Source organism: Poecilia reticulata, chromosome 21 (genome assembly GCF_904066995.2).
Source record: "Poecilia reticulata chromosome 21, P_reticulata-male-v2, whole genome shotgun sequence".
NCBI classification, from domain to species: Eukaryota; Metazoa; Chordata; class Actinopteri; order Cyprinodontiformes; family Poeciliidae; genus Poecilia; species Poecilia reticulata.
The window spans coordinates 22,245,241-22,376,140 of NC_088850.1; the positions used below are offsets into that span (position 1 = coordinate 22,245,241).

Consider the following 130,900-nt stretch of genomic DNA (forward strand, 5'->3'; position numbering starts at 1 on the left):
TGAGGGAGACACATTTTCCTCGAAGAATTTTAATAATCATGGTACTCGAATGATTCTAGGAATCGTTTCAGCCCTACTCTCAATGCAAGTTATGTGTTATTTAAATCATAACTTGTTAAGTTGCTTTATCTGTAAAACGTTTTTGGTTTTGCCATGTCCTGGATGACTGAGTACCAAACAGTAGGTAGAAAAAAACTATTATCTTTAAAGTATCTAACCTTAAACTTAACACGCAAAGCACCAAGTTTTTCTAGAAAAATATTCAGATTTTATTTTGTGAATTTAAAAGCTTAATGCTGAAAATAATAAATAACGGCACATTTCTTTTCGTCTATCCAGCCAGTTTTGATTTTGAAGGCATAACAAGGCAGTTTGAGCGAATCGCAATAAAGTAGTGAAATGAACCAACTCTGGTCTGATTTTGTGTTATGTTTCATCCTATTGAGCAGTGAAGTAAATAAAAGGTAATACAAGTCTTTTATTTTAAGTATTCTACTTACTGGACGTTTTTTGTTTGTGTCGCAGTATCACAGCTCCTCACTTCAGACGGCTCTGATGGAGACTGTTCAATCTGCAGCGCTGCTGTTGCGCCTCCTACACATTGGATTAAACCATTGTTCCAACAATAGCAGAGAGGGGGGAGAGAGAGGAACCTAAACATTTATCCTAATTTTTCTCTTAGATCATTGGCGGATTTATTTCATTATTTGCTTCTTTTGCCATTTTATATTAATATTATTAAAATAATAATATTTCCCCCTAATACAATATATTAGGGGGAAATAAATGTACACTTTTCCAAGATTGGGGGTGGGGGGGCCGTGGACTCTGATGGAATATGGGCAATTCAGCAAGGTGAGATAGTTTCTTCTGTTCATTTTTTTCTCTGTTGTTGCCATGTTATACCCTTCATCATTAGTTCCTTTTGGATTAGCACAGGTTCGTACTTTAAAGCAGTTCTTTATCTTGCTTGAGGCAATCGTCCCTTAAGATTCAAGTGTTTAATAATGAGGTCAGATGAATAAAGGCGAAGAGAAAAGAGATCTCCTTAACTCAGTGATAAAACACCACCTCAGAGGGAAAAAGTTGGCTGATTTTCCTTCCCATCAAAGGATTACTTAAAAAAATAGAACAAAAAAGATCACGGAGAACTAAAGTTAGCCTTATTTACATGATTCCAGAGCAATATCATAAAGTAATTTTTGTACCTCCACCTGACAAGCGGTTAAAGTAAAATTGTTTTCTATGTTTCCATCAAAGTACCATAGATAAGCCTACATTAGACAACAGTATAGTGATATATGGCAAAGGAAATATGATGTGGCTGCAAATATCTGTGATTCTTTAAGTGAGGGACAGAACATATTCAGCTGGAGATAGAATTTGATTAAAATATGCAGAAAATGTAATTTCTTCAAATACTTAAAAAATGACTAACCTGGACAATGTCAACAGCGTATGCTTTCATGTTTTATGACCATTTTTTATTTTAAACTATGTGTGTGGACAGTGTTGGTAAAAACCCTTGTCCTATTACACAACTTAATGCATTACAATAGTCTAAAATAGAAGTGTTGACCTGGACCCTTTTTTGGGAGGCATCATTTTGAATAACCAGGAAAACCAAGTTAAAATCATCAGTCAAATTTATTAAAGCCAAATAAGTGGTAACATTGTTTTGGAACAACAAAGAAATAGTTTACCGTTACAGCGCTGGTCCATCACCATGCTTCCTTAAACAACATAGAAAAATGACAAAGGACAACAGTTTCCAGTTCCTTTTCTAGGCCTCTACTGAAGCTACGCCCTAAAGAGGGCGTTTCACTATTAAGTTATTTCCTTAACCTTATGATTGTATACATCAGTGCGTGTGCACAGGTGTATGTACGTGTATGTACAGGCATGCATGCATACATGCACATACATGCATGCAGTTAAAAGAGACGGAGGAAAACACAAAATGATTTATCCATATCAAAAGTCAGAACTACTAAGTACAACTATTCAAATACATAATTTCATAAGTATCAATTAATGCAATTAAAAATCATTTTTGTTTTTTCCAAGTCAATTGAGTTTTTGTCAATACAGTCAGACATAAAAAGAATAATAATAATAAAAGAAACAGTGATTATTGGGGGCATGAAAACCTCTGAGGATCCCATAAACATTCTTATTGCATGTTAAAGCCAGTTTGTTCAACCATTTAAATCCACATCAAACCTAATAAATATTAATGATGGTGAAATGGTAAATTATGGTTTCTGGCATGATTTATATTTCCTCTTTTAAACCAATGTAGGAAATACTTTTGGTTAGTAATTTGGACAAATAATGGCAAGTTAGTGTTAATAATTCATATCATAAAATGCATTGTCTTTGGTTAAGATTTGCTGGACTGATATGTATTCCATGTAAGATATTATAATAATAATACATAACACCTTCTTACTCTATCTCAGATATTACTGAAAAACTTCAACTATTAGTAAAAGTTCTTGAATAGGTACCTTAATCTTTTACCTGTTTTGAGTTGTGTCTTCCAAAGAGCCACGTAACGTCCACAATCTGCATGTGACCCAGTATCAAATTTTAACCATTGAAAGCTTAAATAATTTTCAGGATACAGGGTATATCTGTTTTTTTTTTTTTTAATTATTAGTAAGTATTAGAACTCTTTAGATTTTTTTGTGGAAAGATTTCCTTTGAAACAATTCAGGACGTGCACCTGGACGCCTGGTTCTGGCAGGTCAAACGTAACCAGGTGTTGGACAAGGTTTGTCTTCAGTCCAAGAAGAACGAGGCTGAATTCATGCAACTGAAGTTCTGAAGTTTCTTTTGTCATTGATATTGCATATAATAAATGTTCTTTTGAAAATTCTCTTCACTTTTACTCAATACTTTTACTTTAAGTACATTTTATATGAGAAATTTACTTTTGACATTAAATGCTGGATACTTTAAGACTTTTACTCAAGTAATTTTTTTTTTCAGACGCTTCAACTTTTACCCAAAAAATGTTTATTTTACAATACTTGTACTTTCACATCCGCATCACTTTGAGGCGCTTTATACAACATTGGTGTAAAGTTGCATTGAACTGATGGTTTTCAACTTCCCAAGATGCATTTTCTTTCCCAGAAGCACAAAAACCTGAGTATAGGTGAATTTTCTAAAATAATTTAGCTACATTCCAAAGAGAAATTGACAAATTTTGAACACTAAGCCCAACGTGTTTCTTATCCGTTTATTGACAGGTTTTGGATGATGCTAGATGCATACATTTCATCAAATTAAATGCTATAAATTGTATCTTTTCTTATGTATTATGTATTAAATGTTTGAATAAAGAAGTCATTTGTGTCCAGCAGCTAATAGGAGGAGATTGCCATCGTTGGTTGTTCTTCCTTCACTAATTTCTCTTCATTAGCAGAGTGTCCTGAGTGACTTGTGTCCTTTCACCCTCTGGTTTCTGGTTGCAGCCTCGGAAGGCGAGTAAACATCCCCGTCGGCACTTGAGAAAAGAACCGAGTGGAATTAGAGAGGTGAGTGAAAGTCAAACATGCACCAGCCGCCCTCGTCTGCCGAGGAGATACCAGCCTGAACAAATTAGTTGGAAAAAGATGGTGCGCTCTGGGATTGGCTAGAGAAACACCAGAAAGATGAAAGGAAAAGAGAAGAAGCGGAGAGGCAAAAGACAATATAAATTTCTTTTTCTTTTTTTTTCTAAAGCACTTTAAGTAGGACAACCAGCAGCGAAGGCACTATTAAATAAATGAACCCAATTCCCCTGCTCCCCTTAAAGGGGGCAAATTGCCAAGCCTGTTGTTGCTGCTTTAGGGGAATCTATTGATTAGATACATCAAGGTGAACTCTCAGAGAAATTACAAGCTGGGCTTAAGTGGATTGTAGCTTGTGAGATGTGAAAATGTGGGAAGCAAAAGGAAGTCACTAACGAGCTTCATGACCTGGATGATCTCTTTGTCTTCATTGGCCAAAATCTCTGGCTGCTCACCAGGACACTCTGAATTACCTTCCCTTTGCTGCAACAATAGCCAATTTGCCGCCGGTGTTTGACGGGAAACAGTCGGCTGTCCGGTTCTGGGAAAACTGATTAACATTCAGACAAGTGCAACGAGCTGTGCAGCCCCGTCTCTGCAGTTTTTCCCCCTTTGATTCTCGGCTGAAGAGGCATCACGCTGTGACTTTGCAGCAAAACTCGCCCGTCCAGCAGATCTCCGTCCGCTCGGGCCGCCCTCTAACAGAGCTCTCTCCGTAACGTTGTCACATTGTGTACAAACAGCAGTCCTGCAGGCGATCCAGAGAATCTACTGAGACTTCAGAGGTTCAGCCGCAGTAATTACTGAGCGGAGAGCCCCACATGGTTCTGAGATGCGTCCGCAGGTCGGACCTCTCGGCTGTTTTACTGTGTCTGCTTCCACCAGATAGACTCATTTACATGCTGGGTTAGGACAGCCCTAAGCCTTAACTTCCAATGTACATCAAAGTTGGCTTGTGTGTAAATACCTGCCCAATGCAAACATACGGATGGTTTGAAAAATAGAGTTTTGCATAAATCACTGAGACATTTTTGAGATTGAAGTGATTTTATGAGAGTAGAAGTTAATTTTGTTCTAGCTCGTCCTCCTTTTGGACTAACTTGTCTAGATTTTCATTGATTGAAGATATTTAAAGCTACAGTATATAACTTTAATGAAAAAAATCTTTTTATCTTTACATATTTGTTAAAACTGTCACTATGTCGTAACAGTATGAGACTGATAATCTGTGAAAAACGTCAAGCTGTGGTGCTGCGGTGGCACAGAGCTGCAGCACAACTCATGCATGGAGGCCTTAGTCTTTGATTTGGCCGTCACAGGTTTGATTCCTGGGCTGATGACCTTTGCCACATATCTTCCTCTTTTCTCTTTACTCACTATCCTGTGTGACTTCTCTCAAGTAAAGGCTGCTTGGGCCAATAACGTCAAGTTCTTCCACCTTCTCCTTGACTGACTCTAGCGATCTGCAGAAATGCACCCCTCCCAGTCAAAAACAACCAATCAGAGCCAGGAGGAGGGTCTTAGTACTGCCAATGATTCTCATGGTAAATGTCCTAATGGGGGAGAAACAACTTACCATTCCAAGAAAATGTTGGTGGTCATGCTATCTAGCCAGTTGTGAGGAACCAGCTTTAGCATAGCAGAGAGCAAGGGGGAGAGTCTGAGCAAAGTACATGAGCATGATTGACAGCGTTAACCCGGCTCTGGTTATTTCTGAGTGAGTGGTGTATTTCTGCAGTTACTATTGGAAGAACTGTGAGTTTAGCTGAGAAGCTCCATTTTTTTTCTCTCACAGATTGTCTGTCTCATATTAAGCTGTAACAACATAGTCGTAGTTTTACAAATATGAAAAAAACATCAAACTAAAAGTTACATGCTGTAGCTTCAGCTCCTGCAGGTAATATAATAACTGCATATAACCTTTTTAAAAACGTCTCCTTAGAGATCCTGAACTTGAATCGTTCAACAGCTACTACTCGTTTCTCATAAAATGACATTTTAGCAGCTTCAAACCAGCTTCCTGTCACTCTTTACGAAGTGAAGGAAGAGCAAAACTGAAAAATAAAAGCCCTATATGTGCTGTCAGAGGCTGCAGCTCCACACGTTTTCGCCTGCAGCAGAATGACGAAGCGCCTGGCGTCGGTTCCAGTGCAGGGATCAAGAAAGATGAAGAAGTGCAGCTTTTAGACACCCGTGATTCATTTTGAAACACGCCAGAGTGAGGAATCCTGTGTGGGCTTTTCTATGGTATTTGCCAATAATGGAGCAGAGTTCACATCCACCGCTCTGCAGCAGCATCTGCGGCAGCGCCGTGTCAGTCAGTCTGCCTACATCCTCCATGCTGGACCGCAGAGCGCGGCCAAAAGACAGGAGCAGGAGGACCAAATGCTTTAAATCCACAAAGTAAGAGAGGAAAGAAATTAAACACTGACCTCATGTGGTGATGTTGGAAATTATCTCAAGAGAAGTAAAAAATAATCTGTGTTGGGATCCAGAGGTTTTGTCAGCTTTTCTCCACTAGAGGGAGCCTGAGACCTTCCTCCTGAGGGCGTGGGTCGGCGTCTGTGGTCCTGCACACCTGTCGCCCATCTAGTCATCTGGAGGCATATAAGTGGAGGAGGCTGCTGACACTTCTCTGTCAGAGTGTTAGCCAGTTATGGTGTTTTCTCTCGTTACGTCCTGGTGTATTCAATCAGTCAAGAAGTTTGGTTCCCTGACTCATTCCTCTGGACGTGGTGGGTGTTGTCCACTAGAGGAATCATTACACCATCCTCTTCAGCTGCACTGGTCCTGGATTATCAGGTCAACAGCCTACATATGAGACGGAATCCTCCCGGCTTCAAGTCTTACCTGTCCGTCCTCCGACCTCTGCTCTCCAACCCGCTGACCAGCCTCAAGACTCCCAAAGCCCCCTCCCGGTCCAAAACCTCCCTGAACAGGTATTAAGTCATCAACTTTCCTTAAACTGTAAATTCCCAGAATCCAGAACTCATGATCTCTGTCCTCCCTAGCTGCCCCAAGATCTGGCCTGACAAACCAGGATTCACATTCTCATTTTGGGGTTCGTTGTAAATAAATCTAATTATTGTATTCCTTGTCTCTGGAGTGTTTCTGCATGTGGGTTAGAAAACTCGACACCAACACGACAATCTGATTCTGCAAGACTATGTTTTGTATAATTTTATTTTATTTATTGGATTAGGACAGTGCATATTATCAATCAATCAAAATTATACCATATCTGAGTAACAAAGCAGTTTAAAGTGCTTTACAGCATAAAAACACAAGAATAAAAAGTCCCCCCCAAAATAATACAGTTGACAATTGAGAAACCAGTGACAACATTACACTTTGTGCCATCATCAGAATCATCAATACATGCCAAATATGTGAGTCAATGTTTCATTGATTATAGATCTAAAGCAGGTCAGAACAGGTGGGTTTATAGTCTTCATTCAAATGAACTCAGTGTTTCAGCTGCTTTGCAGTTTTCTGGAAGTTTGTTCCAGATTAGTGGTGCATAGATGCTGAATGTTGCTTTCCGATGTTTGGTTCTGGTTCTGGGAATACATATTAACCTTTACCACCACTCTTAGCAGTGTAAATATGCAGGATTTAGCACAATAGCTAAATTTTATACTTTGTTCTAACAGAACATAAAAAAAACAAAACATCTCACTCTACAGCCAACAGGACAGAACAGATAGTTCTATTAAAAGAAACGCAAGAAAAATTGTACACAAGAGAAAAAACTAATAAACAGACAAACACTATAACAGGATACAAGACCTTCTGCTCTAAGCAGTGGACGACATTATCAATATAAATGTCTTTTTGCCATGGACATGGTGTTAAATATTTGAAACAAATACACTGAATATAATTAGAATATTAAAACCACATTTGACTTAAATCCTCCTGAATTCCTTTATTTTTGTTGATGAAATATTTTTATTTGCATTTTGAACAAGAACAACACAAAAGAGGAAAAAATACCCTGAATGCCAGTACAGGCTTAATACAGAGCATTTAGAGTCCCTTCTATTGTGCAAAAAGTATTAGTGTCAGTAAAATGGGTGAGACGGGTCACTGATCACCAGGCTATGCTAAGTTTACAACTGCCATAAAATAATTTAGCTTTATTCCAGCAGCCTGTGAGGCTGAATGTGTCTTCTCCTAATGATGGAATTATGTCAGATTTTACACAGTGGAAATGTGAATAGTTGACTCTATGCATGGCTAATTTGACAAATTAATTTGACCAAATTTGACCAAAACGTGAATTAATTCAATTCAAGAGGAAATTGTGGATAAAAGAGGGAAGGTCACTTCACTAGCTTGGCAGGATATTTGAAACTAAAAACTAATCGATAATGACCAATATCGACTGATACAAAATGGTTATGTCATGAAAGTTTTTTCAGTCATATTGAATACCCTTAATATATAGTTATGACTGCCTTTGTTGATGGAGCTGATTTTTGTTCTTTATTCTTCAGTGGTGTGTACCTGCTGCTTTAAACACTGAATTCATTAGTAACTAACAAAACTTTTCTGTTTGCACCTAGACATGTTTTTCTGTTTAAAATGAAACAGAACAAGAACCAGCTACATGAACAGTTTCTTCCATTCTGATGAGTGCAATCTGCTTTTTGTTGTCTACTCAGTTAAATAAAGTACCATATAAAATAACCTGATCCTCTGTATCATTTATATATAAAAAGATAAAAACGCTCGTTTGACACCATGTCAGCACTGCATGACTGTTCACAAACTCTCATTAACTCTCTATATTTTATAAAATATTAAAATCCAGTGAGATGTTACATTGGGTCTCCAGCAGCAGTTTCTTTTTCTTTCTTTTTTTGCGGTGTTTGTACTGATGGGCTGGAATTGTGAAGACAGTAAGGTGGTTGGATCAGCGCTTATCTAGCAGACCCAGGCCCTGTGTACTTTGATTGCCACCAAAGTCTCACATCCGCTCTAATTATATGCAAATCTTCCAGGGGGTTTACAACCATACTAGCATGTGTGTGTGTGTGTGTGTGTGTGCATGCAAACCGGGTTTTTATATCCTTGTGGGGACCATTCTACATGTGGGGACATTTTCTTGGGCCACATGAGGGGAAATGCCATTTTTGGGTTAGGGGTTAGGTTTAGGAGTAAGGTGTGAATGGAGTTTTGGTTAGGGTTAGGGTTAAGTCTGTGATGGATAGGGGTAGGGTAGGTGTTAGGCTGTAGAAAATGAATGGAAGTCAATGAAAAGTTGCCAGAAGATACAAAAACACAACTGTGTGTGTGCACGTGTGTGTGTGCTTGCATGTGTGTGTGTCGTATTTGTCTTGTGTCTCATTTTCTGCTTTGCAACAACGAAACATGACAATTAGAAACCGATTTTGGCTGCCTGCAAATGTCATGTTCTTCATTTCCTTTAAGAGCAAGAAGGGGAGAGACGCAAAGTGCCCGGTCAGGTTTTCAGCCTCCATTTGGGTAAATAACATCTTTGGCCTTTAGGTCTGTGTGAATGAAACCGTGGTGTCTCCTGTAAGGACAATGCAGACTCATTAGACAGCTGTGCTTCTGAGTGTGTTCCTCAAATACATGATTTCTGCCTGCAGGTGTGTGCCTTTCTTGGCTCAATTGAAATGTTGACATTTTCACCAAAACACACGCAAAGTTCTGACATTCATTAAGAGCAGCTGAGACACAAAGAGAGCAGGTTTAATTTGGTGCAACAGCTGGAGGGTCACAAGCGCAACAGAGAAGCAAATGTCAATCAGAAGATCTTCATGAGCCCTCTGCAAGAAGTATAAAAATATGTTTTCATTTTTTAAAATATTTTTCCTATGAGTGGGTGTTTTGTGCTTAATTCCAACTTCTCGCTTACAGTATTGCAACTGCTATGATTGTTGGTCTGCAATATTGAAGAAAACACAGTGCTGGAGAATGTTTTTTTTGTTGTTGTTGTAGTCAGTAACTGCATTTCCAGTACAAATGTGTCCAAATCTTTGTCTAAATTCTGTTAACGTCACACCCCATGAGCCCCAACAACTTTACAATTGCTGTGTTTCCATTAAATAAGAAGTGAAATTAAAATCACATGTGAATAAACTTATTTACGTGATCAGTAATGAAAAATCATGGCAGTAACACTGACACCTTATTCAGGTGTTGGAGCAACAAGCTCCTTATCCGTGGGAGTGACTTCATATGTGGCATTTTGGGGGAAATTGCAGTCGGCCATTTTACAGAAGAGCTATGGATGAGGGTTAGAGTAGTTTTGGGTTTGTCATTGTAGATTAGTTTTATTTCGTTGTGACTTTTTGTTTGACTAATTCAGTTAGTTTTTATTAGATTTTAGAATGGGTTTGCTAGTTTTTATTAGTTGAACATCGTTTAGTTTTAGTCTTAGTTTAATTTTTATTAGTTTTAGTTTTTACATAAGTTGGTTAATTTTAAGGAACATGATTAAAAACTGTCAAAGTGTTATATTGTGATTATGTATACATTAGGTAATGAATACTAGACAGAAAATACCAATTCAAAAAATTCTATCAATTACTGTTGAACAACCAATCAACACTCATAGTGTGGCTGTGTCACTGCGGCTGAATCCAACACAGAAACAGCATTGAAGCACTGATTTCCCTGGGATTTTTGTTTGACATTCGTCGTAATGGACTGGGCAGTGATGACACACCCACAAATTTTGAAGGACACGTGTTTCCAAGCACAACGTTCTGGTGCATTTCTAACAATACAACAGTATTCGATAGAAAATGGTTCAAACAAGCACAGCACTGTGAATGATTGCAGGATTTGTCCACACTGGATAAACAAAACGTCAACACAAACAGATTTGTGCAGCATACAGGTTAAATATTAAACAGAGGATTTGACCTCAAGTTGCATCTTACCAGGACTTCGGGCTCAGCTTTGACAGAGCTTGTGGCCGAAGCTCCCAGCAACTGAGTTAAGATAAAACGCTGTGAAAACAAAGGTTTCTTTAGAGTGAAGAAGATGACAAAGAAGGGATTCATAAGTGTGAACTGAAAGAAATGCAGTGGTGGGAAGTTACTGTACTTAAGTACAGTTTTCGTGTATCAGTACTTTACTTAAGTAGATTTAATAATGGATACTTTCTACTTTTACTCCACTACATTTTACAGTAAGTATCTGTACTTTCTACTTCACTACATTTCTACAAAACTGCCGCGTTACTCGTTACATCCAAGTCGCGTTGCTCTTTTTTTCCGTTAAAATGTGAAGTTCAGGGATTTAAGGTGGCGCCGTAAAATCCAAGCAATAAAGTGACTTAGTGTCTGTTGTCACCCATCGGCTCCACCTTTACTCGCACGCGGAGCTCCAGACATGGCAGTGGTTTCCTCTGAGCGTCAGTAATATAACAGCTGCATAAATCATAAGATATGGCGACATGTAAAATCAGCAGCGCTTCGCTTTCACAGACGGTGGGGACTTCTCCAATTTTTAACGTCACTTGGAAGGAAAGCTTAAAGAAAGGTAAGCTCCGTGGACGTGATGCTAGCAAAACTAGCTGTATTGACTGAAACACATGTTGCATCTGCGATGAAAAAAAGTTGTCACTCATGCACTGAATTACTGTGTAGAGGTGTTGACTGAGGTGTCGCATATATGGGACAACGCTGTGACCAAAGTGCAATATAGTAATATGACATTCATGGACGATCCGATTCTTCTGGACGGATCTTGACTAAGTCCTATAGTACTGAAGCCTCAGTGAGAGCCGTTCTTTGTTCTTGTAATGCTCTGCGTACACGGCAGTAGCTATTTTATTTAATTAAAATATCTTTATATTTAGTTGGCGAATAAATAAAACAAGAACGTAGGAACGCAGAGCATGCTCATTGCTCTTTGTTTTCGTCACCTGTCATGGTGGCAGACATTGCAGCAGGAGGGAGGATGAGAACAGTCACGGTGCTCCTCCTGCTTGGTTACTTGTTGCTTATTGGGCCTTGGACAGTGTTCATAGTTGAGCGTTGTTAATTGCTATGTTTAATGGTGCAGACAATTATTATTTCTGACATTGGCAATATGGGCAACCGCACAGGGCGTTATTTCTTTAGGGATGGCAGGAGACCTCTGTGTATTGTGGCACAGAGATGAAAGCAAAACAGAATGAAGAAGAGTTTGATTTGTCACTGGTTAAATTTATTTCAGCTCTAAGTATTTAATATCTAGGTGTTTTTATGGGAAAGTAAATCTTTCAGATCAATTTGAGAAGCAATTTTGATAGGTGCACTTAATTTTATTGTCATGTAGCACGGGCTGCTGGTTTTGATTTGGTCTTGGGTTCAGTGGTCTAGACTACAACTCTGCTACGTGGCTCCTTGGTTCCATGTCCTCCTCTGCCAGTTGGATTTCTTTCAAAATAAATGTGTGGCAAAAAAAGTGAAGTTCATGTTATGTTAGGACAGGAGACCAGATGTTTCCATCTCTGAAATTATGATGCATAGAATCACATATCTAAGTCTAAACTATGTTACAGAGTAAACTCAATAAAACATGCTTTATCTGTGGCTTTGTTCATTAAAATGGCACATTTCTGATGTATTAAAATTAAATACGATCGGTTCACTTAATGATATTAGTGATTAGGCAATGCATTCAGCAAGTACTTTTACTTTTAATACTTAAGTATTTTTAAAAGCCAGTACTTTTTTACTTTTACTTAAGTAAAATGTTAATGTGGTACTTTGACTTTTACTTAAGTACATTTTTGTCTGTGTATTTGTACTTTTACTTAAGTAAATTTTTTGAGTACTTTCTCCACCACTGAAGAAATGACAGACCTCAGCCCAGTTTGCATCTGCTTGATTATAAAGAAAATGGCTCCATCTTCTGGCCAAATACCTCAAATGAAGGTGTTTCCCACCCTTGATGCACTGCAGGTCAATGCAGTTTGATGATGTGTTTGGCGTGTTACACTTTTTCTCATTTGCTTTGGTACGTTTCTCAGGTCATGTTTGAAATTCTCTAAATTACTTGTTTAATTTTGAAATCATTGTGTACATAAAAAAAAAAAATGACCTTGCATAAGTTCCCAAAGCTTTGGAACATTAATGCAAGCGACTTCTTTGTTGTTTCCTACATAGCCATAATTTCTGATCTTATGTCATGTTGATCAAAATGCATTTTTATGGGTCTCTGTTGAATTATGTCAATCTTCACAGCGTGTTGTAATCACAAGTTTGTCACATACGTCTTTAAATGATTGAGCAGGTTGTCATAATATGCCAACCATATTTCTATACATTTTCATCATTTTTAATCTGTCCTTGTAAATCTGTAAATTGCTGCCAGGTGAATCCTGAGTTTCTCTAAGGGAGTGAAGCGTTAGATCAACCAGTTTTGTGAAATAGCTCAATGGTGTATCTCATGAACCAACAACTGGCAAGTATATAGTGTGCATAACCAGAGCACAACATGATGTTACGCTTCTGACAATGGAAGGACGAGAATTTGGTCGAGGTCAAAAGTCAGAGAAGAATGAGAAGAAGAAGAAGAAGAAGAGAGGCTGTGGCAGAAGAGTTGGGGTAAAATAGAGAAAGAGAACATATAGACATGTGATCCTGATAAAGAGTCACACTTGCACCCCATGTTCTCATTTATAGGCTCACAGTGACTACAGTTGTTGTCTCCTCTTTGGAGAATCAGTCGGTGATGTTTTGCCCAATTATATGGAAACCAGCTGTTTTCAAGAATGCACAGCATAGACATGATGCTGTCAAGCTGATCTCAAATGAAAAACTGAGAATTCTCTTTCATAGTGCGTAGCCAACGAGGTATTTTTAAGGATCTCTGTGTACTGAATGCTTATGTGAGCCATAAAATAATTAGAGACACTCGCTGTAATTATGTCACAAAGAAATAAAACGCCAAACTGCCTGAAACCAAAAACCTCCAATCCAATTGGTGGATTTCTTTTTATTTAGTGAAGCTTCTCATTTTCTGTCTGTAAAGAAATTCCCAACCTTCATTTTGACAGGAAATTTGTTTCAGATTAGTGCAGGTTTGAGATGAGAACGGTACAATTCTACTGCATCAGGGCATAGTCCATTGCTTTTGATTTGATGGTTGATGATAGTTGTGGATGTTAAATACGTCCTATGCAGTCTCAATGTCCAACTTAGCAGGTAATCAGTACCAGATAAAGAGGAAGGTGATCCTGAAGCAGTATATGTCTTTCTTCACCACCGAAATTCATGGAAAATACATAGAGAAAGAGAATATGATTTACAATTTTTGGAGGACAACATACAGGCTGGTCTTGGTTGCACAAACCATTAAATCATCTGCATGCAAATATTGTTTCTGTTATTACTTTAGAGACTTGGTTTCATAGACACAGAGGTTCTTGTCCAAGTATCTGGCAATAGTGATAATTTATATAAACTGTAAAAAGCTAATATGAGACCAATTTAAGTACTGATGAGGTTGAATCAATATTTAAATTGATTGTCCTAAAGCAAATGACATTACTCAGCTGTTTTATTTAGGTGTGTTTGACCAAGGACGGGTCTAAAAGTTCTCGAGGACGGGAACTGCCCGTTCCTGGTTTAGCCTGATGTTTGATTTTACAGGGGAGAGTTTAATCTATTTTTCAGGAACAAAGTGCCATTTTCTAGCACAATCAAGGAATGTTACCTTCAGTTGTTGTGAAAATTTGACTTTTCATCATAGTCACTCCCAAAAGGCCACCATGAGAGGTTCAAAGATTCCTCAAACATGCAAATGTTCCTCAACTTTAAAACAGCACAGTAAACTGCAAAAATATGAATTCCACTCATGAATGTGTGTGTACACAAAATCAGCACCATGGAATCAGAAACAATGCGATAACTCAGAAATAACAGCAATGATTCAAACATTACATGGTTTAATCTTGTCCTATGCTATGCAGACACTTTACTCAGCTTTGATGTGAAAGGACTGAAATCTAGATTTCAGCCATCACTTTTTATCTGATTAATTTGTCTAATCACTTTTTGACCACTTGGGGGCACTCAGAGTATTGAAATATAATTTCCTGATGATCTGATAATTCTTTATAAGTATAAAATATATAAATAAAGCGGCAAAACAACTCCATCATTTATTTTCTTACTTTTACATCCACGTAAGTGTTTTTCAAAAAGCCAGCAAACATGGCAAGATAAGAAACTGGACGTGAATACCAGTTTGTTCAATTTTATGTATTAGCCGTTAGCTGTTACTTGAAATTGTTTCATGTTGACAGGATTGTTATGTAGTTATGAAATTTGCATTGCATATTTGCACTCAAGTGGGGGCTTTTTAGGAGAAAGTGGAAAGCCTGCTTCCAATTTTATAAGAAAATGTTGGTGGATAGTAATAAGCCCCAACTTGAGTAAAATATGCTAACTCCTGCAGCAATACAAGGATGTTTAAATGTAACTGTCAAGATTCGTGGGTTTTTGGCATTGTTTTTATTAAGGTGGTTTTTGTTTCATAGTTTCTGCCATATTAGTTCTTCCTGTTTTCTGAATAGTTTGTCTGGGTTATTCCTGTCAGTGTGTTTTTATTTTGATTATTTCATTTTTGTTTATTTGTTAGTGCTGACACATAATGTTCAGACTCTTATATTTATTTTCAGGTCTAGCCGTACCGGTTTGTTTCTTTATGTCTGATTTCATAGTTTATTTTTGAGTTTGACTGTTGTATTGTTTTATTATTCTCTTTACATTGCTTCTGTGTCTTGGATTCCTTTTTATTATCCATGCTCATTAGGTTCATTAGATCTTTTTGGGTTTGCTGGGTTTTTTTTTTACTGTTATCTTCTAGAACGGGTTGGTATATTTTTTCGTTTTATTTTTTGTTGGTTGCTGTTTTATTTAGTTTCAGTTCAGATTCCATATCTCCTACCTCAGTTTCCCTGCCACTTTCCTTAATTAGGCTGCGTTCACACAGCAGGTCTTAATCCTCAATTCTGATTTTGTTTGCTGAAATCAAACTTTTTTTCTGGGTAGTACATAGTAATTATTTATGATTTTAGTGTGAATTGCTTACCACCCAAAAGGGAGGTAAGCAAAATGACGAGAGTATTCTAGATTGTAGATCATAGCATGAAGGTCGCCAATAAAAACAAAGCACAATTAATGGCAACGGCCTTTTGTGGAGCATTGACTACAACTTCTGTAGACAAGTCTGTTTGAATGTGTGGCGAGAGCCGGGAGTGGTGGGATTATATAGTTCATAGTTTTCATAATTAGAATTTTCAGCCATTGTTTACATCCAGATTTACAGCGTCTGGTCTTTTCTGGTGCAGAATTATGACAAGTCTCACTTTAATGATGGAAAAGTCGCACAAAATACAACAAGACTGTAAACACTTTAAAAACTCTAGGACAGGGCTCACCAACTCCAGTCCTCGAGGGCCACCGTCCTGCAACTTTTAGATGTGTCTCTGCTCAAACACACCTGGATCAAATAAACTGCTCATTTACAGCCTATTGCAGAGATGAATGAATGCTGGTGAGGAAATTCAGACATTTTGGAACAGAGGTGAATCTAAAAGTTGCAGGATGGTAGCCCTTGAGGACTGGAGTTGGTGACCCCTGCTCTAGGATGTATATCCGATTTATTATGAAATATGTAAATGGCACAAATATGATTTTTTTTTTTTTTTTGGAGTGGTGAAAAGATTGGAATTGGTCCATTCAGACTGCAGTGAAAGTCAGATATGGGCAAAAGAAGTATATTTTCCAATGAGTAATACTGGCAATCAAAAATAAGTTGTAGTTGTTGTCAGAATATTGTTGCTGAGGCATTATAATACATAAATGAGCACAAAGGAATGAGCTTCAAATGTTCAACATTTGGAAAATGGCCACAATCACTCCTGCTACAGAAGTGGGCTGTTAAGTAACTGTGTCTAAACATTTTAGATTAAAACTAATTCCAAGAACACCTTGTTATGAGATGGCCTTATTTCAGAGATGTCAAATAGACAAGGCCATCTTGCCATGAAAGCCTCCACCATTGGTTCATCATTAGCATCTTTGTCTTCTGTATCCAAATGTATTTTGCATCTTGAGTTTCACCAACTCTCAATTGTTCCTCTTCTTTATGTCCGCATTGCCTCTAGGCTTTCCTCAGTTTCTTCTGATGGATATGCTGAGCAAAAGTTTACTTTTACCTTCTTTGACACCAAAGGCAGCACAGTGTCTTCCAACAACTCAAAGAGTTCACAATCACCTCTGGGCACCCCAATTATCTTAGTTGGGTTTGATATTTGATGAGTTTATATTTCAAGATGGTCTTCCATGCTCCATCTTTAGTGCAGAAGCCTCTTTGTTAGACAAGGATGCTTCTTGATCAGACTGTGAGCAACTTCATTCTTTTTCTTTATCACAATTTCCTGCACTAAACTGTACAGAATGACTTCAACTTTGGATATGGAATAGGTACAGTTCTCTTTTGATTGTATTCCATACTTTCCTGCTGAAGTTTTAATTCAGCGTCATAGGGAAACTTGGGCTCATAAAAGACAGCAGGCCAAGGAGACCATGAGCTTGTTGACTCACTTGATAATACATCTATATCCACATATCCATCCAAGGAAGAGTGGCTAACAGAGGAAACTCTGGGGACTTTGGAGTCTTGGACAAGATCAAGAACAATAGAATATTTGTGCTTCATAATAGTGGGCCTTGACATGTCAATAACTTTAAGAGTCTCTTTGTCTGCTATTTTCTGAAATTGAGGTAAAGTCAAGAAACTCGTCCACAAACAAGGAATACATAAACTGAAGCCTGAAATCACCCTGAAGACAACACTGACTCTTGACTTCGCAGATGAGATCCTTAATTGATTCAGGTAGTCCACTAGAGAAAGTGAGCCTTTGACATGTTCCATCAGTCAGGACAAACTTTAGGATCACTGGAGTCCCTATTTCAAGCAGTTACTCTGTGGACAGAAAATCACAAATCAGACATCCAGAAAGGATCATTTCAGTACATAAAGTCTTCATTAAGTTTACCTTACCCAACAGTGTGCAAAGTTGTATTGCAAAGTCCAATATTAAATTGTATTATATTGGGGACGCTAGCTGGTAGCTCGGGGAACTGACTGGGAGACTCGAGTAGAAGTCATGCAGTGGACTCGGGGAAGCCGTGGGGACGGGACTGGAGGAGGCGTTCTGGGGCTTGGCCAAGTCTTGCGGAAAGAGTGGAGGGAGTTGGCGCTACTACCCACGAATGTGACAAGACAACACTTGGACTAAATTAACTCGTAATGCACAGAAAAACAACATCCTTACATTGACAGATTTTTTGGGAAGACACACTTTATTTTAACTCCACAACAGCTTGTACCTCTATCTTGAGCTTCTTTTACATGGACCCAGTGAAGCTCTTTGCTTCATAGTGGGAAAACGCCAGAAGGTGGTGGAATTTTACTAGCTTGCTAAGCCATCAAAAATGGCTTCATGCTCTCTCCCAAATACACAACTTCCAAAACTGATTGGCAACAACTGCTTTCTCTTGACTACTTTGCTAAACTTTGCTGTACTGTAGCTGAACTATAGCCATGTTGCAAATAACGTTAGCTAGCTAAATGAAAAGCAAAGAACAACATGTAGATGCATTACAAATGGTTTTCATATAGCACAATAATATTATGGAAACATTCCCAGCCTACAAAAAACTATAAAATTTAGATCTAATCATTGTGCCTCCAAAGGTTTTCCTTAATTTTGTGTCCATGAAGATTCTGAAGGAACTGGCGGTCAATTGTGGTTTTTTAAATTATGTCAGTTACCATCTTATTGGTTAAAATTCAAAAGACCGCTATTATTATTGTCCAATATATAGAAAGTTATTTTTCTATATATTGCATAATTTCTGGTAGTGAAAAAACATGATTCACTTCTTCCAGCATCACATTGTTTCACATCATCGCAGCATCCCTAATAGCTGGCCTTCATCTACCAACATTACATCATTTCATGTTATCCCAATCTCCCTAACAGCTGATCTTTATATGCCAGCATCTCACCATCTCACGCCTTCTAAATTTCCATTCATACACCAACTCTCTCCAACACCTTATTATTCCCCTTATCTACATTCATCTACACCATGCTTGTAATTTTCAGTCCGTAAAGTCTCACATTAGCTTAGTTATTTCCTTTATTATTTATCCTTTCCTTCCCTTTTCACTGACTCTTGGACTGGTCCCCAGCCTTGACACTCACTTTAGGGAGGAAGACGTCTCAAAACAGCATCGCAAATGCTCATCCAAGAGTATTGCCATTCACAGCACAATGTCTTCTGCTGGGGTCTGAATGCCAAAAAGCTTTAATTAATTTATGTAAATAAAACTTTTTAATTGCTGTTTTTCTCTGTGAGTCTCTCCAGATTAAATAGACGCCTAGACGTAAATTCAATCTGGAAGACTCTTCAGCTTCACCTGCATCATCTAATCGCCATGACAAGTTCATCTGCCGCCAGCCTATCATTGTTGGACCATGCACTGACACAGCCAATCACCAATCAAGCTTCCATTTCTAAGGGCCTTCATCCATGGCACCGTCCACTTTACAGCCGTGCTCAATCCATCTCTGCCCCTTCTGACTGAAGGGGCCACAAGGGGCAGAAGGCTTCTTCAGCCTGGCTCCTCCAGGCTTCCATCCTTTCTCCAACCTCCACCACCAGTGTATGGCCCCCAGAGGGAAGACGTCTCAAATCAGCTTCGCAAATCCTAATCCAATCTTATTGCAATTCACAGCACAATATCCTCTGCCGGGGTCCACGCGCCAAAGAACTTTAATTCATTTATGTCAATAAAACTTTTTGATTGCTATATTTTCTGTGTGAGTCTTTCCTGGTTGAAATGAGTAGTTTCTAATTACTCATTACTAATTATTGTTGATAATTAAATTCTACTTTATTTTGATTTTTTTTTTTTTTTTACATTTTTATTTTTATTAAATCAAAACATCTTATCACCTCATGCATCAGGGAAGAACAACGATATCACAGCGGAGTGGTTCACAGTCAAAGACACTTCTTTAAAATTCACCCTACAAGTAGCTGACTACTTTTTGGCTCCGGGAAACTAAACCTGACAGAAACCTGTATATCAGAAAATGCTGAGCAATGACGCAGCCATCCACCACATTCAGCTAAAGTCTTGTCCTCACCTTTCTCTGTCTGCCTCTTCTCCCAAAAGGCTAACTGACTGACTCTGCCGAACACTGACACGATGACTTTTCGACGCCTCACAAAGTGGCCGTTGGAGCTGTCATATCACCTCATGCATCAGGGAGGAACCACAATATGACAGCGGAGTGGTTAACAGTCACGGAGACTATGTGTGTGTTTGTCATGAGGTTAAGAAGAGTTGAAGCTTCCTGAGAATAAAAAACTCTGGTTTTAATGATCTGTCTTGTCTTTTAAAGACCGTTGGAATGCATTAGTTTTACCGGCCAAAAACAGCCATACAAACGTTTTTTGTCTTTATATAAATCAAAGCGATTGTTTAATGTGTGAAGCTATTCATATTTTCATATTTTGAAGGCAGGATGGTGTGCAACAATTTCAGTGACCAGGGCTGCTCTGTCTCCAGCTGCAGGTTGTTGCAGTGATTACCTCATTAATCATCATGTTCGTGGGTAGGGCATATTAGGCAGCAATCATTTTTATTTTTAATCTTTTTGTGTTAGAATTAGGAAGAAAATGGACAACCAAAGAGATTTGGAGGAGTTTGAAAAGGGTCAGATGTAATGGGTAGATGATGAGGTCAGAGACTTTCCAAAACTGAACCTCAAAGAAGAAACCAATGGGCCAAGGCTCATTTATGCCTGTGAACAATTACATAAAACAGTTATAGGCTCAGACAAGGATGAGGACAATTTTACACTGAGTGACCACAGATGAAGAATGTATATAGGGAGCAGCACAGGTGGAAGAAATCAGAATCAGTAGCCAGTAGAAGTGAGAGGAATTTTGAGCAGGTGCAACATGAAACAAGGGAGGAGCAGGGAACCGATGACAAGAAGATAAAGGGCAGTGTTATGTATTTTCCAGACACATAGTGCAGTTTTACAGCATAATCAAGTTCACTTACCTTCAGTTATTATAAAAATGCTCTGTGTATCAAATAAGACTCAAAATAAATTTTTAATTTAACGCCTTGAAATTGGGCCTCTGTCTCTTTAAGAAACTCCTGCTTTTTATGACACTCTGCCTTCAGGAAGCCATCACAACCGCTCCTCTATTAACTGTTTAGCATTTTTACCAGCATTGCACTGAGAAGTAGCTCCTGTAATGAGCTCAGGAGATGCAGAGATGTTTGCTACTTGCTGCTAGCTAGTCTGAAGGAGCTGAGTGGGGAGATCGCAGGGGAAGGCTGCTCTGTGAGGCAGAAGCCTGGAATCTGCAGCTCGGAGGAGGAGCTGCGTCTCAGAGGCGGAGCTAGGTCCATCCAGTTTTTCATAGATGAATGGTTGGCATGGGAGATGAAAGAATTTATCAAAAATGCATGAAAGAATTAAAGCAACAATACAGGTATACTCGTGACAAGGAAATGACATAATTTGATACAAACCTCAAAAAGTCAATTTTCCATAGAGCTGTCCCTTGAATTCAGGCTCTTATAAAAAGGTGACAGAATATAAAGTGCACAAGAGATTTCTGAGTATAAGGTTAAACAGAGTCAGAGCAGTCAGGGTGGCCATGCTAATCATAATGTTATGCCCACTCAGTGTTCTTCTGATAATACTTTTTGGATAAAAAAAATCCTTAAGGTAGTTGCAGTTTACAGAACAACCAGATGGTGGCAATAATATCACGTTTCTTTAAGCCCTATGCGGTTCATATGTCCTCAAAAATGTTGGTTAAATTAATTCATAAGGTTGGTTTCAGTCCAAATTGCTAAATATTTGCTGCAATTGATCATTTCTTTCACCTAACATTTAGTTTTATTTGGAGGAGTCTTTGACCATCCGGTAACATGGAGTTTTTTGAAAAGCCAACACCTGGACGTAAATGTTTGGGAGCAATCTGTCGGGTCTCCTTCAACAAATTAATTAACTCAGTTGTTTTTAATCCCTGATATCAAAAGACACTAAGGCACGTGACCGCACGTCTTTACGCAGCGGAGAAATAAGCATTCACACACAAACACACAAAATCAGCCGCTTAATTGCAGGTTTAAAGAAAGGCTCTGCAGCACGCGCACGCGGAGCGGGTGCTGCTCCTTTATTTCCACCTGTTCACAGTTCCACACGCGCTTACCGCCCTTTGATGTTGCTGTTTATCTGCCCGCGCGCCGCCAAAAAGAGAGAGAGCGAGTGAGCTTTTACGCACGGAGCGCTCGCGCGGAGCAGCCTCACATGACACCGCCGCAGCTAAGCTCAGAGCAGGCTCCGGCTGGCCGCCTTCAGCCGCCGCTCAATGAATGGATTACCCGCACATTCGCTTCACGTCACGGATGATTGTTCCCCCTCATCAGCCGGCCGTCGCTGCGATTCCACGGTCGCCTCGCCAGGACTTGCGGACACTACCATGCGGCGGGGGGCGCTGGTCTGAGAGCGGCTGAAGATTGAGTGGACGCGCGGCTGGCCGTCTGGAGAGCTCTCCGCGAAGTCATGGTGTCCACGGCACCGTGAGAAGTTTCTCCCCGTCGCTTCGCTCCCCTCCTGTTTTTTCCTCGGTTTTAGATGTTCATCAGCGGCTCGTGCTTCCTCGGAAATTTCTCCACCGTTTCCCCCGTTAATTATGTTCACTTTTGCTGCTTTCTGCTACATGCTGTCTCTGGTCCTCTGTGTTTCCCTTATCTTCTTCGCAATATGGCACGTAAGTATCTTCTTTTTTTTTTTTTTTTTGTCTTTTTCTGTTATGAGAAGTGCAGGTTATGAGAAGTGCAGGTTATGAGAAGTGCAGGTGTGCCTACAGAGGTGTCTGTCAGTTAGTCACTTCAAAGGCAGATGTTTGCTGTCTTTGTGTTCCAGCGCACCTGTTTCACCTTCTATATGTATTCAGCATTACATCACAGTAGTCCCCACATATGGCCACTGTACTCTGACCCAGTTTGAGGTTCCTGCGGGGTTTTGTGCCATGTCTGCCAGATCAATTACACAGCCTTCCTCCGAGATCAATTAGGAAATCTTGTAGAGCTTTATCTCTCCGTGCTCCTGCTCTCCCCCTTCTGCCTTTAATCATGCCCGAGCTCCAACATTACTCACTAGTATTGTGATATTTGAATAATCTCTTATTTATTTATTTATTTTTTATTTTTTTGGAGATGGGGGGATTCTTTGAGCAACATCTCCATCATGCAGAGACTTATGTAAAGACAGATTTGGGTCAGAGTCAGCCTTTTGTGTGGAAGCAACACCAGGCCGGATGCACTTGGGATGACCGATCCCCCAGCAGTCCCAACTAATAGTTGGTGTGTGCGTGTGCGTGTGTGTGTGTGTGTGTGTGTGTGTGTTCAGACGGGCCTCCATGTGTCTGCTCACAGAGCTGAATTAACATTTAGTACAGGGGAGGAGACGACCGTGACTACACAGTTGGAGGTGATTATGCAGAAAACTGCAGAACAGACCAGACGGAGTCTACAACACCTTTTAGTTTACTGGCAAATGTCTAAAAAAGGGCTGAAACTAGAGCTAGGGAGATTGATCCAAAATATTGATAATATCGACACCAAATATGCATCAGGATTGGATCGATACTACTGTGTACAGGTGGGCTATACTGCCAAAAAATATCACGATACATTGTTTAATTATCAATAATGATATCACAGATGATATTCCACAGTTTCAGCTTTTTTATATTGGACTTATTCAAACAAATATAAAACTTCAAAGCAGTTTTTTTATGTTCTTTTTGATGTAGTCACCAGAATAAAATATATGTTCACATATAAATGTATACAAAAATCAGACAACACAAGTCAAAGAAAATGTAAAACAAATAAATTAATATAAATGTGAACTAAATTTGGCCAACAAAAAAAACCATCTGAAATCAGCTACCAAGTGCAAATTAAAATACTTAAATACACAAATGAAACTGACTGCTGTGGTTCAACAGAACATTACTTTTACAAGATTTTCCACCTTCAAACATTATGTACATCACTATGAATATTATGTTAATATGGATGGAGGACTTCCTTTTATATTTGACCACTGAACATCAAACATGTCACATAAAAAAAAAACATGCCAACACTTACATTTTGTGCTCACTTCCTAATCAGGAACTTTGTTCATTTTCATTTCTTCCATCTGTCACATAAATCTCAATTGAAGTAATTGTCAGTGTTTTGAATTTCAGTTTTACTTTAGATACTTAAGTCTCAGATTCCTTATTGAAAGTTTGCTTTATTTTTACCTTGTAGTTTTTCTTTTTTTTTTTTAATAATAAAAAAGATTGTTGTTCTTATTTGCTCTCAAATGATGATTTTTTTTCACTTTTGTTTAGGTAAAATTAGTACAAGTCATGTTAATATTTTACTGAAGTATTGTGTAGACACCTATAAACTTTGTCCACATTCTGTCTTACTACAAAACTACCAAAAATTAAGAAGTTTGATGTACTGCTCTTAAATAAAACGTATCAGTATCGGCAATACGGACACTTGGTATCGGATCGATACCAGAATATGCAGTATCACACACCTCTAGCTGAATCAGATAAAAACTTCAAACTTTATTCACATTGCACATTTATTTAGCTTTCTGCTGGAGACGCCAGTGAGAACAGATAGATCTTGCAGTCGCAGCGCATCATAAGCTGGGGCTCCATACTGGGAGAAATCATAATTAGGAAGAGGCTGCAGAGCCAAGTGAGCACGTTAACACCAGCCACCTGCCAAAATATTCCCACTATTTCACTCCTATCAGTCACTTTTGGCAGGAAACCCTCAAGATCTCATCTGGTTTCAAAGGCCCGAACTGAGGGGACCAGAAAAGGAAAAAACCCAAACCGACTCCTGCTCCCGTTTGGCCTCCTGGATGAGAGGTTAGGGCAGCAATGCTTAAAAAGAGCAAGTCTGCTGAGTCAAAGTGCCAAAGGCACAATGAAGCTATAAATATAACGAGAGAGTGTAAATTAACACTTGGAGAACCAGACGATAGAGGAGAACATGCAAAGAAAAGTTAATAGGAACAAGTAATGAACAGTCCTGACTGAAGCCCATTAGAAGTTCTTTCAGCAGCTGATATGAGAAGAAAGTCTCTGAAGAGGAAGAGGAAGACAAATGGCTTCACAGAGATGGGCATCTATCAGACGGATCACATAAATCAAGCTCTACAGGCCAGCTGTAATTAACTGCACGGATCGTTGTGATCTGTGAGCTTCGCTGTAATACTTGGCTAGAGATCTCTGACAATGTTTGCTGCCACAGGAAAACCTTGTAATCAATGAAAGGTTTTTGTGTTCACGTTTCCTAAAATACAGAAGTGCTTAAATGCCAAAACTAGGAAATAAATAGAGGAGCAATATCTCTTTAAAATGAGAAACTTTCTTGTTTTAACGAGACATGAAACTAGATTTATATGTCACTAAAACCTAAATTTGTTCTCATTTAAATGAGAGAGGTTGTAAGAGTTAAATGGCAACACCTCACAGTTGTTGCCTAGAAGTCCTCTCTGTCCAAGGGACACATTTTTATGTTGTTAAAATGACAAGTTTTCTCATAGTGACATAAAACTCGTATTGATAAAACTAGAAAGTTTCTCGTTTTGTATCTCGTCATAACGAGTAACGGCTCCTGAATTTATTTCCTGCTCTAACAGTTAAACTTCTGTACTGAGATCTATTAAACTTAAGTGTTTTAACTAACATTGTAAGTAAATAAATAGAATAGAATCAATTTTGTTACAAATAGGCAGTGTGATTTGAAATAATCAAACAGCACTTTAACTCTACTCAAACATTTTTCATAGTTATAATTATTCACCACTCATAAAAATTGCAAAAACTAAGGAATACATGTCATGTAATTTCATTGATCCCTATGTTTTTAATCTTATTTTTGTAATTTTTTGGGGGTTGTTTTTATAGTATTTTTGTGCATGTTTCAGTGGTTCTTTTAAAAATCTGTTTTGATGACATGCTAAATTGTATCTGTGGTAATTGTGTGCTTATTGTCATCATTTATGTCTTTTTGTTTTAAGTCCAAGTGCTGTGAAGTGACCTTCTTATAACTTTCATGCCTTTGTGGTCAGTTCAGGACTTTGGTTGCTTTACATGTATCTTTTTTGTTTATATATATATATATATATATATATATATATATATATATATATATACACACACACGCATAGTATTTTTAGGTCTCCAAATCGTTATCTTTTTTTCTTGGGTATGTGTTCATGCATTTTGTAACAAGGTTTTAATTACATTTTGGGATTTTGTAACTTTTCCAGTCAACACTTCAGTGCTGTTGTTTATTCCGCTACTTTGTTCCCACAAGTCACAACCAGTTCTTAATATTTTATGGCGACCTACTTAGTAGCATAAGTATGCATACTTTTGCCTATTTTTCTATGTCTCTTTGCCAAAACACAAAACAAAACTAACAAAAAATAATAAAATTGTGGATAAAAATTGGATCTGTGTTTTAATTTTGTATTTTTTTTTTATTTTTTACTTTTATTTGGGATTAGAAAGATTCCCAGAGTTGTGGCAGTTTTGAGTAGTTCATTCTAGACAGAAATCTATATGTGAATGCTAGAGTATTGGGTGTGTAGGGAGGCCCTCCTGGAGCAGAGTTTATCTGAGGCGTCATGTCTTCTAATGCCATGGTTAAAGGCAGAAAGGCAAACTACTACTATTCCTACTACTACTACTATACACACACACTCACACCTAGGGACAATTTGGAGAGGCCAATTAACCTGACAGTCGTGTTTTTGGACTGTGGGAGGATACCAGAGTACCCAGAGAAAAATCTACACTCTCAGAGAAAAGACATACACTCTCAGATGGGGTGGATAATTTGGACTTCAGGTTTTATCATGATATTTTGTTACTATTTTGATAATGATAAAAGTGACGATAAGTATTTATATATTTACTTCTTATTTAGGTAACTATAGGCTATGACTGCATGTCCCAGCATTCATAAGCCCTCAAACACAAATGCTGCTCTTGAAAAACTTCCCAAATTTAATATGTTTCTTTATGATACCAGTCACATAAAGAAGTGTGATTTGCATAACTAAACCACACACAGTAACTGCATTTAATCATATTTTAACATTTATTGGTATTCTCATTGGACAAACAGTGGGGCAAATAGTAAAACTAACAATCCTGACAATATGAACAGTTTTAGGTGGTTTTTAAGGATCAAAAATGATCATTTTTCATAAAAACAGTAAATCAAATTCTTGCCATGATAAAAAATGTATCACGATAAATGATTAACGACACAATAAATGCCCACATCTAAAACGGTAGTTAAAATCAGCAACACAGACACAACCCTGCTATAAACCAGTGAAAACCCTTCCTGTGACATGTAGCCAGCAAAGGTGGGCATTTTTGCGGTGCTCAGTCACTACTTCTCCCTCTATCTAATAAGGTTTTTTTTCCCCTCTACCTCATTAAATTTAAGCTTAGCTGGTGCTGTGACAGTGCAGAGCATTATTCATGACTCTGACCACCGAAGTTGAGTTGCAAGCCCCCAGCCAGACAGCGCTCATACATGACAGGCACATACAGTACATGACTGCACACTGATCTCAGAGCTGGTGTGACTGCTTATGCCCCTCTAACTAGCAATATGTTTAACAAAAAAGTATTCTAATCAGGTATGCAAAATCAAGCCAAATTCCCAGCATGGTTGGTCTGTACAAGTCTCCCTGGACCATGCACGGAAGATCCAGATCAACTGGGAGGCATACTATTTAATTAAATAAGCTGAACTCTTTTCTCCTCTGAAATCCCGTTATATTTTAGTCTTGGTTGGGGGTGAGGGGGGAATAGCTAAATCTCCCAGCTATTACAAGCTCATTTGGCATCTCAGCTGGACGCATTGGTCCATTAGGAATAGTGACTGTCATATCAATAAAACACATGCCTCAGGATGTTGTGACACTTTGAAAGTTATACTTCGAACCAGAATCAATCTGTTCCTTCTAGGAAAATAAAACACTACAACTCCCAACGAGAGCACAGACATTAGAGATTATGGAGGCATTTTAATTAACATGCGAGGTGAACTGCGACCTCTGCTGAGCGCCGCAGCCGAGAGCTTCGGCAATCTCACTCGGCTCCAGCGATTTTCTTCTCATGTGTAAAAAGTGTCATTAAACCCTAGAAGCACAGCAGACAATCCCCAATGAATCTCAGACAGACTGGCATCATCCACTCTGCTGTTTGGTTTTATGGTACTGTGACTAGTTGGCTGAGAGGTTTACCAGTTGTATATGCCTTATTTTATTTATACACTCCCTTAATACTGCCATCAGCCATAACATAAAACAACAGAAATGCATGATGGACCAAGTATTTCATTTATTTTTTGTAGTTATTTGGTAATGATGACAGCACCTTCATAGAATGATGAGATTAATTCCAATGCAATATTGCAAAAGAAAAATTTCACTTCACAAAAGCACTTTAAACAGTTTTAATTTCCGAATACAACTCAATTATTTTCTGAATTTATTAGCAGATTGGCATGACGATAGTGCCACACAAGGTGATGTGGCGCTTGTGTCACCACAGACATGAAGGGAACCATTTAAATATTTATGGTACTTTGTGGGTTTTTTTCCTCAGAAGTTACCCTGATTTTGCATCACAGTAAGATTTTGACAAGTACAGGGCATTCCCAGATCCAACAGAGGTGTGGTATGAATAATCGGTAAAGCTGTCACCATCACAGCATGCGGTGATCTGTTACTGAGTGTGGTGTTTTCAAGATGGAGGGAAACAGGTTGTTTTGGTCTGGACACAAAAGGAGAGACTGACTACAGGGACAGAAAAGAGCATTCTGACTGGAGAAATCTGGATTATGTTCCCTCAGTGGAAGCAATATTTGAAGGTAGGCTTTAGTTGTATATTCTGGTTTGTTCATTTGATCTGAAGCACCTCAATCCATCTATTGTGTTTTCGATGTCACCATGGTTCCAAAGACAGAAATTAAAAGACTTATGAAGACATGTGCCTTTGTGGGGTTCCGAAATGACGCCCCGGTGTTAGAAGGATCAATGTTCTCTGACAGCTTTAGGTAAAACGTCCGTAGATCGATCAGTCTGTTCTGTGGGAAGACTTCGACAGCACTGGATGACAAATGAGGAAAATAATGTTTAATTTTGAGGTAGAAAGTCAGTGTTTTCGCTGTCCTCAGGTGAGATACTTGTGTTTTAGTGGCAGCTCAATCCATCAGCCTTCCATTCAGTGTTCTTGCTGCCACTGTCTTTGGCTCTGACACTCAACGTTTACCAGACAAATTGGAGAGAATCTGTAGTAGCATATTGCATCTTATTGTATATTGAAAGATACAAGATTTTAAGAAAAGTGTTTTATTTTGTATTTGAGCATTTGTATGACTGGTTATCTCCTAAAAATATTTCAATAAGTAACCAGTAAGAAAACCTAGCCTACATATTTAGCAATATGGCTGAAAAAGGCATCACATTATAAGTGTTTCAGATCAGTCCATATCAGAACGTCACTATCTGAACAGCCTTTTTCTGACTCACAATCACACAAAATTACATTTATCTAGAGTAAAAAAATAAAATCTTGTTTGAAAAATGGATAAACCTTTCTTCACCTGTGATGTACGTTTTATGGTTTGGACCCTAATTCTGAATGTGCTTAGTTGTAAGAGGGGAAAAAACAAAAATTAAGAACAAATTCATCCTGTATCTATGACTAAGATAGAAAAAAAGCTAATGGTTTACAAGTATAAAATCAAACAGAACAAAATGGCGACAAGAACTGGACAACACCTGATTTGACCAGAAGCTATTTAGGCTTTTAAGTTTCTTCAGTATATCTTAAAGTTAATTTTGTTATATGTTGCTTCTTTTGAAGTAAACCAGATGACAACAGTCACCATGTTTGACGTCATCGATGATCTATGTCCTGCAGATGAAGACCAGTTTAATAAACAAATAAAAAAAGCCTCTGACTTTGTAACATATCACCAATGTGGCTGTGAAAATGGCTACCTGGCAGCAATAACAGTGGCTACTGTTGGTGTGGCTGGTTTGGCAAACCATGGATCCAGATGTTAATTAACCTCTGCCACTCCTCATCCATCACTGGCTCCGTCCCTCCATTGTTTCCATTGTTTCCTGGCACAGTTCAGTCACCTGAGGATTATATCCTCCCTCCTATCCCTCCACTGCCATTTTTCTCTCTTCGCTCCTATTTTACCTGCCGCTTCTGCACCTCCTTAGATTTACATTTTAAATTACCATTAACATCTAGCTGGAGAAGTGAGCAGTTAAAAAGATTTACTCCTTTATCCTGATTGTTTATCTGGATGTGATCACGTTACCGATGTGATGTTCACGAACCATCCGGTTCTTTTGAACGGCCCTTCATCTGACAGGACTCGGTCAGTGAGTCGTTCTTTCTTTTTTACAACTTTGTTTGCTTACACACTGCAGTAGCACTTATTATTTTATTTGATTTAAACATAAATTTAAATAAACAAGAAGAAAGGGCTGGATGTTTTGGTAATGTGTCACGGCGGCTCTGTGTGCCACCTGGATGCTAATCTGACAGGATTTTCTTCTTTCTTGGTTCTTCCTTGATTAACATTCATAGTTGAGTTTGTTCAGTGTTAGTGCATTGCTTTAATTATTATATTTAATGGTCTGAAAAGGATTTTTGTTTCTGCTAAATCAGCTCAAGTCTACTTTTTCCCTCTGTTACATTTTCCCTTTATTTTGTTTCAATATTACAAATAGCACTAAAATGTTAATACACACAACACTTACCAAGACTCATCCTCTCCATACATTACCTCACACAAGGAAAGTGTTTTCTTTTTCATTTGCATCATCATTTTCCTTAATATGCTATGAATATGAATATTCCCAATCCGGCTGTAACTGAGAAACTAATTTATTTCTAATAAATGTCTTTCTCTGACCTCATACAATTTATATAAATAAAATGTATAAATTTTATTTGTCCTGTTCATTGATATTTCAACTTGGTTGAAAAAAACAAACAAAACAAGACTTTTCTAATTGAAAATTGGATTTGAACATAATTTGCCACCTTATTATGAGCAGCATTTACTTGATAAACAAACTCAAATCTGTAAAGTGCAGAATATCCTTGGGCAATGACAGCGGTTTTATTTGTCTTGTTTTTCTGGGAATGTTGATTCTAACAGGCTGCTTTGAAGGAGCGTGTGGTTTGCAGAAATAACTAACAAACTGGCACACGGCTCCTCTTGGCATGACCAATTCTGCATAAGCAGTTCGTTTCAGTGCAGACTGCGGCTGCTAGCAGGCTGTCACTTTCACATTGTGTGTGTGCACGTGCATGTGTGTGTGTTTTATGTCTGTTAAAAAAAAAAAAAAGTGTAGCCAGGGACAAATACTGGAATCCAGAAGCTTAAATTATTTACCAGTGCACCGATGTAGATTTGTAGATGAATTAAACAATTGTTTCTCATCAGTCTCACATTTGTTTAAAGGAAAATATTTAGATTAAATTCAAGGTTCAACATAATTATGCATTTTAATCGCAGCTATTCAGTAGGTTATTAAAATTGACAAAGCATGTTTTCTTAACTGCTTCTCACAAAACAAACCTTTAATTTGCAGGTTTTTCACAGCAAGACCAAAGATCTTCTAAGACTTTATTCTTGTAATTTAATTTTAATTTTTTTTTCTTAATATCGCCCTAACTTATACATTACACCAAATGGTAAAATAGTTTTTATCTGATGAAAATCCCAATGACTGCATAGAGTCGCATTTGTTGAGTCTCACTGGAGGTTTAAGAAACTGATGCCAGGTGATTTTCATAGTAATAATAAGTAAATACATTTAATAGCAGCAGTAGTGCCTGTGGTGGTTTTATCTAGTTGAGGAAAAACGGCTAAACATGTGTTGTTTGATACATTCTTTGTGTCTTGTGGCCTTTACTGACCGTTTTGACTGACTGTTGGGCAAGTGCTTGTTACACTGCTGCCTTAGCATGATGCTATCTACTTTCCATTAACCGTAGAATTGTGCAATACATTTCCAATAATACATTTGTTTAATGGAAACACTCTAATTGTTTGAAAAATTTGTCAATAAAAAAATATTTGCTGACATGAGGTGGTTTTTCAGCCACCTCATGTCAGCAAATATTGAAGTAAATGTATTTCGCAAAACTTCCATGGGTATGGAAGTTCCAGAAACACTTTTTTCGCATCATACAAATCACATGATCAATTACTACTTGATAAAAACCACAAATAAGACATCAGGAAGTAGTAGAAATATGATGGTTGATTTAGGGGTTTCTTTGGACAATGTGTAACTGGCTCCACCAGAGCTCTCACAGCATCACAGATCATAAAAAGTTGTGTGTCATTTTACAGTGTTGAATCCATAACTCTTCTATAAAATGGCCGACTACAATTTCCCCAAAAATGCTGCATACGTAGCCTCTCCCAAGTAGGCGGGGCTTGTTGCTGCATCACCTGAATAAGACGTCGACCTCTCCTCTGATGGCTGATAGATGATGAGTGCCATCACCATGACTGGAATATGAATACATCTCTTGAAACCGTTTACATCAGTCACTGGCATGATTTATCACATGAACAAACTTATTCGAGTGTGAATTTTGGAGAAATGTAATGCAAAATTTGGGGGGTGGGGGGGGGCGGGTTCCAACATTAGTAGAATAGCTAATGTTGAGAAAAACCTGCCACAGAATAACAAATATTTAAGCACATTTCTAATGGAAATGCAATTACTTGCATCCTGTAGTTCCAGCCCCTTTAAAGCCTTTCCACACCCATCAGGAGGCGTTAGAGAACCAAATTCATCCAGATCAGAAGGACTTTCCAGGAACTTTCTAGAAACTTAGCTTGCAGTTTAGTGGTCATTGTGTATAATAGTCACATACTGATTGACAGAAAGGAGTGAAAGATACCACACTGACTGAAGCGTTGACAGAACATTCAGTGTGTATTTCCTTTATGTGCAGCAGAATGTGTAGGCTAGGCAAACGCATGTTTCTGCTCTGCTTTCATCTGCCTCTGCAGAAGAGTGTGTTCCAGTGCCTTCACAAACACTTTCTGTTTGGATTGATGAACACTTTAAATCTGTGTGTTTGCGTGTGTGTGTGTATTGGTCGCCCATGAGGAGCAGCCTGGGGTGTGGGGAGCTAACATGCTGTAACCGAGCCAAGCAATGAGCCAGGATCACTATTAGGATCCGCTGGGAAATAACACGTAAAGAGCCATCCTGCAGTGTGGGGGCGGATCCGGGGAAATAAGCCAACGCTGGTGTGAAACTGTCATCTCCCTGAACACATGCCACCGCTTCCTCCATGCTCATATACCTCCGAATGCATGGAGAACTTTCTGTGGCACACACCTGCTCATCTCAAGTTTTCTTTTGCTGAAAACACACACGCACACACAAGTTGAAGTACGTGTGAAACACAGCGAGTGACACACTCGTATCATTCCCATCAGTGTCTTTCTTGCTCTCTCACGCACACAAACAGTCCTCTCCTGAGGCTCTGCTCGTCTGGCCTGAACATCTGCTTTTACAGTACCGTCACATCTGCTGCTGCCAGGGTGACACCAACGGATGTGATGCGTTTGTTGATCTGTCGTCACTGGATACATGAGCTCAGTGCGGTGGTGGGTGGATACCAATCCACCCATCTTATTCTCTTAAGTCTATTATGTGCAAGTTTGAATCAATTTGAACTTTAACCAATTCTACTGCTTCTGAAGTTACGTATTTGACTAGGGCTTCGCTAGGGGGTTCTATAGCGCCCCCTGGAAATGTCACAGCACCTCCATAATAGCCCCATTTTCTTTTTTTATCTAAGTTAACATTCTTTAAATGTGGTTGTTGTGATAATTTCCTCGCAAAACACAACCAATAGTTATGTATTGAGTAAATAACAGAAAATCCCATTTTCTACCACCCAAATTTCCAATGACAAAATCTACAGCCTGAGAGGAAACCGTGCATAAAACAGGAAAGGTTGCAATACCTGTTAGTCAGCATGCAAAACTTTACAGATTTTCATCACATCCCAGAAAAATCCCAGAAAAATTTATCAAAGTTTGGGATTGTGAAGTGACTAAATGTGGAAGCTCTAAAGTCTTGATAGATTTTTTTAATATGCGGACTTGAGAACATTGTAAAAAATGAACTCGGGTTCAATAATCCGGTACAGTGAGATGAAATTCTAAAGCAACAGCATTAGCATTTTCATTCCAAAGGCTCCATCATAAAGCAGGTCGTTGAGTTCAGACCCGCCATCACAGCTGAATTAAGAAAGCTTAGTTTTTCACAGAGGGATGGGGTGTTACCTTCAGTCAGACGTATCCACTGCTGTATTCGCTGGAGAATGACTCAAACCGCATGTGGCCATCGTCATGGCCACTTGATAGAAATGTCAGCAGTGAAATTTTTTTATTTTTTTTCATATTTAAAAAAACTGCACATAAAAGAGCAGGGTGATGTTTTAAAACAGGTTCGGGTTTTGCATAGAGTGTGCAACTTGCACCAATGGCTCGTAATAACTAGATAAAACTGAAAAAGAATCAGGTCAAGTTTGAAATATAGATATAATGACAGATGTTGTTTTTCTAGTTTATTTCTACAATATTTCTACTAAGAATGACATTAAAAGTACTAGTCATATGCTTTTACATCTGTTTTTCTTGTAATGTGGTTGGAATATGTTTTTTCCCCCACTTCTTATGATTTCTCGTACTACAGAAAAGAAGATAAATCAAGATACATTTTTTATCTTTATTTTTAAGTCCTAAAAATATTGAAAAAAATATATTTTTGTTTTTCTCTTTATGACAGAAATTTTCCTATACACTCTAAAAAGTGTATTTGGGCTGCAGTTCTTTTGCTTTTGCTATGACAACTTACTTTTTTGTGTTCATTTAACTCAAAACTTACAAATCTTTAAACTAAAGAAACTTTTCACTTTGACTTTACTGAAAACAATTGAGTTCAATGCCAGTTTGGTATCCTACCAAACTGGCAACTCAATTTATTATAATCATCCAACTCAATTCACTAAGTCTTTCCGTCTCAATTTGCTAAGTTTTTATAACTTAATTCATAAGGAGGTTTAACATGACAAATTTAAGTCACTCATACTCAAATCATTTATTTTCTTCTAATAAACATTTTAAATCTCTTTGACTTAATTCTACAGAAAGTCAACTCAAACGTTTAAGTAGTTCCAAACTAAATTGTAATACTCTTTTTACAGTGTCCTCTAAATACACAAATCTTTCCCTTAAATGGCCTTTTTACTTTGACTTTACTTGAAATAATTAAGTACAGTACCATCACTGACCAGGGACAGACTCCCTGGTCAGTGACTGTGGCTCTGTGGGTAGAGTGGTCATCTTGTGATTGGAAGGTTGTAGGTTCAATTCCAGCTTCCTCCTGCCACCTGTCAATGTGCCCCTGGGCACTTAACCCCAAGTTGCCTACTGATCTGTGCATTAAGTGAATGTGACTCTAGTGTAAAGTGCCTTCAGTGGCACTTTACACTAGTGCCACTGGAAAAGCACTATATAAGTTTATTTACCATTTTTGAAGTAAACTAAATAATTTGAGTAAGACTGACTTAAATCTGTTATTTTAAAAATAAATTAACAAATTGAGTTGGATGATTATAATATATTGAATTGGTTAAACTTAATAAATTAAGTTGGATAAACTTAATTGAATTGCTTGTTACCTACAGAGGCAATTCAATTAAGTTGGTTCAACTATTTTCTTTTTAGAGTGTAGTAGATATTTATCTAAAATTATAAGTTGACTTTTTTCAAATAGTCATGTGACATTTACATTCTATTTACGTTATTCTGAGTTTTATTTAGCTGACCTGAGAGTAAGAATGTCTCTCTAGGTGCATGCACATGGAGTTTCATTCATTAACCCAGCTGTGAGTGCAGAATGAAGGATATGACCACATGCTGCCCAGCTTGGTGAATGAATCCTCTGCAGCCCGTTGGTGATGATGACATACTTTCCCTCAGAATCGTTCTTTGCTGCCTCATTTCGTCTCCCATTAGATCACTCAACACGTCTTCCTTCCTTCTCCCTCAGATAACGGCTTTTGACGAGCTCCAGGCTGACTTTAAGGTGCCGATCGATCAAGGCAATCCCCTCCATGCGGTAGGTGTTCATTCTTTTGTCGTTTTCATTCACATTTCATCACAGTGGATTTGAGTTGAGGTGAGTTGAATCACATCACAAGTTTCTGAATGTTTGATTGTTAATGTTTGAGGGTTAAAATCCTGTCTTGATGAATTATCAAAGTGAAAACAAAGAATTTCACATTGGTCATTCAAGCTTACATGAACGCTACGTACAATTTAAGCAAATCCTACAGAACAGCTCAAAATGGTTTTTGCCAAAAGAAGGGCAAATAGTAGCATTTAGCACCACACATGCTTTCAACTTACAGGTTGAACTTTCAAGAGACGTTATGAAATGGGAAGTTAAATTAGAAGGGGCCTATGAGGACTGGTAAAACTTCAGCCAAGTTACAGTAATTGGTAAAAAAAAAAAAAAACGAGAAAAGAGCGAAATTGTTAAGGTGATTAATCAGATTTGAGGAAATGTTGCGATTACTTGTGAAAATTTGCAAGTCAGCGCAAAATTTGCAATTATAAGTGACTTTGCATTAATAGTTGTGATCGTAGCATCCCAATGTCCTGGAGGGGCTGGATGCCCAACCACTCTTATTAGAATTAGCAATGTTCATTTAAGTTGCTAGGTTACTACAGATCCAGCTTCAACAATACAGTTTGAATTAAAGTTGAAGTCAGAGACCTCTTAGAAGCTTACCATCTGCCTGGTTAATCTATTCTTAAAGCAGTTTTGATGTCTGTTTGAGAACATTGACCTTTTGGAAAACCCAACTGTGTCTGAGTGCCAACCATCTAAGTGCTGATAAGAGACCAGGTTTGAGGTAATCATACATTCATTACTGGTAGCAAAGCAAACAAATCTACCATGATAGACAATGTTCTTTCATGGTGCAATGTTCTTCACCTTGACTCTTCCAAACACATTCCTTGTCATTGTGGTGAAACATCTCAGTCTTGGTCTCACCTGAACGTAGAGCTTTCTGAATGTGCTTCCTATGTAATGCTTAACCCTTGTGTCCAGAAATGGGGTCCAACCGACCCCACACACCTAAAACTTGTGTCATTTTCCACAGTCCTCTACGTTTGCCTCAGTCCTTGCACACACAAGGGTTAAAAAACACGGACTAGGACTGATATCTGAATCTGTGCACAGAAATCAACAAATTTAAATGATGCCTACCTATTCTGTCAAGAAAAGTGATTCAAATATCTATAAAAGCCGCAACCAGTTGCCTTTGACATTGTGGATGCCAGATTATTGACTATCCATTGCATGCCTTGCTCATTATTGTCTCGTAAGACCGTAACATGACAGGATGACAGGAAGTAAAGTAGTAATGGGTGATTTAAACTTCTAGGCTTTTAAATGACATTACTGGGTGTTTTTGTAAGCAAAATCTTATTTTCTTCTGCTTTTTGTGTCAATTAAAATCCTCTTGGAAGACACACAAGCAAGTTGTTCTACAAATCTTTTTTGTGTCGCTTCAAAAGTTTGCTTTCGCCTTTAAAACTGTCTAGAAACAATGCAGAGAGGTTATGGTTCAGAACATAGAGCATTGGCCTGCTCAGACAATCTGCCCCTAATAAAGTTGTTTAGGATTCCGCATCTAAACTCTTCTCCTTTGAGTCTTAAGGGCTTTTACTAACTCAATAATGCATCACAAAGCACCAGCAGTTGGTCTGAAGGTGACTTTGACTTAAGAGGTCTGCAAAGTACAGTTTCTGTGGCGTAATGACTTCTAGATGTCTTTGGGGATGAGCAGGAAAAGGAGGACAGAAACATTAGAGAGGGAGTAAAACTGACAGAAAAATGGGAACTTGCGTGAACATTAAATTGAAGAAGGAAGCAGGTAGACAGGCAGAGGAAGACCTGGCTGAAGGATTTTTGAAGAGGCATAACTAAATTAGTCAGCTTGAAAGGTATTTCAAAAGTCTGACAGCAGTGCATTAGACAGATTTCCCCCCACTCAGAAGCACTTTCATATTTTGTCATATTTGCATATCATTATGCAATAGAGAACGCATCAAAGAATCCAGCAGGGGAAACAGGTACAAAAGGTTTCATCTAATTTTCCCTTGCTTGAACTTTTCTTTCCCTCCATCTCTCCAGGTTCCCGAACCCCTCCTTTTCCTGTTCCTCACTGCTGCAGTAGGTTGAAGACGTAGCCCTGAACTTCCTACCCCTGAAAGACGCTTTCATGAAGTTGCTATTAATTGGAATTTTAATTCAAGGTTAACTTCTGTTTTATTTTCTTCCCAATGTTTATACGGCCAAACCTGTATGAACGAAACGAATGAGGATGATACCATCCTACCTGAAAAACATAGACTCTTATGACAACTCTTCATGTGAGTTATTGTACGTTGAAATATGAGATTCACCTCTTGATTACTTTTAGTTGAAAAACATTTATTGCAATAAAAATGATTTCTTTCAATAAGTATGTTTTATCCATCTGTCAGGTGGTACCGATGAAATGTCTCTCAGTTGTTAGTGTGGAGAGGAAACTCAAGGTTAGCTTGTTCAACATCATTTAAGTCTTTGAAAATAACGTAAGAGGAAGAAAGAATAGATCTTAATTCTGTCAGTGAACATACAGGATTTGGAAATATTAGCAGTCTTTAGTGAACATCAACTGAAGCTTATGGACATAAAAAAATAAAAACACTATCTATATCAATGGTTTTGTAATAAAAACAAGCAACACCTTTACATTGTATATTTTTTCTAAATGAGTGCATAATTTGAACTACCCTAAATAATGCAATGACAATGTCATATTGTGATTTTTAATATTTTTAACTTTGCGCCTTTTAATCCTTTGGGTGGCAGATGTGACGGTCAGACAGAGGAGGAAGCGGTTGGGTTGTCCCATTAGACCGTCAGTTCCCAAAACCACACACACACAAAAAAAACAAACTCGTAAAGAGTTTTGACTCTATTGACTCTTCAGAAACTTGGGGATCTAAGTACCTTATGAACATCATCATTCACTGACCCAGCTCTGTGATGTTACAAGGTCTAATCACTTTATAGCTCAGTAGTTGTCGTTCCCAAAAGCTTCCGCTAACAGCTGACCATGGAATATTCAGTAGCAAAGAGATTTTATGAAAACAACTGCACAGATGGCATTTTATCCAGGAACCATGCTGGAATTCAATGAGCGCTTGAAAGCCACTCTTTTTGTTTTACCCCTGATGGTGGAAGCAGCCTGCATTCCTGGATTCTACAAACCTGGAGCTATGGATGGACCGATCCACTTTTTCACTTTCAATACAGATATCTGAATATCGGCCGATACTGATACAGAAAAACAGATTATTTAAAACTCTGACATAAAAAAATATCTGATAAAACTGTACTAGCATAGCACACTTAAATACACCAGTATCTTCACAAGCTTAGTCAAACATGTAAAAACAACTTGAATTATTTCACTCAGTGCAATTAGGAGAATAACAGCCAATGGAAAATAAATAATAAAGAAACTGATTAAAACAAAAGGTTGACTACCTTTGGTCGAACATGTACATAAAAAATAAACTGCAACAAACTTTCTTTCAAATTGTTGAGAATGTGGAATTAGGAATTTTAATATAATGTAAAGTAATTAATAAAGCATGACGTCGCTCACAGCACAAAGCGTAGAATTAGAATTAATAGATCTGCCCTTATGGATTGGTCACCTTGTCACCAATACCTGATCTACAATGTTTTTTCAATATCAGAACCGATACAAATATTAATATGGGCTCAGTGCAGCTCTAATTATAAATATACTGGATTCTTTACATTCAAAGATTTTTCCTGGTGTAAGTTTGGAACATCTTTATGGGGCAAGCACCCAGTCACAACTGCTCACTGTGAGTCCTCTGATGGATTCATGGCTGTCCTCCCAGCTTATCTTCCAGTCTTTTATGGGAAATTGATTTCACAGCTGTTAACATCGATGGACATCCACCAACGCTTCGTCACCAGGGCTTCATTGTCCAAGCTGGTATAAGGCAGTTCTGCTAAATTTGCTTTTAAATTGCTCTGCCTGGATAAGTGAAGGTCGATCTAATGTCTCCACCTCGTCTACGCTCTTCATGCTAGTTTGGAGATCAATTACTGAGCAGCATTTTGAAAGTCATTCAGCCTAACTGCCCCCACATAACAAACAGAAATGAGCCCCATGCAAAAACTGGATGTCCATGAAAATCTTTTGCAGAAGCTTCAGGTCGATCAGCCTTGAGCCGTCATACCCTTAGGGCAGGATCTGCACCACGGCCAGTGGCTACCGCTATCGCTAAAGTACTACATAGTCCTATTATTTGCACTTTATTACTCTATCTCAAACATGTCTGACCCAAATAAATGAATTTAAGAACTGAATTTGAATTTCAGAACTGAAACTGAATGATGAGAACTGATACTGAAAGTAGCTATTGGGCTGACTAGAATTTCACTTAGATGAAATATCGGCCGATACAGCTTCAAAACAAATACATTCAGTTTCAAAATATGAAAATCCATCTTAATTTAGTGACACCCATTTCTAAACCAGTACACTCGATTTGAAGTTATGCTAATTCAAATTCAGTTTATAAAAACATTTATTCAAGTTGAACAATTCAGATTCTGCAATGTACCATCCAGTGGAACTCATTCAAATTCAGCTTCAGACGGCACAAAGTTCTGCCAATAGAACAGTTCTACCAACAGTAGCTGTGTTTCCATTACAAATGAGCTCCAAGGTATGTAGATATTCCACTAATACCGGGGGAAAAAAAACACAATTTCACAATTACGTTGTTTCCATTAAATAAGAAATGCAATTAAAATCACATGTGAATGAGCTTCTTCGTGATCCTCCCACTACTTCCTGTCATCTTCTTCTTTGTGGTTTTCACCAGTAGTAACATCCGGTTGTTGATCTTGTGAGTTCTGCAATGCAAATAATGTGTTTCCATTGCAGTTTTGAGAAATAAGCCAATTTCAATGTGGCTGAAAAACCACCTCATCCTAGAGGTGATGAGCTCTATGCAAATTTATTTTCAAAATAAATTTGAAAATAAATTCGTTTTCAAATTAATATGTCAAATTGTGTAATTAAATGGTCAGTGGAGACGCAGAACTTCCAGGTCTTGGTGAAATGCTCGACACCGTCCAGCTAAAGTCAGACTGAAGCCCAACCTGAACAAACTCATGTCCTTATCAGCCACTATCTTTGGATAAAGACCCTCAACTCTCATTAGTCCTCATTATCTGTTCTGTTTAACGAGGCAGCTCCATCACATGGTCTCTTATTATTGCGCTGAACCTTTTTTGATATTTCTATCAGGTCAGTCAAGCAATGATTTCACTGTTTTGTTTTTAGACATTTAATTTGCTGCTCCGCTGTGTATTGAGACATGACTTGATGTTTGAGGCTCTCCACACAGCACCCTCCTCAGTATTTGGCGCAGCTGGTATAGACTTGTTAAAAGCCCTTAAATAAATGGTTGCTATGGAGACCTGGTGGCAATAAGATGCCACTTTTTGCTGCTATCTTCTAGCAGTGAGCTTTTGAGATTTTTTTACCTCTCTTATCTTCCCTCTAATCCTCTTTTCTAACCACTTACCTCTCATTAACCTTTTCCCTCTTTATTTCTTTACCCTCACTTGATGGTCAGAGCTGCAGCAATGATGCGTCTGAGATTTTTATCTTGTCTGAAAAGTTGATTGTAGCCTAGCTTCATGTTTATCAATGTAAGCGTAAAATGTCTAGAAAATCAGCCTCTGGCTCTGATTGGTTGTTTCTGGCAGCGCGGTGCATTTCTGCAGGTGGCAGTAGAACCACCGGGAGGAGCCAGAGGAACCTGAATTTTTTTCACAGATTACCTGTCTCATTTTCTACTGTCATGTCATGGTGACAGCTTATCAAATATGTAAGAAATACATTTCTTTTAATAAAAGGTACATACGTCTTACATAAAGAGTGGAAATTTAATTAGAACTGCCTTCTCCTGGGTTTTAACTACATTTAAATTAAGACATGTTGAACAAAGAAAATTGTAAAACATACTTTGGTGTCTATAAACTAATCTTAGTTACTTATTACATTCACATTCTATACAAATGATTGTCTTTATTGTTTATTTTAATCATTTGTGCTAATATTTCTGTAAGCAGGTTAAAAAATAGATGTGAACATATTCAGCCTCTGGCAGGAAGCTTCTTTCAAAAGACAGAATCTCAAAAAAGCAAAACTCACAAACTCATATTCATACACAGTCCTCTGCCTAATTATATTAGCAGTTCCATTTTCTGCATTTTAATCCTATTTTCTTGTGTTGTTCCGACGCAGCGAAGCATTAGACACGGTTTCTTTGATGTTCTTCCATTTCTCCACGTTTCCCCCGGACCCTTTGTTGTTTGATGATGAGGCGCTCTAAAGGACCCACGCTCAAATGAATATATGATTCACAACGTGGCAGAGTTATGGAGTTTTGCACGGCCACCTGGAAAACGTGCCGCTCCGCCACTCAAAAGCCAGGTTACATTATCAACAGGAATTAATTAATATTTTAGTTTGTTAAAAGCTCTTGTGAAATGGGGCCTGTTCACGACTTCAGCGTTTTACACCTCGGCACACGAGGAGAGAGCACTCACGTACTCAAATATAACTACTGTCCAGAGAGCAGCAGCTGCTAGTGCCAGAAAGAAAACCAGTAAACTTTACTGTGTATATGTAATGTTTAACAGGACGGGAAAAAAACAAGTTCAGGCAAGATTATACAGTAAAATGAAGTCATTTTTACTTAGAAAGATATTTGTACTGCTTCTATCAGTCAGTCAATCAATCAGCCATTTTATTTGTGTTACACATTTTAGTAGCAAGGCAGTTCAAAGTGCTTTACATCATAGAAACATATAAAAACGTGATGAAAATCCATCATGGAGTCATCAGTTGTGAAACCAGTTACAGACATTACATTTTGTTGAGTGCCATCATCAAAAGCATCATTACACATCAGGTATGTTGGTCAATGTTCCAGTGATTATGAGTCAGGAGCAACTGTAAACAGCTAGGATTTCTAGTCTGGTTATAAAGGATTTCTAGTTTTTCGGCTGTTTTACAGTTTTCTGGAAGTTTGTTCCAGATTTGTGGTGCATAGAAACTGAATGCTGCTGCATGTTCTGTTTGTTTACATGGTAAAAATAATAGATTGTGCTTTTTACTTGGTGTAAAGTTTGAACTCTCTTTTATTTGTTGAAGGATCCGATTCAGACTTTGAACATGGAGTTTTAGATCTCTTCTAAATAACGAGGTGAACTTACTTTTTCTACCTGTTCCCTCTGCATTGTGTCTTTGCCTCTTTTTTTAATAAATCAAATTAAATGACAGTGGTTTCTATGTTATTCAATGTCTTTAGAGGAGTCATTTAGGCCCGCAGTAGGTAGATATGTATCATGATTATGATACTCTCACCTACAGATTCATTAAATAAAATACAACATGACTGAAAAGACAGTTTATTTCTGGAACTTTATAACAAAATGTGTAGATTAACTACACTAACTACACCAGAGATTCATGTTTCTTGTTCCAGCTGTTGTTGCATTTCCACTTCCTTTTGCTTCATTTCTGACAGCATTTTTGATTCTTTAAGTTTCCATTCATTTTCTAATTTTTGGAGTTGTGCTTGCTGTGCTTGAATTTCCCTTGTAGCCTTTGGTTGCTCCACTTTAGCAGCAAGCTCTGCTTGTGCATCTGCCTTGCTGTTATTAGTACTAGATGAACTGGAATGTCTGCTTGGACTCTCTGATGACTTTGATGAGTTTTTGGTTTCAGTTTGAGTGTGACCAAAGATAGATCCATATTCATCTTTGTTTAATGTTTCTCTTACTCTTTCTTTCTCGAGATGACTATTATAATCTTTATCAATAGTCTCTATACAATTGTTTATGAGGTCAAAGATTTCTTTTGTGAGTGTAACACATGCTTCCATCTTTTTTGACAATCTCTGCTGTGGTGTTACTGTTACGTAGAATGGGTTGGTACTGCAGTCTTACAGCATCATACTTAGCTTGAATGCTTTCCTGTAAATCATTGAGTTCTTCTAATGTACAGAGGACCTTTAGTTTTTTCCTAGTTTCTCTTGTTATCCACTTCCAAGAATCATAAACTTTGTGGAACGCTTTCTCACGTTTTTTGTTCTCTTGGATGTGCATCTCTTGGCCATTTTCTGTTAGTTTTCCTTTCTCTGGAACTAGACGGCATGTCAACAGGATTTTCTGTTTTGTCTGTTGGAAGTGACATTTTATTTGCTTTCTGTAACTGCTTTGGGTTCACAGAAGACTTTTTAACTATCCCTTGACACTATGCCAATTCAGTTATGCTGTGAACTTCTTCTTGTGATTGTCCGTTTTAACTTTATGCTTTATCTTGCCTGTGTGAGATCATTGGTGCGAGAGGAGACAGCTTCATTCCAGATGGGATGGTGTCAGCTTCACTGCAGACAGATCCGGTCTCTTGCGATGAGTTTTCACTATAGAGGCCTCTCGGATTCAACAGCCAGACGCAGGGAGTTTCAAACGGGTGCAATTTAATCTCAACCTTTCTTCCCATTGACACCGTGAAAACTGAAGTATAAAACAAAAGAATACAGAACCGTTGGACATACTCAGCTCTTGTATAAAATCAACATATCAATATTCAGTTATACACAAAAAAGAATACGTTATGTCCTTTAACTCGTCAATATACAGTTTCGTTTATAAACCACAACATTCTACTGTTTCTTAAATAAACGTATAACATTTCTTATTACAAATCACAATTACATATTTATACCTCATTCTGCTTTGCGAGGGCGCTATTTTAAAGATTTTCTCCGGGTTTCTTTATAATCTAACGTTGTCTCATCTCGCAGGGTGTTGCTAGGTAACCACAGAATAAACAAAGAAATCTACCATTCTTTAAACTGAAAGTATAAATTAACCACTAGGAGTCACTGTTGGACCAATGAACAAGCAGAATTTTCCAATTAAGCAGTTATTTACAGTGACGCTGCTGTTTTTGCAGCACGTTAACATTTTTCATTAAAGGAACATGAACATGTTCTTCTGTTTTATTGTTTTCTTTTACAGAGGGAGCGACTCAGAAACATCGAGAGGATCTGCAACCTGCTGAGGAAGGTAAGCTTCATATCATTGGCATTAAGATTTCTACAACTCTGTGGTTTAATAATAAACTGCTAAAATATGCTATGTCAGCAATGAGTTACTGTTGGCCTCAACCATCTAGTCGCACAATAGAGACGTCTGAGAAAACTCAAACTTTTAAAACCTGACAGAAGTCCCACGAGAAGAGAAACCTATGTAGAATATACAATATTAAATAGTCCTGCCAAGACTAAGCCTGTTGTAATAATCAATAAATTAATAACTCTCATGAGAAATTAAAACGAGCTCAATAATTTCCATTTGCATTATTAATCCTTTTTCTCTTTTCTCTCTTTTTGTACCAAAAACTGGATGATAAATCCGTCTGGCACTTTGGTCTGAATCAGCCCTTTTTTTTGAAGGACAATTTTGTTTCACAATTCATTTTATTTGTTGTTTGTTTATTTATTTTGTATATTTAAAATGTCTTCCAGTTCCAACATTAAATGTTCATTTGAATTTAAAGTTTATTGGTTTTTGAGAATGCTCTTGCATTATTATGTCATTTACTTTGTATTACTTGAAAATGGTCTCAAAACAGCAATATTATTGTTTATCGCAATAACTTCTGAGACGATTTATCGTCCAGGAAAACCCATCATCGTCACAGGCCTATCCAAGACAAAGTTTAAAACTTGTGATTAATATATCGAAGGCCAGACATTTTAAGGCCATCATTTTAGATACATGCATTTAAGACTTGATGCGCGGCCACCCTGCTGTATGTGTCGGCCATGTTTTCTGAATAGCATAGCTTTCTGTCCTCCAGCAGCACTTTTTCTGTTTATTCCACTGAGCAGGTCTACCTTGATTTTCTGAACGCAGCGCCGACTTGCACAGAGACTCCTGCTTTGTCGTTGTGCCACATGTTAGCTCGACATCAAAGAGGAGACAGAGACTGAGAGTGTGTGTTCTCTGCAGAGCTCCTCTGTTTGCTTCTGTGCGTGTTAGCCTGGAGGACTCAGCATGACGATCCTCCCAGCTTCGCTGTGACATCTGTTTCTCCCTCCACCTCGCTGAAATTCAAACATTGTGTCTGAGTCTGAGCATCCAACTGTGTGTGTGCGTGTTGGGGTGTGTGTGTGTCTGTCTGCTTAATGCTTTAGGTTTATTGGCTGAGCAGCTGATGTTGGTTATCAGTGTTGTCAAGCGGAGCCCTCCAGCCATTCACCAAGCCCTGGGGAGAGTGTTTTCTCTACAGTGTTTTCTGCTATAACAAATACACAAACACGCACACACACACACACACACACACATACACACACGCACGTGCATATGCATCCAGACACACTGTCCTTGCAGCTGTGACCTTCTGGGATCAGTTCAGGTGACAGTAGACGTGCTGCCTAAAGTGTACTTTAAAGGAAAATACCGACAAGAATAGAATTTATCTATTAAGGCCATGGGAGATTATTTTGTGAAAAAATTAGAGAGAATCATAAGATTTGAGAGAAAAAATAAAAAAGATAACATCAAATCTGGAGGCAAAACCAATCAATCAGCCAATCAAGTTTATTTGCACAGCATATTACATCAAGATGGCAGTTCAAAGTGCTTTACATATAGATTTGTGAAAACAAAAAACATCAGAAAAGCATCATATAGTCAACAGTTGTAAAAACTAATAACAAGCATTACATCGTTTAAGTGTCAGGCAGACCTGTGAAGACACTGTTGCAATAATCAATGAGATCAAAGATAAAAGCATGGATGAGTCTCTAGATCTTGCCGACACGTTAGTTCTTTAATCCTGTAAATGTTCTTCAGGTGATAGAAGGCTGACTTTGTAACTGTCTTTATGTGTCTCTGAAGGTTCAGGTCAGAGTCCATCACTACACCCAGATGTCAGGCCTGATCTCTTGTTTCTAGCTATAGTAACTGAAGCTGCCTTTTAGATTTAACCTGAAATTTCACCTGACAGCTTTTTAATTGTACCTATCTTTTTTTTAAGGTTTTGTTGGCTCTTGTTGTCTTTATTTGAAAGTAGCCCGACAGGAAAGAGGGTAATGAGAGAGGGGGAAGACATGCGGCAAATGTCGCCAGGCCGGGAATCGAACCTGTGACTACCACCACAAGGACTAAGGTCTCCATATGTGGGTCGTGCTCTGCCCCTGTGCCACCACAGCATCTTTGACAGATGGAACAGCAGCTATCATTTTCCTCGTTTCATTGAAGTAAACTCCTAACAGAAGCAGCTCTACGTGCCACAGAATGAGCATTAAAGCTGTTTTGTATGGGCTGACAGGATATAAATACTCATGATTTTAATGGCCTATCGTGAGATGGATGACGTGTCTTTTACTAAAGACTCACAGGACTAATAAAACCAGATCATGCCTTATGCAGGTCATCTTCACACAGTTCTGCACTCTGAGCCTGTCGGTGCAGATGTTGAAGCTCCCTTTGAAGAAATGCTGAAGGTGTTTCTCCATCCCTTTTTCTCGAACTTCTCCGTCCTCCATTGAATCATTCATTTCATTTCCCTCCAGCTGGCACAGTGGCATCACACAGGTTCTGATTGATTCAGTTAAAAGCTTTGGCTGCGCCTCTTCATGCTGGCGTACCTGCCACAGACACAGCGGCATATGGACTGGCCGTGTGTGTTCTCTGTGGACTGTGTGGGAATGGCTGCACCATGCATGCCAGTGATAACAGCCTGAGGGGATTCTCTCCTGTCTTTAGTTTCTCCTGTGTGCCCGTGTTCATTAGATGTGCAGTCCTGCGGCTCGAGGCGATGGGGTTGGGTTGTCACAGCAACCGAACGAACTTCAGTCTACCAATTAACTGCTCGTTCCTCCCTTTATTTCTGGATGTATGTTCTCCGTATTTATCCCTCCTTCCTGTCCTCTCTATGTATAGCACAGAGTTGGTGTTTGATGCCAACGTCTTAAATCACCATCCTGCTTATTGTCACGCTTTGGAGGCACTACATAATTAACTATGAATGCTAGATATGTAACTCTAACAAGCCAAGATATTCATGTGGTTTTATGTTCTAAATGCAGTTTCCTTCCATTGGTGCTAACTGTGGTACTGTCGGCACCAATGGGATGCCACAGGGGCCTGTACTCACATACCTTTAAAACCAGCAGAACATTTTACAAGTTGAAAATGACTTTTCTTTCCTCTCCAATTAGTATTATTATAGATAGTTTATTGGGATAACTATTCTGCAACTAACAATTATTTTAGTAATTCAATCATTTTTTATCAAATTTTCTGCCAATTAATCAGATAAGAAAATTGGCATCATTGTGCTGATTTTTTTTGTATTTTTATTGAATCACTTAAGCCTTTTAACATAATCTAGAAATGCATAAACATATGCAAATGAACAAGTAATTCAATTACTTTTTTGAATAAAAATTAGGTCGTGCATCATCATTGGTCATGTGACAGTGACTCAGAGAAGCAGTGGTGAAAACTTTCAAGGTTTACTGATATTTATGTGATATCAGTAAATATCTGTTATCTGCCAATATTTATATCAGTTTGTATTGGTGCATTTATATTTTTATTGCCTAAATGCAATAACATAGTAACTGTTTGATCATTTGTAGTGATGGATGCAGCTAAAAATGTCTTTCTCACATGTTTCACAACTCAGAACTTTCTGCTGGACTTATCGTCATAGAAGTGCAGGACTGACCTGTTGATTCATTTCTCGGATTAAGCCATTAATAATTGGACAGAAAAAGGAGAATTTTTTTAAATTCATTTATTAATTTATTTATTTTACAGAATTTGAACCAGGTGAAGCTAAAACTTCCAATTGGGGAGTCGTGGCCAGAACATATTTACAGTCAAATGCAAAACTGATTTTTGTTTGGTTTTGACTTGAAAAGTTGGGCCCCAATCATTTCCTGCATTTTTTGGCCAGCTCTGGTAATTTAGTTTCAACTTCAGTCCACTGTTGAGAGTCATAGATTTTTTAAGCCTTATAATATTTTAAATGTACCAACTAAATATTGTTTTTTCCATATCAATCGGTGAAAAACCAGAATTAAGCATTTGGAGATTACATTTAAAGGCATTCCTTCCTTTAGAATGGAGGAATGCAGATGTACACAAATAAGCTTTTCAGACTAAAAACCTATCTTATTGCCAATTATGAGATTTTTTAAGCAAAAGGAAGCTGTTAGTTGTTGATAAACGACCGTGTGTAACTGTTTCAGTCCTCATCTGTGAGTCCTTCATGCAGAAACACTGTAAGTTTCCTGTCACTCACTATAATGAGCTTATATGCAAAGCACAGCGCTGCCTTCATCCCGCTTGCTGCTACCAGGAGAAGAAGACCTGCATGGCAGAAAAAGATTGGAGAGGAGGTGAGAGATAAGGAGAACAGAGAGAGAGAGAGAGAGAGAGCTGAAATGAAGAGAGAGAACCAGGGGCAGCAGAGGAGGACGGTGAAAAAGAAGAAGAGACGGGGGGAGGGGTACCTCTCCTTTGCAGAGAAAATAGGAACCACTGTTTTGCTCAGCAGGAAATTAATATTAATGTTGTTCTGCAGGAAGGACAAGAAAAAGTCCACATTTTTACACTTTATTTTTTTGCCACGATGCGCACGATGAGTGTTTTGGACATTCATTGGGGATGTTCAATTCTTAATATCTTTGGAGAGCTGAAGCAGATTGTATGCTGCGCAGCTGAACTCCTCTGTGACTTAAGCATACAGAAGAGTTCAGGTTGACCTGGTGACGTCTGGACAGATGTAGAAAAGTGTGTGTTCAGTAATGCTAAAAAACTCCACTTAGCATTTCTCCACAGCATTAGAGATGTTCTACGTCAGAGGTGGTGCGATCATTTTGCCTTAAACACACTTACCAAGGAAACCGATGCCAGTAGAGTAAGGATTCATTCACATCGGCCCTGTTTAGTCCACTTTATTCCAACTCTAATTCGTTTGTCTGTAAAGTCCGATTCGTCTGGAGAGGTGTGTGTAATTGAACTCTGATGCGGACCAAAAAAGCAAACTCTGGTCTGCCTACAAACATAGATCTCTGTTTGGTCAAATCTAGCGTGGTTGGCATATATAAATGGCAAGTAGACCGTAGACCGCTTCAAAAGCATGAAGCAGAGTTAAGCCCAGGGCATTCTGGGTAAATCCAATCAAAACCAACACACAAGTCTAGAGCTAGTGGCTCGTGGCCTTTTGCTAAAGACAACAAATAAATTCTACAATCACTCAAATCTGACACATCTCTAATTTTGTTTCCATTTCATGATCAAAGAAGTCGCGCTCATGTCTTCTTCATAGGTATTTGTGTCGTTTACGTCAGTGGTTCTTGGAGCAGCGCCACCACAGGACAGGAAGTGAACAAGTTCTGCTGCTTTGTTCTTGCTTAGCTTACTGTTGTAGTTGATTAGTATGCTAACAATTATTAGCATTCTCAGCTATTAGCAATGTATCTAAGGTACAACTTGTACGTTAGGCCAATTCACAAACCAGACCTACAAAGCAAACTGTATATACTAGAAGCTATACAAGTTTTAATCACACGGCGGCCATATTGGATCTTTAGGTTAGGGTTGGTAACAAACCTGTGTCTCTCCCATTTAGAAATCCAACTTTTTGTTTATGTTTTTCAACGTGGAACATGGACATTTTAATTCTTGATAACAATACAACACACAGTTAAACTGAATCAGGGCTTAAAGTAAAAAAAAAAAATCCTGAGTCTGAAACTTAAAGTTATAATAGAAATATACTATAGCGTTGCTATTGCCACAGTTTAATAAAAAGTGTCTTTGAATAGTGCAACAATTGCTTCTAACAATACAATTAACAAGCTAAACACTCAAACTTAAATACAACTTCAGTACATTTCAACTCAAAACAAAATCTAAAATGTCTTTGCCCTAAAGGTTTGCCTTACAGGCAAAAATCCCTCAACATTAAATAAAAGTCCTTTCAGTCAATGTTTCTGCAAGTAATTTAGAACATGCAACATTAACCAACTAGACCAGTGTTTCTCAACCTTTTTCAGCCCAGCGCCCCCCCAGCCTTTATCCAGGTCCCCCACCAAAGAATTTGTAGGCTACTTTGCACTGACTATTATTTTATTATTAATATAACTATCACTATTGTAGATGTTTTTTATGCTTGTTTCTGTATTTATCATCAAAAATAATTTCCCAGAAAACAAAAAAGTCATGGGAATAGAAATTATTTTCACAGGCGTCTATGAAAAATGCAATAAACATTCAAGTTAAAATTGTTGGCCTAACAGCAGCCAGTCAGAGTGCAAAATATTCTTGTTCTTTGCCATTTTCTAGTTGTTAAATATTCCACAAAATGACCAGATAAAAGATGTTCAACATGCCAGTTTAAACTGTGATCTTTTTGCAAACGACTGAGCTCTGCAACATTAAAACATGGATAGAACTGTAACTACATTAATCACAGTTTTTTTTCTCTTCAGTGTTTCTGTGGGTTTCTGGTGGTGCAGCTCTGTGCTGCCTTCAGGAGAATGGGACATCAGAGTATCAGCCATAAAATTTCACCCACATGGCATTTATTGTTCAAACCAGAGCTTTCAGTGGAAAAACTAAAGTTCCAGATCCTTTTTATGCCATAGAAATATGAGACAGAAACATGGATTATATCTTTATATAGACCTGTCAATTGATTTATAGATTAATAGTTTTACTGGACAGAAATTACAAAGAACAAATCTGGTTCTTAATCAAATCCTAATGAGTCAAATTGAAAGTGTCATGGAGTCATCAGCCTCATGACATTAACACTGACATGAAAAATAATATTGAAAATAATTAAAAACATAAATAAGTGATCAGTTCTTTACTGTTATGGTCTGTAAGATATATTTATTCTCAGTATTAAATATGGTCTCAACAAACCCATCACACTTCAACAATATTATTTTACCTTTTATCTGGAAATAGTGTCTGTTTATTCTTGCCATACAGTCCTCTGTATTAATTATTGCTCAAAAGGTCTTGCCATACCAGTTTATTCCTCTGTATTTACTTTAGTTTCTTAGTTTATTCTTGTATTTAGTTCTTCAATCATTTCCATTTAGTTTCATTTGATTAGTATTATCCTCTCTTGGTTTATTGCTATGTCCACTTTAGTTTCTTTCCTGTTGCTAGATTTATTTGATCGTTTATTGACGCTCAGTAATCTTCACTCATCACCTGCTGCGCCTCCTAATCATCATATGTTTCACATCATGTGTTGATTTTTAATAATTCACATCTACTTTGTCGCTCCGTTTTATGTCCCTCTTCCTATTTCAGAGTTTTGCGCAATGTGTGCGTCGTTTTTTTTTTTTTACTCCCTAAGGGGCATGGGGTGGGGGGAGGCAGACTGACATAAACCTTTTAAAACAACGGAAACAATTTCTGAATTCTGATTATTGAAATTTAAAAGTGCTGTGTTGTTCTATCACACCCGTTTCATACCGGACCACTTACAGCACCAGTGTTAACGCTATGAAATGAACGCTCTCTATCGAGGTATCACCCATGGAGGGATTTCTTTATTTCTTTGTTTAAATTGGTTCATTTTTCAGAGTGATACAAAGTCAGAGTATCGTGATTTTAGTAATTACATGTTTATAAGAGCGATTTTCTGTTGTCCTTCCATGGAAGCGGGCAGCATCCAGACGGACAATAAAACACTTTTTAATATAATTTGCAGCTTAGACATGATCACAGAACTGCCAAAACATATGTACAAAAATCCTCAATAAAACATAAAATATTAGAAAATCAGACACCAGACAAAGTGAATCACAGCAACGTCATCAGCAGGTGTAACGCTGACCTGATGGCGAAGCTACTAGCAGGAGCGGAGCTGCGCCAAAAGCTACAAACACTGGACAGAAGAGCTGCCATCGATACAGTTGCAGCCAAGCATGATTTAATGTTACACAATACAGTTTTACCAAGTTGCTCAAAGTCTAAACTGGTATTGTTGTGCATTTAAGGTGTAAAGTTTACCTTCGACCAAACGCCCCCCAAATGAATCCCAGCGCCCCCTTTTGTAAAAATGTCCACCAACTTTCCGTCTTGTCCCCTTTCCTCTAGCCATGCCCAGCGCCACTTGTTTTTAATTCCTTTCTCAAGTAAACGTGTTTCTTTACCGGGTGAGACAAATTCCATCTTCTTTCATATTGCATTTGATTTAACCACCGAACGCATGCGCTTCTTTTCTACAAACCATTTTACAGTCACTGGTCAAGAACACGGGAGCTAGAATTCTGATTGGCAGACATCTTTGTCTATTATCTACAGTTTAATTGAGGCGAGCCGTTTGGTCCAATGCTCGCTTTGCTTGAAAGTCTGTTCCCCAGACGGAGCTCTTTACGCCTAAGTTTCAAACGTCTGACTAAATAAATCTTCCTTATTTTAATTGTAAGTAGTTCTTTAAATGTCCTGTGAGATGATATACTTTCAATATCCAGCAAGTTATTTTCGCAATTTACCGTCTATTAAAGGAGTGCCCTCCGGATTAATTACACTCTCTGCAGCTGTAAAGTTGCCGTATTAAAAGTGGTGGAAAGTGCAACGTCTCCCCTTTCAGAAACAGTCGGAATTTTTCAGATAGCGCTACGTGTGGCGGAATTACGGTACTGCAAATTTAGATGTGTCGCCGCCGACACGTTCCGGTCTAGAAGGGTCCGGGAGACTACAGTTTGGTTGAGGCGGACCGTTTGGTCAAAAGCCGGAAATCCGGCCCCCTGCCGGAGCTCTTTATGCCCTGCTGAATGGAAAGAACCACTTAGCTAAAGCATTTGATTTGAGCTGTGAATGTATGTTTAGGGTTATTTTCCTTCTGGAATACAAATGACTAGTTAAAATCAGGATTATCGAGTATTATATCATTCCATCCTCCTAGCAGCTGACCAGCTTCCCTGCTCCCCTGCATCACAGTGCATTCAAGTTATATGAAAAAATTAGGACAAAATGTTCAAATGGCTAAAAAAACATTTAGAAGCCATTTAATATATAAATTATTTGTTTTTATTTAATCAACAATTGTCTTGCACTTTCCTGAAACGAGCTGCAGCAGCTAATGTCCATCCAGTAAGTTACAGTTGTTGGCTTTTGGTCAGTCTCTTGGTCTGAATCAGGAAGTGTGTAGATACGGTTTGAGGACACTGTATGTTGACTGTATCACACGTGGCACGTCGCACATGTCACAGACACACGGTGTCCTCACACATGAGTGGAAATGAATCCCGATGAGCACACACCATGTGTCTGCACCTGGCTGCTTTTGCTTGGGTATGTTTCCTGATAACACCATCCTTCATGAAGGAACTCCAGTACAGCCACAGTAGTGAGTTAGCTGTTTATTTTTTAAAGATGTGATGCTGTGCCTCCATCCAACCATCTGTCCATCCAGATGCTGCTTTTACACGTTCATCCATACTCCATATGGTGTGACTGTGGAAAGGCATTTCTAATCAAACATTTAACAGCCGTGTACAGCAAACATCTTTGAATTTTACCCCTTCAAGATTTCTTCTGTTTTTGTAAGTTTTATCATCAAATATAAGAGTAAATAGAAAACAAAGTTTTCACATTCTGATTTTTATCAACAAAATATGTCCAAACTAACTGGCAATATATGTTGAAACACAAATGAATCTCATATTAAGCATGTTTTCACACCTGGCAGCCTTCTCAGGTTCGAGCCCCAGATTTTTGACCTTTGCCAAATGTCTCTCTCAACCTGTGGAACCAACCTAACACTTTGAAAAAGCTTTTCACCTCCTCGCCTGTGGTGGCGCTGCACTGAGAACCACTGAAGGAAATGACACAAAACCCTCTGGAGACGACTTAGCAGTTGTAGGATTTCTAACTACAAATGCGCAAACTCATATGTTTGTTTTGGTTGTATTTACCCAGAATGCTCTGCGCTGTAGTGCGCTTCTTGCTTTTGGAGTGGTTTCCAATCCACTTGGCTTTCACATAAGCATTCAAACTGCACCATAGTTTACTTCAACCAAACAAAGACCAAAGTTTGCTTTTTTTCGTCCGCAGCAGAGTTTGATTGCATGTTCTCATCTCCCATTAAAGAAACAGGCTTTCTAGGCAAACAAACTAGAGTTTAATTACAGTGGATTAAACCGGGTTCACACCAGCCTAAATCCTTTTGGTTGAAGAAATGCTTTAAGTCTGTGGAGGTTATTGCTGCCTTTGATGTAAAGAGGGTGGAGTGAACTTTTGAGGAATGGTTGCTGTTCAAGCTAAAAGAAATGCGTGGAAACTGACTGAATAGAACCTGACTAAGGAGATGAAAAACTCACCATATGCAGAAATAAAGCCCAGGAATCCCAAGAATCATGACATGAATACCATTCAAATGATGGATTGTATGAATGATGCTACCACAGAAAGGCTAAAGACGTAACGCTCCAACAATCTTTACGTTTGTTTAATGGTGCAGTCAAAACCCAGATCCTAGCATTACTAAAATCCTATGGGAACAACAAGCCAACAAATATCTCCAAACCTCAGTAAACTGAAGTTATGACTGAAGAACAGAAGTGGGCTAAATTTTCCCAGCAGTGCTATTACATGTTGGAAACCTGCACAGCTTCTGAACTTTGACCTGGTTTAAACTTTTCCAACCAAATACCACAAGGGTAAAGTATCTCTGTTCTAGTGTGTGCTTGAGGTGGAATTATTTTTCAAGAAAGAAAGGTTAAGCTGTATTAATTATCAGATAATTTTTTTCTCATTTTGTTCTGGTCATGTTGGTGAAAGCAGCTCCTTTCGTTCCTGCTCGTATCACTGTCGAGGTGAAGCTTCCTTCGTGTTGCGGCTCCACCCAGTCTGATGTGAAAATGCACAAATGTCAGGTTCCTTTTGTGGCTCTGACTCTATTTGAAGTTTCAGTACAAAGCTCCTCTTCATCCCTCCTCTTCTCCAGTTCTCTTTTCATCTCCGGCTGACTCACGGTCAGAGTGTGTGTCCGGCATGCAGGTCACATCCGTCTCCAGGTGGCGCTCCGTCTTTCACCTTTCTGAGCACAGATAACTTGTGCAAAAATGCAAATGTGCTGAACATTCAGGGAATGCAGCCTGGTTGGAAAGTTTGAGGTTTCTCGTTATTGCCCAACCAACGTCCAACATGGCTTCTGCTTGGATAACAGAGAAAGTATCTATCATAAACTATTCATCTACTCATCTGGTGATAGATAGTTTTATTAATTAAATACACAAAATTCTGTACAACATCCATTCGTTAACACATTCCTTTGTTGTTTAATAGCATAAACTGCATATATGTGTACAATGCATCATAATAGACTGGCACTGCCAATTCTGGCATAACTGGTTATGAATTACAGCAACTCCAATTCTCTGTAGGAGATTTCTGATTCAGAGACATAACTGCCCTTTGTTGCACATTTAAATTCAAATTACAGAGACAGAAAAAGAGTGCTTACATTACAATACGTCAAAACTAGATCGTTTGTTCTCCAGCTCAGCAGCTTCTTCCAAAGCTTAGACACACAAAAAAAGAACCAAGAGCCAAGAGAGCAACACTATTATTATACAGATAAATTATGATTTATTGTGAATCTTCTCTTTCTCAATGATGATTATTAAAGCCATATTCACAGTAGATAATAGCACCGCGAGAGCCGGTGTTTTAGTTCAGGGCAAAGATGTTCTTAGATGGAGGTTTAGCTGTTCCAGAGCAGTTGCTTAGGAAAATTAACCAGCATTGTCTTCTTAGTCATTTAAAATCACAAGCTACAATATCTGGGTCATTTGTCACAATGTTCCTCAGGGCTCCACTTAATTACAGTAATTTGCACATCCTAGGAGAGTTTTCACAGACTCTTTTCAGCAGTGGATCCCAGTAATCATTATGTTTTCGTGTAAGAGCCGCAGCACTGAGCTGAGAGAAGGAAATCCTGAAAACTCAACAGAACTTTTTGTCCAGCACCAATCGTGATGTGGCTTTACAATTATCATCAAACTTGGAATTTCAAAGACATCGTTGTTTCACAAATGGACTTTTCCTTAAGTTAATTTTGGCCCAAATATGGTAAAAAAAATTTAAAAATGACGTTCATTAGCTCTAATGTGCTCTAGTGACTCATTGGTCGAGTCAGTTTTTAACAGATCGGTATCGGTCCGATAATTACATGTGTACCGATATCAACTATTGGTATATCTTTTGCCTGGAAGGGGAGTGGAGGAGGTTGGTGATGTGGTATTTGTTGAAACATACATTTTTAACACAATATCAGAAAATATTGTTTAATCAGCATTATGTTTTAAAAACCCTGTTCATGGTGACGTATATCATACAGTAGTTTTTCCTTGTAGCATTTCGTCATACCTCCTCTGGGCAGTGAGCCTCCGCTGCCGGACTTTTATGTTCTGGAACAAATAATTTTGCTGTTTGAAAAATCATTTATTTTCCTGAACAGGTTTCTTCTATTGGTTTTTAATGTAAGAGATCTAGTGTAAACCACTGAAGACATCTACAAAATAAAAATCTGACAAAAGTTTGAATATGTCGAATCAGAAACATTACAGAGAAAGCCTCTGTTTCAACGTGAAATTTTCAAATGAGCAGGAATATTTGGGATAAAGATTCTATTTATTTTTCTCCATTTTGATTCCCATTGAGCATACTTTGTCTCCAGCTGGGTGGAGGACGGCTTACTGCAGCTGTCTGCACGGATTTCAACAAATTTCATCAACTTGGAGAAAAAAAGACTCGTCAAGTTTCAAGCCTGTGATTTGTGGCCTGTGGCTGTGAGGGCAGCTGATCAGAACTACTGAATATCATGCAGGAAAGCTGAACGAACCGTACAATGGGTCAGATGTCAATTTGCAGAATGCCTGTTTTGTTTAGTTTTCTTCTTGGAAAAAGTTATTAAAAACAAGTTTTTGTCTAAATTAAGGTGAATTCATGGTTCCTTTTTCCACATAATGTAACCGGTAGTGTTTATGATAAAAAAATACTAATAATAATTATGTGATCGGTATCGGTGATCGGCCCTCATGGGTGATCGGTATCGGCAGAAAAAAACCTGATCGGCACATCTCTACTTTTATGGATTCTTTTTGTATGGCTGCAGCTCGTGTGTGTTTCTCTGCACTGTGATCTCAACTGAGCAGGACGGAGAGTTTCCTCCTCTCTGTTTCCAGGCTCTGAAGTCTTTTGTGTGGTTCCAACAATTCTTTGAGTTCTTATTCTTCAGTTGAATTCATTTTCACTTGGTCAGCTTTTAATTAAATCAGCTTTTGGTCAGCTTTTAATTAAATCACATCAAAGTGACAAACCCACTGAGTTTCACTGGACATCTGTGGAAACATCAAACCGAACCCTGGCAGATATAAAGCATTTAAAAGCTGTCATATCTGGAGAGCAAATTGGTTAATTTACAAACGTCCTGAATGGATCGAGCCGATCATCTTTGTAGGTTTTTTTTTTTCTTTTTTGATGCCGTGCAGAAGAGCAAATGAGCAGTCAGAGCTTCATCCGAACTGAACGATGAGGCGGGGAAAGAAACGCGGCGTATGAGAGGAGGCTGAGTGTGGCAGACTGGATAGGAGGAGAGCAGCATATGTTTCCTGCTTGGCCAGGAAACTGCTGTGCATCTGTGCCTTTCAGCTGCATGCCTGCTGCCGTAACAGCCAGGCTTTAGTGCCAGGCTGGCGGCTCCTCGCTCGTCTCTGTCCTTCCTTATTCCGATGGCTTAAACTTTAACTGGGCCACTGGCAGCCATCTGATCCTATGAGTCCTGAGGGTAAACCGAGCAGTGTTTTTTGTTTGTTTTGTTTTGTTTTTTTTGCAATGTGGGAGGTAATGCTGTTGCCATGGAGATGCGTATGTGCTTGTCAAAGTGACATCCAGATGAAAGTTGAATTCCAGCAGAGTCCAGCAGAGGGAACAAGATGTCGTGCCAGGAGTTAAAATGGAACTTCCTTTATCCTCAAGCAGCAAAAAAATGACAAATTTGAAATTTTTTATCCCCATTTGTGTTTCCATTGACCATATAACACGCAACTTGACATTTTGCAATTAAGTGCACTTAGTTTTGATATAAACTCTTTTTTTGTAATAAAGTTTTGTCTCTAGGATGAGGTGGTTTTTTTGGCCGTGTGCAAATTGGATTATTTTGCAAAACTGCAATGGAAAAACTTTTTCCGCATCACGAGTCACATGATCAACAATCGGATGTTGCCACTGGCACAAGCCACAAAGAAGAAGACAACAGGAAGTGGTAGGAGGATGATGACATTATGTGTTTTTTAATCAATCAATCAATCAATCAATCAATCAATCAATCAATCAATCAATCAAATTTTATTTGTATAGCACATTTCAGCAGCAAAGCATTTCAAGGTGCTTTACATAATTAAAGAAGGAAAAAAAAACAGTAGGGGCTGCACAGTGGAGCAGTTGGTAGAGCTGTTGCCTTGCAGCAAGAAGGTTCTGGGTTTGATTCCCGGCCCCGGTCTTTCTGCATGGAGTTTGCATGTTCTCCCTGTGCATGGTGGGTTTTCTCCAGGTACTCCGGTTTCCTCCCACAGTCCAAAAACATGACTGTCAAGTTAAATGGCCTCTCCAAATTGCCCCTAGGTGTGAGTGTGTCTGTGCATGGTTGCGTGTCTCTGTGTTGCCCTGTGACAGACTGGTGACCTGTCCAGGGTGACCCCACCTCTCGCCCGGAACGTTAGCTGGAGATGGGCACCAGCAACCCTCCCGACCCCACTGAGGGACAAGGGTGCAGGAAATGGATGGATAAAAACAGGATGTGACATTAATAAATAGATGAAAAGTAAAGATAAAAACATCGAAGACATTTTAATGACTTATCACATGAACAAACTTATTAAGGTGTGAATTTAATAGAGTTTAATAGAAACACCACAACTGTGGAATTCTCTTTTATTGGCATCAGCGGAATATTGACAAAGTTTGACCTACATATATATTTGTCATGGAAACGTCTCTACTCCATGTTCAACAAGCAATGAGTGTACAGGTCACATGATGTACCAGGCCATTCAAGGAGTTTCACTTCATCCGTTTCCTTGGCTGAGTATGTGGGACTATTGGCTTATTTTGGAAATCCTTCCGTCTACAGATTCTTATCATGATTCTCCCAGTTTAATTCTCTTTTCACCTTTTCTTCAGTTAAATAAAAGCTTCCAGTACTATGAGATGTAATCCAGCCCGCACCATGATGTTCCCACCTACAAACTTCAGTCAAGAGTGTTTTTCGATGATGTCCTGAACTCTTACCTCTGTTTCCCTGTTTCACTGGCTTGGCCAAATCCTCTGCAGCAAACTTTAAACTGGCTTCTGTGTGTTTTTTCATCAGCAGTGGAGTCTTTCTCAGTTAGTGTTCAAAGATGCGAAAGTGACTGGTTGTATTTGTATTCCAGAATTTTTTTTGAAGCTGTATGAAAGTCTTCTATGGTTCTTATGCAACTTTATTCATTTTGACTCCTCTGTCAGATGAACAGACGTTGCCAACATATTGTCAAATATCAATACACTTTAAATTCCAATGAACATTTCACCCTGAAATATACCAAATAAATAAAGAAAGCAACAGAAACAACAATTAGAATGAATCATGGAGTCTCTTGAAACAAAATTGTCCTTAAAAAAAAACAAAGGCTGGTTGAGACCAAAGCACCAGACTGAAGACTTTTATCATCTAGCTTTTAATACAAAGAGAGACAAAATACAAAATTGATAAATCATTCAAATGGAAATTGAGCTTGTTTTAATTCATCATGTGATGAATAAATTAATTTGTTGCTCATTGCGACAGGCCTGCAATCACAGAGGAGCGCCGGCTGCTCAAATCAAAGCATGGCAGCCAGTGATTAAACATTTTTTGCTGCACCTTCTGATCGTAGATGGAGCAGAGATTAGTGTGAGGGATGTGGACGGTGGTGGGTCTGCTCATCTTCTTCATCCCCCTGGTGGTGCGTGTCCCTCGTTAGCGCTGCTCTGTGACCCCGCCTTCTTAACACCGCGTCCTTCTAAGCGGAGCAGGCTGAAAAAGTGGCGTTGAGGACAGATCTTCTTCTCCCTCTCTGGGTCCGTGGTGGGTGGCCTCACTAATTGGACCTGAAGAGGTTGAGGCGAGCGGTGGCAGAACTGTCAGGTTCCACTTGGGCTCTGAAAGGAGCGTGGGCGGGAGCTCTCGTTTACCGTGCTGGATGGTGATATGCAGTCAGAGGTTCTGGGAGCTGTTTGCCTCAGCGCAGGGGTAATGAGAGGGAAAAAATAAGAAAGAGCCGATGGAAGAGAACAAGCACAGAGGATTTACTCTGAACGGAGAAAGATGTCAGAAGTCCAGACTGACTGGATGGAGAAACGAGGAATCAGAGTTATGATTCCCGTTGAAACGGACCACTACAGGTTAAAAGCTGCAGTAGATAATGTTTCAAAAAAATGTGGTTTATACATACTTTTTAAAAATGTCACTGTGTGCTGACAGTATAATATGAGACAAATAATGTGTGAAAAACTCCTCACTCAGCCTTCACCCTGTGGTTCTACTGCCATCTGCAGAAATACACCGCTCTGTCAGAAACAACCAATCAGAGGCAGGAGGCAGTAGGACCACAAGGAGGAGGCAGAGAAGCAGGAAGTCTGTCTCTACTTTTAACCAATCATTGTAAAGTTGGGAAACAGTTTTGTTTTAATGCCACCCAATGAACAAGGAACTAATCCCAGTCTAATGTAAATGAACCCATGATGATTAATCTGTTGTAATATATCATAAAGACATTAATGAACAATGTGAATGAAAACAACATTTACTCATCTACAGTAATCTTTACCTGTAGTATTTGTTTTGGAGCTTTTTTGCTCTGACAGGAGCTTTTTAACTCCGGCTCCTCTCTAAGGTCCAGCTGAACATCATTCATCATGGTGCATATAAAGCCAAGTTATGGAAGAAAATAAGGCATAAAAATAAACTCAGCAGGGGTTGATCTAAAGCGTTACACAAAATGCATGCTGGCCGTCCTCCATTAAAACACATTGGTAGTGTTGTTCTATTTTCGGTCCTTCAGAAGGAACTACCCCTGGCTGAAGTCCAATGATCTGTTGAGTCTTGGCACGCCGTACTGCAACACGTCCAAGTTTGTGTTTACAACAAGGAATGATGATGATGCACTTCCCTGTGTTTCCCTTAAACCTGCTGGCCAGCCGGTTGTACAGACCATCAGTCACCATCAGGCCAGCTAACGCTTTCTAAGTTTAGCCATCTTAAAACTGAAATCTGAAATTCTCTTATTTTTAGAATTTTCTGTGTAAAGAAGATAAAATATTAAGTGCAGCCATGGAATGGCAATAAAAATGCTTGAGGGGGTTTTTGTGGCCATGAGTATCACACATCCCCCACTATTAATGATGAAAAATATTTTGATACCCAGTCATAGAGCGGCGGTGTTATGTGTTTTCCAGGCACATAGTGCCATTTTATAACACAATCCTGTCTCAATGTTGCCTCTAGATGCTAAAAAAATGCTATAAGGATAACTAAAAAGAAATTTGAGTCGCGTTGTACTGAGAAGCAGGTCAGCAGATGCTCCATCCTACCAGGTGTTTGCTAATTGCTGCTGCCACTAGTCTGTAGGAGCTGAGTGGGGAAGGAATTGGAATAAACTTAATATCCATCTGAGGTTTTAAATTTGACTTAAAACACAATATGTTTAACAAACTAACACGTTTACGTTTCACTTTGATGGTGGCTGTTGAAGTTACCCAGACTGTGTGTCACTAACTCCCAGCCTGCAGCCAATAAGACGAGGCTGATGCCATGATCAAGTGCTTAATGGATGCTGTCATCCTCAGCGATGCGGTTCCTCTACAGGTTTATTGTTATGCTGCAGGAGGTTTCACTGCCTTGTGAACTATATGTTTCATCACAAAAGATGGCAGGCTCAGAGAAGTCTGACATTTGATCTCGTTTTCCCCAATAAAACCGAAGGGGAAGCATTTGAATATGAATAGAGAAGGCCTGCGGTCGTTAATATATTCCTCTTTATGAGCTGCAGTTTCACGCTGAATGTGTGGAGCTACTAACAAACTGCGTTCAGAGCAGTTGGTTTCTAAGCTTCAGCCACAGATCTGCTGTTATTGCGGTGCTGACAGTGACAGATGATTTTCAGCCTTGCACCTTGTGATGTCGACTGATTCTTTAAAGATTGTGCAAATATCTTTATATCATGGGTTTTGGTGTGTAACATACTTTTTTTAACACCAATTTTTTTTTAACCTAAATTAGCTTAGTAAGAGGTCATCATAGCACTGAAACATCACTGGTCAAGGAATCTCATTTGTCTCTCAGATTAAAGTTTCTTCATGTAAATGATCAATCTTGTGGAGTACCACCAGGCTCTGCGCTTGGACCAAATCATTGGCCATTTCTGTTTAGTATATAATGGTTACAATTGATAAAATATTCAGATAAGATGGGATAAACCTTTACAGCTATGCTAATGATACAACCTGATAGTCTACTATCAGGTGTGAAAACACCCTTAGCTTCTTCAGCTAGACCTTCAGAAGAAAGGTTCTCCATGAGGAAACAACTGTTGGGATGTTGCTTTAGGTTCTTCCAGATCCAATGAAGAAGTGAGAGACAAATCATACCGGGGAAAACAGTGGTGAGATAGTCATGGCCAAAGGTTTTGAGAATGATTCAAATGTTAATATTTACAAAGTCTACTGCTTCAGTTTTTATAATGGCAATTTGCATAAATTCCCAAATGTTATGAAGAGTGATCAGCTTAACAGCAATTAATTGCAAAGTCAATATTTGCCTAGAAAATAAACTTTATCCCCCAAAACACATTTTAACTTCATTGCAGCCTTAAAAGGACCAGCTAACATGGTTTCAGTGATTGCTCCATTAACACAGGTGTGGGTGTTGATGAGGACAGGGCTGGAGATCAATCTGTCATGATTAAGTAAGAATGACACCACTGGACACTTTCAAAAGAGGCTGGTGCTTGGCATCATCGTTTCTCTACTGTGAACCATGGTTATCTCTAAAGAAACACGTGCAGTCATCATTGCACTGCACAAAAATAGCTTTACAGGGAAGAAAGAGTATCGCAGCTACAAAGATTGCACCTCAGTCAACAATCTAACGCATCATCAAGAACTTCAAGGAGAGAGGTTCCATTGTTGCCAAAAAGGCTCCAGGGCGCCCAAGAAAGACCAGCAAGCGCCAGGACCGACTCTTAAAAGTGTTTCAGCTGTGGGATCGGGCTACCAGCAGTGCAGAGCTTGCTCAGGAATGTCAGCAGGCAGGTGTGAGTGCATCTGCACGCACTGAGAGGCGGAGACTCTTGGAGCAAGGCCTGGTCTCAAGGAGGGCAGCAAAGAAGCCACTTCTCTCTAGGAAAAACATCAGGGACAGACTGATATTCTGCAAAAGGTACAGGGAGTGGACTGCTGAGGACTGGGGTAAAGTCATTTTCTCTGATGAATCCCCTTTCTGATTGTTTGGGACATCTGGAAAACAGCTTATTCGGAGAAGACGAGGTGAGCGCTACCACCAGTCTTGTCTCATGCCAACTGTAAAGCATCCTGAAACCATTCATGTGTGGGGTTGCTTCTCAGCCAAGGGAGTCGGCTCTCACAGTCTGGCCTAAAAACACAGCCATGAATAAAGAATGGTACCAGAATGTCCTCTGAGAGCAACTTCTCCCATCCGTCCAAGAGCAGTTTGGTGATGAACAATGCCTTTTCCAGCATGATGGAGCACCTTGCCATAAAGCAAAGGTGATAACTAACTGGCTCATGAACAAAACATAGAGATTTTGGGTCCATGGCCTGGAAACTCCCCAGATCTTAATCCCATTGAAAACTTGTGGTCAATCATCAAGAGACGGGTGGACAAACAAAAACCTAGGAATTCTGACAAAATGCAAGCGTTGATTGTGCAAGAATGGACGGCTATCAGTCAGGATTTGGTCCAGAAGTTGATTGAGAGCATGTCAGGGTGAATTGCAGAGGTCCTGAAGAAGAGGGGTCAACACTGCAAATATTGACTTGCAGCATTAACTCATTCTAACTGTCAATAAAAGCTTTTGTTACTCATAATATGATTGCAATTGTATTTCTGTATGTGATGAAAACATCTGACATACACACATGAAAACCAGAGGGTAGCAGATCATGTGAAAATATAATATTTGTGTCATTCTCAAAACTTTTGGCCATGACTGTATAGATGCTAGTTAAATGAAAGCTAATCCCTGTAAGGACATCTCACTACTGTTTTCTCCAGTATGATTTGTCTCTCACTTCTTCCGTTCATGTTTCTTTCTGTCCAGAGACTCGGAGCCGTTTCCTCCACATGCTCACGTCAGCCTCAGAACTTTCATTTCATTCTTTGTGGATGCTTTTTACCTTCATCAGAGTAGCTGTCACACCTTAAAAGAGGGATTTAAACAAAAAGGTGATTGCTATCCTCACTGTGATCACTTTACTTTTAGAACAATTAGAAGAGACAGTTTGTGGAAGTGCTGCTTGTATGACGCTGTGGTATTTTCTGCCTTTGTCAGGGTCTTTGCCATCCAAAGAACAGTTTCCTAAGGGACCATTGTTTCCATTTCAAAAATGGAAACTGTCAATATTCTGCTTATGTTGAAAAAAAACACAATTTCACATTTGTGGTGTCTCCATTAAATTAGAAATGCAATTAAAATCACTTGTGAATAAGCTTATTCACACGAGAAGTTGTTCAAAAATATGCCATGATCTTCTGACTACTTCCTGTCGTCGTCTTCTTCGTGGTTTGCGCCAGCAGCAATATTCAGTTGTTGATCATGTGACTCGTGTGATGGGGAAAAAGTGTTGCCATTGCAGTTTTGCACAATAAACCAATTTCGATGCAGTCAAAAAAACCACCTCATCCTCACGCTGACATTTAGTTTTTAACAGAAACCAGAAGTTTCTTTTTTAATTGCCGTGTTTCCATTACGCACATTTATTTTTGTAATTTTTTTGTGCGCAATTTTATGGTTAATGGAAATGCAGCTCCTTAACCTACTTCCTGTTGTCCGACAGGTTCTGCAGGTAATCCGGCCTGATTGTGGTCAGTGGGTTGATGATCTGAAGTACAAAACAAGCAAAAGCAGCAGAACTCTGTATAAAATCCTTTTTCACAGTCCTGTCTGTGCATGTGAAGGCAGACAGGCGTGTTTAGTTTTCATCAAGGCTGTGGTTTTCTGCCCTCCTGCACTTGAAGAGGCTTTTGGTTTAAAACGTGTTTTGTGTTATTAGTGAACATGTAGCCGACTGAATAATGCATCTGAACCCCGGCCTCTCTACTCTGTGATGTTCGAGGCCAGGCGAACACAATGTGTTGCCCAGCGCACTGTTAAATATAAATGAGCACTGAAGTGGCGTTCTTTGTGAATCACATGAACTGCTTTGGTGAAAAAGGTTGTGGAAGAATTCAATGGACATTTAAGATGTTCACAGGGGTTTGCAAGGCTGAACCTGAACCACACAGTCTGATGTGGGATTCAAGACCGCCTTTAAAGATGAACCTTATCACTAGTAGTTGTTCAGTATATATGCTGAACAACTACTACATATATATATATATATATATATATATATATATATATATATATATATATATATATATATATATATATATATCAAGAAATGATTGTTTCTGTTTTCCTAACAGAATTTGCACATGTAAGCAACCGGCTTCAATAGATTGATATGCAGAGACAGGACATGTAGAAAAAAATAAGATTTAAGAGAAAAATATTAATACTACAGGCAACATTGAATGTAATCTTAACACCTACATAAAAATTAATGCTGTTTAATCAATACTAAAAACTCTCTCACATGAGTATAACAAAGAATACATTCAACAATACGCTAAACATATTCACTTGTAGGTTCAACATGTACTTGTAAAATTTTTTTAAAATGTGTTTTTGATTCTGCGGGGAAGTTCAGCAGAAATATAGCCTGGTGATTGCCTTCCTGTGTAAATCCACTGGATTAAAACTTCGCTTCATAGACAGTCTTGACTTTCTCCCATTGACTTGGAGTAGAAGTTGTGAACAATGATAGTGATTTTCTGTTCTGTTTTAGAATTGTAGTCCGCCTGTAGTTTTACCAATGGCAGCAGAGGAAGTGAAGGAAGCCGATCAGTTTGTGTTGGTCACACTACTAAATGTTGAATTAACATGAACAACAGTCTTTGTTCTGCTCTGTATGTCTCTCTTTAAAGTAGAAGATGGTTGTTTACAGTGCAGGTCATTTCTGGTAAGCTTCATAGCGCTGAGCTGGGTCATTACATACGTCACAGCCAATCGTTACAGATTGGGTAGAGTTTATGACATCAACAGAGTCCACGCCTCCAGGAAGCAGCAGCTCAACAGCAAAGCATCCTGACCGTCTTTAGAAAGCACAGTGTAGAACAAGGGGCTGGTCTCAAATTTGCTACTGCCACCTACTGGTATGTTTGTTCCTTTGTTGTCCTCACAAGAGTTCCTGCAACAGTGTGATGCGCTGGGTTCACTGTGGTTGGTGTATTAAAGCCTGCAGCCTGTGGTCCAGCAGCAGGTCCAGTCGTTGCCTGTTCTCAGTGTTTTAAATCAAACTAGGCTGTTAGTGTGAACACCAAGTGTTTTCTGAGATAGCTGTGAATTGAACATTGGCTGCTACATCATGACCTGGCTGCTGGTGTTGGTGTGAAGAAGGAAAACAAAAAAGAAGCACCTGACATGAGTACTAATGTTCTTTTTTTTCTCCAGAATGATCTAACACTTCCTGTATTTTGCTCCTGCCTTCCAGTTGGTGCTGCCAGAGTACTCCATCCATGGACTGTTCTGCATAATGTTCCTGTGTGCCCAGGAGTGGCTGACTGTGGGCCTTAACATCCCCCTCCTCTTCTACAACACCTGGAGGTAACCATGGAATCTATTTGCTCTGTGTTTACTTTACTTCTATCATGTTGGTTTTGCTAGGATCATTTTAAAGAACTTGAGACTTTTATCAAATTTGGTAAAGATCCAAACATCCTACTATAGAAGCGTATTACTATCATGGATAAAAAAAATGTTTTCGAGCTCTATCACATTATAACGTGATACTTGTTTAAACATGAAAATTCCATGTCCAGTGGTGTGCCTTTCGTGCAGCATAAAGAAGGTTAGTACAGTGGCTAACAGGAGTTGGCAAAGTTTTCCTTCATGCTTGGTCTAAAACATGGAGAGATACCGATACTGCTTCACTTTGTGGTTGAAACCATTAATAGGTTGCACACTGAGCAGGATCCTAAACAGAATGAGACTGCATGGAAGCAGTGGCGCAACTACACATTATTCAGGTGGCGCCCCCCCAGGGAAGGAACATCAGGGTGAAGGAGCGACGCTCACTGCCCCCCCCAAAGGCCCTAAATGACTAAGGGGCGATTAGAACGGAATGAAAGCTTCTTCAATCAAAACGGAGGTTCAGATGTATTTGCTGAATACGCTTCCATTTTATGCCTGCACAAAAAGCATACGCAATTAAACAAGATAACTATCACACTTATACAACATATCATCACATTTGTTCAAGATAAGTATCACTTATTAAGTGATAGCGCTCAAAATTGTTTTTTTCTCCGTGATAGCAATGCGTTTCCGTTTGCTATTCTTAACCTCTCAAGATGACTACAGCTGCAAAGCTACTGTTTGATTTAATCAAACTCTTCTGTTAGGATGACCCAATCAAAGTCCAACAGAAAATCTGTGACAGGACTTAAAAACTGGTATCCACATACTCTCTCCGTACAGTTTAAGTCCTAGAAGAGTTGCAATTTCCTTCCACTTCATAATTAAATCTTACTTGGTGTTGGTCTTTCACATAACATTCTGATAAAAAAAGTTTGTGGTTGGAACATGAAAAACAAAACGTTCAAGTGTTAATCAGCAGGTCACTTATCAAACCCTGTATGTAAAGTCTTCTGCCTCTCTCTGCAAAATGTCAGTGTAACAAACAACGCAGCTACCAGCTTTAGGAGTCCTACAGCCGGGCAGCAGTCACCGATGTTCATATTTTGCTGCTTCCTGTTTATCTGTGCTCCTCTTCTCCGGTCAGCGGGTTAGGCCTGGACTCCTGGCAGTCTGATTGATTTAAGCTCATGTGCTCTGCTGGCTGAGGCTTAGACTAGAGGAGAGGACGTGAGGAGAGGAAAACATCTTGCAGTCTCATTAACTGCAAACTGTGCCAGATGCCCACCGGCTACAGATGCCGCAGCTGGGAGATGAGAGGACAAGAAAAAAAAAGGAGGCTGGAAGGCGGAGACAGAGGAGGGGATGATATGAGGCAAGCAAGACGAGACGGGGAAAGAGAAAGCTTGTGAGTGATGCGTGTGAGATGGAACATTGACAAGGCGACTCTCAGGGGGAGGGCAGCTGGTTGAGGCTGTGTGTGTATATGCATACATACCATCACTGTGTTCATCTGCACTTTACAAATGTTTCTAGGAAGGTTTTGTTCCAGAGAACAGTCTGACAGTTCCGCAAGGAAACTTCCCAGTGTAGTCTGAGTGTGCATAGAGGTGGCAGACCTTTCCACAAATCCCTGTGGGACACGGCTGCAAGAAATGGCATAGCACTTTATGAAGTCCAGAGGACCCTAAAGGCCATGATCTTGAGTTGGAAAAGAGTAGAGTGCCCTTTACGGGTCAAGGAAGACGTCCTGCCACTAGTGGGCGAGTCTAAGTATCTTGAGGTCTCGTTCACAAATGAGGGAAAAATGGAGTGAGAGATTGATATGTGGATTGGTTCGGTGTCTGTAGTGAACCCATCTACCGGGGTGAAGGAAGAGCTGAGTCAAACGGCAGAGCTCTCAATTAACCTGTCAATCTACATTCATACCATGGTGATGATCTTTGGGTAATGACCGATAGAACGAGATTACACATACAAATGGCCAAAATAAGTTTTCTCCACAGGGTGTCTGGGTTTTCTCTTAGAGACAGGGTGACTGGCATCTGGTTATGATGCCTCCTGGTCACCTCCATGGTGAGGCGTTTCAAGCACACCCTGCTTGGAAGAGACTCAGAGGAAGACATATGCATTCTGGGACGATGTTTCTTGTCTGGCCTGGGAACGACTCGGGATTCCTTGAGGGGCTGCTGCCACTGCAACCCAACCCCAGATAGGCATAAGAAAGTGAAAGGATGGATGGATGGATCTTCGACATTGGTCCTCAAGATCTACCATCCTGCAGGTTTTAGATTCATCCCTGCACCAACACAGCTGAATCAAATGATTGAATTACCTCTTCAGTACGCAATCAAGTTTGGCAGAGGCCTGGTAATGAACCATTCATTTAATTCAGCTATGTGGGAGCAGGGTTGCATTTTAAACCTGTAAGATGGTAACTCTTAAGGTCCAGGTTTGGAGACGCTGCCCTAAGGAGAGGCCTGGCTGCTCTATAATGATACAGTTGTTGGGCTGGAACCAAGACGCTCCTACTTACTGGTATGTTTGGGGTCTTTGTCTTGTTAAAACATCAATTTCAGGATCACTTGCTCTTCAGGATCAGGCAACATGACCGCTTCAACTGATCCATAATTCCTTGTATGCGTATGTTCCTTGTATAAATAAACCCCACAGCATAGATCAAGAATCATCTGCCTTCATGCCTCACGGTGTTCTGTGGTTATTTTGACTTTCATTCAGAACTTTCTTGTAAGTCAGTGGGCCTTTGTGAAAAGAAGCGGTCTGACTATTGAGAAATTTAAAAGAAGAATTGTCACCAGACTTCATTTTCACAATAATTGAATTTGCACTGATGAGAAGGTTATTGTAATTCCTAAAAAGCTTTCCGTTATAATCCTTAAATTTGTTCTAATTTGGTTCAGTGTCTTCTTCTTGCTACATCAAATCATATTTTAATGATAGTTGTATTACCTAATTTATCAGCCTGTACTGTTGTTCACCACTGTACCTCTTCTGCATCTCCATCATTTTTCATGTATTTTTATATAGAAATACATGGAACTGACATTACAGAACATGTTCATGACGATGCATCGTTCAGCATAATGTCTAACATTTCATGGCCACATTTTCTGTGTGCATTCAATGAATATGAGTTACTGTACATGAAAACAGAAATGAGTCGCACTTCGCTGTAAATAAATGGAAGATATGCATCATGGTGGCAGCTTATTGGAAGGGCTTTACCACCAAAAACATGAGGCTTTTCTGCATCGACAGAATGATGCATTCTAATGTAACACTATTCATTTTAATCAGTTTTCTCAAATGAAATAACTCTGAATCTAACAAAGTGGTAAATGTCTGTCAGCAATTAGAACCCCCCCCTCCCCCCCCCCCTCCAAGCAACATGCAGCAGTAGCAATTCCCTCTTCTTCTCTAATTTCCCACATGGCACATTTTCTGCTACAATTTAAACAGCCCGGCTGCAGTCGGTCTCATTGGAATGTAAAAGCTCTGATGAACATGCGCTGTGCCAATATTGCCCTCCAGGTTTTGTGTTTTGGTGGCATTCTGCACTCGCATTCTATCCCACTAGGATACAGAGCGTTTAGTTTTTACAAACAGGGATTTTTATTAAGAAACAGATTGGGAGGCTCTGTACTGTAGACGCAGATACAATTCTTTTTTGAAAGTCAGCTAGATTCAGAAAGCTCTGAACACTTTCAAACATCACAAAAGACAAAATATTTTCTCATATGATGTTTCAAAATGTGTTTACCTTGTTGGAAACTTAAAATTCCATTTAACAAATTGGCCTTTTTTTCTAACTCTTGTCTTTGTTGTACTCAATCAGTTCAGTTAGAGATTAGTTTTAGCAATCATTATGTTGGGAGTGAGTCTTAAACGTTATACGAGAAACGGATCTCATTTCATTTAAGAAGATAAAATGGAGGCTGTCACATCAGAAAGCAGCAACAAGCTGCATGGTTTACTGAGAATTTGGATGATAACTATTATATGTCACTACCTTGTGACATTTAGGTAGTGCAAGAAATAATACACAATACTGCACTAAAGAGAGACACAAACCTAGATTGTGGCAATATTTCAGAGGAAAATTGAAACACCCCATTTTTATCACAAGGTAAAACTTAGGACAAGATCCACTGCACCGATGCATCCATGTTTACTTCACAAACACTGAGCTAGACCACCTGGGACGTTACTGCGCCCTCTACTGTGCAGTAACATCCTTGTTTGCAGTTCACACAGGAGATCAAAGGAAGTCGCATATATTAGGAATTCTGAAAAAATTCTGATGTCACAAAAATTAGAACTGAGCATTAAGGCCTGCAGTGTGAATGTAGCCTTAGTCAACATGTTGCTGTGGTAACACTTTATTTGAAGGGGGGTGAATAAGAACTCATTACTGTTTAAACTTTACCTTTAATAACATAAAGTTACCTAATTTTTAAAGCGTAATCAGTAATACTTTTAGAACAAATTTATATCAGTAAAGATTTCTTGGTTAATGTCAAGTTGTCATAACAAAGACATTTTGAATGTCAACTTTGTATTAAAAGTGTCATAATTTACCAAATGACACTTTATGACAACAGTCATAAATATTCATGAAGACTTATTCATGTTTATGACAGGAGTTATGTCATGTTTATGACAGTGTCATGTCAGTCTTATTCACCCCCCTTCAAATAAAGTGTTACTGTTGCTGCTAACTAACCATAGAGTGAGTGAGCTTATTGGAAGGGCTTTACCACCAAAAACATGAGGTTTTTCTGCATCGACAGAATGATGCATTCTAATGTAACACTATTCATTTAATCAGTTCTCTCAAATGAAATAACTCTGAGTTGGTACCTGAGTTGGCTAAGGTTGGTACCTTGCTAAGGCACCAACCTTAGCAAGGTTGGGTCCACCAACCCTTGCTAAGGTAGGCAGTAGCAGGTTCAATGAGCTAAAAGTATTTCCTTTGCCTACATCCCCCAGAATGCCGTGCTGTCTCAGATCACAATTCAGTGAATTTATCAACATTCTATTTTCTATTAATATTGATCACATGTATATTACAACATACATGGTTATTGATCACCCAGCACTATTTGTGCATCCTTACTTTAGCTATCACTGAAACCTGGATGATTATTCTTCGTGCGATTCTTTATTTTAAAGCTGTCTTTCCACCAACCATTGCTTCACTCAGGTCTTCTGCATGATGGCGTCCCACCAGATTCACCCATACCGTCTTCCTCCCCATTTCTCTTCCGTCACCTCTCCCATCCAACCCCCCACACCACCACCATTCCTTGTGTTCTGAAACGGGTCAACTACCCGGGGTGTGGTGTTCTGCCCTCTGCAGCAGGTACTTCCATTCCCCAACGGACACTAAGGAGCTGATCTACGACCCGGCATCTGTGATGAACGGCGACACGCTCAAGTTCTGCCAGAAGGAGGCCTGGTGCAAGCTGTCCTTCTTCGTCCTGTCCTTCTTCTACTATCTCTACTGGTAAGCACCGGCCTTCACTCAGTGGAGCGGTTCTTAGATGTTGAGGTACGTTATTGATGCTGATCTGAGAGGGCTTGGAAACCTCGTTGAGTAGCGTAGGTCTCTGAAGAGGAGAGGTTTGCCTCTCCACAAAGAGGTTTGCTCGGATTCTTCGGCTCCGACAGCAAAGTGTGTGCAAATCTCTGAATAAAGTAACCATTTCTCTAGCGATCACATGCGGCCTCCTCCGTGTGATGGAAGTTTAGCCAGGGTAGGAGTGTTTCCTTGTAGGCCAGCTATCGCTAATGCATGTGATGTCAAGAGAATTTGATTCTTTACTTCATTGACAAGCACCACCTAAAGCAGCAGCACTCTTACTTGAAATGTGAATGATTCTGTTTTGTGTATGGAGGGTCTTAGTTCTGCTGACTGTTCTGAATGTCTCTGCTGAAATTGTCTGTTGTTCTGTGATGATAATAACACGCACAGTTTTCCTCTCTATGTCTAACAATGCTGTTATTAATCACTCCGGATTCCTGTCCCACGTGTCATGTGGGTGCTGCAGTGTGTGGAACCTGGAAATATCCCTCTATTAGGTCTTATCAGTGGAAACACTTAAAGGTACAATCCTTACTTTTTCTTAAACACTGTATTCTGTAGGGCTTATTTCAGGCTTTAGAGAGAAATAATATTCAGAAGGGAATTTTGACTCTGTCCTGAAGTCAGGGTTGTGGTTTTCAGAAATGTATGTAAAATTTCTTTGGATGATAACATTTTTGACATAGTAGCTCTGAAGTGGTTCTTCTTGATGATGAAATAAGCAAAAGTGAACCAAAAGTATACAGTTGAAACCAAATATTTCCATGCAGAATCAGGAAATCTAGTTCGAATTACCAAAATGATTTATATTCAATAAATGCCAGAGGAGGTGTGCGACCAAAATGGCCTGTAAGCCAATACTGCGTGGAGGAAACTTCCAGAAAGCAATTTGTGAAGCTTGATGACGGACAGACGCTTTAAATTTTGAAAAAAGCTAAAAAGAAGAAAATTCTCCTTCTCATTATTCTGACATTTATTAAATAGAAATCATCTGGTAATGCTGACTGAAAAGAGAAAAAAATACTTATTGTAGTTTAATGTCAGAACATGTGTCTGCTTTACGGTTTCTTGTAATTCAATGCTTCTAAAGTCTTGATATTAATCAAATTTCATTAAGTTAATGAAAATAAGGTTAAGGTGAACGCTATAGTGTTCCCTCCTGGCAGAAATCTGAGAAACTGACTTCAATAAGCTAACGTGTTGAGCTCATTTGTTTCACATCCATTTCCATACCAGTGCCGACATCAATCAATAGAGCAGCTTCTGTTGAAACCAACATAACACCCCATCCTGCTAGCGGACGCTAAATGATCGAGTGCGGCAGTATGTTAGATATTTCTGCAGCTAATGTGCGAACACTCTGAGGCAACACCGTCAGCGTGAAGCCAAGTCACAGTGTGGTTGGTGTTTGTGTCGTGGCACTGGGTGTCATCAACTATGAATGCAGCGCTCAGCTTGAACTGAAATCATCTTGCTTCTTCCATCTCACCCCATCGTCCTGCCCAGCTCTTGCTCACGTCGAACTGTTTTAGAGATCAACCAAGGTGGCGGCGGCATCAGTCAGGTATTCTGCAGCACGAGGCGATGGTGCGTTCACTTTCAGTTCCATCTGGTTCAACATAGTTGGCCCTTGCTTATTTTCTTGCGCTTTTCTAAAAATGTAAAATGTGCTCCAAACCTGGTGTGATTTTTTTTTTACCTATAGTTAGATTTCTAGAGTCAGGCTTTTTTTCATTACTACCTCTTGTTATTCTATAAATACATGTTTAGGTATCTAAAGATCACATTTTTACTTTGTTGCTGAAAGTTTGTGTGAACACTGCAGGTACTGCTCCAAAAACATCTGAGTGCCTTCACACCAGCCCTGTTTAGTAAGCTTTAGTTTGTTTGCTTAGATAGTCCAATTCATTTGTGAAATCAAAAACTCTGGTTTGCCTTCAAAGCTCGGTCTCTGTTTGGTTGAAGTAAACTCTGGTGCGGTTCAAATGCGTGAATGCCAAAGGGACTGGAAACTACTCCAAAAACAGGAAACAATGCCCTGTGCATTCTGGGTAAATAAAACTAAAACAAACGTGCGAGTCTGGCTCATGGTATTTTGCCAAAGACAAAAGTAAAATCCTACACCCACTAAAATATGATGCCACTCCATTTAGTTTACCTCAGAAAAAGACACTGCGGAAGACGTGCTCAGTGTCTTCTTCTGAGGTTTTCATGTCATTTCCTTCAGTTGTTCTTGGTGCAGCGCCCCCACAGGTGAGAGGATGAACAGGTTTTTAAATTTTTTTTTTTTTTTTACGTTTTACAGTATGAAAGTGAATCACAGCAGCTAAAAATGTTACACCTTTGGTCCTCAATCGAACCGAGTCTACCGGACCATCAGGTGACTGGACTGAATAGAAATACATGGCTTATTTTTTAAATCTTTATTTGTAAAACATCATGCCCTACACTAAAGGTTGTGGCGATAAAGTGACTAACTGCAAATTAATTTACTACTGAGTCAACTGAAACTTCAAATTTAATTTACTTTTTTCACGTCATGTGTCAAAGCTAATCTAAAAACTAAAGAATAATTTCTTAAAAAGTTTGAGAATAAAATAGCATTTTAACTCATCTGATCCAAACTACAAAAAAACAAAACCTCACCAGAGTTCATCGTTCTAAACATCCAAAGCCTAAATCTCAGTTTAAGATGGCCGCTCGGGTTTAAACGGTGATGAACGTGATTGAACTGGAAGTGAAGCAGCCTGAAACCTGCTCTGTGGGGCTTGTGTCTGTTTTCTCAACCCTTCTTTCTCCGTGGCAACCAGAGTCCAACTCGCCTGCTCCCCTCAGCTCCACCCCACCTTCACGGTGACTTCTTCCTGCACACAAACACACTCTGAACACACACACCTGCATACCATGAGAGCTTGTATGTTACAGACCACAGCAGGTCCTTTCCGGACTAAAACATTGACTTTGAAGATAATAAACGTAGCCTGCCTGCTGGTTTGCTCCTGCCTGCCCAGCCTCTACGTCAGCACCTTCTCCTCACACTGGATGACAATGAAACCCTGCCTGACTAGCGGAACACCCCATGGAGTCTGACTTGTACCCCTGTTTTTCTCCTCCTGTCCTTCCTGTCACAGAAATGCTTCAGTAACCAGCACCTTCCCCTCCCAACGAGATGAGCGCAGGTTTTCTGTCGCTGAGCATGTTGCTGGATGAACATTGGACCTCTAACCCGTTTCTTTTTTTTCCATCCCGCCACAGCATGAATTATCAGAACAGTTTTCTGGGTTATGTCACATATTCACATGATGATAACCTGGGTTCATTTACCATAACAGGCAGATGTTGCGAATAAACGTTAGTAATTGGGTTGCCCAAACTTCAACGTAGTTTGTATAGTTGTAGGTGTTGCTGTAGTCGACACCTACAGCAAGTGATCGTTTCTCCATAGCCTAGTGTCCAGACCTTATGGATGAAGCAAAGCATAGAACAAGACTACGTTTCCCCATGAGTTACAGGTTTTAGCAGAACTTCTTACATACCTGTACTTGTTAATATAGGATTATATAGGCTTGGGTTGCTGCGCCTAGCTAACAGGGATGTTCCCTCTGAGAAGATAAGAAACTTCAGACAAGTTAAGTTAACCAGAAGGTGCTTGGAAGGACCTGAGTATAAAACTATAAGAACGGCCTTCTGTGAAAACGTCTGGGTGAATGGAAAAGTTGAATGTGTCACGTCACCCAGTGGTGGAGGGGAAGAGATCCAAGCCGATACGTGGAGGCAGATCATGCCACACATCAGCAGACCTGACCTTTAAGCAGGGAAGCTAAATTGGGAGGATTTGTCTGATGTCATTTAGTGTTGAAGCTTTTCTTCTTTTTTGGACTTGGTGCTTAGACGCAAATAATTACAAAAATAGAGCTAAATCCTGCAGTAGTGAAAAAAACGAGATGAGGTTTTTCAGAAAGAATTCAAAAGCCTCATGCTGTGGATTTATCCTCTCAGTCCACACAAGGCTTTTTGTAAAGATTTGTTTGGAAATAAATAATTTTCAGCTTAAAAAGCCCCTGATTGTTCCCCAGTTAGCCCGAAACAAAAGAAATCTGTCTGTTTCTCATCTGTGAATTCACCATAACTAGGCTGAACAAAGGCCACGCTGATAACACTCTTCTGTGTAGAAGTTCTTAAAAATAAACTGATATAAAGACTTGCTTTCAAGAAATGAATGAAGCAGAAGCACAAACACTAAGAAGCTACTGAAAAGGAAACTATTCCTACGTGGACACGCTGTTTACCAGGTAGAGCTAGAATTAGTTTCAGAGTGATTAACCAAAGTCTTATTTTTTATTTTAAAAAGCAATATTTTAACAGTGGTGTGTGTTTGACACGCACAGTGAGAACAGGACCAAGCTGCAGTTGAACATAAACAGAACGGATGTTTCGGTCTAAACATGAGAAAAGACTCCAGACTGTGAGCTCTCCTCCACGTTCAGCTGACGTCTCATCAGGCTGCGAAAGAGAAGGAGCTGGTGAAAAACTGGGGATGAAGTTTGCTGGTTGCAGTGATCTCTGGGGGAAAATCACGCTCTTCAATTGTGTTCAATTTATTTCTGTTAATGGACGTCGATCAGCCAGCCGGGGTAAGCAGCTGGCAGAGGCCACACAGCGAGCGTTTAGCTCCTGCCAGCGGGGCGCCGCTCTGTCCTGGTCGGGCCGTTGCTCGGTGGAACGAGCGTCAGATTCGCCACGTGCGATTTGAGCTGTGGCTGTTTTCATGCAGACCTTCATCGCTCTGTCTTCCAGGGGACACCCAGCGGGCGCCAAACGTCCGTCTCTCTGGGTCGGAGTCGTCGGTGTCACTGGTGGTTTACAGACTCTGGGCCTGGTGAAATCATTTTCTGCCACTTTGCTGCAAATGTCTGTTTGACAGCTTGTTTTTGCACATGCTCATTGCATTACATGAAGCTCATCGGCTTGTTGCTTTTTATTTTGCAAGCTTTCCCCAGATTTTTCTGGAAATTACACCGATTAAAAAAAAGAATACTCTGAGAAACCTGCCAGGAAGGATAGGTGTTCTTACATTTTTAGGTCATGGTAAAAACCTAAAAATGTAAACTTGGCAAACTTGGAACATTTCATTCAGGTCAAAAGAAATCATATATATATATATATATATATATATATATATATATATATATATATATATATATATATATATATATATATATATAATAACCAGGTAGATTATTCTAACATAGATAAGTTCTATTGTCAGCACTATTCAGTTTGCTTTCTTGACGTCTGATCTTTTCACAGTCAGATTATTGTTAATATGCATTTATTCCTGCAATTAAAAACATTCCAGAAACGTATCCAGTTTGCACCTTAAGACGGCTCAATAATCTTTTTCAAACATTTGAAGTTTACAAATTTCCAACCAAGTTGTCCCTATTAGCTAATTATTGAGGAATTTTATGATCAATTATTATCAGTTATCATCCAGAGACTATTCTGAACAATACGTTTCTCACACTCTGTATGTGTGCTAAGTGTGAGGGTGTGTGTAGATAAGTAGGCCAGAAGGTGTGTGTTTGCGGTTTGACCTTGCTTGCAGTATTCATCAAAAGAAGCTGCGTCAGAGCAGAGTCCTGTCGCCTTAAACTGCTCAGAAACTATCCACACCCTGCTGCTGGCCTCTGGAGGCAATCTTTAAAATGGCCCAACTAAAACTCTGCTATTTTATTTATAATATTTAATTTTTATGAGTTTTCATCAATTCTAAGCTAAAATCATCAACACCTAACAAAGTGATGTGCTTATAGTATAACACTGTTTAAACCAAATTCACACATAGGCTAGAAGAAAAATTTCTTCAAGTGAGGATTACTAAAAGTATTTTGATTAGCTAAATGCTAAAACAATCGGATTGGTCTTTTGGATCTTCTTTTTAATTGTTCTAATCTAATATCCTTTCTTATATTTCCTGTCCTAGAATTGACCTGCAGGCAGTAATTCTCCAGTCAGATGTTTTGAATATTCTTTCACAAGCTTCAGTTTTCTGGAATTGTGACCAATGTATTCCAACAGGACTGAGATCAGGACGCTGCAAAACAAGAACGTTGTTGTCTTTACAACACTTTGGTCGTTAAGAAAATAGATGGAAGGACATTAGGGTTTGGATCAAATGGACAAAGTGCACCAGTCCCTCCTGCAGTAAAGATACCAACACAACATGATGCTGCCATCGCCGTGCTTCATAGTTGGATAGCGTCCAAATGTAACAATAGTCTTTATGGCCCAACACCTCAGTTTCTGTTCTTGGAAAACAATGGAAAATAGAATTCTGTTAAAATGAATCTGTTTTCAATCATTTCAAACGTTCAAATGAAAGTCCTATGGAGGAAACCAAAACGAGCCGTCCATGTTTGTCCTGAAAGACATTGTGTTAATCTGTGACCAAAATATTAATATATTTTGATCTGCTCTCTGCCTGTTCTGTGATTTTATCCAAAATACAGGAATATATGTATATTTACAACAACAACAACAATAAACAACTGGAATATTCTTAGATTTTCTCAGCTGTGGGGTTTTATTTCTGAGTAAACAGCGTTTATAAGAGGATATATATATATATATATATATATATATATATATATATATATATATATATATATATATATATATATATATATAGTTGTATATTTATGTCTGTCTATTTTGCCCAACTGATTTTGCTTTTGATTAATTTCCTGTTTGCTCTCTTCTTCTTCTGTTGCAGTATGATCTATTCCTTGGTTACCTCATAACAACTGCTTTGTTAGCATCTGGGGTCCAGCACCGATGGCTCCAGACATCAGGTGGCGCTGTGGTGGAAGCGATAATTGAACGTAATGATGAAGACTTAAAACTTTCTGGGTTCTTTTTTTTTTTTCTTTTTGCTGCGGAGCCAAATGATGAACTCAGCTGGAGCTGAAGCCTCTTTTCAGCTTGGCCCAGCCCAGAACTGTTTCATCTCTGACTGTATATAGAAACTTTGGACTAAACCTGCTGTTTACAGTTTGCTCATAGCAAGAGTTATTACACTGCCTGGCCAACGTTTGTAATACACACGCGCGTATATTTAAAGGTACATCCAGCTAGCTTGTGCTGCCAGCTGGCTGCACAGCGGCGCTAACGCTAGCCTGGAGGACGGACAGCACAGTAGCGTTTGCACAGTTTGTCTCAGGCACAGCACAATGAAGCACTGTCCAGACCCGTCTTCACCCGTCGTAGCGCCTTGTGAGTCGAAGGACAGGCTGGCGAGCAAACGGGTCACACTGTTCGGAGAGGAGGAGCGGGCTCGAGGCGGGGCCGCGCGCTGGAGCGCCCACCCCACCGAGAACACACACAGTCCCCGGGGGGCCGTGGGATCCTCTTTCTGACTTTCCATCAATGGCTTTTGTGACGTGTGCATTTTGGTGTATTCTTTAATCAAAAGGAGTTTCTGTTTCCTTAACGGCAAAAGGTATTCTACTCAGCAAATGCCTCCTTAGTGTTGTCTTATAGTGTTGTTCTTTTGTGGGAAAACTTCAACTAAAAAAAACCAGAAGCCGTGGAAAGCTTTTGTAGTAGAGGAGCACACGATCTTTGCACAAATACTCAACTCGCTCTCGCACAAATACCGGCAATATCTGCCTGAGGCGGTAGGGATGGCTTCATGTTCCGGCTTCACAGGTGAAGGTCTTCCAACGTGTACGGCCCGAGCAGCCCGCCTCGTCTGAACGCAGGGAAACAACGTGAATCTTTTCTAGCTCTCTCGGACCAAAATGTTGTATTAAATTATTTACGCATATGAATTTATGTCTATTTATGAGATGCTGACAGTTTTAACATTCTGCTCCAAAAGTATCGCACAGAGTATCAAGAATAAAATCAACTTTAGCAAATATTTCAGGGTATATGGAAGGTTTTTAGGCTCCCACGGATAACTCTTCTGATAATCATTCAAGTGATTGAGATTGGTTGGACCTCTTCGCAGGGCAGGTGTTTGAACCTGGACCTCCACGTGTAGCTTGCCCTCCGAGCCAGCAGGCCGCTCTTTAAACCTTCACCGCCGTCTTTACCTGCCATGAGTTTCTGTGGTGGCGGAGCAGAAAGGAATGCCCCCTTCTTCTTTTCTCTTCTTCTAACTTGAGCATTTTATATCCTAAGTGTGGTATGTATGTGACCAAAAAGGTTGAATTTAGATATTGTTTATGAAATAAAGTATTTTAAAATCTAACACCATTCCCAAACTGTTTTCTGTACATTAAGCATACCTTTTTAATGATTTAAACCTCTACACCCCCTTCATACTCTGACACATTTTGTTGGACTCCAACAGCAGATGTTATGGTTTAGGTTCATATCTGTTCTGACTCTGTAGATGTAATACTGGGTTCTGTTTTACTCACAGATGAGTAAAACAGAACCCAGTTCCAGCTGTTTCTGTCCTCAGAGGTTCTGTAGGGAACGAGCGGCACCATGAAAACAGGAACCCAGCAGACAGACCGGAGACAACATGGTGGAGAGAATACACTGTAGCTGAGGACTGAAGAGAGTAAGATGGCTGTGTTGTACACACCTAACCCCTGACCCAAAAACACTGTTTCCTTTTGTGGGGACCAGGCTTCTGTCCCCACAAGGAACAGTGTGTCCCCACATCGTGGCATGTGTCAGGAAAATGGTCCCCACAAGGTATTTCAAACAAACACACACACACACACACATCCTATGTCTTTGTCTTCACAAGGACATGCATTGACTCCCATTCATTCTTCGTTCATCTCAGCCTGACCCTGACCTGTTCTCTAAAGCTAAGCATTACCAATAAATGAAATGAAATAACATCAGACTTCTATAGGGCTCCTCAGGATGTTCTTTCATTCCCATTCATGCACACATTCACACACTGATGAACCCTGAACCGAATCTGATCTCAGTTCCCTCCTCAGTCCTAAGTAGTCGAACCAATCCACTTTTTCACCTCTGATATCGATATGAGGTTCAGTGTCGGTCGATACCGATGCGATACATAAAAACAGCTGAATTGTCTTTAAATGTTCCTTTATTTAAAAAACAGATATAAAGAATTTATTTCACAACTGTGACCAAGCTTGTGAAGATATTGGTATATTTAAATGTGCTGAACTGGTGAAAAAAAAAAAAAACAACACTTGTTCTGATTGGGCCTGGTTTACAAGGTGAGAAATACTAAAACACACACACACACACGCACACACACAGGTGACCAAAAGTGTGTCATCACTGTGGCAGACATGCCCTGACAGATTGGTGACAGCCTGTCCTCCCAGGATGCACCTGGGTGCTGCCTACATGTCTGCCATAAATTGATTCATAATTAAACCAGGCACACACAAGGCCGACCTGCTGGCCTCTCATCGTGTGTGTGTGTGTGCGGGTGTGTGTGTGTGTGTGTGTGTGTGTGCGTGCGTGTGTGTGTGTGTGTGCGTGTGTGTGTGTGTGTGTGTGTGTGCGCGTGTGTGTGTGTGTGTGTGTGTGTGTGTGTGTGTGTGTGTGTGCGTGCGTGTGTGTGTGTGTGTGCGTGTGTGTGTGTGTGCGTGAGTGTCTGCTTGTGTGCGTGTTGCTTTGTGTGTATTTGAGTTCTGGCCATGATGGGTCTGGGTTTTCCCTCGTCCTGTAGCTTCCTCTATCATCTCCTCTCGTTTCCTTTTTCTTTTCCACAAAAAGCAGTTGGTGACCTTGAGTTGGCGTCCTGCAGCTCTAGGACGCGGCACTCAGGGGCCCGAGACCTCAAGCTTGTTTGTAAAAGTCACTTTTAGGAACTTTTCATAAGACAGGGGCCAAATTTAGTCTTTCCTGCAGAGGACTGCAGCCAAACGATGCTTCTGGGAGCTCAACAGAGCCAGGCTGGCCGACTTACAATAACTCAGAAACAGATTTTCAAACTGTCAAAGCAAAATTATCAGTCACCTCCAGTACACCAGGTTTTTGAGATTTACTTAGATTCTGCTGGAGTTTCAGTAACGTATACACCAAAAAATGGTCATATATATATATATATATATATAACGTTTATATATAAACGTTTTGTGATTACACAGACCTTTGCTGGTATTTCATATAATCTTATCATCATCAACTTAAAGTGACTAACAAACTGCTGATTATTTATTTTTTATTACTTATTGCATCCATAATATTGTGTGTATATGTTACATGACAGAAAGGTTAAAGTCACGCTCTGACAGAATCCTCCACCCCTCCTGACTCTTTGCTCTTGTGAAACCTGCTTGTTGCTGCTGGGACAAGCAGACGCAGGTTTATGGTCTCTGCCATGTACGGCTGATTATGGCGTCCAGAAGAGCTGGACAGGCAATCTGTCAGTGTCTCAAACCTTTGAAGAGACGTCGTTCTGTCAACCGGCATCAGCCCCAAGCAGCTCAGGTTGTCAGCAGCAGCGTTTGCATCCTCCTTCCTCTCTCCACTCCACCATGCTGACTGTTGGCTTTTTGTCATTTGTTTCCTCGTCTCTCTCTCTTCTACCATCACCAGCATTTTCTGTAGCTGCTCTGACCTTCTGGGTCATGGAGGAGCTGCTGCCCGTCTCCATCCTCAACAGGTTGCCGGTCAGTCACAACATACTGCATGCACACACAGCCACACACATGTTGGTGCAGGTTGGGAATCATTTACTGTCTCATAATTGGAATCAAAATCGATTTTTGATTCCAAACTATTATTCATAATGATTTCCACTCTAATCTATTGGTGTCTAAGGGGCCACACAGTCTACTCCAATTTGGTTTGTAAGGCAGAATGACAAATGTAGACATTAGGGTGTTTTTTTCACATTTATTAAGTTTTAAATATTAATGTGTGCTTAGATGGAATTTGGAATCACTTCCTCCTTGAACCCTTTGATTAGTTTTTTAGGCTTTTTCCTGTCTCCAGTGGTATTTGGGTAAAAAGAAAAGCAGGGTGCACCATTGTGTAGCCTGGTAAAAAGCAGCTCTTTGTTAGTCATTTTACCCAATCACTACCGTTTACCTCTGACGTAAGGTGTCAGTTTGACGCTTTGAAAGCTCACTGGAAATTGCCAGCGCTATAAACAACCATCCTGCAAAAGAGATAGAAGAGCCGAGCTAAACAAGATGGCTGCTGGTGGTAATTCAGCACTTGGAAGCGTGACCAACATGGACCGAACGGCTTCCTTCACTTCCTCCTTTGCCATTGCTGAAACTACAGGCAGACTGTAACTTTAAAACAGTGCAGAAAATCAACACCATCGTTCTCAACTTCTTCTGTACACTGACTGGCCTGGCAAAAAAAGATTTAAGACAATCCAAGCCAATGGGACAAAGCCCAGACTTTGTTGTAAGCGAGATTTCTTGAGTGAAGTTGCACAACAAGGCAATGACCAGGCTAACCCTTGTATAAGAAAACACAATTAGATGCTTAAATGCATTAAATGTTTGCAACTAGTGGTAACACTTTATTTGAAGGGGTGTGCATAAGACTGACATGACGCTGTCATAAACATGACATAACATCTATAATGAACATAAAGAAGTCTTTATGAATGTTTATGACTGTTGTCATGAAGTGTCATTCGGAAAATAATGACATTTTCAATGCAAAGTTGCTCTAAAAGTTGCATTGAAAGTCCATAAAAATTGCATTAAATTATCATAATTTCCAAAATCATGCAAAGTTGGCACTTTTAATGCAACTTTTAGAGCAACTTTGCATTAAAAATGTAATTATTTACCAAATGACACTTCATGACAACTGTTATAAACATTCATAAAGACTTCTTTGTTTATGACAGGTGTTATGTCAGTCTTATGCACACCCCTTCAAATAAAGTGCTACCCAACTAGTTAATTGAAATGAACTTGTTGGGAGACTTCTCAGCTCATCTACCGATCATAAACAAAAACCCCAAAACACTCAGCAGTCATTCAGCGCACACCACAAAAACGAAATATCCAAAGATTTCCCCCATAGAACTAAGTAAATCTGTCATTCATTAAATGACTTCAGAGTCAGCAGTATGCCCTTCACCTTCACAACATAGTTTAAAGTTTTCAAAATAGTGACCTCTATTCATGAGCAGCACTGACACTGAGCAGCTTTGTTTCTAGAAACAGCTACAGCTGCTCTGTTGGACCAGCCCACACCCATCAGTCGGCCTTGGCTGCTCATGACTCCATCGCCGGATCGCTGCTGATCTGGTGACTCATGTTTTAACAGAATCACTCCGCAAGTTCTGTGGTTTTCAAGCTGTCCTGACCCAGACGTCCAGCCGTCACAAACCTTTATCCTCGGCCACTTTTCCTGATTTCAGCAAATCGTTCGCCTGCTGTCTAACTCATCTCACCGTCTCACAGATGCCGTAATGTAGAGGCAGTGAGTGATGGCCGTGGTTATAATGTTATGCCTGCTCTGTGTTTATCCCCAACATCATTTTATTGTTTGTTTCCTAAAGATTGAAATCATCCAGGAAACGTAACAAAACCCAACAAAAATGAAAAAATACCAGAAAGCACAAAACGGAAATAAAACATGTTTATGGTCTGAATGTCTAAGAACTAAACATCTTTTTTTGTGTGTTTGTGAAGACATGAGGGAAATCATTTTTAACACTTTTTAGGATTTAATGCAAAATGAAATGTAGAACGCTTCGGGGACGTTATCCAATTTATCCAGAAAATGCCTGGAAACGGAGATTAGAAATAAACAGTCAGAATCTGAGTGTTGAGCTCAGATTAATAACCAGCATGAAAAGCATGAGAGAAATGAACAGATTAGACACTGGCTCATTGGAATATCTGGAGCGTTAAACTATTTTGTTTTGTTCACTGAATTGTGGGAGAAAAGCACACACACACACACACACCCACGCACACACACACACACACACACACACACACACACACAGTATATCTGCACACACAGTGTCCACATTCACCAGCAGACTGGGCGCGCGGCTTTTGTTCCTTCTCCTTCATCCCTCAACAGTTCCTGTCCTCGCCTCTCCGAACACAAACATTGCTGTTGCCGTGGATGCCAACCTTTTATCTGCCTCTGCAGGATGAGGACAGCAGAACTAATGCAAATGTTTGCAAACCAGACGCACAAACACAGAAACGTTTCCGTGCGTTGAAGCGTGTTGAATGTGCACTCAGGGATTTGTGCAGCCGCAGAACGTGGGGGAAATCGTCGGAGGCTCACGTGTGAACTCTAACCTTTGTGTTTATTTCTCAAGGTTTTTGATGGAAATTAGTATTTGTATGAATAACCAGATCTTAGCCTTTTATCGCTGCACTCCATCACTGTTTTCTGTAATTTAAGAGTAAAGCAATCAGAGCTTAGGAAGTCTGACAAATGAAGCAGTCTGTGAAAAAGTGTTTACTGATTTCATCATTTGTTTTCTTGCATGTTTTTCACCAGCTGGGTTTCCATTAAATATGTGTGAAAAACTCTTGATATTCCGCTAATGTAAAAAAAAAAAAAAATTCAGAATTAAATAAGAAAAGGTAATAAAAATCACACATGAATAAGGTTCTTCACACAATAAGTCATTGTTGAAGTCGCCACACCATCATCCTCCTACCACTTCCTGTCGTCTTCTTTGTTGTTTCTTTCAGTAGTAACATCCTGTTGTTGATCACATATTTTGTGTGATGCGAGAAAAAACAGCTCTTACTGCAATTTTGCGAAATAAACCAATCATGATCTGGATGAAGTAGTCGCCTGTTTCTAGCACTGAAATGTTGTCATTAAAAAACAGATTTTTCAAGCTTGTTGTTTCTATAAAGTAAATTCATTTTTGTGATGTCAAACTGTGCAATTATATAGGCAATGGAAACACAGCTGTACTTTGGTGTTTCAGAAGATGAAACTGATTTAAATCTTAGCCAAAGAGCCATCGAGTTATGAGGTTTACAGGACAATCACTTTTTCACACCGGGCTATGCAGGTTTGGATGTTTTCTTTCTCCTTTTGATAACAAACGCCTTCATTTAAAACTGCACTTTTTGTTTACTTGTGTGGTTTTTCACTAATATTGAAATTGTGTTGATGTTATGAGACACTGACGTGTGACAAACATACAAAAAGGTTCAAATCAGGAAGGAAGAAACATTTTTTTGCGGAATAAACCAATCGTTGGTTTATTTAGTCCTCTGAGTTGGACTGAACCAATTCAGAGGACTGAGAGTGAAGGACAAAAAGCAATTGCTTTTAATGTCTACTTTATGTTTATTACTTTAAAGAGACTAATTAAATAAAGCTAGGCTCAGCCGAGTTTAAAACGTGGAGACATTGCACTATTGTTCAGGCGTCTATGAGAAAAAACGTCCCACATCTGGGCCGTTTCAGGTCTGGTTTCTTCACTCTCAAGTATTTTAAAGAAGTTTCACCTCAAAGTTTAGGAATAATTTAATATAATTTTTAAATGCGTTTACCGCATGTTGCAGTAAATGCTATCTTAGAGCTGTTAAATCGAACCGTCTTCTCCCAGTTGTTTTCCTTCCACTTCATCATAATGACTCAGTTGGAGAGCAGAAATGAAACTGTGCACTCTGCAGTTCTCATGTTGCTGATTGGTAAATTAGTTTCCAAGAGCTTCTGGGATATCAAGATGTAATTGTTTTTCATTTGCATGTGTCGTATTATTTCAAATCCAGATGAAAATAACGTCCTTCTTCCTCCAGCTCAGACTAGAACTACTTTTTATTGCTCGGCTTCACAGGCTGAGTAATACAGTCACCTTTTAAATGACTGAATGCTGTATTAGTATGATTCACGGTTTTCATAAAGCTCTACCAACTTGGTAAACAACAAACTTGCAATAAACATCTATTGAGAGAGTTTGAAGTGAGGATGAAGCAGCTCATGAAATGAGCAACTGCCCTGAACTGAAGAACAGAACCACTAGTTCTAATAGATTATTTCTGGATGGTGCCCAGAAATCAGTGATTCTGATAAAACAATCCACAGCTAAAGTTCAGGAATCTATTCAGGTTGTCTCCTTAAGTCAGGCCGCGATGTGATGCTTTATGAGATTTTTTAACGCCTCATAGACTCGCTTCAACTGGGAACCAAAGGTGCAACATTTGTTCCATTTTCAGCTGGTTCACTTTCACACTGCACTTTGAAAAACCTGTTCCCCTCCTGGCCTGTGGAGGCGCTGCACCAAGAACCACTGAAGGAAACAACACAAAATTTGTGAAGAAGACTCTGAGCACAACAATTAAAGCGACGTCAGATTTTAGTGGTTACAGGATTTCTCTTTTGTCTTTTGTAGAAGATCATGAGTCATTTCTCCTGTTCGCGCTGGACTTTTGAGTTTGTTTTGGTTGTTTTTACCCAGAATGCCTTGCGCTGCAATCAACTTCTTGCTTTTGGAGCGGTCTCCAGTTCGCTTGACCTTCACAGACGCATTTGAACCGCAATAGAGTTTGCTTTAACTGACCCGAGACCAAGGTTTGTAGGCAGTTTGTTTTTCAGTCTGCATCAGTTATATTATTCATTCACACGTCACCAAACAAACTGGATTTATGAGGCAACTGAACTTTGGTTAAGTTGAACCAAACAGGGTATACACCCCACGTCTGTTTATGGAAATTCAACCAGAAAAATGTGATTTATCAACTTAATTATTCCCACATTACCAAGGATTAGAGCAATCTGAGTGTCAGGTTGGTTTGCACTGTTCCATTCATTAATAAAATAATAATATGAAAATAACTTGTTGTTGTTATTCAGGTTATCTTGAACTTTTGTTTAGATTTTTCCTGTAATAAATACTTTTCCACAGCTCAGTTTTTGATACAATTCTACAGTTAAAATGAAATGGTGTGTTTTCTACCGCTGGTCAGTGGTGCTGATGCAGAGGTGACCAAAACATGAACAGAACCTCAAGGAAAAGAACCGACTGGACGGTTTAGTGAGTCAGTCCAACCTAAAGCATCCACATCTCCCAAAAAGGGAACACATTAAAACGAAATGGCCATTAATAAACGAATGCTTAGCACTGAAATTAAAGATTAATCCCTCTTCCAATTACTGTTAAAGTGTTTTTTTATGCTGTTTAATTCGCACCCGACACAAACAGCATCACAAATCCGTAGAAGGACAATATTTATTAGCTGAAGTGTTGAATGTGTCGTCGCTGCTTCCTGCTCAGCTGCTTGTTCAGAGTTTAGCTCTGCTGTTGATTTATCAAAGTGTCATTTTCAGTTCAGTTACAGTCGTGTGTGGAGCGGCGCTGCAGGATGACTCCGTTTGTCATGTCTTCCTTCTGTTTGTTCTTCATAAAACCAATAAGGCTCAGTTTCTGCAGTGTGTGTATCTCTGAGTGGAGTGTGTGCAGGAATAATGTGTGTGTGTGAGTGGCTCTCCAGGCGCTTATGCTACAGTGACGGGTTGTAGAGCAGAAGAAGTGCCAACATGTCCTGCTTTCATTGGTCCTGTAGAGCTGGAAGGTCGGACCAGTCCAAAAACAAGAGAAGAAGATTTACAAAGTATTCACTGCACTGGATGTTTAAGTTCATTACTACTGTTACTAATCAGTCATGATCAACAACGTTCGTTTATTTGACAAAAAAAAAACTGTCAAAGAAAAGAAAAATGTTATTGATCGTGACTGTTTTAATTTGAAGAGCTGAATCGAATCAGTCTGACCTCTTCATGTTGATGACAGCTGACCTGAGCCGACAGAGCATGGCTCCGGCTCCAGCTCCGGCTCCGGCCAGATGCAAGATGGTCACACAGGAGGGGAGGGAGGAAATGTGAGAAACTGAAAACAAATCCACTGAGCTGAAAGTGAAACAGAACTCGAGAAAGCTGTGAAGGAAGTAATTTCACATTTTACCTGCCGATTCTTGGTCCTGCTAACCTCCTGTATTCCTCTGCTTCAGTTCCTCCATCTTCATCCTTCCTCTCTTCTCTTCTTTCTTTCCCTGCCATTCAATATGACAGAGCCGACATCAACGGCTCCTCAGAGAGCGCGAATCAATTCTGCGGCTCCTGCTCTGGGTCGGGGTTATGGATCTCCTTCCTCCACGTGGTGCAGGCCTTCACACAACTCTCTGCACTCTCTCTCCTTCTTCTCCAACATATTTATTAATCACTGAAGAAATTTCTTGACACCAAAAGTGGTTGAATGTTTTCAGAACCGGATGAAATGAAGTAGACGGACAGTAATGCATGCTAATCTGTGAAACAGACAAAAACAAAGGGGATGTTCCTGTTGGTTCCCAGCTGGGCGATCAAACCCTGGTGGAGTGTTGGAGAGAAAATTCACAAACATTTCTAAAAGAAGCAAGAACAGTGACTCTGGACTTAGTGTGTGAACAGTTTCAGACTTGCTACATACACTCTGAACAGTGTGTATTGTTAAGAAAATAAATGTAAAATAAGCTAGTTTTAAAACTTAACATGTCTTGATTGAAATAGCCTAATTATAGTTTTAAAATTAACAATTTATTCTGCCCTATTGACCTTTATTTTACTTGTAGTCACTGCAGATTCTCTGATCGGCCCTTTGTCTGTCTGGGAAACAATCAGTAGAAGTTCCAGCTTTTCACACTGATCTGTGAAAAGCCATAAAACAGCAGGAGATCAGAGAAGCTCTGCTTCCACTTTCTTTAGATAAAGGAGGGACAAATGGCCTGAGATCATGGAAGCAAATAGGAGATAGAGAGAGGGTCAGAGACAGGTCCTGGTTGGATGAGCAAAGATACGCCTTATTTGAATAAATTAAATACAAGAATATAAAACTTTCCACACAGAGTAACAGATTAGATTTTGCTCTTGCAATTCTCCAAAGACGTCTTTGCTTTTTTTTGTCGTTTCCATCTTTTGTCTTTTTCTCTCTTAGGTAAATTCATGTGTTGTTTGTGTTCTGAGGTTTCTGATGTTTTGTGATGTGCCTTTCTGGTGATAGTCTGCATCTGTCTTGAATAAATGCTGATTATTGTGATGCTGTCATCTCTGCGTGATCTCAGTCTTTGCGCACAGCATTTTTCTGAATCCGGGCATAGAGAGGATATAACGAGTCAAAAGGTTTTTTAAAGTTTTAGCAGTTTTCATCTCTTAATAGTATCAACTGAATTAAATGAGACTTGTTAATCTCATTTAATTGTTTTAGTTTAGTGATGACGGCTTACTTTTTTGTGTTGAATTAACTTAAAAGTTACACATTTTTATCTTAAAGAAACTTTCTACTTTGACTTTACTTGAAACGATTATGTTCATCCTAAGTCTGACCTTCACTGCATGTCTTCACCCTTTTTTTCTCTCACTACTCTCAAATTAAGGATCCTTTATTAGTTTACTTCTTTATTTGAAGTAAAGGGTTAATGATTTGAGTAAGACTGACTTAAATAAGTTAAACCAACCTAATAAATTAAGTTGTTTAAACTTAGTTGAATTACTTGTTCAGTTAAGTTGGTTCAACTGTTTTCTGTTTTCGGTGTGTGACATGGACATTAATAATAAGTACCCAGCAGCCATGTTTTCTGTATCGTTGTTTTATGCACATTATGAAGCATTAGAAATATGATAAAGTAAAAATCTGCTTCATGTCTTGGTTGTAACAACGAGGCCTTATTGGAGCTATTCTTACCTTCATCATTTGGAAACAGTCTGACCTTTCACCTCACACATCAACATAGCATCATCTTCCATACAGCGGCTGCTTGCTGGATATTTTCTCTGTAAAAGTGAGAATTTGTTGGAAATCCCAGCAGATCAGCAGCTTGTGAGATACATGAACTATCATCTCTGCTTCCAGCAGCTCTTCCATGTTCAAATTCAACCAAATTCTCTTTTTCTCCTCTGTTTATACTTTAGCAAGACGTCTTCACAACACTTAGGCAGTAAATGAAACAGTGGAGCCCATGAAGTGGCTGGTGGGTGTGGAAATATGTAATCTGAGGGGGTCATTGGAAACATTCAAACTAGGTGTGATGATTAGATTTAAACTGAAGGTAAATCTCATATTCTAAAAGCATATATATATATATATACATATACATATACATATATATATATATATATATATATATATATATATATATATATATATATATATATATATATATATATATATATATATATATATATATATATATATATATATATATCCATCAATCCATTTTCTTGCACCCTTGTCCCTCAGTGGGGCCGTGAGGGTTGCTGGTGTCTATCTCCAGCTAACGTTCCGCGCGAGAGGCGGGGTCACCCCTGGACAGGTCGCCAGTCTGTCGCAGGGCAACACAGAGACACACAGGACAAACAACCATGCACACACACACTCCCACCTAGCGGCAATTTCGAAAGGCCAATTAACCTGACAGTCGTGTTTTTGGACTGTGGGAGGAAACCGGAGTACCTGGAGAAAACCCACACATGCACAGGGAGAACATGCAAACTCCATGCAGAAAGACTGGGGTCGGGAATCGAACCCAGAACCTTCTTGCTGCAAGGCAACAGCTCTACCAACTGTTGCACGTTACACTGCACATGTTACACTGTGCAGCCCGATATATATATATATATATATGTGTGTGTGTGTGTGTGTGTGTGTGTGTGTGTGTGTGTGTGCGTGCATGCATGCGTGTGTGCATTTAGTCACATCTTTACAAAACACCATTAAGAATCCACTGAGACGATAATGAAACTCGTCCTGGGGTTCCTGGATCACCGGTGAAACTCGTCCTCCTGACCTTCCCTCTGGGCTCGGCCACGGTTTCTGTTTGTGTGTCCGTGCAGCCAGGATCTGATTACATATTCAAAGTTTGTGCTACGTTATCCCGAAGGCAAGTAAACAAAGAGAAAGTCTAAATTAATGAGAGAGAGAGAGAGAGAGAGAGAGAGAGAGAGAGAGAGAGAGAGAGAGAGAGAGAGAGAGAGAGAGAGAGAGAGAGAGAGAACTGAATGTACCCAAGGACAGAAAAAATCTGCAAACATTGAGCGCAGCAGGCTTTAGGTCACATCAGACAAAAGGGATTTTGTTCCAAAATAAGGAATATGCTCTTTTACAAAAGGCTATATATAACAAAGCACAATAAAAAATTATCAAATTTATGGTAAAATACTGGCAGCTGTACTTGCTGGATGTATATAAATAAAGTATTTATATGGAAAAATGTTATACAGCTGTTGGTATTTTACCGTAAATTATTGACCTATTTTGTGCCGATATGATGAATTTTAAATGGGTAAAACATCCATCCAACTATCAGTCTGTCTGAACATTTTGGAACCATAAGCATTATGCATCTGTCCAATATGAAGTTTAACCAGGTCAATGACTAAAATGTTATCATTATGACAGCATATTAGGGCACTGGAGATGTAAAAGAGGAGTGAATTTCCACCTAAAATTTGAGATTATTCTCAGAAATTTTCTAGAAAAAAATGTGAAAAATTCTCAATTTCAAAAGTTGAGCATTTTGAGAGTCTAAGTTTTCAAGCTCAGAAATGTCCATGTTTTTTTTTTTTGGGGGGGGGGGGGTTCAGAAAATGTTTGAGTTTGAAAACTATTTTGAGAATAATCTCAGAAATTTGCCAGAAAAATTTCTGTGTTCTTTATTGGAAACTTTATTTCCATCTGTGATGCCCCTAAAACTAAAGCCTGGGGTCACAAAGACAAACAGTCGTTCCACCTCAAAAATGTGGGAGTTTCTTCGATGTAAATGGAAACATTTTATATTACAAAAATATTACTGAACACTGATGAGTTTGTCATGTTACAACCACAGAGCTCAGAGGTCTGAGAATCACAAGTATAGAATAAATGTAAAGAAGTTTAGTGATAAATCATGAGAAGTGTGTGACAGAGGTGTGTAATGCCACATATTTGGTAATAATCCAATACTAAGTAAAAACAGAGTGAATATCACTGATACCGATACTTATTATTGAAGAACAATATATTATCAAAATTCAGATTTTTGGGTATTTTTGTGGTTTTTGAATTAGGATAAAACTTATGGTTGCCTAAAATACGCATTTTTATTTTTTATTTTTTACATATTTTCATGATAAACAGTGTGTGTGTGTGTGTGTGTGTGTGTGTGTGTGTGTGTGTGTGTGTGTGTGTGTGTGTGTGTGTGTGTGTGTGTGTGTGTGTGTGTGTGTAGGTGTGTGTGTGTGTGTGTGTGTGTGTGTGTGTGTGTGTGCATGTTTTTTTTTACAGAAACTTGTGTGGCAGCTCCTCATAATGTGTGAAAAATCAGATACAATCATTTCCATTTCCCTCCATCTTCTGCGGCAGGAATGAGCTCATTAAAGTAGCCGAGCTAAACCTGGTCAGGTGCATAAATAAAAGAGGCCCCTGCTCCAGCAGCTCAATATGGCAGCCATTTAGCCGCTCTCACCTCACATCTACAGGGATTATGGAGTGTGTTTGTGTGTGTTAGTTTGTCGGTGTGTGAGTGTGTACTGTACTCTCCCCAGCAGGACCTCCATTTGCTCCCAGTGTGCATCTCCGGTGTCGGAGGAAGACCTTTAGATTAGCTTTAAACCGGCCCGGCGTGGTGCCACTGTGTAAATATGAACATCAGCAGGAGGCGGCAGACAGACTAACAGACTGATAGTGTCAGGGAGGTTCTTCCATCAGGACTGAAGGACATGTAACAGGTAAGACGAGCGACTGCAGGAAGGAACAGGTTCAGCTGCATCAGCACAGATCCGCAGCTTCAGCTCACACTAGCTGCCTCCCCACAATGACCATTTTGAAAATAGATTTGATTCATTTGTTTTCAAATTTCGAACAAACTCTCGTTTTTCAATAAAAACGTTTTGGCGCTGGAATGAGGTGTTTATTTTTTATTTCACGAAACGACAATGGAAACACTTTTTTTTGCACCACATGAATCACATGATCAACATTCACATGATACTCCTAGCAAAAACGACGAAGAAGGCGACGACAGGAAGTGATTAGAGGATGAAGGCGCTGCCTTGGTTTCTAATGACTTATTGAGGGGAGCCCGTTCCCGTTCCCCTCCCCGCCGGTGGGGGCGCTGCACCAAGACCCAGAACCTCTGAAGAAGACACTAAGAGCAACTCCCTTCTTCACGAAATGTAAACAGAAATGGAGTGGTGTCAAATTGGACTGTGGTGTCACTATTTACATCTGCATTCAAACCGTGCCTGATTTGACATGTTCAGCTGTCTGTCTGTCACTGACTAAACCTTAACTGTTTTCATGCTTATATGTTCCTGTAGTAAAAGGTAGGAAAAAAATCAATTATTATAAAACCCTTGGCTTAAAGTTAAGCCTCCCGTAGCTACCTCCTCGTAGAAAATGGATGAGTATTAAAGCATTTATTACACATCAAAGGCAATTTTACTCTTTCTGATCCTTTTTTTCTCTTTTTTAAAGGATTTCATGCCTTGCCTTTATGTCTGCCTTGTATTCAACTCAGGAATTCATTTCAAATCCTGGAAACAGGAAAACAATCTCTGGAAAATGAACACTCCCCTCTGTCTCACTGTCTTTACTTGAAGGATTCCAGTCTGTCAAAGATCAGCACATCTAAACCATTTCCACCTGTTTGAACATTACTTCCTGGAAGTTTAGTGATAAATCATGAGAAGTGTGATAAATCATAGTTTTTATGATTTTTAGAGATCATAAAAACTCGTTTTTATGCTGGGTTGTTGTTGCCTTTACTGGGTTGTTGTTGCCTTTACTGGGTTGTTGTTGCCTTTACTGGGTTGTTGTTGCTTTAATTGGTTTTGGTTGCCCTTACTTTTTGTTCAGGATGTATTTAAACCGCTACATAGTGCCAAACCCTGAATCTGCACTCCCCAGAAAAGATGAAAAAGCAGTTGTACTCGGTACTGCCTCAATGCGCAGGAGTGTTTTCAGGTGGAGTGAATGCTGCAAACTCAGAGACTCGCTGGACGAATGGATGGATATTTAGTTATTTTTTTTGTTATTTGAATAATAAACTGAACCAAACTTTCACTTTGGTTTTGTCAGTACACAACATATTTTATCCGGTCTTATGGGCTCAATACGCTGAGCGTCTCACAGTTCTCCACTACTCTGGGTGAACCCAACACACAGGACACGATAGCGACAAAAGATGAAAATTTTTCAACTTTCTTGCGTCACGTCTAGATGTACCAGCTCAAAATCTTACATGAGCAAATTCTGCTTGTTGCTTGGCTGGAGGAGGCCAGGCAATTTAGAGATCACCAAGACTTTTTTGGTTAAGATTTTGTTCTGGGTTCTTGGTGGCCTCATGAGATTTGGTTGCACTCTTGAACTGCTTCAGGACGGCCGGCCGCTTCTGGACAGAGTTCCTATAGTTCAGGGATCGATGTGTTTGCTTTTGGGATCTTTTAGATTCCACCAGAAATGCAGGAGTTATTTAAAGGTTCAAGGCTTTTCACACAGAACCGTTCCTGTGCAGACAGAAGGTGAATATATCAGAGTAGTAGAACATTATCAAAGGGATCTCAGGATGAGTCGCTGAAACACGATTGAGTTGGACAGGAAACAAATGAAGCAATCATGCCTTCTGTCCCAGGATCACCATCCCTGCCACCCCTCACCCATCTCCCTCTCCGGCTGTCATACGTAGAAGGCAGCATGTGCAAAAAGAAAAAATCAAGACCAAGGATACTATTTTTGCATCGTCTTTTCGGTGGGGATTATACCGTGTGTCCCTCTGTCTCCATCTGATGACTCATGGCTCTGATAGCCGACTGCTCAGTCAGGGAAGCAGCCAAATTTAAAATAACATTCAACAAAATACCTCTTATTTAGAACGAAGTTACCCTCACATAAAGCCTACATTAAACCTTTCACCTCGGAAACTATGAATCTTCTATTGATGTGATCGGTTTGAAACTTGTGCCAAGTTGCTCTGAAATCAGTTCCAAGCAGCTGAAGCTCCAACCAGGTGATTGGCTTCGCAGCGAGTTGGCAGCGGCACAAATCCGTTCCATCAATCAAGCTGTTTAAATCAGGCCGAGGTACCAGCTGAAGCATGCTCCAAACCGATAAGCCACAAGCTCGTTAGCTCCAATATGTTCCCATAAAGCCTCGCAAGCCGACAGGATGCCATTTGAATGAACACTTTCAGGGGCGGCTTGGATTTGATGAATGTGCTGCTGAGGCCCGTTGCTTCGGAGCGAACCCTCCTGACACGACAGCCTGTTAGCCTGACAGGAGACGGATTGATGGGTTCTCTGTACGAGCTGTCAGAACTTGATCTGTGGCTTCACACAGACGAGGAGCAATATATCACAGTGGACACGTTCTGTGTTGTGTGTCACGCTTTGGCTTTAGTAATGTAAACTCTTTCAGGTGTATAGAATGTCTTTAACGTATACCAACCAGTAGCAAAGAATGGAATGATTGGCTCGCTGAATACCTGAGTCCGAATCTAAATAATTAGTGATGGATCCAGGGGCGGATCTGGAAAAATATATGTATGAGATATTGTTTTTAACTTGCATTGTTTCAAAATGAGCTTCATGTAGCACCGAGGCTTAAATACAATTTCTTAATGTAGTATAGTTAATATTTTCACATCTTTCATTCTCCTGCTAATTGATATGCATTACTGGACTGGACAGCGCCTATTGGTCACTATGTGATTCATTGTGTCCAGAAAACCATTTTATCCCAATAAAGGACAAGTAGAAATCTGTCACAAAAATATAGCGCCATCATTTGTTATTAGATATATTCATTAAATACGACTTTAAATAAAGAATAGAAAACTGATGTTTGATAAATTCTCCATGATATAAATCTATAAACACTTTAGTTTCTGTTAGTTCTGTCAAGATACAAGAAAGGGTGAATATCTACTTATATTGGTCAATCGTTTTATTTTAAATATGATGTAGGAGCCGTAGTTTGACGACTGTTATAAATATCATCTCGTTTTGAGAACTCACGGGATTAGCTCAGTTTTTGTCGCTTTTTTTTAGGAATTGCAGCGGCTGCAGACAGTGCGCCACAATAAAGGTACAATAAAGCTGATAAACAGGTGAAGAACCAAACAGAACCACTTCTGATTGTTTGCCAAGCCAAACATCCGATAAAAGTTCCACCAAGCCACTACTAAGGCACTGGGGTCATGATTCTCGACACAGGCAAAACAAGGTTCAATGTCCAAACTTATTGATTGATCTCGGTGATTTATTTTCCTCTTTCACCAAACAATTACAGAGATCAAACTTTCATTTGTTCTCATGCTACCGCTCTTAAAAACCATCGGCTCCAAACCCAAATGCCTGCTGGTCCTTCACCAGGCCCCTGGACTTATCTATGTGGACTGACCCACATTACTTCCTGTCTAAATTTAGAAAACAAATAAGAAAAATAATAAAACAAAAAAATAAAATCAACAATTATCAACCTACAAATAAACTCTGTAAATAATACCAAAAATAGAAATTTAAGAATAAAGTAACAAAATTCAAATGGATAAAGAAATAAAGAAAAAAATAACTCCAACAACTTTTATTCTGCCTTTTCTCGCTCTGTGTGTCGCTTTACGCGGACCCGTTGCCTTGGCAACCGACAGACAACAGCTCAACGAGCACATAGAGCAGAGATTACCGATCAGAGGAATCAACACCAAAAAACAAACATTTCCCACACAAAAAAGTAGCAAAAACACTAAAACAAAACATCCAGTCTGTTACATTATGCTGTCAGGCTTAATGTCTAAATTTGGATAATTATTAAGTTTTCGCCTGAGCTCAGCGGCGGTTGATTAGCTGATTTAAACAGCTGCTCTACTGATGACGTGGTGGCGGGTTGACCTGTTTTAGTGCCAACGGAACCAAAACACACTGAACTGCGCAGCACATGTTAAGGTTATCAAAGTCAGTAGCAGGCTAACCACAGTTAGGCTAGTATAACTGACCCACTGCTCATTTGTTCAATGTTTTCTTTAAATTAAAACGTTTTCCTCACCTGTGAAATTTGAAGCCCTTATTACCATGGTTGAATTAACTACTAAACATTGCGTCAGTTGTTCTAATTATTTGCGTCATTGTAGTATTTTCCTGACCACCGATATTCCTGACTCAATGGACAGAAATGGCTCATGTGTGACGTACGATAAATCTCATAATGTCCAGTCCAGTAACATATACAGGTCCTCAAAAAATTAGCATATTGTGAGAAAGTTTATTATTTTCCATAATGTAATGATAAAAATTAAACTGTCATATATTTTAGATTCGTTGCACACCAACTGAAATATTTCTGGTCTTTTATTGTTTTAATACTGATGATTTTGGCACACAGCTCATGAAAACCCCAAATCCTTGTCTCAAAAAATTAGCATATTTCATCCAACCAATAAAAGAAAAGTGTTTTAATACCAAAAAAGTCAACTTTCAAATAATTATGTTCAGTTATGCAATCAATACTTGGTCAGGAATCATTTTGCAGCCTTCAATGTGGCATGGAGGCTATCAGCCTGTGGCACTGCTGAGGTGTTATGGAGGCCCAGGATGCTTCGATAGCCTTAAGCTCATCCAGAGTGTTGGGTCTGGCGTCTCTCAACTTTTTCTTCACAATATCCCACAGATTCTCTATGGGGTTCAGGTCAGGAGAGTTGGCAGGTCAATTGAGCACAGTAACACCATGGTCAGTAAACCATTTACCAATGGTTTTGGAACTGTGAGCAGGTGGCAGGTTGTGGTGGGTGTGGTGGGTGTGATTGGCCAAATTGGTGATTTGGCCAATCACTCAATAATTTTTTTTTCTACTTGGTTTCAGATCAATACCAAAATTCCCAGTATCACACAACAGTAGTTTAAAGAGAGAACAAAGAGAGAAAAAATTATTCAATATGTTGTTTTCAAATTGTTTTGAAATAATACACTCAAACAAAATGACTCTGGCCAAACGGAACGTTTTAAAAAGTTTTCAGCTTCTGTTTTTGTGAAAATCCCCATTTCATGTCAGGAGAAAATGTCATTTCTTTCTTGTTCTTTTTGAAGCTCAAAGTCTGGATTTGGATTTGCATGGACAGAAATGAAAAGCAGCAACAGAAAACAAGACAGTTTCACATTATTGTTTGTAAAGGAGATAAAGTACGAGCTAGCAGAGCGTCAAACTTGTTCTCTATTTGTCAAACTGTGAGGTTTCTGTTGCTCAAATGAACATTTTAAATATGTTTGATCATTAAGTTTTAAAAAAGGTTTTAAAGAAGATGTTTTTGGAGACTGATACTGAGAAAAAAAAGACATATCCACATCGACTACTCTTCTTTACCACGACCATTGTTTCTTTTACCGCACAGTAAAACAAAAAGCACTAATGATATGAGATAGAAGGAGCAACACATGATGATCCTGAGCAGCTGGAAGTGATGGAGGAACGGCTGCAGGCCACAAACAGGGTGAGCTGCTGATGGAACATGTTTGTTCCTCTCTGGCTGTAGATCCACAACAAGCTGGAAACAGACAACATGCAGTTATTATTGTCTCTTCTTGATTGCTTATTATCCTTTTCTGAGTGCACTGGGCAGTAAGTAGTGAGACATGCAGAAAAGTTTCCCTGTTCAATTTTTTTTTAAATGCAGAGAGATTTTAACAATGCATACACATGCTTTGAAGCTTAGTGTTAAATATAGCAACTTGTCTGATATGAGACAAAATAGAAGAGATTCTGTGAACACAGTAATCTCATATATGATCAGAAAACACTTCAACAACAGTTAAAAACAATTATTTACTTATTTATCAGCTTTTTTTCTCCACTGATAAAAGCTCTGTTGAACATTTCTCCTCTTTTAGGAAAGTTAGGATCACAAATGATGGACCTTCTCCACTAACCTGGCAGCGCGGCTCGACTCGGATCAGTCCTGCTCTACAGTTTGTTTGTTTTTTTGTTGAGCTCCAGCTTGGTGGAGGTCGTCAGGGGGCAGGGCGATGTTTAAGGCAGCACGACGTGATCAGTAACACAACACCAGGCGACAGTGGAGGACATGAAGCCATGTTGAACATTCTGCTCCATCTGTCGTGAGTGTTGAGAAATGGCTGGTTGGATAATTGCAACAAAGTCGCTTTGTGACACAGCCAGTGACTCCATCCCCCAGCCAATCAGGAGCCACCAGTCTTCTGATGTTAAACTTTCAGTAGGACTTGGCATGTGTGGAATCGCAGCCAAGTCGGATCTGAGGACAGAGACCAGACAGTCACCAGAGGAAATCCTGAGTTGAGTTGAGCAACGATACGTACAGGTTAGTGGAAAAGAGTCACTGCTTCTTCCAACATTTGTGTTTTGTGGATCTTTGAAGGGAACTTCAGACAGTTCACTTTTAAAAGGTTAAGGTGGATTTGATGGATGGACTTTTTTTTTTTTTTTGCTTAACCTACATCATTGCAGATTATGACAGGTCACATTTCCCTGTGTTACCTGCCTGCAGTTCAAATGCCTTTATGAATACAAATCATATATGATCAATATATTCGCTTAGTACTCATTCTGATTCAATCCCTTGAAACAGAATATTGTTGCATTGAAACAGTTCTCATACCTACAGAATTCCTTTTTTTTTCCTTTCCTTTCTCAGATTGTGAACCGTGAAGGATGGACAGGCTGGTGTGTGTTTCCCCTTAAGGGTTTTGATCAAAGGTCCAGCTTGGAAAGGTATTTGTTAGAGAGTAATTACAAACACACACACACACACACACATTAAGTTTTTTTTGGCCATATCAAAATTTGTTAAATTCACAAAATTGAAATGTCACATGGCCAGCCACCGGATGTTGGCGCAAACCATGAAGAAGACGACGACAGGAAGCAGTTGGAGGTTTGTTTTGTAAAGACTTATCACGTGAACAAACTTATGGTTTTAATTGTCTTTGTTATTTAATTTTTTTTCGACATTAGCGGAATATTGATGAAGTTTTGTGTAAAGGAAATGCAGCCTTATCGACCCTTATTGAACTTTCTTTTGTCTACATGCACTTCCTCTGACGTCTGGAGCTCATTACTGAAATGGGTTTCACGCTGCCTGAGTCACACAGCGGTTCTGCTCTGTGCACTCAGCCATCTGTGGATCCTCATCATGTGACTCAGGCAGGATGGCCGAGTAAAGCCATGAATTTCCAGGACAGATCTCTCACCAGTGATCATCCAACTCAGTGGCCAGGAAAGCATCTTGGTGTCTCCTCACACACACACACCTGAAAGGCTGACTCACTGACCACAGCCACGTTCAGTAAGATTCTGCCGAATCAGATCTTAAATGGTGCGAGCTGCAGGAGCGAAGGAAGTAACATTTCCAGAAGACGTGAAGTTTAGCTTTCAAAGTGGGCCTTGGTAAAAATGATTGAAGCTGCCCTACTTATCTGGGACACACAAAAGGGAACCTGGCAACAGAAACTTATCTGAAACTGTTGTGCATAATAAACCAGAAGGAGGAAGGGAAGTGGGAGCTGGAAGCCGGGGGAGAAAGGAAGATGTAATTATGACGAAGGAGATGAAATGGGAGAAAACCAGCTCTCGACTGCTTCATTTGCACATGAAATGATGTGACATCTTGGATCCCAATGTGCAAGATGTTTTCAGCTTTGTTTCCAGTCTTTCGATTGGCTGTTGACTTTTTCACTCGCTTCAAGTGATGTTTTTAACTTTAACTTTGCTGAGCTCAGCGTCACTATCAAGTGTTTCCTTTCTTCAGAAAGAGACCAGATCAGCTTTACAGTTGGAGGTATGTACAGAAATATAGAGTAAGTATCAAGTTAACATAAAAGAAAAGTGCAACACACACCATCTGTTCATCATTACCACTTATTGATGCAGGCATGGCTTAAAGTAAACCTGTGCTCTCAGCTGATGTGGTTTTTTATTAAAGAAAAGAATTCAGGTGACAATGGGACACTGCAAATTCTGAAAAATGTAATTATGAATTACAGTTTTTAAAGTCACAATCCTTGTGAATGACCTGCAAAAGTCTGTCACTGTGTCAAAGTTTCATTCCGCTAAAGCAGTGGTCCCCAAACTATGGCCCGCGGGCCGGATCCGGCCCGCCTCCACATTTGGCTCAGCCCCCTGAACAATAGCAGAGAGCATTCAGATTTTTTTTCATATACTGTATTTTACAGACTATAAATCGCTACATTTTCCTGAGCTTTGAACCATGTTGCTTATATGTGGATTTTTCTTCAACCAGCAGGGGGCTCTTTAGCAGGAAGGGAATAATTGGAAGTCAAAATTGGAAATAAAATAAATTGCCCATTAAAACGGAATTAGGTTTTAATAGGGAATTGAAATTTGAGAATGTTGTTAATCAGTTAAAAAGCATTGAAGGGAAAAAGAAGATTTTTCGTTTTTTTTAAAAATAATACTGGAATCATTATGAGGATTTGCGATATAGATATTAGGATCCAATAGATGGCAGTAGTGCTACAATAATGGATGCAAGCTGCTGTTGAAATCTAAAGAAGAAGCAGAAGAAGAAAAAGTAGTAGAAGAAGAAGAAGAAGAAGAAAGCGCCCATTTTCATTTAGCACATGCTAGTAGCAACACGAAGGATCAGCACTTTTACTGTTACAGTTTGGAAACTACTGTAATCAGTTCAGTTAAATCTAAACGTGGCACCGTTTTCTTTTTCAACCGTAATAAATGTGATATTTAATTGACCTGTTATGACTCAGATTTTGGGTGTCTTATGAGGTCAAACTTGTTTATTCCAGATTGGAAAGATAGAAAGATTCAACAAATATGGATATGAAACGAAAACAGTAAAACAGCAATACATTGATGACTGGTCCAATTACTACTAATCAAAAGCCGCTCTAAGCAGGTGGGTTTTAGCCTTGATTTAAAGGAACTCTTGTTTCAGTGTATTCTAGATCTTTGGTGCATAGAAGTTTAATGCTGCAACAGAAGTATTTTAAAGTCTTTTCTCTGAGCTCCAGGGATCCGATGGAAGGACTTTAGGACCAGGGTGATGTGCTCTCTCCTCCTGGTTTTAGTCAGAATGCCAGCAGCAGCGTTCTGGATCAGCTACTGCAACTGTTTTTAGGTAGATTTGTGAATAGACTGTTGCCGTTTGTCATCTGCGTAGTTATGGTAGCTCAGATTATGCGTAGTCATAACAAGTTTATTCATGTGTGATTTTAATTTAATTTCTTATTTAGGGAGACTCCACATTTGGGAAATTGTGTTCTTTATTTGGCTGCTTCCCTGACTGAGATAGACAAAGATTTGCGCTCATTCGTGACGGAAACTGAGGTACTGCGACACGCTGCGCTCAGGTCCAACAGAACCTCAGCATCAGAAAATGAAATGCTTGAACTGTGGTCATTGAGAGACGTCAGGGTCTCAAGTCAAGACTCACCTTGACTCCAGACCAACAGCTTCAGCCTGGGCTTCACATCAGACCTGCATGTTTAACATCCATCCGTCAACCTCCTCACTCAGCGAATCAGACAACAGGAAGGTTTTGGTGCTTACAGTGTATTTTACAGTGGCCGGCTATATTCTCTGTCTCAGACAGAGTGAGCATAAAACTACTTCACTTATGGTAGCTTGACATTTACACTACACCCTGAGCGAAAGAAGGACTGTAAAATACCAAGAGTTATAAAAAGGTCTGATCACATGGGATTATTTTTACCAGAGGAGGTCAGGGGTGTAATTGTAACTGTGTGCAGGAATGCATTATTTAATAAAGAAAATATGTGTCTGAAAAACAATGCTAATGAAAACCGTGACTGTAGTCTTTATTTTGAAAATATCGAATAAAATATCTTGACAGTTTGGCTTTAAAAACAAAAAGATGATATTGGACTCATGTAATAAACAGAGGCAACCAAAACACAGCCAGACACAGTTATTGATATTTGATGAAGATGTGCCTGTTGTTCAGCTCCAATTTGTCATAGAGTGCATTAGCTTGGGCCACTTCAAAATCTATTACTAAAAAGGGTTGAATAATCATGAGTTGAGGCCACTTACTGGACAGACCTGGCTTTTACATTCAGCACACAGAAAACCCGGCTCATGTTGATGCTCAGAAAAATTCATAATAAATGTTGTGTAGTTCTCATTTGCCAATATTTTCTCCTATTTCATGTTTGTTTGTTTTGCAGTCTTCAGTGTATAACCATCATTTCCAGCTCTTTGGTAGAAACGGTCCTGTCTCAGCTTGTGCTGTTGACTTTGTTTGCTGCACCCTGCTTACAGTGTACATAAGCCATCTTGGTTATTTGATTAATTTAATTTAAATTCAGTTCAAAAATACTTTTATTCACCCGCACATCATCAGAACTGTCTCAAAGTGAGAAAGTAAAAGAAAAAATCCCTCCTGCTGTACAACATCCCAAACCAGAGGGAATGATTATTTAAAAAAATAAATGCCTCAACCCAAATATAAGTTGAACAAAAGTTGAGAAAAAGAGCAAATCAGATGCAGAGTTACTCCAAAATTCTTCCAGCATTAGCAGACCAACCCCAGAACTGGATTCCTCTTCTCCTGTATTCGTTTCCAGTGATCACTATCACTCAGGTTAATGTGGACCAATCCAAACACAGAGGGCCTAACGGGTTTTCTTTCAGAGACTTCAGGTCCACCCCGATTCCCGACCAGTACTTTTGTTTTTATTCCAAATGTCCACTGTTGTCCTCGCCCTGAGTTTTCAGTATTTCAAGATATCGACGCTCTAATATCCAAACTTTCTCTTTGTTTATTGGAGAACAGCCTCTGACCACTGCTGTCACTTTGATCATTGTAAAACTGAAACATACAAGGCCTGGTTTAACTAACTGACATCACAAATTAGCTATGCTTACTGACAGCTAAAATAATAAAAAGAAAAATATTCTCGAATGACTTAAAGGTACAAATTATTCACACCACTGTTACACAAAAAAGAGACAATTACCATTTTCATCATTAACCAATACTGACAAACAAATCTCACCCAAAAAACAACATGTTCCATCATCTTGGATCCCCATTTTCTTTTGTCAGAGTAACCAAACAATGTAACATAACAACCACCAGGGGGAGTTCTATTGTGGTATTTATGGTTAATTAAAACACAGCTAGGGTCAGAGTTTCTTCCACTCTCACCTCCTCCCTCAGTTTGACGGATTTCCAGGCTAAGTCCCAGTATGCAGTCTTTATCCCAGTTAGAGTCCCAGTGTGAGTTCCAGTTTGACACCAACCAGATTAAAACAGTCCAAACACAGATCCGGTTCCACAGTTACCTCCACTGCTTACTTACTCTTTAGTAAGTAAGACATATTCGAGAAGATCCCAATAATTAGATTTTTAATAGAACTCATTAATATTTAGAGAGACGTCCATGAAGCCATTATAGCTGAGAGCTGAGGGAGCGGACGGCTGGAAACATTCATTCTCAGAACCGTCTTCATGAGTCAAAACAGTATTCTGTGATTCCACATCATCTGAGACTTTGCTGTGTGTGGTTCAGAGGTAAACTGCCTGACCGATCTGCCTGTTCATTCCCCCGTTGCGAAGGTATTTAACAGCTCGTTGTTCATCCTGTTTTATTCCGCCTGTCAGTCGCGCTGCCTGCCCTAATAAGTCTTGTTCTCTGATTTGTAGATTCAGAGAGCCCAGGAGGAATATGTCACCGCAGCTGAGAATATCAATATGGTTTCATTGGTTGACTAGGATGGTGGAAGACGAGCAAATTACCGCGTTAGAGCTGGAGAGGAAGGAGCATACGCATACATAACGCAGAGCGCCGGGTACATTACAGGGAAATATTTAGGGCAGTCTGGACCCCCGCTGCTCAACAGATTACTTCCCTGCTAAATTTCCTCACTTTCTGTTCTTTAGAGCTTCATTATCTAAATCTGCTGTAATTCCACCGACAGATAATATCGCACAAATCGCTGATTGTAATGTTTTACGACTGCCTTATGTCTAACCATGCAGCCATTTGGACATGGGAAATAAACACCTTATTCCACAGAGGCAGAAAGCCATTTCTACCCCCGAAGCACCTTTTGTAATGTAACTTAGGACATAGTTTGACTTCAATTGGAGCACATTGAGCATATTTTCACACTTAATACAACATGACAATGAACTAACTGAAGTAGAATAATCTTGGTTCTTTCAGTTCAGCTCTGTGCCATGAGCTAGCCCCCGCAGAATGTATGTAGAGGTCATCTGAATGATTATATGACCAATGTTAACATCCTGCTTACACTGCTATAGCATGTCCAACATCTATACCCTGAGACTGGATGAAGGCAAAACCACAGCGTGGTATCTGGAGGTATTATCGTCATGGTAATGAGTTTTGTAATTTGACGGTGCTGCTTGGGCCACTGCAGCCAGAGATGCTATAACGTATGGGTTGAAAGGCATTTGAAATGATTTCATTAGAATTTGCTTTCTCTGTCTCTGTGTTCTCCAGACGGAGGCGTAACCACCCTCCCAGGAGTGAGGAGGATAAATCTTTCAGAGGTCTGCTGAGAGATTTATCATTGTCTCGTCTGCAGTCACTCCTCTCCTGAGTGGCTAAAAACACATTTAATCACTTACAGTCTCAGCACAGGTGGCTGACTATAGTTCTTTAAACTATATACTAACCAAATCTAAAATTTTAGATGACAGACTCTAGTTGAGTTGTAACACTTACCCTCTAACATTGCTGGGTACGTAGCAAATATTTACAATCATTGTCTGGGAAGCTCAATGTCTCCCTTTTCAGAAACTGTTGGAATCTTTCAGATAGTGCAAAGTGTTGCAGAATTACAGTACTGAAAATGTGGCTGTGTTGCCACAAACATGTTCAGCCTACAAGGGTTTATTAATAGATTAGCTGTGTTGTGATGACTTCCTGAAGGCGGACTGTATGTAGGAACAGAGGCTTCTTAAAGAGACAAAGGCCCAATTTTAAGGCATTAAATTAAAAAAATTGCCTTAAATATGACTTAACCAGGGCTACCAGGGCTCTTATCACAGCTCCTGACTCTGAGCCCTCTGATTTGGTCCCTTGCTCTGCTGCTTTCAATCAGTTTGAGCCTGTGACTGTCTCACATTTAGAGGACGTGGTTGACCACATTAAGCCATCAGGTTCCCCACATGATCCTGTCCCTCCACGATTTTTTAAAGATATTTTATCTAGCATAGTGCAGCCTGTTCTTGCAATTATAAATAGCAGTCTGTCCTCAGGTGTTGTGCCTGCTGCTTTTAAACATGCAGTAGTGCAGCCACTGCTTAAAAAAACTTGGCCTTGATCCTACTGTTGTGGCTAATTATCGGCCTATTTTGAAGTTGCCTTTTCTTTCTAAGGTTTTAGAAAAAATTGTGTACTGCCAGCTGACACAGTTTTTAGATGACAATGGCATTCTGGAGGTTTTTCAGTCAGGTTTTAAAACTCTTCATAGCACAGAATCTGCTTTAATAAGAGTTTTTAATGACATCCTTCTTGCATGTGATTCTGGTAACCATGTTGTTCTGATTTTACTTGACCTAACTGCTGCCTTTGATACTGTAGACCACGACATTTTAATATCGCGATTACACCACGTTGTTGGTATTGATGGCACTGTTCTTAAATATTTCCGGTCTTACCTGGAGGAGAGAACAATTTCAGTGAAAATTAGTGACTCTGAATCATCTGCTGCTTCAATGTCTTATGGTGTCCCGCAGGGCTCAATTCTGGGCCCTCTGCTTTTCTCTCTTTACTTACTGCCTCTGGGTTCTATCCTTAGGAAACATGGGATTTCATTTCATTGTTATGCTGATGATTGTCAGATTTATTTGCCCATGAAGCAAAAGGATGTACATTCAATCACATATCTCCTGGCATGTCTAGGTGATATTAAAGCTTGGTTGGCCTTGAACTTTTTTAATTTTAATGAAAACAAAACAGAGGTGATGGTGTTTGGACCCAGTGGCTCCTGTGAGTCTGTTGACCTGGGACCCTTGGAGGGTCATTTTAAACCTGTTATTACAGATCTTGGTTTTAAGGTGGACAGTGATTTTAAATTGGACAGCCAAATCAGAGCCGTGGTTAAGTCCAGCTTTTATCATTTAAGGCGATTGGCGTCAGTGAAATCTTTTCTTTCCAGGCAGCATTTTGAAACGGTGATCCAGGCTTTTATTTCAACTCGATTGGATTACTGTAACACACTTTATCTGGGAGTCAGTCAGTCGCTGCTCTCACGTCTGCAGCTGGTTCAGATGCTGCTGCACGACTTTTAACAGGAACTCGAAAGAGGGAACATGTGACCCCTGTCCTGGCCTCACTTCACTGGCTGCCTGTATATTTTAGGATTCATTTTAAAATTCTTATGTTTGTTTTTAAATCACTGCATAATCTTGCCCCGGCTGACCTCTCTGAGCTTCTTCACCCCTACATACCCTATCGGTCACTCAGGTCAGCAGATCAGCTCCTCTTGGAGGTACTGAGATCCAGGAGGAAGCTCAGAGGGGACAGGGCTTTCTCTGTCATTGGCCCAAAGTTATGGAACGACTTGAAGTTATGGAACGACTTAAAGTTAGGGAACGACTTGAAGTTATGGAACGACTTGAAGTTATGGAACGACTTGAAGTTATGGAACGACTTGAAGTTATGGAACGACTTGAAGTTATGGAACGACTTGAAGTTATGGAACGACTTGAAGTTATGGAACGACTTGAAGTTATGGAACGACTTGAAGTTATGGAACGACTTGCCTTTGCAGGTCAGAGAGGCCCCTTCACTGTCCACTTTTAAAGCTCATCTTAAAACCCATTTATTTTACTTGGCTTTCAACACCAGCGGGATCTAGTTTTAAATTGTATGTTTTTGTTTTTAAACTGTAAGTTTTTATTTTTTTAATTTTTTTTATTATGTTGTGTTTTCATGTACAGCACTTTGTATCAGCTGTGGTTGTTTTAAAGTGCTTTATAAATAAAGTTGGTTTGGTTTGGTTTAAAAGTCTTAAATATCTTTTAAGTCATATTTGATATATACAGCATTTTTATAACAAAAAGGTAACATTTTATATTATTATACAAAATGGTGCTATGTGCCTGGAAAACACAACACTGCCCCTTTAAATTCCATGCTATGTAGAACCTCTAAGCTTGCTGCCAAACGTGCCGGTTTCAACTCTGACAATATTTCTGATCCCATTTATCCACAGATGACCTTTGCACCTGCAGTAACTAAAACGCCGTAACGCTGACGCAGAGCGTGAAGCCCTCCCTGTCGTTTCAGTCAGCACCATGCAACAAGTGGTGACTAAGCGACGAGCCAGGAGCAGCGACATCCCGACCGGACGTGACTCCGCACAAAGTTACCAGATTCTCGCTCTCTCAACTTTCTCCCTGAGAGAAGTGACTATGTGATGCAATTACAGCTTGCGTCAAACAGCAGACAACCACCCCACCTCCTGTGAGTGACATTCAATTACCGCAGGCCCCTCGGTGCTGTTTTCAAATTGTCCTCCTTGTAAAACAGCTTTCTCATTTCCATACGAAATTATTCTATCATTTCCTCTGGCAGCAGAGCGGGGGCTTAATGTGCTTTTTTTTTTTCCTTTGCCTAGTTTTTTTTTTCTTTTTCCTAATTTTCCAGGCTTAGCTGAGCTGAGAGGGGGTCCAGGGGCGCGATTCAAGCAGCTGCTAGAGCCAGACGTCTGTTTCAAACTTCACAAGTTTTAGTTGAAGGGGGTTTCTTTTTAGCTCGCCAGAGTTCAACAAGCAGTTTGGCTTTATACTGATTATGTGGGGGAGAAAAGAGAGGGGGGAAAAAAACCTCTCCAGTGCAAGTCTGCGTTTTGGAGATAACCGATTATATGCAGAAAGAGTCAGCAGGGGGCATTCTTCAGTCCACACAAGAAGTTTTGTGGGCAGAGAGACCCCAGCAGTGTTTGATCGACATGAGTCAGCAGCCATCTGGGAGTGAAACAAAGAGCCGGATGAGAGGGAACCATGTGGAAAAGAAGTGATACAAATGTCCCTGCAAATGGAGGGAGGCCTGATGAGCTGCAGCAGCAAAACCACGGACAGATGAAATTGTTACTGGGATCTTCTCAAGATGTCCCGCTCTGCTGGGGAACTTCAGGCTTTCTTTAAATAGTTGAATTACTTGGATCCATATCACCCACCAAACAGATCATCTGTGTTGTTCAGGCTTTATCTGTAATCATTTTGATATGAGATGTGTGGCAGATGCCCAGGGTGCCATCAGAAGGAGGATGAACACGTTTTCTTTATGCACTCCCCAGGCATACACTCATATGCCTGGGGAGAAATGAGGTTTCTCTTGTTTGGTTCTGAGGTTACCTATTCACCTATTTTATCTGGAAAAAAATAATAATCCTGATAACAGTTTGCAGTTTAATTGATTGGGGGCCCGGCAGAAGACGGGGCCATTCCTACAAGAACCACCACTGTCTGATGCTCCCAAGTCAGAAAAAACTGTGTTTCCAAACAACATAATTTGTCAAATAAGACAATTTGGCCAAAACAGACAGAAGCACTGACTGTTGTCTTGGGATTTGATTTGATTATTTTTAAATTTGACCTGCTTGACCTCAGAATGGACCTGACCTGGACTGGAGGGTCAATACTGGCACATTGCTGCTCTGTCCTGGTAACTTCACAAGTCAGTAGGCAGTAGCTCCAATTACATTAACCATGAAATTGCACAAATTGAAATTATGAAAATGAATTACCTTAATCTAAACACGCTCATTTTTTAAAAAATCAGATTTTTCGATAAAAGTTTCTTGTTCCAGGATGAGGTGGTTTTTCAGCTGTATGGAAATAGATGTATTTCACAAAAATAAATGGAAACAGATTTTTTTGCCCATCACATGAGATCATGTCACGTGATCAACAGCAGGATATTATCACTGGTGAAAACCACGCACTAGGAAGGACGATAGTTTATTTTTGTTTTGTTTTTTTCTGACAATTTGTAGCTGTTCAGAAAACGTTGTGTGTCATTTGAACATACTGAATCCATAACTCTTCAGCAAAATGGCTGACTACAATTCCCCTGAAATGCCGCATACGTAGTCACTCCCAAGTAAGCGGGGCTTGTCACTCCAACCCTTTAACAATGTCTTCCCTTTATTGGCTGATGAACGCTACACCATGATGGACAAGAAAAACACAAAACAGAAATGGTGGTATAGAAAAAAATGTCTGAAGGGGCCGCCAGTATTCATGCACAAGCTGATAGAAAACGTACTATAGATTAACTGCAGGGATTTGTGATATTCATTTTTTATGTTTTAATGTGAAATTAGTGCAAGATAAAGCAGATACAGTGGTGAAAATAGGATTTTCCCATAAGAGTCTCAGCTCATTAAACTAATTTCAATGCACTATATCACCAAAAGTAATATTTCACCTCTTCAAGTCATTATCTTCAGGTGTTCTAATGACTTTCATGCATAAATTACAGAGTGTGAGCAACACATAGTCCAGAAGAACAGGGTCCCAAACAGCTGAACTGCTAACGTACAGACAGTGTCAACCGTCATGATCTTGTTGTGATCATTTTCTTGTATTATTGCATGAAACTGATTGCTCCAAGCTAAAGAACGTAAAGAATTCAGGGCTATTTGCCTTGTGAATCCAGGCAGAAATAAAGCAAAAACAATTGACAGAAAAAATAAACTGACAATTTTCCAGTGTTTTATGCAGAACTAAACCAGCAGAACGACCACACTGTGTAACAGGACAAAACTATACATCAATATTGGTGTTAATTATAGTCTTATTGATCCAGATTAGTTCAGCTGAATTTGTAGAAACCTCTGATCTCTGAAGCAACTCTAATGTTTTTGCCTTTAAATCCCTGCAGAGGATCAATGTGACCCATTTGACCTGACAGAGCACACTGCGTTTAGAATGACCCTCTGACCACAGCGCTCAGGTTACCGACATCATGAGCCTTCATACTTTATTCATAGAACATAATTTCAAAGTCTTGGGGTTGATTGTATTTTTAACCCATGAAGGAATAAAAATAAATCTATAATCCCTCTTGTGATATCTGTAACTGTCCTGGTGTTCCAAATATAAGTCTTGTCAAATGGAGTGATGCCTTACAGGTTCTAATCAGCCACACAATATGAGTATATTTTATAATGAGTCATGTCTGAGCATGTCAATGTGGAACAATTGATATTTTGATTAAATTAACCTTTTTGTCAGGTTGTTCAGAGGTGTAATTGTGAATGATTCACAGTTCATATGCAGAGTCCCTCAGAGGGAACACTGCCACCTGTTGGCAAACTGAGGAACATTTCAATGAAATTAAAGTGAATAGTTAGATCTTGCAGTGCTGATCCATTTTCATACTGTCATAATTCTCAACATGCATGAAACCAACTTGTGGCCTTGTGGCTGATGATGACACACGTCTTCTTGGTGAATGGAGTCCATCAGTTTGATGGTTCCTGTAAAATCCTAGTCTTTGTTCCACCATGTTGTTTTCAATGTGTTTCAGCTGCTGGTCTTTTAGCATCTTTTATATAAAATCAAGTTCTGCAGGAACACGCTAATGATTCATTTATTTCATTTCCCAAACACAGTAAACAAGAAATACACAGTATGCAAGATTGTAACCCTTTCAGAACACAAAATAGGCAACCAAGTATGGAACAACGTAACTGACAAAAATCCCAAAAAATAATCGCAATACAAAACCAGAATAATGACAAAGTGCTGCAAAATAAATACATAAAAAATTATTTAAATGTGTAGACAATAGGGCTGTATAAATAAATCGATTTAGCGATGTATATCGATATTTTCCGCCCTCTGAAAGTATCAATTTTTCATCCGCGAGTATCGATCCGTTAAACCATAGGGATCCATAGCCTTATGGCTCTTTTTAACGTCTAGTTTGTTACGGCGTAGCAGCAAGACTCCGCCTCCCTCAGTCTCACTTTCAACTTGAGCTTAAAGTGCACATTATAAACTACACACCAGTTTTTATAATTGTGTTAATAGGCCAAGTTTAACAGGAGTTATGCTAAAATTAGTAAACCATATTTTTCCGAATGTCAGAGAAATGTTAAAAGCGCCGCCATTTCCCGGCTTTTCCGGTTATGTGAGAGGGAATGAGCTAACAAAAGTACAAAACGAAACAAAACATTAGATTCCTGTGTTTTTGGAAATGTAAAATCTTCAATAAATAACGATGGGCTGTATTTTGTTGCTGAGAAACGAAGTTGCGCAAGTTACCGTGAAAGAGAAGCGGAAAGGAGGAGCTGCAAAAGCAGTGAGATCGCGAAATTAATGCAAATTTCGACTGGTAATATTCACTTCGTAATTAGTTTTTAGCTTAGCGGTTTCTGTTCTGTATATAAAGAATTACCTGAAGAATGAACATGGGTTGATAACATCCGAAGCGGGCGCGCAGCGGCGCTGTGTTTTGAGCAGGAAAACCCCCAGCCGTAATCCGCAGCGCAGTGAGGATTTCCATGATAACAATGGCTGATCGATCATTCTTATTAGCAACAGACAAAGACTATCAGAGACTGAGAGAACGATGAGATCCTGGCAGTCTGAGAGGCAGCTACTCAGAGATCCAAGCAGGGGAATAGCGGCGCTGCGTAGCTGCAGGGAGTCGATCACTACAGGGTGAGGCGGAGCCACAACTTTAGCAGTTAGAAGAAAGCAGCTTACAGCCACGGCTAACTCCGGGAACCAAGGTGGAAAAGCCTTTTTCCCCATAGTCCAAAAGACTGCATTTGTGGCTGCATTTTGGAGTAAAAATGCAGCCACAGTGTCCAAAAGAAAAAATATAAATGCAATCACTCATTTGCATATTGAGAGTCTACAGAGGCTGATAATCTCACCACTCTGCTCCTGGATTACCATTTAAACTTTTGAGTTTTATGTCAAATCCACATGAATTAAATGACAGAAACTAATTCTCTCACTGCATCTTTGATTCAGTTTGTCCAGCTGCAGACTGTTAGACTGTCCAATCAGAGTCAGGTATTGTGTAGTTGGTGCTTTTAATCAGTTTTCAGTTAATTAAATTCAAGTCTATGGAACACAAAATGTCATTAAAATCCCTCTGTCCTTCTAAAATCTTTCAGAAAATCGTAAAAATGCGCTGAATCGTATTGAATTGTATCGCTTAACAAATATCGTGATACATATTGTGTTGTGACCAGAATATCGTATATCGTATCATGAAATTATTGTATCGCCACACCCCTAGTAGACAAAGCATCATTTGGCTGCAGTTTAAACATATGATGCAAGTTATTATATAAAAATAAATTATTATTATGGTTCTGATTTGTTTGCATTGTTTTGCTAATTTGTTTTGTAATAAAAATGAAAAAAGTCTACTGTGTTTTGGTAAAGTTGGAATTAAATGAAAAAAAATTTTGAACCTAAAAGTGAACAAAAAAAATGTCATATGCTGAAATTGAAAAAAAAAGTGTGTTTGGTTTCCATCATGTTCTGTTCATGTTTTAATTAAAACCAACAGATGTTTTCAAGATGTTTTCACTGAAGGGCCTTTATAACTGATCTACTATTCTAAATAAATAGCTGAAGCCTGTTAACAACTGGAAATGACATAAACAAGTTTCACGCTGTCACTTCCCTGATTTAAGTGAAAACACAACCACCTGACTCAAAGTCATCTTTTGATTCCCTGTTATTGTGAGATTTTTCAAATCAGAGGCTGTTCATTCCGGTTATGTGAGAGGGAATGAGCTTCCAAACGTACAAAACGAAACGAAACATTCACTGTTCAATCTTTTAATTTGGTCTAATCAAAATGGACTAAAATCAAAAATAAAAGTTTATGTATCAAATCATTCTGTGCCGTAATCTGATGCTGTTGTAAATAATTTCTAATAAGACCTACTGGTCAATCTACTTGGAATCTTTTTTTAAAAAAGCATCACACAACAGAACTAGGATGCTTATCTCAGAAAACACACTAGGGGAGTTTAGAGCTATTCCCAAATGACTGTGGATGCGTCTGATCTCTGCTCCAGCTATTTGATGGTGACAAGCACAGTTAGAGGCTAATGAACAAATCTAATGAGGCTTGTTCGCTCATGGACTCCGTGAAACAAATCTGCCTGAAAAGCACCAGGCTTTATCTAAACCCACACTGTGTCAGGCCCATTACTGAACTCCTGCCACCCTTAATATGGAACGCTTTATTTTTATTTCCTGGATTAAAACCATCATTTGCGAACGAGTGGGAGCAGAGGGATAGGCAGGCAGCTGCCGCTCTGGTGTCACACTGTCTCTGACCTTCAGCAGATAAAGGAAAGGTCAGAGTGACACTTCAAAATGATACAATCAATAAATAGTGGCTGTGCCATTTAATCTGAATATAATTTGTTCGCAGTGTAATGTAACAGATCATAGAGTGGCTTAGAGTGGCGTTCAAGTGTGCACACAGCTGTTACATTTTTATTCACATATAATTTGATATTTAGCCTGAACAATTACAATGCAAAGCAAATAATGAGACCATTTATAATCATATTGTTCACATCATTACAGAGGCGGTATCATGTATATTCCAGGAACAAAGAGCATTATTACAGAACAATCAATTTATTATTTTACCTCCAGTTGTTACAAAAATGCTGTATATATATATCAAACTTTGACTTTGCAATTTCAATTGTTTGAAATTGCTTTCTGTCTATTTAAGAAGCTCCTACTCTGATATAGGAGCAAAGCTACAAACACTCACCCGGATTAGCATGACGGTCAGAAAGCTAAACAAATAACCCGCAAAATGATTTAAGTCTTCGTGTAATAATAATAATAATAATAATAATAATAATAATAATAATAATAATAATAAATTTAATTTGTACCGCACTTTTCATTAGAAAAAATCTTAAAGTGCTAAGACGCTGGTTCTGCTCTCGCTGCTTAACCGCTGCTACGCGCTACAGGTAGTAATATTTCACAGATTGAGCGCCGCTTCTGCTCCACCTGGTAGTGACTCTCACACCAAACCTCTGCTTAAATCTGCAGCATCTAACCTCACCTCCCTCGATATGAGGCGTCCAGGAGGCATCCTTACCAGATGCCTGAGCCACCTCAACTGGCTCCTCTCGACGTGGAGGAGCAGCGGCTCTACTCTGAGTCCCTCCCGGATGACCGAGCTTCTCAACCTATCTCTAAGGGAGAACCCAGCCACCCTGCGGAGGAAACCCATTTCGGCCGCTTGTACCCGTGATCTCGTTCTTTCGGTCATGACCCAAAGCTCATGACCATAGATGAGGGTGGGAACGTATATATATATATATTAAAAAAAAAATTCCCTTCTCACCCTCCGCGGGTGGTCTGTTTCATCCTCTGAGCTCGGGTCATCTACCAGAGGCCTGGGAGCTTGAGGGTTCTGCGCAGTATCTTGGCTGTGCCTAGAACTGCACATTTCTGGACTGAGATGTCTGATGTTGTTCCTGGGATCTGTTTGAGCCACTGCTCCAGTTTGGGGATGACTGCCCCGAGGGCCCCGATGACCACAGGCAACACTGTGGTCTTCACCTTCCAGGTCTTTTCCAGTTCCTCCCTGAGGCCCTGGTATTTCTCCAATTTCTCATGCTCCTTTTTCCTGATGTTGTAATCACTTGGTATTGCTACATCCACCACAACGGCTTTCCTCTGTTCTTTATCCACCACCACAATGTCCGGTTGGTTCGCCATTACCATCTTGTCTGTCTGGATCTGGAAGTCCCACAGGATCTTATATATATATATATATATATATATATATATATATATATATATATATATATATATATATATATATATATATATCGACTAGATAGATGTGCGCTCACACATTATAAATTTTGCCCCCCCAGAGGTAGTCCTGGCCTCCCCTTGGCCCCCCCAACTTTAAAAGTCTAGCTCCGCCACTGTTTCCAAGCCCAAATGAGGAACTTCATGTTCAAGAATGAGCCAAAAAAACCGCAACCCGCGACTCATTACGTTTGCTAGCGACGTTAAAAAAAAACAAGCCCAAAGTAACTTATAATAATCGGACTTGACAGAAACTCAAAATAGTTCTTGATTTTCCAGCAACAAAATGCGCATCTCCCTCCTCCCTCCATTGTTCATGTTTCTCATCAGCTGATCAGCTGATAAATGTCGCGTAGAAACGGCGGTCGCTCCCCAAGACGCGCAGAGAAAATATAATGACATTACTAAAGAAAATAGTAACGCGCATGATTTGGATAAGTAACTTTTATCTGATTGCTGGATTTGGAATAGTAACGCCTTAGATTACTCATTACTGAAAAAGAAGTGGTCAGATAAGACAAAGTGACGAGGTAGCACAGATCGTCAGAACACTTGCATGCCAATTACGTCATTGCTCTGCATGTATTTCTGTGCTGTTGCGTCATAGTTTGTGATGTCACAAGCGCTTTGTTGTGTAACACGTATATAACTCCTGTTGGTAAAATTCTACCTCATTACAAGTCAGTTCGAGGAGAAGAGGATCTCGTTTAATCTAGGAAAATGGCACTGATGAATTCAATAAGAGCAGATCTCCATGTCTTAGTGGATGACCTTGCAATTCCCGCGATTGAGGAATATTACCAACAAATCCCAGAGGAAGATTGGGACGATTTGACTTTGAGATATGAGGACATCAGAGAGAACACCGAACATCTTTTGAATTATCTGACAGACGTCTTTTCAGATGTGGTTTCAGACCTGGTTGACAACCAGGGATTTACATATCAGGACTTGAAAGCCACATTTGATAATATTGTTTCTCAGGCCTTCGTCCAGGCCATGGGTATTGAGAAGACCATAAAAGACGAGTGTACGGATGTATTTAACATGCTTTTTATAAAGCATGTCATATCGATGGTGACATCTCCCTCAGATGACCAGGACCCCAACGAGTGGCTCAAGGTGGGGTTAGAATTTAGATCTCTGGTGAATCCTGTCATCTGGTTCGTCCAGGAACTGAGAGCAATGAGGAAATCACTCGAGGAAGAGCGAAAAGACGCGGTACACCTCTCCAGCTGTCGAGCCTTCAGCTGTCGAGCCTTCAGATGTCGAGCTTTCAGTTGTCGAGCCTTCAGATGTCCATCCGTCAGTTGTCGAGCCTTCAGTTGTCGAGCCTTCAGACGTCGAACCTTAAGTTGTCGAGCCTTCAGCTGTCCATCCTTCAGCTGTCCATCCTTCAGTTGTCCATCCTTCAGTTGTTGAGCCTTCAGTTGTCGAGCCTTCAGACGTTGAGCCTTCAGACGTCGAACCTTCAGACGTCGAGCCTTCAGACGTCGAACCTTCAGATGTCTGTCCTTCAGTTGTCGAGCCTTCAGACGTCGAACCTTCAGTTGTCGAGCCTTCAGACGTCGAGCCTTCAGACATTGAACCTTCAGATGTCTATCCTTCAGTTGTCGAGCCTTCAGTTGTCAAACCTTCAGATGTAAATCCTTCAGTTGCTGAGCCTTCAGTTGTCGAGCCTTCAGACGTTGAGCCTTCAGATGTCGAACCTTCAGACGTCGAGCCTTCAGACATCGAACCTTCAGATGTCTGTCCTTCAGTTGTCGAGCCTTCAGATGTCGAGCCTTCAGTTGTCAAACCTTCAGATGTAAATCCTTCAATTTTTGAGGCTTCAGTTGTCAAACCTTCAGATGTCGACCCTTCAGTTGTCGACCCTTCAGTTGTCGAGCCTTCGGATGTCGAGCCTTCGGACGTCGAGCCTTCAGTTGTCGAGCCTTCAGATGTCCATCCTTCAGTTGCTGAGCCTTCAGTTGTCGAGCCCTCAGACGTTGAGCCTTCAGACGTCGAGCCTTCAGACGTCGAGCCTTCAGTTGTCAAACCTTCAGATGTCAAGCCTTCAGTTGTCAAACCTTCAGATGTAAATCCTTAAATTTTTGAGACTTCAGATGTCTATCCTTCAGTTTTCGAGCCTTCCGTTGTCAAACCTTCAGATGTAAATCCTTAACTTTTTGAGCCTTCAGTTGTCGAGCCTTCAGTTGTCGAGCCTTCAGTTGTCAAACCTTCAGATGTCGAACCTTCAGTTGTCAAACCTTCAGATGTAAATCCTTAAATTTTTGAGCCTTCAGATGTCCATCCTTCAGGTGTCGAGCCTTCAGTTGTCGAGCCTTCAGTTGTCAAACCTTCAGATGTTGAGCCTTCAGACGCCGAGCCTTCAGATGTCGAACTTTCAGTTGTCGAGCCTTCAGACGTCAGGCCTTCAGCTGTCGAACCTTCAGCTATGGAGCCTTCAGTTGTCGAGCCTTCAGTTGTCGAGCCTTCAGATGTCGACCCTTCAGTTGTCGACCCTTCAGTTGTCGAGCCTTCAGACGTCGAGCCTTCAGATGTCGAACATTCAGTTGTCGAGCCTTCAGACGTCGAGCCTTCAGACGTCGAGCCTTCAGATGTCGAACTTTCAGTTGTCGTGCCTTCAGCTGTCGAACCTTCAGCTGTGGAGCCTTCAGTTGTCGAGCCTTCAGTTGTCGAGCCTTCAGATGTCGACCCTTCAGTTGTCGACCCTTCAGTTTTCGAGCCTTCAGATGTCGACCCTTCAGTTGTCGACCCTTCAGTTTTCGAGCCTTCAGACGTCGAGCCTTCAGACGTCGAGCCTTCAGACGTCGAGCCTTCAGACGTCGAGCCTTCAGATGTCGAACTTTCAGTTGTCGAGCCTTCAGACGTCGAGCCTTCAGACGTCGAGCCTTCAGATGTCGAACTTTCAGTTGTCGAGCCTTCAGATGTCCATCCTTCAGTTGCTGAGCCTTCAGTTGTCGAGCCTTCAGACGTCAAGCCTTCAGATGTCTATCCTTCAGTTGTCAAACCTTCGGATGTCGAGCCTTCGGACGTCGAGCCTTCAGTTGTCGAGCCTTCAGATGTCCATCCTTCAGTTGCTGAGCCTTCAGTTGTCGAGCCCTCAGACGTTGAGCCTTCAGACGTCGAGCCTTCAGACGTCGAGCCTTCCGTTGTCAAACCTTCAGATGTCGAGCCTTCAGTTGTCAAACCTTCAGATGTAAATCCTTAAATTTTTGAGCCTTCAGATGTCTATCCTTCAGTTTTCGAGCCTTCCGTTGTCAAACCTTCAGATGTAAATCCTTAACTTTTTGAGCCTTCAGTTGTCGAGCCTTCAGATGTCTATCCTTCAGTTGTCAAACCTTCGGATGTCGAGCCTTCGGACGTCGAGCCTTCAGTTGTCGAGCCTTCAGATGTCCATCCTTCAGTTGCTGAGCCTTCAGTTGTCGAGCCCTCAGACGTTGAGCCTTCAGACGTCGAGCCTTCAGACGTCGAGCCTTCAGTTGTCAAACCTTCAGATGTCAAGCCTTCAGTTGTCAAACCTTCAGATGTAAATCCTTAAATTTTTGAGCCTTCAGATGTCTATCCTTCAGTTTTCGAGCCTTCCGTTGTCAAACCTTCAGATGTCAATCCTTCAGGTGTCGAGCCTTCAGTTGTCGAGCCTTCAGTTGTCGAGCCTTCAGATGTCGAACCTTCAGTTGTCGAGCCTTCAGATGTCGAGCCTTCAGTTGTCGAGCCTTCAGATGTTGACCCTTCAGTTGTCGAGCCTTCAGATGTCGAACTTTCAGTTGTCGAGCCTTCAGTTGTCGAGCCTTCAGCTGTCGAGCCTTCAGACGTTGAGCCGTCAGTTGTCGAGCCTTCAGATGTCTATCCTTCAGTTGTCGAGCCTTCAGTTGTCGAGCCTTCAGTTGTCGAGCCTTCAGACGTTGAGCCGTCAGTTGTCGAGCCTTCAGACGTTGAGCCGTCAGTTGTCGAGCCTTCAGACGTTGAGCCTTCACTTGTCGAGCCTTCAGTTGTCGATCCTTCAGATGTCCATCCTTCAGTTGTCAAGCCTTCAGTTGTCAAGCCTTCAGTTGCTTATGAATTTTACATGCAGCAGTTTACATACTGTATGCAAGTAGGTTGCTTCCTTTTTTCTATTACTGAAATGTCTCTCCCCACAAGCAACAGTCATAGGCAATGTGCAAAATATACATAAAGCAAGCCAGACTTCTCAAAAAATGCCACGTAGTTGCATTTTATTCAAGCTGCGGAATACAACTTTAATAAAAAGGTTTTTTCTATATTTGTTAAAGCTGTCACGATGTCGTAGCAGTTTGTTACAGATGATCTGTGAAAACAATCTCCTCCATTTAGGGTTGCCACCTTTCAGAAATTAAAATAAGGGACGCTCCCCATGGCGCGTCACCCTACTCTCATTGGGTGGGACTTCCACTGCAGTGATAGACATTATTTTATGGCGGTGTTTTTTGTTTTTAAAAAGTGATCCGTAGAGCAATCATTCATGCATTAGAATATCCCTATGAGCCTCGGGAGATGATTGAGGGATGAAGAGACGTGTTTTAGGTTCTGACGGGTCTGCAGTTCTTCTCCCAAATATGGGACGATTCCGTATTTTACGGGATGGGTGGCATCCCTTCCTCCATCTCCTTCCTGAACTACTATTGCTAGCTATAGAAACGCAATGTTCTGGCTAAAACAACCAATCAGAACCAGCAGGACGCTCTTAGCGCTGTTAATCAACTTCATTCACTCACTGCTAAATATGCTAATGGAGGAGAAACAACTTATCGTTACAGGAAAACCGTTTATCTGCCATCACTGGTAGCTATGCTAACCAGAATGAGCATTCAAAACAGGCATTCAAAAAAATGTATTTTACATACGTATTAAAACTTTCGCTGTCCTAACATGAGACAGATAATCTCTGAAAAATTTATTGATCTCCTCCCTGTTCTGCATAATTACTCCGCTCAGTCAGAAACAGTCACTCAGAACTAGCAGTAATCAGCTAGCCGCCATGCTATCAGGAAGTTTTCATTCAGTAACTCAGGATTGTTTATTGTAATGGAACCTGTATTTGCCTTTGAATGTTAAGTTTTATACTTGAATTTTTTTGGCAATGTTGAGAGGTTTTATTTTGGCTCGTTGTATTATTTAACCTCTTCAGAGCCTTCATATGTTTTCAGTCTGTTAAAGATAGTATTACCGATAGCAGTACAATTTGCACAATGCCTGTTTTGTTTACTTTTCTTCTTGGAAAAAGTTATTAAAAACAAGTTTTTGTCTAAATTAAGGTGAATTCATGGTTCCTTTTTCCACATAATGTAACCGGTAGTGTTTATGATAAATATAATAATAATAATAATGTGATCGGTATCGGAGATCGGCCCTCATGGGTGATCGGAATTGGCAGGAAAAAACCCGATTGGCACATCTCATATATGTATGTGTATATATATATATATATATAAAAAAAATTCCCTTCTCACCCTCCGCGGGTGGTCTGTTTCATCCTCTGAGCTCGGGTCCTCTACCAGAGGCCTGGGAGCTTGAGGGTTCTGCGCAGTATCTTGGCTGTGCCTAGAACTGCACATTTCTGGACTGAGATGTCTGATGTTGTTCCTGGGATCTGTTTAAGCCACTGCTCCAGTTTGGGGGTGACTGCCCCGAGGGCCCCAATGACCACAGGCACCACTGTGGTCTTCACCTTCCAGGTCTTTTCCAGTTCCTCCCTGAGGCCCTGGTATTTCTCCAGTTTCTCATGCTCCTTTTTCCTGATGTTGTAATCACTTGGTATTGCTACATCCACCACAACGGCTTTCCTCTGTTCTTTATCCACCACCACAATGTCCGGTTGGTTCGCCATTACCATCTTGTCTGTCTGGATCTGGAAGTCCCACAGGATCTTAGCTCGGTCATTCTCCACCACTTTTGGGGGTGTTCCCCACTTTGATCTCGGGGCTTCCAGTCCAGTCACACACAGTCAGCACAGTCAGGAAAAAATGAAGAGCCCGCTGCACTGAAAACCTCCTGGTTCTTCTACCAAATATTGATTTCTGAACTCTTCCTGAGTTCAGACATTAGTATTGTTGTTTCTAAATGAATATCTACTTGTTTTCTTTGCATTATTTGAGGTCTGAAAGTGCTGCAGTTTTTGTGTTATTTTGACCATTTCTCATTCTCTGCAAATAAAAATTTCAAAGACATGTCAGTTATTCACAGAATGAAAGAATAATGTTCATCATTTTACTCAAACATATAAAAGGTTAAATCTGAGAAACTGATCATTTTAAGTGATCTCTGAATATTTTTCAGAGCTGTGTATGTAAACAGATGTCAGTTACTCTTTAAATATGACACTAAATCTGAAAGTTAAAAAATAAACTGAACTGCCGATGTTGCATTAAAAATAATATAACTCAGGCTGCTTGTCCCATCCTTGGTCCCAGTACACATGCACAATTCAGAATGGCAGAACATCAAAACCAAGACATGTTTCAAAACTGTGAGGACTGCGAGCTGACATTTTAAACACTTTATAACATTTTCCTATAGTTAATTACCACAATAAATGTGGTCAGCATTACTACCTGTAAACAGCTTTCTTTGTGCATATTGCTAAAATTATCAGTCTTTTCTGTCACATTTACACAGGGCTGCCGACATTTCCAAATGTTGAATGTTCAGAGCTAATGGAAGTGAACACCTCAGAAGAATCAAACACACTCAGCCCTCCTGGGTTTTGCTGTAGCGTCTCTTATTTAGGAGATTCTCTTCTGCTTCATTTTAAGCACCCTACTGTAACAAAACATGGCTTCCTCTGATTTTCTTCCTTCTATTGCAGCTTTCATATCTGGTTGATGTAACCCATCGGTTCCTCTGCACACAACCTCTGGATAAAAATGTTCCCACAAGCAGATTAAAGGACAAAATGAAAATCAGACATTTTTAGTCAACAGCAAATTTCATTGGCTCATCTCAAATTTTAGATGCTCTCTGCATTAAGGTGTCAGATGAAACGAGTCAGAGCAGAAAATGTTGTGTTATTCAATTCAGACAAATTAAATGAAATCTTAGAGGATCAAACATCAAACTAATAAATCTCTTTTTGGGTTTTATTTTATGGGTATCACCTCTCATGTGAAAGCCAAACAACATAATGTTCTCTCTATTTTATGAGATCAGGTGATTTTACCTGGAAGACAAGCCTGTCCTGAATAAAAGATCTCTGGCAAAACTTTATCTCATTAACACAATTCATGACAAGCTGTTTTAAGTAAGGAATTCTTAAAACAGCTTGTTTTAAGAGGAAAAGTGTTTTCCTCTTAAAACATAGAGGAAAGTCAGATTAAACAGGCCAAATTGCCGGTTAACGCCCTCAAAGCTGAAGTATCTGTTACTCAGTTACATTAAAAACTGTGAGAATCTTTAATTAAAATGTTTGCATATGTTCACTGGGAGAGATGTGATATCAGCTCTCATGTCTAAAATGTTATACAAGCCAAAAATGAGCCGCAAAACGCACCGACTTGCTTAAGGGGATATCTACCCACCGCCAACTGTTTCCTGCTCCAAAAGTCCCCGCAGTGTCTGGACCAGAAGATGTGGGAGTAAATGTGTGAATAAGAAAATGTTGAGGATTTGGTAGGAGTGGGTGGATCTGAGAGTTGGAGAGTGAGAGGGAATGAAAACGTATGCTGCCAACAAACGGCTTAAATAAAACTGAAAGGCATGTTTCTGGAAGTAGACACAAACAGTCAGTGACCCAAAGACAAAGAAGCTGACATCAATTAAAAACAGCGATGACGGAAGTTCCATGTTTGTCCTGCTTTGCTCAGCAGGAGGTCACATCAATAAAGAGAACAAGAAACTCCTTTGAGTCTCTGCAGCACATTCAGAATCCACTCAAACACACAATAATACATTCAACTTTCTTTCACTGCAAAAAACACAAAACCTTCCCAAGCGTTGTTGGTCTGGCTTCTAATGCAAATATCTCAGTTCACTTGAAATAAGACAAAACTAACTTACAAATAACTTTTCAGCAAAATATAGGAGCTTGTTTTAAATCAACAACTAGTTAATATTGATGAAAAATCCTCTAGCATATTATTTTACTAACTAAATGTCTTGTTATAAGTGAAATAATCTAAAGGTGAAACTACAACGTTTTCATCAATATTAAAGGATTGCTGACTTTAAACAACCTCCTATGTCTTGCTGAAAGATATTTCTAAGTAAGTTTTGTCTTATTTCAAGTGAGATATTTGCACTAAATAGACTGGTTATGCCAAAAACAGACTTGTACTCATTTTTAATTTTTTTTACACTTCTCTGAATATATTATGTCGTGTTGTTTCAAATGATTTCACTTCAATTTTTAGAGTTATTATTTTTAGAAAAAAAAAGCCCATCTAGGGACAAGTGCTGCGAATTAGCTGTTGCTATTGCACCATGATGCTAACATGGGACTGCTGTTTCATTCAGTTTGTCTATGTAAATGTGTTGTCAGCTCCTATCAAATAAACTTTGAAATAAAACTAGGAAGCAGACCAGTAGTAGTAGAAACTAGTAGACACTGGGCAGAAGGATCACTTTGATATTAGCATGTGACTACTGATGAGGGTTCAGCTTATGGGATACAGCTGTGTATCCCATACAGTGATTTGCTACTAGATCATAAACACCCATTTGGAGTGCTGTTATATGTGTGATGTCATTCCTGTTAAAAAATGAGAAACTGAGCACTTTGCATACACTCTGACGTGTGATGGTGTCCTCTCAGAGATCTTACAAACAAACAGGGACTGGTGTTCAGAACCAATCGGCTTGAGGCCAAAATGATCTAGTCCAGGACAAAACTTTTAAAGATTTTTAATGCTGCCCAGAGACCTCAATGTGATCATTTACTTAGACATTGTAGCAAATACCAACATCTAAAACACTAAATCAGAAAGTACAGTAAAAACTGTAGAAAATCCTTACTTAGCCAGGCGGTCAGAGGAAAGGGATTGTTTTAAGTCTTAAATGTTGATTGAACAGTGTAACTGTATCAGGGTAAAACATAACCTGAGGAAAAACAGACCTGCACATTAATAGCTAATTCCCAGATTTGAGTTCCCACCTCTTGAATGAAGGAGATTAACCGCAAATAACCAAACTCTGTGTATTTTTCATATTACAATTTTTCAGAGGTCAGTAAATGTTAATCTTTCAATTAGTAAAAAATTCAATAAAGCTTCTGACTGTCAGGACTCCGGTCATCATGACACTGATACCAAAATATGAAGAAGCTACCGTCAGCAAGCAGAAATCAAAATGATCTTTTGTTTTGTCTTTGCATGTTTTCCTCATGTCTTAAGTTCCTCCTCTGTCTCTGCTCTCCGCCTGCAGCTGCTGCGTCTTTCTGTTTGTCTTTTACTGTGATCAGTGTGACTACAGCATGTTATTGTCTTGTGAATCATGTGAAGAGGAGCTGTCACAGATAATGTTCCTCCGGGTTCAACGCATCTTCTTGTTCTTTTTTTTTTCTTTTTTTTATCTCTTCACTACCATCTCTTGATGCCAACTGTGCGCTAAAGTCTCAATGACTTCCCAAAAACTAAAATAGAACATCTAATGTTTAGGAAATCCCACATAATCCTCTCCTCTCCTAATAACGAGAATGACAAATTCCGCTTCACCGGTGGGCGGCGACGACACAAATGAAACCCGTCCCACACATTCATCTGAGCACAAAGCCGCATGATACCCGTAGTTGGACTAAAATCCTTCCAGTGCGATGCCACTCGGCAACAAGCTGATTCATCAGTTGTTCCAAGTCTTTCTGAAAGCGGCTGCGTTGGAGAGGTCACAGAAATTATACTTGAGTAACCTTCAAATTTTACAAACGAAAACCAACTAAACCGCGATTATTTAAGTGATTTGTATCTAATATCGGGAAGGTGAGCATCATTCCTCCGAGTTGGTGTTACCTGAATCTAATTATTTAGGGCTGCTGTAAACAAATATTTTAGTAATAGAGTATTCTAACTATTATTCATACGATTAATTGAGTAATCGCATAAAAAATTTTTGATAACATAAAATATTGGTAAATCTAACATAACAGCAGCGCTACTATCAGATTGCAACATAAATCCATTTTTCATATTTGAGCATCACCAGCCAGCAGCTCCATCAGGAGAAAAGCTGCCGAACTCCAGGCATCACGCCAGTCATTTTAAGGAGGATTATTGGTCCCCCGAAAAACCATAAAAACCTGGACATTATCATAAATCAGTAAAATCCTCCTTGACTAAACTTGAAAATTGGACATTATGCTGCTAATACTTAGCTTTCATCAACAACTCATGACCCGGCCGGAACACGGTGAGCTAAATAATGCTACATAATTTAACGAAGCTTCGAGGCAGATCAATTTTTCACAAGGAATTTTAATAATCGAGGTATTTGAATCATTCAAGGAATCGTTTCAGTCCTGAAATTATTCAACTGTAACCCAGACTGAGATTTTTGAAATTATTCAATCTAAATAAAGCTAAAGATGAGGTAGTGTTTCTAACAGCTCATTGAAAACAACAGATACAAAGAACCGTCTCTAGTAGAAGGCTCTGCTGCTCTATCTGATGATATCAATCAAGAAAACTAAAGTCTCTTATTTACTGATAGAATCTATGGACCATATTAATTTACTTTAACAAACAGACCTGTAACATGTAACGTGTCTATGAAGGGACTCACTTCCAAGTGTAAAGTTATGCATTGAACAATCTGCTAAATGCAGTGACGTAATATCCATCAGCAAAACTCCCCCAGGAGGAATATCACTCTTCCCATTAAGCTTTCTCCATCTCACTTTGGGTTTGTCACCGGCGACACATTCACCATCTAATTTCACATCCCACTTCCTCACTCCCTGCTCCAGTCACACTGATTTCACATTTTCTCTCCATTTATCATAATATTAAACAGTTAAGATGGAGTTTCGTCTCATCCTGGGCGCCAGGCCTGAGGAAACCCAGCAGTAGAAGCAGAAAGTGTTCTCAGCCCGCTTCAAGGTCTTTCACACCTCAGATTCCCAGTGATTTCACCAACTACATTATTTATGTTTACCTGCTGGATTATTTTCCAAGGTTACACGTAACTTTTTCAGAGCTAAACCTTTAGGCTCAGTAGGTAGAGAAGTGTTGGTGGTTTTTGCTATGCAGAGGTGGATGTACATCCGCCGCCCTCAGATTTTATGTCCTTGAAATTATACTTAGAAAAATGAATTGCTTGTTTGATCAGAAGCTTCTTATTGCCTTGAAATTAAATATTAATTCATCAAATATATGACTGTAGTTGGGAGTTTGAAGTTCAAAATATTTACTAAAAAGTCCATAGAAGTTGGGATTTTGACTGGGAAAAATTGTGACATGCATAAAATCCTTATATGTCATAAAAATAAAACTTTTTATTTGCACTTGTGATCGTTTGCATTTCTTTAAATGCTTCACACACACGGCTCTATGCAAAAATGTGGAAAAATGCATTGTAATTGGCACATATCGTTAATAACTGAGCACGTCAAGCAGTAAGTCCCACCTCTTTGCAGACATGGAACTGGAACATGGTGAAATCGTATTCACATTGCAACTTCAAAATTAATCTGAACATGACATAAATAGCTGCTGGAATCTGTTCTTTCACTGCAGTACTGCTAATTTCTTGCATTGCACATAATATTTCTCCTGAGTGCAACTACAGCCATCCCAAGTACCACCAGTGGTACATGCACCACAGCTTGAGAACCACGAATGTAAACAGTTAGCAATCCCTAGTGTAAGTTCATTTGTAGTCTTATAACTTATTAAGAAATGAATAATAGGCATACAGTTTCTGAACTCTTTAGAAGAAAGGAGAAGTACAGAAACAGTAAGAAAAGCAAACTCATGCCTCGTTTTGTGTCAAGTCATCATACATCAAGACCACAATCTGTCCGTCCGGGATGCCATTCCTGTTGACAATCTGGTAGGCAGTGGTGTGAAGTAGCGAAGTACAAGTACTTCGCTACTTCACACCGGTTGTTTCAGTTGTGCTGTGCTGTGGGGCAACTCAAAGGCTAAAGCACTTCATACCTGGTGGTGATGGTAAACCACCAATAAGTTACAGTATTTACTGATCCTCTGAAAAAAAATAATAAAGGAAAAACCGAAGACGGGCCGACAATGTTCGTAGTTTGGAGCCGAGGTTGCGCTACAGTTTTTTTGTTGTCCGTCAAAGAAAAGAAATCATATATATATATATATATATATATAGATAGATGTGCGCGCACACATTATAAATTTTGCCCCCCCAGAGGTAGTCCTGGCCTCCCCTTGGCCCCCCCAACTTTAAAAGTCTAGCTCCGCCACTGTTTCCAAGCCCAAATGAGGAACTTCATGTTCAAGAACGAGCCAAAAAAACCGCAACCCGCGACTTATTACGTTTGC

At 39.6% G+C, this 130,900-nt stretch overlaps 1 protein-coding gene and 3 long non-coding RNA genes across 6 annotated transcripts; 2 read left to right on the top strand and 2 right to left on the bottom strand.

Annotated features, from left to right (window-relative positions):
• Positions 1-13,483: 13,483 nt before the first annotated feature.
• LOC145549694 (uncharacterized) lies at positions 13,484-19,522 on the bottom strand. The gene is made up of 2 exons (XR_014085542.1): positions 17,604-19,522; positions 13,484-17,525 (listed from the first exon to the last, which is right to left on the bottom strand). It is a non-coding gene; the product is annotated as an uncharacterized LOC145549694 (long non-coding RNA).
• Positions 19,523-20,965: 1,443 nt separating this feature from the next.
• Positions 20,966-81,940, top strand: cnih3 (cornichon family AMPA receptor auxiliary protein 3). Of its 3 annotated transcripts, none has more exons than XR_532515.3 (7): positions 20,966-22,417; positions 35,884-35,952; positions 45,046-45,093; positions 67,936-68,048; positions 73,459-73,605; positions 74,150-75,247; positions 80,459-81,940. XR_532515.3 is itself a non-coding variant. In XM_008398566.3 (7 exons), the coding sequence occupies exons 1-6, from the start codon at positions 22,340-22,342 to the stop codon at positions 74,178-74,180; spliced, it is 486 nt and encodes a 161-aa protein (XP_008396788.1). In that variant the 5' UTR covers positions 20,968-22,339; the 3' UTR covers positions 74,181-74,205; positions 80,459-81,940. The 3 variants fall into 3 exon arrangements, 2 of the variants coding, with proteins under 2 accessions (XP_008396788.1, XP_008396791.1); XM_008398566.3 differs by having other exon boundaries at positions 20,968-22,417; positions 74,150-74,205; XM_008398569.3 differs by lacking the exon at positions 74,150-75,247 and having other exon boundaries at positions 20,969-22,417.
• Positions 43,413-45,031, bottom strand: LOC145549693 (uncharacterized). Its single transcript, XR_014085541.1, has 2 exons — positions 44,750-45,031; positions 43,413-44,538 (listed from the first exon to the last, which is right to left on the bottom strand). It is a non-coding gene; the product is annotated as an uncharacterized LOC145549693 (long non-coding RNA).
• Positions 81,941-101,846: 19,906 nt separating the features above from the next.
• Positions 101,847-104,337, top strand: LOC103458027 (uncharacterized). The gene is made up of 2 exons (XR_014085597.1): positions 101,847-101,930; positions 102,264-104,337. It is a non-coding gene; the product is annotated as an uncharacterized LOC103458027 (long non-coding RNA).
• Positions 104,338-130,900: the final 26,563 nt, after the last annotated feature.

Coding starts and splice junctions, on each gene's coding strand:
- cnih3 (XM_008398566.3), top strand. CDS start 22,340: ATGTTCACTTTTGCTGCTTTCTGCTACATGCTGTCTCTGGTCCTCTGT. Junction 35,953..45,045: donor AAGGCAATCCCCTCCATGCG/GTAGGTGTTCAT, acceptor TTTCTTTTACAG/AGGGAGCGACTCAGAAACAT. Junction 73,606..74,149: donor TTCTTCTACTATCTCTACTG/GTAAGCACCGGC, acceptor TGGGTGCTGCAG/TGTGTGGAACCTGGAAATAT.